This window comes from Mauremys mutica, chromosome 18 (genome assembly GCF_020497125.1).
Source record: "Mauremys mutica isolate MM-2020 ecotype Southern chromosome 18, ASM2049712v1, whole genome shotgun sequence".
NCBI lineage: Eukaryota > Metazoa > Chordata > Testudines > Geoemydidae > Mauremys > Mauremys mutica.
Genome location: NC_059089.1, coordinates 4,521,957 through 4,662,391, shown reverse-complemented (window position 1 = coordinate 4,662,391; position 140,435 = coordinate 4,521,957). Strand labels below are relative to the sequence as shown.

At 50.9% G+C, this 140,435-nt stretch overlaps 4 protein-coding genes and 2 non-coding genes across 11 annotated transcripts in view; 2 read left to right on the top strand and 4 right to left on the bottom strand.

The window, feature by feature from the left end:
* The window catches only part of ZMYND19 (zinc finger MYND-type containing 19), a 13,734-nt gene extending 26 nt beyond the window's left edge, over positions 1 to 13,708 (bottom strand). Inside the window, exons 1-6 of one of the 2 annotated variants that reach the window (XM_044992170.1) lie at positions 13,434 to 13,708; positions 11,322 to 11,381; positions 10,223 to 10,329; positions 4,491 to 4,631; positions 2,124 to 2,304; positions 1 to 658 (exon numbers count right to left, since the gene is read on the bottom strand). The exon at positions 1 to 658 is cut by the window's left edge and continues 26 nt beyond it. In XM_044992170.1, coding sequence (XP_044848105.1) covers positions 515 to 658; positions 2,124 to 2,304; positions 4,491 to 4,631; positions 10,223 to 10,329; positions 11,322 to 11,381; positions 13,434 to 13,484 — 684 coding nt within the window. In that variant the 5' untranslated portion in view covers positions 13,485 to 13,708 and the 3' untranslated portion in view covers positions 1 to 514. Of the gene's footprint in view, positions 659 to 2,123; positions 2,305 to 4,490; positions 4,632 to 10,222; positions 10,330 to 10,755; positions 10,835 to 11,321; positions 11,382 to 13,433 lie in introns of those variants that run through there. The other variant, XM_044992171.1, reaches the window with a different exon arrangement.
* Positions 13,709 to 40,756: 27,048 nt separating this feature from the next.
* STPG3 (sperm-tail PG-rich repeat containing 3) lies at positions 40,757 to 50,393 on the top strand. 3 transcript variants are annotated; one of them, XM_044992419.1, is made up of 7 exons: positions 40,757 to 40,940; positions 41,825 to 41,889; positions 43,601 to 43,744; positions 44,099 to 44,187; positions 46,728 to 46,818; positions 47,661 to 47,786; positions 49,910 to 50,393. In XM_044992419.1, exons 1-7 carry the CDS (start codon positions 40,825 to 40,827, stop codon positions 50,041 to 50,043), a joined length of 765 nt encoding a protein of 254 aa, XP_044848354.1. In that variant the 5' UTR covers positions 40,757 to 40,824; the 3' UTR covers positions 50,044 to 50,393. The 3 variants fall into 3 exon arrangements, with proteins under 3 accessions (XP_044848354.1, XP_044848353.1, XP_044848355.1); XM_044992418.1 differs by having other exon boundaries at positions 46,701 to 46,818; XM_044992420.1 differs by lacking the exon at positions 43,601 to 43,744 and having other exon boundaries at positions 46,701 to 46,818.
* A 778-nt stretch (positions 50,394 to 51,171) lies between these two features.
* Positions 51,172 to 56,742, bottom strand: RPL12 (ribosomal protein L12). Its single transcript, XM_044992421.1, has 7 exons — positions 56,583 to 56,742; positions 55,837 to 55,910; positions 54,777 to 54,875; positions 53,715 to 53,796; positions 52,619 to 52,705; positions 51,364 to 51,476; positions 51,172 to 51,267 (listed from the first exon to the last, which is right to left on the bottom strand). Exons 1-7 carry the CDS (start codon positions 56,617 to 56,619, stop codon positions 51,262 to 51,264), a joined length of 498 nt encoding a protein of 165 aa, XP_044848356.1. The 5' UTR covers positions 56,620 to 56,742; the 3' UTR covers positions 51,172 to 51,261.
* On the bottom strand, positions 52,846 to 52,973 carry LOC123352737. The gene has a single exon (XR_006574270.1). It is a non-coding gene; the product is annotated as a small nucleolar RNA SNORA65 (small nucleolar RNA).
* On the bottom strand, positions 54,042 to 54,171 carry LOC123352738. The gene has a single exon (XR_006574271.1). It is a non-coding gene; the product is annotated as a small nucleolar RNA SNORA65 (small nucleolar RNA).
* A 239-nt stretch (positions 56,743 to 56,981) lies between the features above and the next one.
* On the top strand, positions 56,982 to 113,929 carry LRSAM1 (leucine rich repeat and sterile alpha motif containing 1). Of its 3 annotated transcripts, none has more exons than XM_044992414.1 (26): positions 56,990 to 57,273; positions 59,340 to 59,396; positions 61,847 to 62,040; positions 65,617 to 65,673; positions 67,745 to 67,789; positions 68,996 to 69,073; positions 71,201 to 71,269; positions 74,030 to 74,114; positions 84,939 to 85,060; positions 85,488 to 85,578; positions 87,084 to 87,214; positions 92,319 to 92,348; positions 93,714 to 93,836; positions 94,370 to 94,509; positions 95,879 to 95,923; positions 97,120 to 97,190; positions 98,474 to 98,573; positions 99,524 to 99,611; positions 100,312 to 100,386; positions 102,125 to 102,205; positions 106,703 to 106,798; positions 107,466 to 107,564; positions 108,578 to 108,709; positions 109,272 to 109,353; positions 109,684 to 109,820; positions 110,722 to 113,929. In XM_044992414.1, the coding sequence occupies exons 3-26, from the start codon at positions 61,969 to 61,971 to the stop codon at positions 110,845 to 110,847; spliced, it is 2,175 nt and encodes a 724-aa protein (XP_044848349.1). In that variant the 5' UTR covers positions 56,990 to 57,273; positions 59,340 to 59,396; positions 61,847 to 61,968; the 3' UTR covers positions 110,848 to 113,929. The 3 variants fall into 3 exon arrangements, with proteins under 3 accessions (XP_044848352.1, XP_044848349.1, XP_044848350.1); XM_044992415.1 differs by lacking the exon at positions 56,990 to 57,273 and adding an exon at positions 58,601 to 58,964; XM_044992417.1 differs by lacking the exon at positions 110,722 to 113,929 and having other exon boundaries at positions 56,982 to 57,273; positions 108,578 to 108,633; positions 109,684 to 109,821.
* The last annotated feature ends 26,506 nt before the right edge of the window (positions 113,930 to 140,435 follow it).

The window sequence follows — 140,435 nt, the reverse complement described above, 5'->3', positions numbered from 1 at the left end:
TTTGTTTTGCTTTTTTAAAATATAACTTCCATGCAGAGTTCTCCAGAGTAACTGCTGATGTCTGAGCCAGTCTCCTGGCCTTGGAACAGCCACAGATATTGTTTAGCCACATGGGAGGAAAAGCTTTTGCTACATGACAGTTTTTTTACTTGTAGGCCAACAATGTGTTCTCATCTGAACATTACAGTAAATGAGTCCTATTGAGAATTTCTAACAAAAAACTGTACATGAGTTTACAAACATATTAACATATAAATAATGAGAAGCTTCCTGCCTGGAGCCTCCACAGTAGTCTTTTTGCTTGAGAATATAATACTGGAAGGGAAGACCCAATCCCTTTCCACAGCACCAGTCAGAGCTGGCTTAGTCCAGTCAGCTGTTCTACTCAAGCATCACAGGGTTTGTCTTCTTCAGTGCCTCTGGCTTCAATAAGCAGTCTGTCATTACTGTGCAAAAGCAAGAGTCCAATGCCTTTGAGAAGGAATCCTGCTGCTGAGAGGCCTGTGCCACCTGGTCATCGTTCTGGTCCGAGCTCTTGCTGGAAGGTTCGTTTCTTCTCCCGACAGTGCTTCTTGTGAGCAGGCCAGTCCTTCTGCTGGCACTGAGACCCACAGTACCTTGCTACCTGGCATCGGCCACATATATTGAATTCACGTAACTAGAAAAAATGTAGAACAGCTATCAGTTAGCCAGCTCAGCCCCAAGAGTCCAGGTAAGCCATTCCCCAAGAAGCCCGACACACGGACAAGCCCCACCATAAATCTATCAGCATTTGGGAAATATGAACATCCAACAATTAGATTCCCTGAATCAATAGGATGTGCAACCATTGCACTAACTTATGCTCTAAGGGCAACTGCAGCACTGAGAAGTTAACAGGTGTAATGAGCTGAGACCACTGACAGTTTCACATTTGTTCTTACAGTGTTATAGTTCTGCCAGACAGTCCAAGTGTTCCCAGATCAGGAAAAAAAAGACTAGAAGTACTGCAGAGGCTCAGCCCTCAAACTTGTGGATCATCAGGGGCCTTCGCGATATTGGTCCCAAAAGGGGGAAGGGAGAAAAAAAGATGGAGATCCCTGTTCAGGAGTTAGCACATTTAAGACTCATACATTAAGGTACGTGTTTGCTTAAAGGTTCACTATGTTTAAAGCTTTTTTTTTTTTTAAAGCACTTAATTTGGGAGGGTCCAGGGGGTAACCTGCATCTCTTGAAGTTTATCCTGCTCAGCATTCACTATCAAAAGGGAAAAAAATCCCTTGTTCAGACAAGGACACATCTGCTTCATTGAGACGAGGCTCAGCCCTCAGACCACCCCTCACCCAATCTACTCTCTGCCAGTTTCCCCTTCCAAAACTCCCTTGTCTAAAGGCTGCCTGTCATCTCCTTCCTAGCAATGGCCAGGCATGCTACTACTTTGACTCCTCCACAGCTCCGATCTTCATCCACAGCTTTATCGCCTCTTGTCTAATGCAACTCCCCTCTTTTCAGTATTCTGCAGCTCTCCAGCAGGCACAGAATGCTATTGCCCATCTTCTGACATACAAAGCAGAATTAACACCCTCTCAACAAGTTCTATTAGATCAGTTCAGGTTCCAGTTCAAGATTTCTTATTTTTAAAGCCCTCAGTGGATTTGCTCAACCCTTCCCCATCACTGGCTGCCTTGCTGTCCCTTCACAACCTTGCCACTGATAGCAGAAGAGCCTTCTTTGCAGCTGGTCATCTGGAATAACCCACTTTGTGTATCTCCCACCATGCATACTTGCTAAAGCATTTTGATATTCAGTTTGCATGGATTATACACGTAACTATGGTATACAGCCAATTATTCAGAGTAAAAACACCCCCGAAGCCTAAGGAATTGTTAAGACGACCTAATGGGGAGTAATGAAATTCAAATGAAAAAAAGAAAATTAATGCTACTAGAAAAAATACCTTGCAGTTATTAGGACAGGGAATTTTCTTCTACAGGGATTCAGATGAAGATCATTAGTGATAGCTTGAGACACTTAAAACTAGACAAGGCAAAGCACTAGAGATTACACAGCAGGGAACAATCTTTGGACACAAAGTGGCCTAATGGGTCTCTTCCATCGCTACTTTCAATGTACTTTGAACACACCTGTTTTTCAATCATTGTGCATGGGGGGTAGTGACATTCATAGTATGTGCATGAATTTTCCTCTTCCTCCACAACATCCCCATTAGCGTTGTAATACCGCGTTACATTCAGCACAGGAAACTGCTCTTCTATTGGATCTGTGGGAAGCTGCTGGATCGCCAGCCAGTACAGACTTTGTTCCCTTTAATGGAAAAAACACATTTATTCCATGAGTTTAGAATAGACATTTATGGAAATTAAAACTGATTCAAGTTGTGAAGTAGGTTGTGCAGACATTGTCTTTGACCCCATTAGAGTTAAGGGTCCATTTGCATTCCTCCCTTAACTGGCCTCTTTTCAGGATTCCTATTTCAGGCTTGATGCAAAAGCCACCACCAAAAAATGTTTAATTGAAGGCGTATTTAAATAAGGGTCGATCAAAGGGCTTATTCCCCCATTTGAGCTCTCCTGGTCTGCTCTAATGTAGAAACTCTTGCCAAGTTTCTTAAATTGACCAATGCTCTGAACACCATCATCTTACTGGTGCTGCGGCTATTTCGATTTAGTAGACAAAGAAGAAATTAAGGTGCTACAATGGGATTGAAGCCCATAGGTCTCCACTAACATAAACACTGTTCTAATGTTATTCAGGCTGCACCATACAATTAAAACAAAACATCACCCCGGGAGATGAGTGAGGTCTGAAACTTATTGGGCCATAGTCTATGCAGCGGAGCACAGACTCAGGCCCTCACAAAACGCTAGTACAGTAGGATGGAATCTGAGTCCCGTAACTCAATTTGTCTTTAACCTGAATACATATTAAGTTTGAATACCACTGCGTTCGTTGGCTCAGATGAGCTTTGCTGGTATTTTGGTGCCCCAGGATAAGAGCCACAAGTGCACTATAACCAGCTAAGTGCCAGGTGACTAAAGGACATGCCACAGGCTTCAACACAATATTTGAGCATCAAGCACTGGATTTCTCAGGACTAATGGTATGTGGCAAGATTTTTCTCTGCACTAAATCTCTATGCAAACTAGGTTAGAAAGACCCCCAAAATAGTTTGCACTTGAGGCTGAGATATCATCTCCCTTCATGTTTTTGGTTTAATTTTCGTTTCCTCAAGTTGCAGGAGGTAGGTTTTTATCTTTTATTGCTTGATATTAGCCAGTTCTAATATTGTCATGCTTGACTTGCTATACAACTCAACACTTTAATACATATTATGGGGATTGAGTGATCTTTATTACTAGTAGTGCAACACAAGTGAAAGGATTGTTTCAGCACTGGACACTATAGTGATGGACAGTACACAAACATCTGCTAGATAGTTGTTGCATCTGCTGATGCTTCTACTTGACCTGAGAAATCCTGATATCACAGGTAGTTACTGCAAAACTATTGTGATGTCAAACTATGACTCCAAATAAGCACTCCTGATCCTAGGGCCTAAGCCATCTTTTGAATAGTATCTACTTCAAGTCACATAACTCCTGATCATAAGCACTTTACAAGCTACGCACAGGGAACACTTCATCAACTGAACTGCAGCAACTTCTGGAAAGTTAGGAGGCTGCTGTGTAGCATTAACTGTTTAGGACAGGAACCGAAATCCTTTATCCAGTTAAAACTGCAGACTTAGTTTTATGATGCCCAAATGCCATCATCCAAGTGGAATGGAATGTATGCAAGTTTAATAAAAAGCTACATTTGTAGCCAACAAGATTTTGATTGTTTTCTTCTTTCGACAATTATGATATAAATAGTCTTGGCAGAATTCAATTTTTTGTCGTTTCAGTAGATATCGATGTATTTTAAAAAATTTTAATCTAAGTTTTCATAGTTGTGGAAAATTACAGGGGGGAGGGTTAGACAATTATCTAATAAAAGAACACATTGAAACTCAAGAAGGTAAAAAGCTTTATAACCATTAAACCACATATTGTCAATGTCACATCAAAATAGACAAAGTAATTATGCACAAGTCAAACTAATAAGGTCAAGCCTTTTTTTTTTTCTTTGCCAATCTAAATTCTGATTATCATCAATGGAAATTTTTTGTTGGTTTGTGTGTCCCTGCCACAATTCTAAAAGACAAAGAACAGAAAAGGAGGGGAGACACTTAGTCACAGTGATGACAGGCTCTATTTTGTCTATAAACCACAATAAATTGTCTCTCCATTTCAGATGGGGAAATGCAGGAACAGAAATTGTGAGCTGTTCAAGATCAAGGTGTTAGATCAAGGTTCATTTATTTGGGTTTTTGTTAGAAAAGAGTCTGGAAGAGGCAAGTGAATTTTGAAGATAGTTCCAAGTTAATTTGTTGGATGCAGCTTACTCCTGAGCTCCATTACATCTCACCCATAAATATGGTGTTGATATACCTTTGTTTACTAGAAACATCTTCAGCTTTGGGTCTCCATCCCCATGGGACTAAACGCAGATTGTCCAGTCGGTTGTCCACCGTCACTGCGTTCAGATGTACCACTTGAAATCCTGGGGCAATCCCTCCCCGGTGCCTCTCCCTGGAAGAGATTAAATACAATTTGCAGTTCACAGCGAAGAACAGTTCTCCATAGACTATGAGTGGTGTGTTTCTTGCCAGAAGGAGTAGTGTATCAGAGATGCCATTCATGTCACTGTAGTGACAGATCTTCGCAGCATTCTTATTAGTAGAATAGACTTATTCCACAAGTTTAGTATTCTGCCATAAAAGTGCTCTAGCTGAAAACTTTAATTGTAAGGCCAGAGTCTACTCCCTTAATTGAAAAAGAAAATTACAAAATAAAATAAATGTTATAGCACTTCTGCAATTTAGGACAGTCAAGAGATGGATTAGATCAGATACACTTAGGTGCATGTGTGACATGCACATGCAACACTACAGCTAGAGCTCCATTAGGAAGTCTCTAAGCAAGGACTTAAAGGCTCTAGAGCTTCACCAGTGACCAGCAACCACCATTTTAGTGCCTGTAATTGTATACAGTACACACTATAAAGACTCCTTTGGAGCCATTATGGGCTTTCGTGACCAGCAGGTACAAATAGAAATTTGTTTAAACGAAGAGGTTGGATAATTAGCATGTACATGCCCTGCTTAATATATTCCCCTCACCCACCCCAAACTAACGTTTACTTCCTCTTACTCATTTCATTCCCTACATGCCTCCCCTCGTTATTGTTCCTTTCATCTGCTCTCTTTCACCCCATCAATCTATTCCTTGTCCATGTGCAAGTGTTATTCCTGGCCCATCCTCCTTTTCCATTCCCAACTCATTTATTGTAGCAATCTCTCTCACTAAATCATCTGTCCTGAATTATTCCTCCATGTCTTACATCTCAGACTGCAAGTTTGCAGCGCAGGGAGCTGGATCCGGCTATGTGCTTTGTAAAGTGATGAGTAATTTACAGCACTATAAGATAATTTTAACAGTAGGAGCAATGAACACAAAAGGTATTACATGTGGGGATGGTGGCACAGCTTATTCAGGTTGCCCCACACTTCCCATTATAAGTCCCTGTTTTCAGTTACTTATAAAACTTTGCCTAATTTTAACAGTTTGAGCTAAAATTTTCCACACTGGGTGGATTCTTGAGTCCTTTTCTTTGAAATGCTCTAGCACCTCCATGCTTTAGACCAGGGATAGCCTTTGCATCAACGATGTGCATTTTGCCTTCTCTGTGAAAATCCACCCAAATGTGGTTACAAGCCTTTCAAAAATCAGTTTGCACATGTTCAGTGAAGACATTAGAACTCAGCAGTAAAGCCCTCTGATAATTCCATACATACTAAGCATGAACATGCCTCTCACTGCTCCCAGTGCTGACCAGACTGCAGTGCGTCACCCCCATAGAGCCACTAACTAAGCATACTCCAGCCCAGGCTGTAGGGGCAAAGCTGGATTTTCCTTTTAATTGCTCCTCTGGACCTGCGTGGGACCAGGCACTAGAACAGGGGTAGCCAACCTGAGCCTGAGAAGGAGCCAGAATTTACCTCCCTCCCCGCACCTCCCGATAAGCTGTTTCGTGGCATGCAGGAGGCTCTGGAGGGGAAGAGGGAGGGCACGGCAGGCCCAGGGGAGGGGGTGGGAAGGGGTGGGGGCAGGGCCGGTGGCAGAGCCAGGGGTTGAGCAGTGAGCACCCCCTGGCACACTGGAAAATTGGCACCTGTAGCTCCAGCCCCGGAGTCGATGCCTATACAAGGAGCCGCATATTAACTTCTGAAGAGCAGCATGTGGCTTCGGAGCCACAGGTTGGCCACCCCTGCAATAGAACTAAGAGCAAGGAGCCTGTCCCTCCTGTGCTCTCAATGACCTAACTGGTGGCATCTGATGGAGCCAGGGAGAGTTGGGGGAGTCAGACTGGGATGAGAAAACTGAGGAGTGGAGACTGGGACAAGGAGCCAGTGATGGGGCAGAAGCGGTCAAGCCTGGGAGAATGGGCAGAAGCGTATGTGCCTACTAGAGTAGGCTAAAGCCTGGAATAGAGACCAAGATTCCCGAGTCTCTCCATTCCTCTCCTGTCAACAAATATCTGTGAAACCCATTAGAAAAGTGTGCCGCTCTTCCCCTTCGAGTGCAGGTCCACATAAGATGATAAGCTATTACTTCTATCAGTTACCCCAGTAGCTCAAGTGGTAGAGGCCTGGGGAGTGGATCTAAATATTCCAACCCTGCTGTTAACACACATGGATGTCAGCAGGATGCCACATGATGGAATTTGTTTTTTTCAGTTTGTTTTAAAAACCCTATGAAATAATACATATGTTAGAAGAACACTACGGTTGCAAAGTCAAGCAGTCAAAAGTTAGGAAATGCCTGAATTAAAGTTGCACATGCAACCTTAATGTGGCCCCCTGTGTCTATGAGAGTCTTTAATTACATGATCAGGCTATTTTTTCCACAGGACTCCTCATGCCTCCGAGAATAAAAAGGATGAATGAGGAAGGAAAACTCATCCTGTGGGCAGACTAGCCAGAGAGACATGAAAATCCTGCTTTGGGGAATGAATGGGCAAAGGGCCTGTCCTGAGGACATGGTCAAGTACAACAGGGAAGAGTACGGAGCCCTTTTGCAAAGGACAATGGCAGTGCTGCAAATCACACTCCATTGAAGTAATTAGGATAGAGAGAAACAAGCTTCCTCTTTGCATTCTGGGAGTAGCTAGTTTCCTGTGCTGAGGGCTGAGCTGTGATTTTAAACTAATTTATTTAAACTGGTGTCAAAGGCAGTGTAAACACTTATGTTGAAACCGCAATATGCTGTACTAACTCAAGATTGTAAGTAGACAACTGCTAATATGGCAATGTCGGAGAAAAACTTAGTTCTCACTTTTTGGCTGGGTGCAGCAGCAACAACTCATCAGTAACATCAGGCAGACAAGCTTAGCTCTTGCAGCGTAAGCTGCATTTTTGCAGAAAATGCCAACTGACTCAAATTTTTCTACCTGCTGCAGTTTTCTCCAGTTCTGAGATTAGGTTTAGACAAGCGGCAAGGCTTGGGGTTGGGAACAGTGACTGGCTATTGGATGAGGACAATAACACTTCATTGTTTCATTTAAAGACCTCAAAGTGCTTTAGCCTCCCAGCCCACTTGGAGGGAGGGCAGAACATCAATCTTGGCCTGCCAAGGAAAACATGGGGTTTTGTTCTTTTTTTTTTTTTTTAAATGACTCCAAATTCAGGTAAATCAATCTGAGTGACACTGGAGCTTGGATTACTGGGGCAGGAAAAAGCCTGAGACCCCTGACCAGGTTGTAGCTGGATGGTGCCTGCAACTACATTGTGTGAGGAATTAGGCTCAGCTGCTAGGCGGAGTCGTGGCCAGGAAGTTCTGCACGCTGCCTCCACCCAGAGCACTGGCTTCACAGCTCTCATTGGCCAGGAACCACAGCCAACAGGAGCTGCGGTGGTGGTGCCTGCATGCCTCTGGCTAGCAGCTGAACGAGGGGGATGTCGCCGCTTCTGGGGAGCCCAGGTAAGTGCTGCCCAGAGCCTGTCTCACCCCGTCCCATTCCCCAACCCACTGCCCCATCCCATACCCAAACTCTGCCACTGCTGGGGGGGGGGCATGGAGCCAGGTAGGGAGCTTGCTAGCCCCGGCAACCCAACCCCCAGCATCAGCAGGGGTCTCAGATCCCGGGCTGCTGCCCACGCCCCCCACTCCCTGCCCCAAGCAGCTGGGCCACCCTCCCCCAGCATCCGCAGGGCCCCCAGTCAGGCGCACCCTCCACCCCAAGTTTTATTCACAGGTATTTTTAGTAAAAGTCATGGGGCATGAATTTTTGTTTACTGCCCATGACCCGTCCATGACTTTTACTAAAAATACCCATGACTAAAACGTAGCCTTAATCATAATGCATACATGCATGGGGAGGGAACATAAAGAGATACTATTTTTTGTACACAATTCAACTGAATTCATTATAATTTATTCAAAACAGTAAAGCAGTCATGTTACTAAAAGAGAGAATGAATGGGCTGCTCAATATGCAAACAGCTGGACCACCACGATGTGGATAACTTTCAATATCAGTCATTTGAACAGAAGCAGCATCCTTTCATGGGATTATTAATTCTACTTATGGACTTTAGTTATTACAGCATTAGGTTTGTGTCCACTGCAGTGGGCAATCTGATTTACCAAACAATTATAGTCAGTTACCTTTGCAACAGGATTAGCAGCATTGCCAGAGGCACTAAACCTAACAGGTGCTAAGGACTTGTCTACACTTGAAACAATACAGCAGCAATGCTTCAGCATAGCTACTACTTACACTGACAGGAGGGTTTCCCCTGTCAGTATAGGTAATCCACCTCCCTGAGAGGTGAGTAGCTAGGTCAACTGCAGAATTCCTCTATTGACATAGCGCTGTCTGCACCTGAGATTTATTGTTTAACTATGTCACACCCCTGAGCGACATAGCTGGGTTGACCTAACATTTCAGTGTAGATCAGGCCTTAGACACCAGTGAGGGACAATATGTAAAAACATTATTTGGGGAGCAGTGGGGGACCTCAAGGGGTCCCACAGTTGCATGAATATTTAACCAGAAAATTCATTAAGCAATAGGTTTGAGTGGATAATTTCTGGGCAACTCCAATTTAGAGCAACAATATACAAACTCATCGAGGTGACCAGCAAACAATATCCCTAGGCTTAAGTCTCAAAATAAAGGGCTTTCAGTGACTACTTCAGGATTCTGTGGCACCGTATAGACTAACAGACATTTTGGAGCATGAGCTTTCGTGGGTGAATACCCACTTCGTCGGATGCAAGACGGATGCTTGCATTCGACGAAGTGGGTATTCACCCACGAAAGCTCATGCTCCAAAACTTCTGTTAGTCTATAAGGTGCCACAGGATTCTTTGCTGCTTTTACAGATCCAGACTAACACAGCTACCCCTCTGATACTTCAGGATTCTCTCACCATGAGCAATTACCTTTTCTACAAACTTTTAAGTTCAGTTTTTAGTCACCAATGATAGTCAGGGATTTGCTCTGTGCATGAAAAGGAGCAAAATCATTTCCTACAAGATAGCTAGACAGGAGAACACACACTTTACAAAATTAAATAACCAAATTAAAGTACTAAATATATCAAGTCAGCCTCTGAAGTGTTTAGACAGGCACAGGTGACTTGCCTGACAGAGAATATAAAGCACTGACTAGTATTCAATAAAATGTGCAAAATTTAAAGTTAGCAGCAAACAAAGCACCACTATGCTGAAACAATCTGTTGAACCTTTAGCACTGTCCTATCCCAATCAATCATTCAGAAGACTGAGCAAACACAAAACATTCACATCTCACTGGTACTACTGGGAGTTATACTTGCATATCATGGGGTGAACAGAACCCAAAGGTTCTAGGAATTTAGTAACTCCTAGATTTAAACTATGGGTATAGATGGGCAAACAAGTAGTTTCCCATGAGCAACATTTCTTACAGAGAGACTGGTTTCATTCTTCATTAAGCCTTTTAACACAGCAAAATCTCTAATTGCACCCACTGTTAGTGTTCATAATGCATTATTTAGTGTACAAACAAGCTGAAGATTGCAAGCTACATCCCTGACTGAAACCTTTACTATATTAATTATTTGTACAATACCTACCACAGTAGCTCGTGCAGCAGACGCCCAGATCCCCTTCCTCTGTTTTTGTCAAAAGCATAAGCAAATATTTTAGCACCATTTCCATCAGCATCTACCTCCATCCGAGCCTGGAGAGAAGGAAAGAGTGTTCTGTGACCAAGGGCATCCAACTGTCAGCAGCACTGCTTAACATTCCCTTTGGGACGTGGGAGACAGGAAAGACCAACACCCAATATCATCTGCCCCCTGCAACTGCAGGAAACTGATTTAATACTTCTGCATTAGACAGAGAACAAAAGGTTCTGGGGAGAAGGAAGAGGTGGACTGCACACAGCAGAAATGCTATGGGCAAAGAGGATAGAATAGATGGTCCTGTGGTTAAGGTGCCAGCCTAGGTCTCTCTGTGCCTCAGTTTGCCATTTGTAAAATGGGGATAACAGCACTTCCCAATCACACAGGTATGCTGGTAGGATAAGTACGTTAAAAATTGTAATGACTCAGATATAATGGTACAGGGGCCTTATAAGTACTTTTGAAAGACAGACAGAATTCACCATTGAGTCATGTAGTGCCCACACTTGTTGCTTCAGAATTTATGTTTTCCTCACCACACCACAACAGCTGCTAATGGGACTGGAATGGAGAAGGAAAAGGGAAACATGATCTTTCTCTACACAGACAACAAAGGGTGTGTTTTTTAAAACAACCCCACCCACCGTAACACCCACATACACAGTTTAATACCTTTAATGACAGTTGAGCTGGTCTGTGAACACCACAGTCTTAAAGGTTGTGTCTACCCAGGTGTGGGGAGGGGGGTTCAATTGAGTTAAGCTAACTTGATTGAAAATACACCTTTTCTGCCTCTATAGATATATCCTATATAACTTAACCTTTTTAAACAAGGTTGCAGCCTAACAATTGTAACTATGTACGTCATACATGTTAATATCCATGTTCAGAAGCCATGCTGTAGACTTAGAGGCTAGTAGTAATGTTAATAGCTATCTATCCTCTCCAGAGAGGGGAAATTATGATTTGCTAGCACTATTCTAGCCACAGTATGTCAAGAGTCTAATAACCATATTGGCTCAGAGAACTTAAAGCTCAAAACACTTACCTCAAAAGAGTAACTCTCCACTAATGGGATGTCTTGTTCATCTATCAGCGTATACTTTGTCTAAAATATACCAAACATGTTAAAGGCAGTTAAGAACAGCTGTAACTTTTTGAAAGATTTAAGGTTATTACTGAAGTTATTCTGCAATGTATGATTTAACTAGCAATATTTTAACACCGCAAGTAAGCAGCACCTGCACAACCAGTTCCTGATGACATCACTTTACAGGGCACAGATTTTTAGCTATATTCTTTACACTGGGGGTTCTCAACCTTTTTCTTTCTGAGCTCCTCCCAACTTGCTATAAAAACCTCCATGGCCCATCTGTGCCACAACTGTTTTTCTGCATATCTAGTAGATTAAAAGCTAGGGCTGGCATTAGGGGATGGCAAGCAGGGTAACTGCCTGTGGCTCTCATGACAGGGGGCCCTGCAAAGCTAAATTGCTCGGGCTTTGGCTTCAGCCCTGCGCAGCTTTGGCTTTCTGCCCTGAGCCCCCGTGAGTCTAACACCGGCCCTGCTCTCTGGTTTACTTTGACAGCCCCCCCGAAAACCTGCTTGCAGCCCCCCCCAGGAGATTTCAGAATCCTGGTCAAGAACCACTGCCTTACACAGCCATGACTTGCCATGTGAAGTGGGATGGCAAAGCACCCAGACCCTAGGCTTAATACAGGATCCACTAGAATTGTAGAAGTTATTAAAATATTAGTGACGTATGAAGTTATTTACCCATTACCTAACCTAGACAAAATATGTTCAGCCCTGTAGAACTAAGAACCTTCACAGCAGGTCTACATTCCAGAGCTCACCAACAGTTTAGTGAAGGAAAATGCCTTAGTGTTTCTATGAGACACACAAGGTGGGTGAGATAATATCTTTAATTGGACCAACTTCTAGTGGTGAAAGAGTGAAGCTTTTGAGCTCCACAGAGCTCTTCTTCACTGTTTCTATGCTTATTCAATTTGCTGCTTAAAACATTCTAGGAGAACAGTTATTTCATGTATTCTCTACCTACACTTGTTCCTTTCAAATCTCCATTACCCCAACACTAACTTAGACAAATGGAAGAACAAATCTGAGACCACTTAATGGCTACCACCCACATCTTTTCCGAAAATCTGGGTGAACCCTACAAAAAAAAAATTACATTGGCCCGTTTAGTAACATACTTAGCTAAGCAGAATGCAGTACCGTATCACCATCATGTACCATGCCAAAGATGCATCTCAATTTACTACAAAGTTCGCTGTACATGGAATTGTCATACACTGAATTAGGAATTGAGTTTCCTTTTAGAAAGAGCACTACTAAAAAAACTAAACCAGTTTACTGAATTCACTATAACTCTGACTATAAGTCACTACCAGTCTATATCCATTGCAGATTAAATATTGGTACCATTCAGGGGCCTGTGTGAAACACACTTAAGAAGCTGGATCAAGATCCCAATGGACAGATCCAATGGACACGTCCAAAGATCTATGGCAGCCTTACAGGCAAGCGCAGATGGACAACAAAGGCCAGAGACCTGACCCCTAGCTGGTGCCACCAATGCCCGTATTGCATTTATTATCTGGACAAAGATTATTTTAGCATCCAAGCGTGGAACCCCAACTCTTTACACGCCTGCCTCGGACCACACCGCTTGGAAAGCGAATGGGGATATTAACGCCTTCTGGGGCCATCGCATGCACCTCCCGGCTCAGCGCACAACCCTGCTCCGCACCACAGCGCCCCACAGCTCCCGCACTCCCACCCAGCGCCACGCGCCGCCGCCGCGGCTTCCCGCAGCCACACACCGGCGCCAGCCCGGCACAGCCCGAGCCGGGCGCTGCACGCGAGAGGCCGGGCCACGCGCTCGGCAAGGGCCGAGTTTCCCCCCGCCAGTTGCCGGGGCAGCTCTGCCGCCCATGTGCCGGGAACAGCGGTTCGCCGCTGCGGTCCCCAGGGAGCCCCCACCGGGGCGCCGCGCCGCGGCCGCCGCTTCTGCCCAGGCCCCCCGCCACGGCCGCGCCCCCGACCCGACCCGTCCCGTCCCCTCCGCCCTCGGGCCCAGCCGCGCGCTCCCGCCGGCCCGGCCCGGCCCCCGCCCAGGGGGCTCGCGGCCCCTCACCTTGCCGGCCACCCGGCCGAGCCGCACGATCCCCAGCTTGAAGTCGGTCATGGCCGGGCCGGGCCGGGCTCGGCGCCGCCGCCTGCGCTCGGGACTCTGAGCCCGGGAGCCGCCGCCGCTGCCACGCGCCGCCGCCTCGCGCACACCCGGGGGGCGGGGCAGCACACCACCTCCCAGCCTTCAGCGCTCAGCCAATCACGGCACGCGTCGTTCCACGCGTCATCCTCCTACACCGCCCTCACGCCCAATCGGAAGGCGGTGCTAGGCGGGGTTACGTGGGGCAGCGGCCACACACAATAACGTCACACTCGCGGGAAGCTTTGTGCCGCCAACACTGGAGCGGAGCAACGCGGGGGGGGGCGGAATTAAAGGGGCCGCTGCCGCCCTTGTTGCTGAGCCCCGCGCCCGTCGCGAGCTCGGAGCCCCTGTGCCCCGGCGCCGGCCGGTAGCCCTGGCCCCGCTCAAGCCTCTCGCACTTCCTCTGTCCCCCAGGCCTTGTGCTCCAGCCCCGTTCCCATGGGCCGCCTCGGTGTGCAGCCCCATTCCCTGCCCTGAGCCCCCCTGCACTACGCCTCCCCATGCGCCAGCCCCAGGAGTTCCCCTGGCCTGCACCCCTCATGCGCCAGCCCCAGCCCCAGGGGTTCCCCTGGCCTGCAGCCCTCATGCGCCAGCCCCAGCCCCAGGGGTTCCCCTGGCCTGCAGCCCTCATGCGCCAGCCCCATCCCCAGGGGTTCCCCTGGCCTGCAGCCCTCATGCGCCAGCCCCAGGGGTTCCCCTGGCCTGCAGCCCTCATGCGCCAGCCCCAGCCCCAGGGGTTCCCCTGGCCTGCAGCCCTCGTGCGCCAGCCCCAGGGGTTCCCCTGGCCTGCACCCCTCATGCGCCAGCCCCAGCCCCCGGGGCTCCCCTGGCCTGCAGGCCTCATGCGCCAGCCCCAGGGGTTCCCCTGGCCTGCAGCCCTCATGCGCCAGCCCCAGCCCCAGGGGTTCCCCTGGCCTGCAGCCCTCATGCGCCAGCCCCAGGGGTTCCCCTGGCCTGCAGCCCTCATGCGCCAGCCCCATCCCCAGGGGTTCCCCTGGCGTGCACCCCTCGTGCGCCAGCCCCAGCCCCAGGGGTTCCCCTGGCCTGCAGCCCTCCTGCGCCATCCCCAGGGGGTCCCCTGGCCTGCAGCCTTCATGCGCCAGCCCCAGCCCCAGGGGTTCCCCTGGCCTGCAGCCTTCATGCACCATCCCCAGGGGTTCCCCTGGCCTGCAGCCCGCATGCGCCAGCCCCATCCCCAGGGGTTCCCCTGGCCTACAGCCCTCATGCCCCAGCCCCATCCCCAGGGATTCCCCTGGCCTGCAGCCCTCATGCGCCAGCCCCGTCCCCAGGGGTTCCCCTGGCCTGCAGCCCTCATGCACCATCCCCAGGGGTTCCCCTGGCCTGCAGCCCTCATGCGCCAGCCCCATCCCCAGGGGTTCCCCTGGCCTACAGCCCTCATGCACCAGCCCCATCCCCAGGGATTCCCCTGGCCTGCAGCCTTCATGCGCCATCCCCAGGGGTTCCCCTGGCCTGCAGCCCTCATGCGCCAGCCCCATCCCCAGGGGTTCCCCTGGCCTGCAGCCCTCATGCGCCAGCCCCAGGGGTTCCCCTGGCCTGCAGCCCTCATGCACCATCCCCAGGGGTTCCCCTGCCCTACCCCTGGCCTGCAGCCCTCATGCGCCAGCCCCAGCCCCAGGGGTTCCCCTGGCCTGCAGCCCTCATGCACCAGCCCCATCCCCAGGGGTTTTCCCTGGCCTGCAGCCCTCATGCGCCAGCCCCAGCCCCAGGGGTTCCCCTGGCCTGCAGCCCTCATGCACCATCCCCAGGGGTTCCCCTGGCCTGCAGCCCTCATGCGCCAGCCCCATCCCCAGGGATTCCCCTGGCCTACAGCCCTCATGCACCAGCCCCATCCCCAGGGATTCCCCTGGCCTGCAGCCTTCATGCGCCAGCCCCAGCCCCAGGGGTTCCCCTGGCCTGCAGCCCTCATGCACCAGCCCCAGGGGTTCCCCTGGCCTGCAGCCCTCATGCACCATCCCCATCCCCAGGGGTTCCCCTGGCCTGCAGCCCTCATGCGCCAGCCCCATCCCCAGGGGTTCCCCTGGCCTGCAGCCCTCATGCGCCAGCCCCATCCCCAGGGGTTCCCCTGGCGTGCACCCCTCGTGCGCCAGCCCCATCCCCAGGGGTTCCCCTGGCCTGCAGCCCTCATGCGCCATCCCCAGGGGTTCCCCTGGCCTGCAGCCTTCATGCGCCAGCCCCAGCCCCAGGGGTTCCCCTGGCCTGCAGCCTTCATGCACCATCCCCAGGGGTTCCCCTGGCCTGCAGCCCTCATGCGCCAGCCCCATCCCCAGGGGTTCCCCTGGCCTACAGCCCTCATGCACCAGCCCCATCCCCAGGGATTCCCCTGGCCTGCAGCCCTCATGCGCCAGCCCCGTCCCCAGGGGTTCCCCTGGCCTGCAGCCCTCATGCACCATCCCCAGGGGTTCCCCTGGCCTGCAGCCCTCATGCGCCAGCCCCATCCCCAGGGGTTCCCCTGGCCTCCAGCCCTCATGCACCAGCCCCATCCCCAGGGATTCCCCTGGCCTGCAGCCTTCATGCGCCATCCCCAGGGGTTCCCCTGGCCTGCAGCCCTCATGCGCCAGCCCCATCCCCAGGGGTTCCCCTGGCCTGCAGCCCTCATGCGCCAGCCCCAGGGGTTCCCCTGGCCTGCAGCCCTCATGCACCATCCCCAGGGGTTCCCCTGCCCTACCCCTGGCCTGCAGCCCTCATGCACCATCCCCATCCCCAGGGGTTCCCCTGGCCTGCAGCCCTCATGCACCAGCCCCATCCCCCGGGGTTTTCCCTGGCCTGCAGCCCTCATGCGCCAGCCCCAGCCCCAGGGGTTCCCCTGGCCTGCAGCCCTCATGCACCATCCCCAGGGGTTCCCCTGGCCTGCAGCCCTCATGCGCCAGCCCCATCCCCAGGGATTCCCCTGGCCTACAGCCCTCATGCACCAGCCCCATCCCCAGGGATTCCCCTGGCCTGCAGCCTTCATGCGCCAGCCCCAGCCCCAGGGGTTCCCCTGGCCTGCAGCCCTCATGCACCAGCCCCAGGGGTTCCCCTGGCCTGCAGCCCTCATGCGCCATCCCCATCCCCAGGGGTTCCCCTGGCCTGCAGCCCTCATGCGCCAGCCCCATCCCCAGGGGTTCCCCTGGCCTGCAGCCCTCATGCGCCAGCCCCAGGGGTTCCCCTGGCCTGCAGCCCTCATGCGCCAGCCCCATCCCCAGGGGTTCCCCTGGCCTGCAGCCCTCATGCACCATCCCCATCCCCAGGGGTTCCCCTGGCCTGCAGCCCTCATGCACCATCCCCAGGGGTTCCCCTGGCCTGCAGCCCTCATGCGCCAGCCCCAGGGGTTCCCCTGGCCTACAGCCCTCATGCGCCAGCCCCATCCCCAGGGGTTCCCCTGGCCTGCAACCTTCATGCGCCAGCCCCAGCCCCAGGGGTTCCCCTGGCCTGCAGCCCTCATGCACCATCCCCAGGGGTTCCCCTGGCCTGCAGCCCTCATGCGCCAGCCCCATCCCCAGGGGTTCCCCTGGCCTACAGCCCTCATGCACCAGCCCCATCCCCAGGGATTCCCCTGGCCTGCAGCCTTCATGCGCCAGCCCCATCCCCAGGGGTTCCCCTGGCCTGCAGCCCTCATGCGCCAGCCCCAGGGGTTCCCCTGGCCTGCAGCCCTCATGCGCCAGCCCCATCCCCAGGGGTTCCCCTGGCCTGCAGCCCTCATGCGCCAGCCCCGTCCCCAGGGGTTCCCCTGGCCTGCAGCCCTCATGCACCATCCCCAGGGGTTCCCCTGCCCTACCCCTGGCCTGCAGCCCTCATGCACCATCCCCATCCCCAGGGGTTCCCCTGGCCTGCAGCCCTCATGCACCATCCCCATCCCCAGGGGTTTTCCCTGGCCTGCAGCCCTCATGCGCCATCCCCATCCCCAGGGGTTCCCCTGGCCTGCACCCCTCATGCGCCAGCCCCATGGGTTCCCCTGGCCTGCAGTCCCCATGCACCAGACCCATCCCCAGGGGTTCCCCTGGCCTACTCCTGGCCTGCAGCCCTCATGCACCATCCCCATCCCCATGGGTTCCCCTGGCCTGCAGCCCTCATGTACCAGCCCCATCCCCAGAGGTTCCCCTGGCCTGCACCCCTCATGCACCAGCTCCATCCCCATGGGTTCCCCTGCCCTACCCCTGGCCTGCAGCCCTCATACACCATCCCCATGGGTTCCCCTGGCCTGCAGCCCTCTTGTACCAGCCCTGCCCCCTGAAGGTGGACAGTTGAATCTGAGGAAGACCTTCCTGCACTCAGTGCTGGATGTGTTTCCCCAGGTGAAGGGATTCTTGCATTTAGAAAATGGGGACAGTGCTACCCTGTCTGCCCTTCCCTACTGTCTCACATGACTGTCTCATCAGCAAACTAGGAAAATACTGCCTAGACAGACCTACTATAACATGGGTGCACAACTGGTTGGAAAACTGTTCTCAGAGACACACCACACGATCCATTGTCTGCAGCCAAGCTCTAAGATACAACTGTATTTACTCCAATCCCTCAGACAGGGATAAACACCTACAAGATCTCTATCAAGCATTCTTAAAACTACAATACCCACCTGCTAAAGTGAAAAAAACAGATTGACAGAGGCAGAAGCCACCTACTACAGGACAGGCCCAACAAAGAAAATAACAACGCCACTAGCCATCACCTACAGCCCCCAACTAAAACCTCTCCAGCGCATCATCAAAGATCTACAACCTATCCTGAAAGATGATCCCTCACTCTCACAGATCTTGGGAGACAGGCCAGTCCTCGCTTATAGACAGCCTCCCAACCTGAAGCAAATACTCACCAGCAACCGCACACCATACAACATAAACACTAACCCAGGAACCTATTCTTGCAACAAAGCCCGATGCCAGCTCTGTCCACATATCCATTCAAGTGACACCATCATAGGACCTAATCACATCAGCCACGCCATCAGGGGCTCGTTCACCTGCACATCTACCAACGTGATATATGCCATCATGTGCCAGCAATGCCCCTCTGCCATGTACATTGGCCAAACCGGACAGTCTCTACGCAAAAGAATAAATGGACACAAATCTGACATCAGGAATCATAACATTCAAAAACCAGTAGGAGAACACTTCAACCTCTCTAACCACTCAGTGACGGACTTGAAGGTGGCAATTTTGCAGCAACAAAAATTCAAAAACACTCCAAAGAGAGACTGCTGAACTCGAATTAATATGCAAATTAGATACAATTAACTCAGGCTTAAACAGAGACTGGGAATGGTTGGGTCATTACACTAATTGAATCTATTTCCCTATGTTAAGTTCTCCTCACACCTTCTATGGGTCATCTTAATTATCACTTCAAAGGTTTTTTTCTCCTGCTGACGATAGCTCATCTCAATTGATTAGACTCTTCCTGTGATATGCATACTTCCACCTTTTCATGTTCTCTGTATGTATAAATATCTCCTGTCTGTGTGTTCCATTCTATGCATCCGAAGAAGTGAGCTGTAGCTCATGGAAGCTCATGCTGAAATAAATTTGTTAGTCTCTAAGGTGCCACAAGTACTCCTGTTCTTTTTGTACTTAGAGAGTATTTATCAATGGCTCACAATTGAGCTTGAAGGGCGTATTGAATGGGATCCTGTAGGGATCTGTCCTAGGTTTTGTTCTATTCAATATCTTCATAAGCGATTTGGATAATGGCATAGAGAATGCACTTACATAGTTTGTGGACAGTACCGTGACAGTGTGATATTGCACCCCATAATGCTTTATAAAAATATACTTATGAATGTAAGTATGACATAACTGGAATATGTTTTATGCTCTTGGTAGTCCATCGATCCGATGATGACAAATCTGTGCAGATCATCTATTGTTGGTCTCATGATGTGCCCTCTGATGGCTGTACAAGCCAATTCTAGAGGTGCACATTTTGCTGCAGATGGTGCATGGGAAGTTCGCGGTCAGTGGGTTGTGCGCTGCTGGTGCTCTGTGACGTCGTTCGCGTGCCTCTTGTAGACGCCGGCAGCGGCCTGCCTCAAAGGCGATGCAGGTATTTCTGACTGTTGCACGCCACTGTGTTCTGTCGCTGGCGGCGTCCTCAAGGTCCCTGGGTTTGATACTGCTGTACTGCAGATTGGCTTTGATGGTGTCCTTGTAACGTTTCCGTGGACGACCTATATGCCGGATGCCCTGGAGAGCTCACCATAGAGAAGCTGGCGGGGGATTCTGTTGGCATCCATGCGGCTGACATGACCGGTCCAACGTAGCTGTGACTTCATGATCATCATTTCGATGTTTGTCATCTGGGCTCTCTTGAGGACCTCGAGATTGGGCACTTTGTCTTGCCAGCGGATCTTCATGATGTTGCAGAGGCAGCGCATGTGGAATGCTTCAAGCTGCTTGATGTGACGCCTATATAGTGTCCATGTTTTGCACCCGTACAAAAGAGATGAGAGAACAACAGCTCTGTACACAAGCAGTTTTGTTGACATCCGGATGTTGTGGTGGTTTAAAACTTTGACACGCAGACAGCCAAGTGCCTGGCTTGCTTTGGATATTTGTGTGTTGATCTCATTATCCAGTGATCCATCACTGGATATGACACTACCCCGGTATTTAAAGTTCTCCACTACTTTAAGCTGAGTGCCGTCAATGGAGATACTCGGGACAGAAGCATTTGATACAGGTGCAGGTTGATGAAGAACTTCTGTCTTTCCGAGGCTGATAGTTAGTCCGAAGAGTTGCAAGGCCTCAGCAAACTTGTTGACAATGTGCTGAAGATCATTTTCAGTGTGAGCCATGAGAGCACAGTCGTCAGCAAAGAGTGCCTCAAGAAGGAGTTTCTGCACTGTCTTAGTCTTTGCATTCAGGCGACGGAGGTCAAAAAGTGAACCATCGTGCTGGTATTTCAGGTATATACCTTGGTCCAGATCTTTCATTGCATGGTTAAGGATGCATGCAAAGAACAGGTTAAATAGGACAGGAGCGAGAACACATCCTTGTTTCACGCCATTGGTGATGTTGAAGGGGGCTGATGTGGCTCCATCAGACAATACTTTGCCTGTCATGCTGTCATGAAAAAGGCGTATCATCTGGACAAGTTTTCTTGGGCAGCCAAGTCATGTTAGAATGGTCCAAAGGGCTTCCCTGTTGATGGTATCAAACGCCTTTGTCAGATCTATGAAGACAGCATACAGGTGCATATTCTGTTCAAAGCACTTCTCTTGTATTTGTCTGACAGCAAACACCATGTCGACTGCTCCGGCCAGGTCAGAAACCACACTGACTTTCAGGTAGATTTGCCTCGGAAATACTGGCTATTAGGCGGTTCAAGATGATGCGGGTGATGATCATCCCACCAACGGAGAGGAGGGATATGCCTCTGTAGTTTCCACATTCTGCTTTGCTGCCTTTGTTCTTGAAAAGAGAGACAATAGTAGCGTCGCGGAGGTCCTGTGGTATGTTTTCATCCTCCCAGATGCTGATGATCACGCTGTGGAACGCTGCTAGTGCTGCTGGACCTGCTGCTTTGTATATCTCTGCTGGTATCCCATCTTTTCCAGGAGCTTTTCCTGAACTCATCTGGCTAACAGCTTTCTTAATCTCATCTATAGTGGGCGGAAAGTCAAGATCTGTCAGAGCAGGTTGTTGTGGAATTTCATTGAGGACATTATTATTCACGGTTGATGGTCTATTGAGAAGGTTGCTAAAGTGTTCTCGCCATCTTTCGTTGATGCCTTCTTTATCTTTAATCAGCGTTGTGTTGTCTGATGAGAGTAATGGGGTGGTCCTTGGTTTAGAAGGTCCATAGACAGTCTTAATAGCACTGAAGAACATCTTTGAGTTGTGAGTCTCAGCATAGTGCTCAATTTCTTTGGCTTTGCTCTCCCACCAGTTGTCTTGTATCTGACGGAGGTCTTTCTGTGTTTTGCTCTGAAGGTACTTGAAATGGTCCTGTTTAGAGACTGAGGAGGGGTCATTCTGCCATTCGATAAAGGCTTTTCTCTTTACTTCCAGTGCTGAGCATATTTCTTCTTGGTTCTCATCAAACCAATCCTGATGTGTTCTTTTCTTTGGTCCAAGAGATGTTATTGCTGTGTCAGTCACTATCTGCTTGAACTGGTTTTATGCTACATATGCCATATAACATATCTTTGCAAAGGTTATGTTCTACTGAATGTATTCATCCTATTTGTATGCATGTATCATTTTTTGTATCTGAAGTTATGAGCATTGGCTCTATGCTTATATTTAAAGTGTTTGCTGTAGGAAGCACCTAAGGCAGATTTGGTCAACATAGTGTGAAGAGGTTATTCAAGTAATTGGGAGTACTTGGCGAACAATGGACCTTGATAGATGCCATTCCACATCTGAGCTTTCCTGGGAACGTCCTGTAGAGAACTGAGTCATGCATGGACATGTGACTTGCCTGTGTGACTCCAAAACTCCATCTTGTAGCTGGATTCTGCATAGGAGAGGAAAAGGGGTTTCCAGCCACAAGAGAAAGTCTATTTAAGCCCCTGGAAACCCCTCCATTTTGTCTTCAGCTGGCTCAAAAGATAGCCTCTCCACCCCAAAGAGATGCCTGAAAGAAACTGGAACAAAGGACAGTAACTACAGGGGTGTGAGTGACTGCTGGACCCAGACTAGAAGGAGGCTAGTCTGTCAAAGAAGTGATTATTCCCCTCTATTTGACACTGGTGAGGCCACGCTTGGAGTATTGTGTCCAGTTTTGGTCCCCCCACTACTGAAGGGATGTGGACAAATTGGAGAGAGTCCAGCGGAGGACAATGAAAATGATTAAGGGGCTGGGGCACATGATTTATGAGGAGAGGCTGAGGGAACTGGGATTGTTTAGTCTGCAGAAGAGAAGAATGAGGGGGGATTTGATAGCTGCTTTCAACTACCTGAAAGGGGGTTCCAAAGAGGATGGATCTAGACTGTTCTTAGTGGTGGCAGATGACAGAACAAGGAGTAATGGTCTCAAGTTGCAGTGGGGGAGGTCTAGGTTGGATATTAGGAAAAACTTTTTCACTAGGAGGGTGGTGAAGCACTGGAATGGGTTACCTAGGCAGGTGGTGGAATCTCCTTCCTTAGAGGTTTTTAAGGCCCAGCCTGACAAAGCCCTGGCTGGGATGATTTAGTTGGCTTTGGTCCTGCTTTGAGCAGGGAATTGGGCTAGATGACCTCCTGAGGTCTCTTCCAACCCTAATATTCTATGAAATACTACTTTTTATATTTAATAAAATCACTTTTACATATTAATTAACCCAGAGCAAGTAATTAATTCCTGGGGGAGCAAACAGCTGTGCATCTCTCTCAGTGTTCTAGAGGGCGAACAATTTATGAGTTTAACCTGTATAAGCTTTATACAGGGTAAAACAGATTTATTTGGGGTTTGGACCCCATTGGGAGCTGGGTGTCTGTGTACTAGAGACAAGAGCACTTCTTAAGCTGTTTTCAGTTAAGCCTGCAGCTTGTGGGGGACGTGGTTCAGACTTGGATCTGTGTTTACAGCAGGCAAGCGTGTCTGGCTCAATCAAGGCAAGGTAATGAAGTCCCAAGCTGGCAGGGAAAATGGGCTTAGAAGAAGTCTCAGCACATCAGGTGGCAGTTCCCAAGGGTCCCCTGGGTACAACCTGGAACGGTGGGACTTTTCTGCCCCCTTAAGTCTCCAGCTTGGGATGTCTCACACAAATCTATGCCAGTGACAAACAGCAAACCCCTCCAGGCACTGTTATCACTCAGCCACCTGCATGTGGAGCCCCACACCAGCTAAATTGCATGAATGCTCCTAGAGCCACTCATGAATCATATAAAGAGAGGCACCAGCAAATCACCCCAGCCTTTCACCCCAGAAATATGCCATTTTACACTACTTACGACTCCCCTGGACAGTGCAAGCTCATTAATTAGTTTGCCACTTCAACAAAGGAAAGTGGACATGCACCAGCCTTTATCATCTGAGCTGAGATTCCCCAAACAGGAGCAATGGTCTAAAATAAATAAAATGAAATTCAATAAGGATAAATAAAAAGTACTACATTTAGGATGGAATAAGCATTTGCACAAATACAAAATGGGAAATGACTGCCTAGGAAAGAGTACTAAGGATCTGGGAGTTAGAGTGGATAACAAACTATATATGAGTCAACAATGTAATACTGTTGCAAAAAAAAGCAAACATCACTCTGGGATGTATTAGCACAGGGGTTCTCAAACTGAGGGTCATGACCCCTCAGGGGGTCCTGAGGTTATTATATGGGGGGTCGTGAGCTTTTAGCCTCCCCACCCCCAAACCTCACTTCACCTACATCATTTATTATAATAGTGTTACATATAAAAAAGTGGTTTTACTGTAAAGGGGCAGTCACACTCAGAGGCCTGCTGTGTTAAAGGGGTCACCAATACAAAAGTTTGAGAACCACTGTATTAGCAGGAGTGTTGTAACCAAGACACAAGAAGTAATTCTTCCACTCTACTCAGCACTGATAAGGCCTCAACTGGAGTATTGTGTCCAGGTCTGCACCACACTTCAGGAAAGATGTGGACAAATTGGAGAAAGTCCAGAGAAGAGCAACAAAAATTATTATAGGTCTGGAAAACATGAGGTATGAGGAAAGTTGGGTTTGTTGAATCTGGAGAAGAGAAGACTGAGGAGGGACATGATAACAGTTTTCAAGTACATAAAAGGTTATTATAAAAAGGAGGGTGATACATTGTTCTCCTTATCCACTGAGGAAAGAATAGAAAGTAATGGGCTTAAATTGCAGCAAGTGAACTTTAGGTTAGACATTAGGAAAAACCTCTGAACTGTAAGGGTAGTTAAGCACCGGAACAAATCATGTAGAGTTGTGGAATCTCTGTCATTGAAGGTTTTAAATAACAGGTTAGACAAACACCTGTCAGGGATGGTCTACATCAGTGTTTCTCAATGACCAGTCCCCGAGATCTCCCTGACAAAGTTTAGGAAGGCAGCAAGCCAGTCCCTGGTATCAAAAAGGTTGAGAAACACTGGTTTACATAGGTTTCAGAGTAGCAGCTGTGTTAGCCTGTATCCACAAAAAGAACAGGAGTACTTGTGGCACCTTAGAGACTAACAAATTTATTTGAGCATAAGCTTTTGTGGGCTACAGCCAGGGGCGGCTCTAGGCACCAGCAAACCAAGCTGTTGCCTAGGGCGGCCAAATCTAGGGGGGCGGCAGGCTGGGCAGGTGGACCTGCCGCAGTCATGCCTGCGGGAGGTCCACCGGAGCCGCGGACGAGCAGACCTGCCGCAGGCATGACTGCGGAGGGGGCGCTCGTCCCGCGGCTCGGCTGGACCTCCCGCAGGCATGACTGCGGCAGCTCAAGCGGAGCCGCCGGACCCGCGAACCGTCCGCAGCCGTGCCCGCGGGAGGTCCGCTCGTCCCGGGGCTCCGGTGGACCTGCCGCGGGAGCTCAACCGGAGCCGCGGGAAGAGGGGACCGAGGAAGGGCGGCGCAGCACACCGCGCTGCTTGGGGCAGCCTATTTTCTAGAGCCGCCCCTGGCTACAGCCCACTTCATTGGTGCATGCAGTGGAAAATACAGTATGAAGATATATATATAGATATATATATATACACAGAGAACATGAAACAGTGGGTGTTACCATACACACTCTAATGAGAGTGATCAGTTAAGGTGAGCTATTACCAGCAAGAGAGAAAAAAACTTTTTGTAGGTAATCAAAATGGTCCATTTGCAGCAGTTGACAAGAAGTTGTGAGAAATGGGGGGGAGGGGAATAAACATGGGGAAATAGATTTACTTTGTGTAATGACCCATCCACTCCCAATCTTTATTCAAGCCTAATTTAATGGTGTCCATTTTGCAAATTAATTCCAATTCAGCAGTCTCTCGTTGGAGTCTGGTTTTGAAGTTTTTTTGTTGTAATATTGTGACTTTTAGGTCTGTAATCAAGTGGCCAGGGAGATTGAAGTGTTCTCCGACTGGTTTTTGAATGTTATAATTCTTGACGTCTGATTTGTGTCCATTTATTCTTTTGCGTAGAGACTGTCCGGTTTGGCCAATGTACATGGCAGAGGGGCATTGCTGGCACATGATGGCATATATCACGTTGGTAGATGTGCAGGTGAACGAGCCTCTGATAGTGTGACTGATGTGATTAGGTCCTATGATGGTATCCCCTGAATAGATATGTGGACAGAGTTGGCAAGGGGCTTTGTTGCAAGGATAGGTTCCTGGGTTAGTGTTTTTGTTGTGTGGTGTGTGGTTGCTGGTGAGAATTTGCTTCAGGTTTGGGGGCTGTCTGTAAGCAAGGACTGGCCCATCTCCCAAGATCTGTGAGAGTGAGGGATCGTCCTTCAGGATAGGTTGTAGATCCTTGATGATGCGCTGGAGAGGTTTTAGTTGGGGCTGAAGGTGACGGCTTGGAGATCGCAAGGTTATTACATGGGGATCATGAGCTTTCAGCCTCCACCGCAAACCCCGCTTCACCTCCAGTATTTATAATGGTGTTAAGTATAAAAAAAAGATGTTTTTAATTTATAAGGCGGGTCGCACTCAGAGGCTTGCTGTGTGAAAGGGGTCACCAGTACAAAAGTTTGAGAACCACTGTGTTATAGTGGTTGACTTAGAAAAGTCAGTTCAGCCCCATCCTCGTACACTGTGACAGAGGTGGGATGGGCATGTTTCAAGAAAGGAGAGGGAAATGTGTGGCAGAGAATACTGGAGGATAGCACTTACCTTGCACTAAGCTTAGATGAGGGATCACACAATTGCCATTGCAACTGAACTGAGGCAGGAAAGGCACTCAGTAGGGTTGAGTGGCACTGTCTGTTGTATTATAAAATTTGGATTTGGAATATCTTTCCTCAGGCATATAAGTCTCTTTCATTGTTCACCATTAGGCTCCAATTGTTGTTGGTCCAAACCTGAAGGCTCAGGGGCTACGGGTTGTTTGTTTACGTGTTTACTTTCTAATTGCACAAAACTGAACACCCTAGTCCCGCCCCTTCCCTGAGGCCCCACCCGCTGTTCACTACAGTCCCACACCCTCGGTGGTTTGCTCTCCCCCACCCTCACTCACTTTCACTGGGCTGGGGCAGGAGGTTGGGGTGCGGGAGGGGGGAGGGCTCTAACTGGGGGTGCAGGCTCTGGGGTGTGGAAGGTGGCTCCAGGCTGGGGCAGGGAGGCGGGGTGTGGGAGTGGGTACAGGGTCTGGGCCGGGGATGTGGGCTCTGGAGTGGGACCTGGGATGAGGGGTTTGGGGTGCAGGAGGGGGCTCCAGGCTGGGGGGTGGGGCCAAGGGATTCAGAGTGTGGGAGGGGGCTGCAGGTTGAGGCAGGGGGTGCTGGCTCTGGGGTCAGGCTGGGGTTGAGGGGTTTGGGGTCCAGGAGGGGGCTTCAGGTCTGGGGGGCGCTCAGGGCTGGGGCAGGGGTTGGGGCACTACAGCCTTAGCTAATAGCCACATGGCTTTTAGCTCATGTACTAGAAGCTCATACAACAAACTTCCAAAGGTCCCGCCTGGTGACGACCTGTCAGCGTTATACTCTCTCTGCCTTTGTTGCCCTCAGGAGCAGTGTTGGTGATGGTGTAGGAGTAGCTGAAATGGACATGAATGTTCCTTCTGCTTCATAAGGTCTGTTCTCTTAATTTATTAAATTGTAGTAAGTTTTAAATATATATATATTTTCATTTCACAATTTCTTTTTTTTTTCTTTTTTGCACTGAATTCTGAACATAAGAACATAAGAATGGCTGTAGCTGGTCAGACCAAAGGTCCATCTAGCCCAGTATCTGTCTACCGATAGTGGCCAATGCCAGGTGCCCCAGAGGAAGTGAACCTTACAGGCAATGATCAAGTGATCTCTCTCCTGCCATCCATCTCCATCCTCTGACGAACAGAGGCTAGGGACACCATTCCTTACCCATCCTGGCTAATAGCCATTTATGACTTAGCCACCATGAATTTATCCAGTCCCCTTTTAAACATTGTTATAGTCCTAGCCTTCACAACCTCCTCAGGTAAGGAGGTCCACAAGTTGACTGTGTGCTGCGTGAAGAACTTCCTTTTATTTGTTTTAAACCTACTGCCTATTAATTTCATTTGGTGACCCCTAGTTCTTGTATTATGGGAATAAGTAAATAACTTTTCCTTATCCACTTTCTCAACATCACTCATGATTTTATACACCTCGATCCTATCCCCCCTTAGTCTCCTCTTTTCCAAGCTGAAGAGTCCTAGCCTCTTTAATCTTTCCTCGTATGGGACCCTCTCCAAACCCCTAATCATTTTAGTTGCCCTTTTCTGAACCTTTTCTAGTGCTAGAATATCTTTTTTAAGATGAGGAGACCACATCTGTACACAGTATTCGAGATGTGGGCATACCATGGATTTATATAAGGGCAATAATATATTCTCAGTCTTATTCTCTATCCCCTTTTTAATGATTCCTAACATTCTGTTTGCTTTTTTGACCGCCTCTGCACACTGCATGGACATTTTCAGAGAACTATCCACGATGACTCCAAGATCTTTTTCCTGACTCGTTGTAGCTAAATTAGCTGTTTCAAAATAAATGTCTATTGAAAACTGAACTCCTCTCGATTCATTTGCAACCTCTGCTATCAAATGCTTAGCAGGTCTGAAAGCAACCAATTACTTATTACTGCACAGTGTCACTAGGGTGACCAGGTGTCCTGATTTTATAGGGACAGTCCGATATATAGGACTTTGTCTTATATAGGCACCTATTACCCCCCATCGCCTGTCCCAATTTTTCACACTTGCTATCTGGTCACCCTAAGGGTCACACAACTCATAGAACTATTCACAATCAAAATTAATAGATGCACTGATAATGTTATATTCCTACTTGTACAGCAATCACCACATGATGCCTACCTGGCCACAAAAAAAGCAGGAACAGATAGAGCAGTACAAAAAAACGCCTTATTGTGGATCACTGTTAAAGTGCTCTTTCAAAGCCTCACTCAGCCGTATAGCTCCGCGTTGAGTTCTTTTAATAGCCCTTGTCTTGATTGTTCAACCTCTGCAGACAACCATTCCACCTTAGCTCCACATATTTTATGCAGGGCAGAAGGCAGCTATAACCACTGGGATATTTTTCTCACTGAGGTCAAGTCTCATGAGTAAACAACTCCAGTGACCCTTCAAATGACCAAAAGCACATTCGACTCTCCTTCTGCACCTGCTGAGCCAGTAGTTGAATAATTCCTTGCTGCTGTTAAAGTGGCTGGTGTAGGGCTTCATGAGCCAAGAGAGCATGGGTAGGCTGGGTCCCCAGGATCACTATTGGTATTTCAACATTCCCAATGGTAATCCTCTGGTCAGGAAAGAAAGTCCCTGCTTGCAGTTTTCTGAACAGTCCTGTGTTCTTAATGATGTGAGTGTCATGCACCTTTCCTCACCAGCCCACACTGGTGTCGGTGAAGCATCCCCAGTGATCCACCAATGCTAGCATAACCGTAGAAAAGTAGTCCTTTCTGTTGATGTACTCAATGGTAAGATGGTCTGGTGCCAAAATAGGGATGTGTGTGCTGCCTGTCACTCCATCACTGTTTGGGAACCCCATTGCTGTAAAATCATCCACTATGGCCTGTACATTGCCAAGAATCACAGTCCTGCATAGCAGAAGACAATTAATGGCCCTGCACATTTGCATCATAACAGCCACTGTGGTGGATTTCCTGACTCCAAATTCATTCCCAACTGACTGGTAGCAATCTGCTGGTGCAAGGTTCCATGGTGCGATCGCCACTAACTTCTCCACTGTCAGTGCAGGTCTTGTTTGGTCCCCCCTGCACTGCAGGGTTGGGGCAAGCTTGGCACACAGTTCCAAGAATGTGGCCTTGTGCAACCAAAAGTTCTGAAGCTGCTGCTTATCATCCCAAGCAGGGGCGGCTCCAGGCCCCAGCACGCCAAGTACGTGCTTGGGGCGGCAAGCCGTGGGGGGTGCTCTGCCAGCGCTGCGAGGGCGGCAGGCAGGCTGCCTCCAGCGGTTTGCCTGCGGAGGGTCCGCTGGTCCCGCGGCTTCGGCGGACCTCCCGCAGGCACGTCTGCGGCAGGTCCGCCGAAGCCGCGGGACCAGCGGACCCTCTGCAGGCAAACCACCGGAGGCAGCCTGCCTGCCGTGCTTGGGACGGCAAAATCCCTAGAGCCGCCCCTGATCCCAAGCTTGTGCTACAATGTGATCCCGCCAGTCAATGCTCGTTTCTCAGGCCCAGAAGCAGCACTCCACCATCTGCAGCTGTTCTGTGAATGCTACCAACAACTTTGAACTGATTCTCGCTGTCCCACAACAATCTGTCCTCAAGGAATCATCATGTTCTTCACTCATTCCATTCTTCTTGCAGCTCTACGCATACTCCAGGATTGTGCACCCAGTGCTTGCAGTGCTCATGACAATAGTGCAGAACTGTGCAGAATCCGTGCTTCTGTCAGAGCTGATGGACAGCAAAGAGGGCCATGTGGTTTTGTGGGATTTTGAGAAAAAAGGCATGAAAATTATGGGATACAGATGACATTATGGGAAGTTGACCCCATGCTCCCAATCACTCACGTGCAACTCGTTTCAGCCCCATCATGCATTGCCAAAACTTTCCAAAAGACAATGTTCTGGATGGTGATGAGTTGCACAGTGGGATACCTACCCATGGTGCACCGTGCTGTGCATCAACACAGGCACTCCTGGTGCGTATGCACACTGCCAACACAAGGAGCCAAGTATGCATGCGCACAAGCGATGTACTAACTGCAATGGCTGTATGCTGATGTAACTTGAGTTGACATAACTTTGTAATGTTGACCTAGCCTTGGACTTCGGGCTCCCAACCCTGTGCACCTTCCCTAGGCCAAAGAGTATTTTCATAAGGAAGGCTCTCTCCATCTCCCTTACTGTCTGTCATCAGATGTTTGGCTCTGTGTGTCATCCCAGCTCTGCACAGACAGCTGGCACAGCAGACCTCAAGCAAACCACCCAACAACCACAAGATCTGTAAAGGTACGAAGGCATCCAGCCAGGTTTATTGTCAAGGAGGCACAGTCCTATTAGTCCACAGACTCTACAGGGCCACTAACACATGTATGTCTGTTACATTGGACACAGCTCAGTGAATTGCAGGACTTTCCATTTCCCACTAGGCTGGCCAAAGACACGCCCTCTGAGACTCCATTTTATACATCAATGCAAACAAGCAACGTACTGCCCCACTGACATGGTTAGTTGACACCCTCTGATGTAGCCAGTTACCACTGTGACAGGGTCAGGCCAGATGGCTACAGGAGAGTGATAGAAGGCAGATATATTAGCCCCAGGTTAAGTAGGTCCCCTTTCCCTGGGTAAGGTAACAGGGAAGGTTCTAGAACAATCAGGAACTTTCTGGAAACAATTAAGGCAGACAGGCTGATTAGAACACCTGCAGCCAATCAAGCTTAGTACCAATGTGGACACAAGAACAAATGGATATAAACTGGACACTAGGAAGTTTAGACTTGAAATTAGATGAAGGTTTCTAAACATTAGAGGAGTGAAGTTCTGGAACAGCCTTCCAAGGGGAGCAGTGGGGGCAAAAGACATATCTGGCTTCAAGACTAAGCTTGATAAGTTTATGGAGGGGATGGTATGATGGGATAGCCTAATTTTGGCAATTAATGACCCTACAGAGGTCTTCATAGTTGAGACCAGCACCTCAGACTTTGATAGGTGTGATCCTCTCACAATGTATAGGCCCTTGCCAATTGCTTCATCCCTATGCCTTCGTCTCTTGACTTCTGCTGAGAGAAATTATGACACACGGGACAATGGCAAATACAGTGCCCATCTATAAAAAGGGAAATAAGGCCAACCCGAGGAATTATTGACCAGTCATCTTAACTTCTGTACCTGGAAAGACAATGGAGCAAATAATTAAGCAGTCAATTTGCAAACACCTAGAAGGTGGAAAAATAACATCCAGCATGGATTTGTCAAGAACAAACCTAGTAACTCTCTTTTTGACAGGCATTGTGGATGGAGGGTGGCGGGGAGGAGCAGTAGATGTGGTATATTTTGACTTTACTAGAACTTTTGATACTGTCTCGCATGACTGTCATAAACTAGGGAAATACAAGTTAGATGGAGCTACTATAAGGTGGGTGCATAACTGATTGGAAAACTGTTCCCACAAAGCAGTTATCAGTGGTTCACAGTCATGTTGGAAGGGCACAATAAGTGAGGTCCTGCAGGGATCAGGTCTGGGTCTGGTTCTGTTCAATATCCTGGTCAATGATTTAGATAATGGCAGAGAGTACACTGATAAAGTTTGCGGCTGATACCAAGCTGGGAGGGGTTGCAAGTGCTTTGGAGGATAGGATTGAAATTGATCTGAACAAATGGTCCGAAGTAAATAGGATGAAAGACAAATGCAAAGTACTCCACTTAGGAAGGAATGATCAGTTGCACACATACAAAATGGGAAATGACTGCCTAGGAAGGAGTACTGCGGAAAGAGATCTGGGGGTCATAGTGGACCAAAGCTAAATATGAGTCAATAGTGTAATGCTGTTGCAATTACTGCTTAATTATTTGCTCCATTGTCTTTCCAGGTACAGATAGCTCTGTACCTGGAAAGACTGTGGGAACAGTTTTCCAACCAGTTATGCACCCACCTTATAGTAGCTCCATCTAACTTGTATTTCCCTAGTTTATGACAGTCATGTGAGACAGTATCAAAAGTTCTAGTAAAGTCAAGATATTCCACATCTACTGCTCCTCCCCCGCACCCTCCATCCACAATGCCTGTCAAAAAGAGAGCTGATAGGTTTGTTCTTGACAAATCCATACTGGCTGTTATTTTTCCACCTTCTAGGTGTTTGCAAATTGACTGCTTAATTATTTGCCCCATTGTCTTTCCAGGTACAGAAGTTAAGATGACTGGTCAGTAATTCCTCAGGTTGTCCTTATTTCATTCTAGGATGTATTAGCAGGAGTGTTGTAAGCAAGACATAAGAAGTAATTCTTCTGCTCTACTCCATGCTGATTAGGCCTCAACTGAAGTATTGTGTTCAGTTCTGGGCGCCACATTTCAGAAAAGATGTCAACAAACTGGAGAAAGTCCAGAGAAGAGCAACAAAAATGATTAAAGGTCTAGAAAACATGACCTATCAGGGAAGATTGAAAAAGTTGGGTTGGTTTAGTCCAGAGAAGAGAAGACTGAGAGGGGACGTGATAACAGTTTTCAAGTACATAAAAGGTTGTTACAAGGAGGAGAGAGAATTGTTGTTCTTAACCTCTGAGGATAGGACAAAAAGCAATGGGCTTAAATTGAAGTAAGGGAAGTTTAGGTTGGACATTAGGAAAAACTTCCTAAATCCGGATAGATCACAAAAATTTGGAGTATCTACAGACAACATGATGACTCAACCAACATCAGATTCACTCTCCTCTCCAGATTTGACTTTATGGTTATGTACCATCCTGGGACTAAGAACCTGCAAGGACAATTACCATGAAGTGGGGCAGGCAGCCCTCACCACTGTTCTTAAACCCTCCCAGATTTAGGGTACCCCCAGAATATAACTAATCTATTGCCTCCTCCTGGGTTCACAAAGAGTTCCCTCAAAACAGCACTTTTTACTACCAAACTGTTTCCTTCAGGTATGGGTCTCCAGGGTGGCTCAGGAAATGCCTAGAGGACACGGGTTCAGCCTTCTGATAAATGATTGACACAAAGACAGTGTTCTTTCCAAAACAAGGCACCTCTTTATTGGTGCTGTTAATAATAATGCCTAACACAACAATAATCTAGAACAGAAATCCCTTATAACAAGTTAAAGAGTATTCCAAACAGTTGAAATGATTCTAAGTGGTTGCACCTTGTCACAGATGGACAGTCTGTCACAGGCTGCTGACAGTAATTGCTAAATGCTTTTAATCTTATACATTTCTTTCACTATCAGCACACATATATACATCTTTATTAATATACACACTATACTATAGTATTAACTGACAAGCTGACTGCTGACACAGGACTCCTTCTGGTGCTGCTGCCTTCTTGCTTACTTCTTCAGGTCTCCTTTCTTTCCTTCGCCTTGCTTCACTCTCATCTTCATTCTGAAGCCCTCAGCTCCTACTCCTTGTCAGCACTGTCTGCTGCCCACTGGCACACTGACCTTTATACAGTTCTGTCAGAACTTACTAGATGTTTTTGCTAATATCCTTCTATCAGATCGTTATTTTTGTTTTACTACACATGCTTGCACATGCCCAGTACCAACATTCCACACATGCTCACTGCCATCATTTTCCTCAGAGTTATGATCTGCTGACCTTTCCCCTACTTTTGACTGTACATGCTCAGTAAATAGCATGTGACCTGCAGCTTCCAATGGTGGAGTGACTCTTGCTTACTCAAAATGGAGGTCAGAAATGCAAAATGCAATCTGGGGAAAGTCTCTGGTCACTTGATGACCTCTTTCCAATCTTTGCTGCCAAGCAACCCAGTTGTGGCCCCAATCTGCCAGCCTAAGAACCAACGGTGCTTCCCCGGATTCAAGGTTTCACCTGCAACAAGACCTCCTTTATCACAGGAATCGCCTCTACATTCCTGAGGGCAGCTCCTGCCTTTAGGTGCTAAGGTTGTGCCATGACCTACCCATGGCAGGACATTTTGGCCAATTAAAAACCTGGTAACTGATCACGAGATACTGCTGGCGGCTGACCTGAAGACCTGCTGTTAAAAACTGTTCGGTCCTGTGATCCCTCTGCCCATACAAACAAGCCATGAGTCAAGCTTGTGGGACTCCTTCAGCCCTTCCCCATACCTCCGCATCCTTGGTTGCACCTTCTCAATGGACTTTATTGTGGGGTTACCATGCTTTCAAGGGCACCCATTTATCCAGACTGTAGTGGACTTCCTGGACAAGATGGCCCATTTTATTCCCTGCCACGCTGTACACTTTGCCATGAAACCACACAAACTTTCCTGGCATGTCTTTCGGTACCATGGCATGCAGACATGCATCATTTTGGATCGAGGCCCACAATTCATTTCTCATTTTTGGCAGGAATTTCCTCACCTTCTAGGTACAAAGCTCCTATCCTTAACAGCCTACCATCTACAGACTGATGGTCATACTCGCAGAGGCAACTCATCGGGGTGGTGGGGGTGGAGGGGAAGAGTCAACTGCCCCCCGACCAGCTGGCCCAGGCAGGGAGTAGAAGGGGCAGAGCTAGAGCCAGAATGGAAGGGCCAGAACCTCTTCCAGCCACACTGGGACACTGCCTGGTGCAGCGCAGTGGCTGCCTAGGAGAGCACCTGGCTGCAGGAGCAGCAGGCTGCCTCCCACCCAGGCTCAGCTTCTGGGGACAGAGGCTGAGTGAGCCAGAATGCCCCCCCCCCTTGCGCCGCGATTCTACCAATCATGATAGTGCATATTGAAACCGCCAATGACGGCGCAACGGAGACTCCATTTAGTAAACAACATACTTGGGACTGGAGTCGCGACAATCCTAAGTATTAATTAACAATATGACCAGAAGGAAGAAATTAAGTGGTGCTCAGTTTAAAAAAAATGCCATACAGAAGAAAGAAAGGGAAAATGAAATGATAGCAAAAATGCACAAAATTGATTCCTTTGTTGTATCAGTTAGTGCTGACAGTGAGACAGAAAAAAAAGTTGAAAGAAGTACTGAAGTAAAAAGTGAAAATATTGGTGTTGATATTGAAAATATTAATGTGTATAAAGTACATATTAAAACTAATGAAGAAATTCCGGCTGCAGTTAGTGTTGAAGAAAATGTTCCAAATCCTAGCGTATCAGAGACTACCAGGAATCATGTTGCTCTGGATATCTTTGACAATACTGCAGAGATTTGCAAATCACATCAATCAGAAATTCAATCTGACATTGGAATATCTACTATAAGTGACGACCTGGCCCAATAGATATTGAATGATGCTACAATTGAGTATTTATCAACACGTGGTATTAAACAAAATATCGATAGTGATTTTACTAACTCAAAAAGACAATATACTGATAAAATACATGTTCTAACAAAAAATGTGTTTGAACGACATCTTTTAAACGGTGAAGTAAAGCCACGGCAATATCTTGTATATTCGGAGAGCAAAGGAGCCGTGTTTTGTGCCCCATGTCAATTATTCGGAGGGATCTCTAGTCTGGCGACGAGTGGATACCATGACTGGAAAAATATATCAGCTCGACTACGTGAACATGAAAATTCGACTGAACATAAAACGTGTGTACTGACAATGGTGAGGAGAGGCAAGATAGCCGGAAGAATTGATATGAATTTAAAATTTCAAATGGAAGAAGACATTATGTATTGGAGAAATGTGTTGAAGAGGATTGTAGCAGTGGTAAAGAAACTTTCAAGCAGAGGACTTGCATTTAGAGGTAAGGTGGAAAAATTTGGATCACCTTATAATGGCAATTACATGATGGCCCTTGAGCTTGTTGCAGAATTCGACCCATTTTTAGCAAGTCACATTGCACGTTATGGAAATGAAGGTTGAGATAACGTATCTTATCTTTCATCCTTTTTGGGGGAAGGGATAGTTCAGTGGTTTGAGCATAGGCCTGCTAAACCCAGCATTGTGAGTTCAATCCTTGAGGGGGCCATTTAGCGAACTGGGGTAAAAATCTGTCTGGGGATTGGTCCTACTTTGAGCAGGGAGTTGGACTAGATGACCTTCTGAGGTCCCTTCCAACCCTAATCTTCTATGATCCTATACATGTAATGAATTTATAACACTGATGGCTTCAAATGTGATCTCAAATATTATTAAAGAAGTAAAAGAAGCCAAATATTTCTCAATAAGCGTTGACTCAACTCCCAACATATCTCATGTTGATCAATTGGCTTTTATATTGAGGTATGTAAACAATGATGGCATACCAGTAGAGAGATTTATTTGTTTTTTACCAAATACTGGCCACAAATCAGAACAGTTAGTTGATGCTGTACTTTCAACTTTGAATTGTTATGGATTAGATATCGCAAACTGTTGTGGCCAGTCGTACGACAATGCCACTAACATGTCCGGTGTATATAGCGGGTTGCAAGCAAGAATTAAGAATATAAATCCTTATGCTGTGTATGTGTCTTGCTCTGCGCATTCTTTAAATCTGGTTGGAGTATGTGCAGCAGAAAGTTGTCAAGAAGCATGTTCATTTTTCTCAACTGTCCAACATCCTTATTCATTTTTTTCTGCCTCTACTCACTGGTGGGAGATTTTACTATCTAATTTGAAGCCAGGCAGTAAAGTAATAAAAAGACTTTCTGAGACTCGCTGGTCATCTCGAGTGGAAGCTTGTCATAATTTGAGTGAAAACTGGAATGCTATAATTAAAGCTTTAAATACAATAAAGGAAGATGCTAGTGAGAAACCTGTTACACCTAAGGAAGCTGCAGGCCTGCAGCGAAAACTCGATAGACTTGAGGCGGCTTTTATGGCTGTATTTTGGAGCTCAGTCTTCGAAAGATTTCATATAACTAGCCAAAAACTGCAAAATGTTTATATTGATATACAGACAGTTGTAGAACTCTACAACTCACTAATAGGATACATTAACTCTATACGGGACTTGTTTGATATGTATGAAGAGAAAGCCAAAGAAAAATCTGAAATTGAAGACTACGAATTTGACACAAAGCGAAAAAGAAAGCGTAAACTGCAAGCTGAGGAGACATGCAAAGTTGAAGTGGAAATGCGTGGTAGAGATAAATTTTAAGTAGATACCTTTTTAACAATACTAGACCTTGTATGTTCTGAATTGAAACGCAGAAGTAATGCATATCAAGAAATTTATGGCAGATTTCAGTTTCTCTCTAACATTACCAATACTTCAACAGCAGATATAACAGTTCATGCTAAAAATTACAGCTATGCTACCAAGGCGACTTAGAAGAATCATTCGTGAATGAGTGTCTACATTTTCAATCATATTTGGAAGATGTTGAAATTCCTGAAAATGAAAAGAAGTCAATTCTAAGATATTGCAGCCTTCTTCGAAATCGAAACATTCATTCAGTATATCCAAATCTTGATATTGCCTTCCGAATGTTCGTTTGCACGCCTGCTACAAACTGTTCAGCGGAACGATCATTTTCGGCATTAAAAAGGGTGAAAAACTATTTGAGGGCTAATCTCAGTGAAGAAAAATTAAACTCCCTTTCTCTCCTGACAATTGAAAAGGATCTAACAACTTCTCTGGATTATACAGTATTAATTAATAAGTTTGCCACTCAAAGGTGTAGGCGTAAACAAATGTAATTACTTACTACTCAAATACTTTTATTTCTTTCATTGTATCTACATAAAATAAAAAATAAATATTTGATATAAAACTGGACTCCCGCTTGAACGCGGCATTTTGGATCCATGCGCCGTCCCGTGCTACAACCGAAATCGCGCTATACAGACTAAAACTAAAACAAGTTCATATGGGGCCAGCTGCCGGGGGCGGCAATTATTTCAGGTCCTAGGGGTGGCAAAATCATTAATCTGCCACTGGAGATAGAGCCTGATTCCAAGAGGCTCCCAGTGAAACTGGGAGGGTTGGCAACCCTAAGGGGTACGAGCCAGAGGAACGATCCTGGGAACCAGAAGAAACTGTTCACATTCCTGATCTCCTGAGGGAATTTCACCAAAGATACCCTGACAAGCCAGGGCCAAGGGCACCAGGAGCAGCCCTCAAGGGGGATATTGTCAGGAAGTCAGGTAACTCCGGGCATGGCTGCCTATGTGCTTACCTGGGCCCAATAAACCCTTTTGAAGACCTGGGCCTCACTACAAAGGTACGTCACCACCTTGTGTTGACCTAGTTGTGCATGTGTCTATACGTAAATTTGTCTCCCACCTATGTAAGTGGCCTGTTACGCTAGCATAGTAACACCACTTCCCTGAGAGGCACTGAGCCAAGGTGGAGATTGATACAGTACCTATGTCAACTCTAACAGTCCTCCAGCAGCTGTCCTACAATGCCCCACACTGACTTCTCCAGGGTGACCATTATGAACTCCACTGCCAAGGGGTCACAGAGACTGGAAGCCCCCTTGTCCCGCCCCACTTTAAAGCCCTGTGAATTGTTGAAATTCCTGTTCCTGATTGTCTGGCTTGGTGAGCACACTTACCAGCTCTTCATTGTTGAGTGCAACTACCCAGCTGATGATGCCAGCTATATGTTCCAGACGTGCTCCTGCCTGAGGTAGACAAGAGGTATTGGATCTCCTGGGCCTGTGGGGAGAACAGGCTGTGCAGGCACAGATCCAACAAGCTGTAGAAATGAGGATATCTATGAGCAGCTTGTTTGGGGGATCCAGGAAAAGGGGCACATCAGGGGCCATCAGCAGTGCCATATGAAAGCCAAGGAGCTGCAGCAGGCATACCAGAAGGCCAGCAATTGATCTGGGGGCGAGCGGGGGACCTGCTGCTTTTACAATGAGTTGCATTGCCATACTTTGCACATACACCACACTATCGATACTTCTGAGAAGCCCAAGTTACAGGCCTCTGCCATATACAGCAAGGAGGAGTAGGAGGCAGATGAGGGGTATAGGGAAGGTAATTGGGAGGATCCAGCTGTGCAGCGAGCTAGGATCTGTTTTTGACTCCACCACAGTCCAGCCACTCAAGCACAGGTGAGCTCAATGGAGAGGAGATAACCTCTGGTAAGGGTGTACATAAATTTTCCATTACAGGGGTGTCCCCCCCACCCGCCACCCGCCACCCGCCCAGAATAGCAGGATACAGCTTTTGATTTTTCATCAATTTACTTGTGCTAGAAGAGGGAGAGTGCTATGCTTTTCATTCCCCCCTAGAGTAAGGCAGGAGGTGGGGGACATGCGGAGCAGTTTATTTATGTACACAGGGGTGTCCCTTGAACTACCTGAAGGGGGTTCCAAAGAGGAGGGAACGCAGCTGTTCTCAGTGGTGGCAGATGACAGAACAAGGAGCAATGGTCTCAAGTTGCAGTGGGGGAGGTCTAGGTTGGATATTAGGAAAAACTATTTCACTAGGAGGGTGGTGAAGCACTGGAATGGGTTACCTAGGGAGATGGTGGAATCTCCATCCTTAGAGGTTGTTAAGGCCCAGCCTGGCTAGGATGATTTAGTTGGTGTTGGTCCTGCTTTGAACAGGGGGTTGGACTAGATGACCTCCTGATGTCCCTTCCAACCCTGATATTCTATGATTCTGGCTCTGCCTTCTGATTCTGCTCCAACCACTGGGTAGCACTGCCTACATCCCTGTGTGTGACAGGTGGTTCTGTGCTTGATGCAGTATCCAGCATTCCTCATAAAAAGGAAAAGGATGATGGTGTGTTCCAAGTGGTATGGTTCTCATCCCTGGCTTTCCAGTAGTTGGTCATGAGCTGCTTAATCCTCTCTCTGCACTGGTCACCAGGCTGGTGAATCCCCAATGCTGCCAGCTTCTTCACTATTTCCTGGTACACATGGTCATTCCTTGTTAAAAATCACACTTTTTGCTCATATCACACCAGAGAATCACCAAAATCTGGCTGTGCCTATGAGCCGGAAGCTGTGTGCTTGGCAAAGGACTTGTTCTGGTAGTGGCCATTGCAAATGCAGGAGCAGGTTCAATGTGTTTGCAGCTCAGCAGTCAGAATAAAATGAAAGGGTTAAATACCGAGCAACTGTACTAGAACAAGAGGGGCCACTTCTGTGTCTTGGGAGTCATTTACCACTTTTGGGATAGAGAGGCTAAACAACACAGCAGTGTCAGCAAACTCTCAGGGCCTGAGTCTGGGGGGCCTTGGCCCAGGCCAAGCTGTGTCCACACTGCAAAATGATGGCATTTGGGCCCGAGCCTCCAGGGGAACCAGACATGACCCTTCCACTCCTGTGGAGTTCTGGGTCCAGGCCCAAGTCAGACAGAATTGTGTGTACACTAACAGGAGTTTGGGCTTGCCCCTGGGACTGAGCCCAGGCTTACATCGCAATGTGTACGTACCCTAAGTCTCTCTGATGGGAGCCCTGCTTAACACTGGCGCAGTGTCTCTACACTAGAGGTTTGAACTGATGTAACTTCTGGGACAGAGTCCCCTAGTCTAGCCAGGCTCCAAGGCAGAGGGGGAAGTGCCTTCCATAAGGTCACACAGGAAGGCTAGCAGAGTGGTTCCAGCTCCCCAGGGCTGCTGCAATAAGGGAGAATGGAACCTACAAATCTTCAGAATACAGGGACTTGCTGATGTCATACAGAGGGGAGCTATTGTTCCACCCAATGGCTGGAGGACAGCCCTCCATCCCCCGTGCCTCCCCAGACACAAGGGCAATACGTCGCAGAAATGGAATATCAGCAAAAACTCACCAAGTTTTTGGCCCAATACTATATGAACGGAAACCAGCACTGGAAACCACATGGGAAACCATTGCTTAACAAGCAGCACTCACAGTATCACTGGTAACGTTGGGCAAGCATGTTTAAAGAAGGGGGATTTTCTCGGTGCCCTCCCATCTGCTGGGGCAGTTCCTGTGTGCCCAGGGGTTCTGCCCTTAGGGTTGGTCACACACTCTGGAGGTCCCCATCTGAGGGTTTTCATTCTGCCCACAGAATCATGAGATTCTGATGCTGAGCTCAGGTTTGAAGTGTTAACTCAGGTGTCGGGTTTGAGCTATTCACTAACAGGACACCTCCATGGCAGTGTTAGAGCCCCCTTCCCTTTGGTTCATCAGGAGTTCAGGGGAATGGCACTGGGACATTGTGCCATTCACAGTCAGGTCACAGATTTTAGTAAGTCCAGACTGATAGCGACCAAATATCATCACGACCTGACAGCTGTTCAGTGGCTGGGCGGCCGCGAGGTTGGTGGTCTCCAGTCACAGCATTCCCTCAGTCTGCCATTTCCACCCCCATGGGCACCCTTGTCTGCCATCCCAGTAGTATCCCCGGGTGACTGAGCTCCATGATTCATCTCAGGGCTGGTGTGGGCAAGATTACTGCTGCCTGAAACCAGCATTGAATGCTCGGTCACTCCCTAGTGCAACATCCCAGGCCAGGCCTTGTGCACAAGGGCTGGCCACAGATCCAGTTCTTTACTGTTTCTTGTGCTGTCTCTGTAGATTCCTGTTATAGTCTGCTTGTGCCGCTCCCCACATGCTCAAAGGTGCACTCTGAACACAGCTGGTACAATTCTATGTTATCTGTATTTGAAGCTGGCATCAGCTCCATACCTTAATACCCACCTTGTCACTTCTGTGTGTCACAGGGGCAGCTCCTCCCAGAGAGGGCTCAGCACTGCCCAAGGCTGTGGGGAGGGACTGATGCTCAATGTGTCTTGTTTGCAGGGGTCGCCTGAATAGAGAACCCAGCACGCTTCTGTTTCCACAGATCAGCGTGCTGAAGGGCAGCAGTAAGTACAAGTGCCTCAGCTGGCCTAGGCTAGGGGGAATCCTGCCTTTGATGGGGCTGCAGACCAGAGATGAGCTCAAACTGCTTAGCTCAGTCGAGCTTGGGGTGTTCAGATCCAGCATTTTGCCACATAGCCATATTTAGTAGGAATGAGAATCTCAGCAGGAATGACAATACTCTCTTCAGCACAAGCTTTCTGGGGAGTTTTCACAGTGAAATGCTCTACCCTAGGGCCAGCAACTACTCCTTTTTTATTAACAAATGGCTGCTGCTGGAAAGCGGGGCGCTCCCTTCCCTCAGCCAAGCCGGCAAAAGCTCCCATCCTGCCGTCACCCAATGCTCCCCTGGTGCCAACCATGTACCCCCTGCCCTCCTCCTGTTGGGATACACCAAGGAGGCAGGTGTGCACTATGCCGGGTGGCCATGGTCTGTTGGTGGCTACATTAGTCAGGCCACAGGAGGCAATGGAGGCCGGCTCCCTCCCTTCCGAGTATTGTGATCCCTGCTGAGATTCTGGTCCCTACTCAATATGCAATGGGGCAAAATGCCAGATTTGAGCACCCCAAGTTCATCTCCAGTTCCTACTGGTCTCCAGGAACAGGCACGCTAAGGGGGCTTTCACTGGGGTCTGGCGAGCAGCACTTCGCAGCACACAGTTGCAGGGGAGGGAGGAGGGTTGGCAGTAGCACAAACAGCCAGGCTCCCCATTTGCATGCCCGTCTGTCCGAGGCCAAGTCCCAGGAGGAAGCATGGCTAGATTCCTAAAGCCCCAGTCAGATTAGCTAGCCCACGTGTGGGGAGGAAACATCTTCTGACATTCCAGACCTGCCCAATGCAACCACAGTTGCACCCTAAAACGCGCTGCAGCTGGCTCTAACATGGTGGCCCATGGTCCCCGCCACAGAAGAGTCCCTGATGTTTGTGCACAGAGCCCAAGCCCCAGAGCGGAAGAATGTCAGGGAGGAGAGACCCCTGTGGTTTGGGTCTAGGATCCAGCAGCCCAAATATACACTGACGCCACAAGGGAGGTGTTTGCACCCTGCAGCACCAGCTGTGCCAGGAGCCCACCCCACTGTGCCAGGGCAAGGCCAACCTATGCCTCCTACTGCACATCTACTGGAACAGCTGCTCCTGCTGTCCTCCATGATCCACCCAGCTCTGTCTTCACCCAGCTCTCCTCACAGGGGACCCCCCCCACTCTTCTCACCGAACCTTACCTCCGCTTTTCATGACAGGCCTCTCCTCTTCTCTCACCCTTGCAGTCCTGCCCCAAAAAGCTATCTGCTCCCACTCTCCTCCCGACCCCACTGGGACAGGGTCTAGTTCTGGGTATTTCCCAACCAGTTGGCTCTGTGCCCTAGTGCCTTGTGCTGGTGCTGAGTCCAGCTGAGAGGCAGCTGGCAGAGGGGCTTGGGGCTCCTGTGTAGCCACGAATGGGTCTCTAGTGTTTAGAAGGCATAGCATTGCTGTGCTAGAGCCACCGCCCACATGCCAGGGCACTGGCTTGGGCTGAACCAACCCAGGGGTCTGATAGCTAAAACCTGGGACAGTACTGAACAAATGAGGGCTGCTGGCAGCTATGCTTCCCCTGAAAGCCCAGCCAGCTCTGGAACAGCCCTGGAGCATGTAACTTACAGAGGGGCATGGACCACGCAGCCGGCCTTTTACCGCAATGAGCTTGGCTCCTTCACTGCATTGTGCTGTTTTCCTAGGCTATAGAGAGGCAATGGATAGCCGGCCACCACTGGTCATCAATGTGGATAGCCCTGGACCAGCTGCCTACTCACCCCCAACCATGAGCTGCAGGGAGAGCAGTGCTCCAGCCTACACCTTTGGGAGGAAGACACCCCCTAGAGGTACTCAGTGGGATGACCTGCTTTCAGTCACTGACCAGATGTCTCACCTAGCTCCCTGGGGCATGAGCTGTGTCTTTGTTCTGTGTCTGGACAGCACCTAGCACCGTGGTGTCCTGGTCCAGGACTGGGCCTACCCCAATCCAAACAATACTGGTATGTTTAACTTTTTGCCCTGGGACGGGGAGTAGTGAACTGCACAGCTGTGGCTCTGGAGGCATCTGTCTGTCTTGGTGGATTTGTTATTTCAGTCAGCTCTCCCCAAGTCCTATCAAGCGGTAGTATAGGTGGAGCAAAGGGCTCCCCGATGAAGAAAGCAGCTCCCCAAACTTACCCTTTGCTGGTTGTTTTCTCCAGAGGGTGGAGGCTGCAGATCCTGGCAGAAGTCCTGGTTCCAGAGCAAAAGCCCCTTTACCAGGAAGGCGGATTTTAACACTGAGAGCAATGTAGGTGATGCTTTTTTTCTCATTGGTTGAATCTTTACAAATTCCTCTCCCCACACAGAGCTCAGACTGGAAAAAACAGGAGGTGGTGTTCTCCCAGGCTCTGTCCTCTGCCAGCCCCACCCATCTGAGACCGAATGAGCCGCAATAGCATATTCTGTGTTTCTCACTCCTCTGGGTGCAAAGAGCCTTAATGGTGGGGAAAAAAGATTATTGCATGTCCCTGGACCTTTTCAAGCCATTCACAGCAGCGCAGAGCCAGTGCAAAAGGCTTGCCATTGGGAGCTGGTAGCATTTTACATCCACTCAGCATGCGTTTTACACTGGTGTAAATGACTGTCCAAGGCACAGGGCAGGGATGGAAGAGGCTCAGACTACAGTTGAGCCTGTGGCCAGCAGGATGACATAAGCAGTCACAGTCACATGGGGAGGACACCTCAGGCAGTAGGGGGAGTAGATGGCAAAGACAGACAGTGTAGTCACAAGTATCAGAGGGGTAGCCATGTTAGTCTGGATCTGTAAAAGCAGCAAAGAGTCCTGTGGCACCTTATAGACTAACAGACGTTTTGGAGCATGAGCTTTCGTGGGTGAATACCCACTTCGTCTGATGCACAGGACTCTTTGCTGCTAGTGTAGTTACAGGTTTCAGAGTAGCAGCCGTGTTAGTTTGTATCCGCAAAAAGAACCAGGAGTACTTGTGGCACCTTAGAGACTAACAAATTTATTTGAGCATAAGCTTTTGAGTGTAGTCACAGAATTTAAAGAGCTCTACAGCACACAGTAGAACTGGAGCAGCCTGAAGCCTTAGCACAGGGGTCTCAAACTCAAATGACCCCGAGGGCCGCATGAGGACTAGTGCATTGGCCCGAGGGCCGCATCACTGACACGCCCCCTTGCTGCCCCTGGCCCCACCCCCAATCCACCCCTTCCATGAGGCCCCGCCCCTGCCCTGTCTCTTCTCCACCTCCTCCCCTAAGCGCGCGCAGTTTTAATAAATATATACACTCAGTAATGCACCTCACTCAAAGGACAAAACACGCACTTAGATTTACTGCCTAAGGCTCTGGGAGGGAGTTTGGGTGGGGAGGGGGTCTGGATGCAGGCTCTGTGCTCGATGCAGGCTCCAGGCTGCGGCAGGGGGTGGGGGTGCAGGCTTTGGGACGGAGTTTGGGGATAGGAGGGAGTGCAGGGGTGAGGGCTGTGGGGCTGAGGGCGAGGGGTACATGATGCAGGAGGGGGCTCAGGGCTAGGGAAGAGGGTTGGGCTGTGGGGTGAGGGCTGTGGATGAGGGGTTCATGATGCGAGGGGGCTCAGGGCTAGGGAAGAGGTTTGGAGTGTGGGGTGAGGGCTGTGGATGAGGGGTTCATGATGTGAGGGGGCTCAGGGCTAGGGAAGAGGTTTGGAGTGTGGGGTGAGGGCTGTGGATGAGGGGTTCATGATGTGGGGGCGCTCAGGGCTGGGGCAGAGGATTAGGGTGCGGGGGGATGAGGGGTTCATGATGCGGGGGGGCTCAGGGCTGGGGCAGAGGATTAGGGTGTGGGGGGATGAGGGCTCTGGCTGGGGCTGAGGATTAGGGTGCAGGGGGATGAGGGGTTCATGGTGTGGGGGTGCTCAGGGCTGGGGCTGAGGATTAGGGTGCGGGGGGACTGAGGGCTCTGGCTGGGGCTGAGGGTTTGGGGTTGGAGAGGCTCAGGGTAAGGGAAGCCTGCCTTGCCAGTACTGGCGGAGGGCAGGCACTAGGACCCTGCACCCTAATCCTCAGCCCCAGCCAGAGCCCTCATTCCCCCCGCACCCTAATCCTCTGCCCCAGCCCTGAGCGCCCCCACATCATGAACCCCTCATCCCCCCGGACCCTAATCCTCTGCCCCAGCCCTGAGCGCGTCCCTTCCCCCCCCCCCCCGCCCGGCCCCGGCGGGTCCCGCTTCCCTTCCCCCGGCCCGGCCCCGGCGGGTCCCGCTTCCCCCCCCCCCCCTTACCCGAGCGCGTCTCCAGCGGTCCCGCTCAGAGCCGCGTGGTGAGGGGGCGGGGCTGGGAGCTCCACGCCGAGCACAGCGCTCAGCCCAGAGCTCCCAGCCCCGCCCCCTCCCCACGCGGCTCGGATCGGGGCGGGGCTCAGGCGCTCGGACGGAGACTCGGCGCTCTATGCGCCGAGGCTCCAGGAGAGGGGCGGAGGCGGGAGCCTCCGCTCTTCTCTTGGGGGCCCCTGCGGAGCTCCCCTGGGGAGCTCCGCGGGCCGCAGGGAAGAGCTCCGCGGGCCGCATGCGGCCCACGGGCCGCATGTTTGAGACCCCTGCCTTAGCAGCTGAGGCTTTGGAGTCTGCAGGCTGCTCCTGATCACCCTGACCATCACCCTTTCTGTTAATTGAGGAGTCCCTGAGTGTTCTAAACCCCCTTTCCCCACAGACCCACGGGGCACGAGTCTCCTTGATGCTCTTGCAGTGGGATATGCCCTGCACAGTAATGTTTGTTGCTTTACTTAGCTCTGTGCTTTGATAAGAATAACTCTGTTCTGGTAGTGGCCGTCTCCATTCCATTACACTCAGCCCTCGACCCTGGGCCCCCGGCAGGCCAGCAGACCAGGGTACCCGAGCTACAGCATTGGGAGAAAGGGGAAATTCAGCCTGGTCAGTAAAGGTGAGTGCTCTGATCAGGGCCATAACCGGGTGGGGTGAGCAGGGCAGCAGCCCCGGGCACAATGCCATGGGGGCGGAAAAATGACCAAAAAAACCCCCGTAGGGGGTGCAAATATGCTCACTCACCCTGGATGCTAAAATAGCAGAGCTGTAACTAGGCATTAAGACCGACTCCTCCCCCCAAGTTCCTGTGCCCAGTAAGGTGGACTCCTCTCTGACCATCTTCCCCAGCACAACTCTCTGGGCTGCTGTCAGACCCACATTTGCCCTTCTTGGGGCAGCTAAGGGCCTACACTTCACTGCAATGGGTGGGTCCCTCTCTTCTGCCTAGCTGATCTCAGTGCAGCTCTCAGCCTTAGCACTACTCTGTTTTTCAAGGCCTCCTTTAAGAAGCCTGCTTCCCAGCACTGTCCTCTAATAGTTTATATTCTACTGTAACTCTCTAGCTGTCGCCCCTGCAGACACTGAGAAGAGCTGGCATTTTACCTCTTAAAAATGACATGGTCAAAGTTTTTTTTTTCTCCCCATTCTTTCTCTTCACTGTTACTCAGCCTCATACAATTTTGCCCACTCAACGAGGGGGGAGAGTTGAAAAGGCAGGTAAAATACACATTGAATCAAAAACCTGTTTACACAGCATGAATACAGGGTTGCACACTGTAGTTGGTTGTTGAAAAGTCACACCACCTGTATATTATGGGAGTTACAGTCCTAGGGCCTGATTCTATGCTGTTAGCAAGACAATAGGGCAGACCCCAATACCACTGTCTCTTCAAAGTGTCTCCAGATTTTTTGTTTGTTTTAGGCCTGTTTGGTGTCATACTTTCCCATTTATTTTTCCAGATGCTCAAATTAATCCAGCACCAAATAAATATGACACAACACCAGCTTATTTCCAGGTGCTGCAGACCTCACCTTCTTACTCTATAAGAAACCGGCCACAGGGGACTCATCAATGGGACAGTTCAGGTAAAGAAAATCAAAACCCTCTGTAATTAAATCTATTGCTCTCTGGCTGCATACACACTTCACCATGCAAGCTGAACAGAAGTTAGCTACAGAGTACTCCTTGTTCTTTTAACTTCCCACACACTCCCTGCATTATTGCAATTCATAGAATATGAGGGTTGGAAGGGACCTCAGGAGGTCATCTAGTCCAACCCCCTGCTTAAAGCAGGACCAATCCCCAGATTTTTACCCCAGTTCCCTAAATGGCCCCCTCAAGGAGGGAGCTCACAACCCTGGGTTTAGCAGGCCAATGCTCAAACCACTGAGCTATCACCTCTCCCTTTTTGTTCTTACCATGTTCCCATTTCTCTTCCCCGCTGAGATTTTTCAGGGGAAGGGACAGAGCAGACAGATGCCATTGTTGAAAACATAGGAGTAGGTTGTGTCAAGCTGGACACTAATAGTTTCCACACTCATTGGTAACAGTGAAATGGCACTGACAGAAAAAAACTGATCAAGCAGAAGTTACAACCTTCATGAAGATAAAACAGATAGCAGAAGCCAACTTGAGGGCCACATATTTTGTCAAAGCTCAGTATAAACTAGGAAACATTCAGTTCCATTCTACATGGGAAAAGAACCCACAGCAAAACAAGCATCTTTGGCTTAGTCCAGTTATGGGCCATGACCCAATTTTTCTGCACTAGGTCTTTGACAGTTCTGTGCTGTTTTTTTTTTTAATCACTCCCCCCACCCACATTACTATAGTAGCTAAAGTGAAGTATAGATCTGGCCTTGGTTGGCATTTGGACCAGAGAATTTTCAGATTTACAAGATTGTCGAAAGAGTTTAGCTCCTATTTAGATACCTCAAGTAGCAGCAAGGTTTTTAGGATTGCTCAGCATCCCCTTGAAAATCTGACCTCAGAACACAGGAATTTCTCTCCCAAAAGAGAGGAGCTGAGATAGATGGAAATAGGGACTGCTCTGTTCTAATCCCAGCTGACACCACTTCAGCAGCCAGGTTGGATAAGTCACTTGAGCTCTCTGGCTCAGTTTCCCCTTGTAAACTGGAGAGATGAGCTGGGGTGGGAGGTAGCACATGCTAGGTAACAACTGCAAAGCATTTTGAACATGAAAGGCTGGACAGTTGACTATTGTTCATATTTAGATGTATAGCACTGCACACACACTATTGTATATACTTCCAGACATATCCCTGACCTTCAAACCATGGAGAGAGGAGGCTGTTCTAGCTCAGGCTGCCTTGTGTTTTCAGTTACAAGTTGTAGCCTGGTTCAGACAGACTGTATAACTGCCCCAATAGGAGTGGATGTTATACTGAGATGAGGAAGCCAGGACAAAAATCATGTGCAGAATGTGGTTCTTACACATGGACTAAATATTTTAGGAGTAAATCCTGTGCTGGTGAAACGGCCATTGTTGAGTGTAAGTGAGAATGGCCCATTGTAGAGTTACTGGTGCACTGGGCACAAATCACTGAAAACATGCACTGGTGTTCCTGCCTAGGGTGACTAGATATCCTGATTTTGGGGTCTTTTTCTTATATAGGTTCCTATAACCCCCCCTTCCCCTGTCCTGATTTTTCATATTTGCTGTCTTGTCACCCTCTTCCTGCCATTCATGTATTTGGCTATTGTTATGTGCAGTTACCCAGCCTAGCTCTAGAATTACTTTTAAGCTCTCTGGAAATATCTCTTCAAACATTCAGTTTAAGTTAGCACTTTTCCACTGAAGGGATGGTTCACTTATTCTAGCATGTAGGCTCCTGCACCAGGGTATCTTTATAACTGGAACATTTAAATTAAAACAAAGCAGGCTGCAGCATCTGAATTTAATTGGGTCTCTATACATCTAAACAACCCTGACAGACACATCAAGTGGGGCAGAAGCAGCTATGGAGTTGGTTGTTACAGCTGTAGGTGAAATCCTCACACTCCTAAGATGCATTTCACATGCTAGTAATTAATTCATGGACACAGCACTAAGATCCTGTTTTCAAGTTGTTATGAAAGCCACTGGTGAAATGCTGAGCAGAGACTCTTAGAGGGAGCCTTTTGGTACCAAGAGAAGGGCAGATAATCCATAAATTTAAAGTGTACCAGCTGCTGGATTCTCTTCCAGGGAACATGCCAGGACCAGGATTATATGACCATGAGAAGGGGCACATAGCTTGTTTGCCCAGCTCCCCAAGCGTCATCATCCAGGGCATCAGAAGACCTAAGAGACACGAAACCGGGCCCTTCACAACTCTCTGAACAGGAGCTGCAAAGACCAAGTAACTTTGCTCAATTTCCATCTGCTTGACAGCAGCCAATGTAGTGTGTTCATCTAAAGAGGCTCAAAGTTAACACAGCCTAAGATTCATTATGCCGTATACTCTATTACTAAGTTACCTCCCTACACTACAAGCCCAGTACACCTATAAAGCTTGGAGCTGTACTGTAATAATGGGTAGCTTTCGCTGTTAGAAATTGAGGATGCTGCCATTCACCATACATTTACTAGTAATAAACCCTTGAAAATTGAAGATTTGAATTGGACTAGGTGCCTATTAAACACTAAGACTGAGGGTGCCTGCCTTCACTGCCACTCAGGTTGAGGAGTTTGGGAGCACTCACTTTTTACCTGTATTAAAACTGATTTATCTAAGTATATTTAACATGGCTGGGTGTTCAGGAGTAACTTTTCATTAAAGATGGTAGCGTTATGTAATGTCAGGATCACGCTGTATCCTGTTTCATCACTACCATGAATGAAAGCTTCATAATTTAAATGAGTTAGTGCTTAAGCTAGCCACCTGAACAATCTGCCTGCAGGCTGTACAACATTTTAAACCATGATGGCAGTTGTCCATAGCCTACACATGCAAAGATATCAGTATTATTTATGCTCTTCTAGCTGCTAGATACACATAGCACTCAAGCATAAGTTAAGATTTGCACAGATTTACTATTCTGAATAAGCCACCTGGCTGGCATCATAGCAAATATGACTAAGTAACTTCTGACAAGCAGTGCATATATTGATGATGGCAAATTTTAAGAGGGATAGGGAGTTAGGAGTTAAGCAAAGCCAGTTTGAGTACAGTGGCACTTTATGTTCTACACCATGAGGTATAGTCTCCATTAGAATTAGAGGCAATCTCCACTTTTAACCTTTGTAACATTTCTGTAGCACGTTTTCTCCATTCCAAAATGGAGGGGGTGTCTCAAGTACAACCCGTTAGTGTAGCTAGTAAATATTAGTTCACCATGTGACCAGAAAAAATCCTGTAATCTTGATGTGGCATAATACAGATTGTCTGGAACCAACCATGTGTTTAGATTCCAGCATTTTGCACCTTCAGATGACAACTTGGATCCTGTATTTAAACTACCAGACCATTCTCAGACAACTACAGGTTTTATTGAGGTTTCATAATTGTTACAAAAAATCTTAATTAACTTTCGTGTTGTGAGTTCTTGGCTTCTGTATTAGCTCTGTTGAAAAGAGAAAAAAAACCAAGACCCCCATTAGTAAAGAGATATTTGTTCATAATCAGTGCTAGTCAATTTCAACTGAAGTTTGAGACTTACAGCTGGGCACTCTATTGTGCCACTGTTGATGTCATCGATGACATCATGAGGATGTCTGCCATCAATATTGCAGCCAACAGACTGAGCAGTTCCTAGAATCTCCTTAATGGTTCCTGTAACAGAGAGACTGCATCTTAGCCCGACCCCACAACACAGTGGTGTGACACTAAAAGCAAGTCAGGCTTGGTCTGAGTTCAGCTTTATTGGGGGGGGGGGGGAGGGGGGAGAGGAAGGAAGGAAGGAAGGAGTGTCCCTGCTAGGTTGGTAGCAGCAGTCAGTGACTTACAACAGCATGTTAATTCCTGTGCACATCTCCCTCCCGGTGGAAGTCTGTTAAATGCTGAAGTGTTTGATGAATGGGTGCAAGGAGGCTTGGCATGTGTTCTATGGGATGCTCCTGGGGTCCAGTGACCCCTAAAAAAATATTCAAATGGGGGTGCAGACCCCTTTGGAAATCTTAGGCATAGTCTGGGGATCACCAGGGATCGATGGATCACAGGTTGAAGGCCACTGCCCTATGCCATTTTTCTACCTATACAAGCCATAACCTCTATCCCCAGAGGTCTGCAAGGTGCATTAGCAGGATTCACAGCTGAGGGCATAATGAGCATGTCCTGGTACATGGGTCTCCTGCATGACTGCAGAGCACTGACATACCCAGAGATAACCTAGAAAGGCCACTGGTGTTTCAGAACTGACAGGAAGATACATGGGACCTTCCAGAAGGAGATTCACACGTTCCCTTAGTATCCCCCTTCACAGCCTGAATGTATCTCAGTAAGACAAACCTGTTACTAAATGGGTCTGACCAACTTCTAAAACTAAGGTATCTTGAGAAACTGAATCAGATATGCAAGCTACTCAAGAGGATTTATATTGTAGTTTAGGAAACTAGATAATGCCCAGGTACCTGTCAGCAGAGGACCAGCTAGTCCCCTTTGGGAACAGACTGCACTGTGACAGGGTCAGGAATATAGGGGGAAGAAACATGTTCTGCCTCTGCCAGCTTGACTGTCCAATGCTCATGAATCTACCCCTTCACACCAGGAAGTATTGTACGTGAAAACCTACAGCAGAGGCTGAAGTTGCTGGCATGGAGCCCAGAGCTGCACTGTAGGCCAGCTAGTGGGTAGACAAGCAGGATGAGGGCCTCTGAACTCAGATGGGCTGCAGAAGGCTGAGCTGGTTCAGGCACTCAGGACCAGCCTATGGTAGCCACCACAATAGTAACCCCCTAGCAGCATACTGCTCTTACCAGAGAGCTCCCGAGCCAAGGACCTGTGCCTCATCTGGCGTGCGATGTTTACTATCTCATCAAAGCTGACACTGCCACTGTGTTTAACTGTGAAAAAAATCAAACCACCTGTGAGTCCTCTGAAGAGTGTTAACCAAATCAGTTCAACTTCTCAGCCCTGGGAGTGGAGAGGGTAGGGGGATAATACACCAGCACACTCATTCCTTATGAGGTCTTGGTTTATCATCTGGTGTTCCCAGACTTTGGCACAGAGTTACCCACAGAGAGAATCACCCCGTTTCCTAAGCTGGTGTTTTTTATCAGCTCATCACTGGATTGTACCAGCCACTTCATACTAGACAGGTACAGTGGCAGGTGGCTGTTTTACCGAATTGTTAGACAAGACATCCTCCAGCTAGTTCAGGGGTTCTCAAACTGGGTGTCGTGACACCACAAGGGGTCACGAGCGGTCAGCTCCAAACCCTGCTTTGCCTCCAGCATTTATAATAGCATTAAATATAAAAATGTGTTTTAAAATTGTTGGGGGGTTGCACCCAAGAGGCTTGCTGTGTGAAAGGGGTCACCAATACAAAAGTTTGAGAACCACTGAGCTGGTCATACAAGTACAATGATCCACAGGCAGATTATTTCAATTCCCTGCATCCTAGGGAGTAATTTTCCCTTCAGATAGATTTGGATTGTACTTCTGTGCCTTTCAGGTTGGAATCTCGAAGTGCTTCACAACATTAATGAAGTCCCACAATACCCTACAAGGTTGGCAAATATTCCCATTTTGCAGAGGAGTAAACTGGAGGCAGGTAAGTTAAGTGACAGCCAGCCAGATCTGGGCTGGCTGGATGCACCACTTAGCACTAGTGACCAGTGGAAGTTAGCAAAGCAGGAATCTTAAGGGGGAGGAATAGCTCAGTGGTTTGAGCATTGGCCTGCTAAACCCAGGGTTGCAAGTTCAATCCTTGAGGGGGCCACTTAGGGATCTGGGGCAAAATCAGTACTTGGTCTGGCTAGTGAAGGCAGGAGCCTGGACTCAATAACCTTTCAGGGTCCCTCCCAATTCTACGAGATAGGTATATCTCCATATACTATAAATTAATCTTACTGTTCTTCTGCTTCTTCCTGTCACGAGGAGGCTCCTTGAGGGCTTTGATGATCAGGGCGGAGGCAGAAGGGACAACCTCAATCTAAAAGGGGGGAGAGGCACATGTTTTCTTTAGGAGATACTGAGGTCAGAAAGCAAATCCAGAATCCTTGACAGAAGAACTAGTCAGTCTCAAGACAGAGCTAACTAAACACATCCTCCGACTCACACAGAACTGTAATTAATCTAAATGCATTGTATTTACTAGAAAATAATTATGATCATCCTCCCACCTGTGTGTACTGGACATGCTTGTTACTATTTTTCTCTATGGAAAGACATGTGACTCAATGTTCCCAGCCTTTCGGCACAGAGCTCTCCACAAACAGAATAGCCCTGCTTCCTAAGCTGGGGATTCCTCTCAGCTCACCACTGGAGTATACCAGTCACTTCAGTATAAGACAGGCATGGTGGCGGGTGGCTACAAGTATACTGAAGAGCAGTTGGAATATTTCTGTTTGGCACAGTGTTCCCCCGGCATAAAAACTTGCTCTCCACCTCCCACCTCCCGTATTTATCAGTCAAAGGTTACACCTGAAATACTCTCTCAATAGTGTTGTTGTCATGGTTCCAAGACCAATATGATACCAACCCTGGCAGACTGATGAACCCATTTGTTTCTCTCCATTCTGTTATTAACCTTGACAGTCGGTTTGATGCCTACTCTTGACTCAGACCCACTCCACTATTTCTGAGCACAGTGAAAGACACAGCAGCGTCAGTCTAGACAGCCCTGAATTACACACTGAAATGCAGCTGCCTCTGGATGGTGGTCCAGAGGCAGTTCTGGCCTTGGATACTCCCCAGCTCTTCAGAGCCTACAGAGATTAGGAAGGACTTTGTTTTTAAGGTCTTGTCCAGGAGACCCCCACACAGTAAACTGCATGGAACTCATTTTATCTACCTCGAAAGGATGAAGGGCTGAGTCGACCCTGCCGGGATTGACATTTGTGGTTCCAGCAAATCCAGGTGTTTCAAACCTGGCGCTTCTACCACTAAGCCATCCCTTCTGGCATTTAGTACCTGAGCTTGCCTGTTCTGGATAGTGAGTTTCACGGTGATCCTCAGCCCCTTCCAGTCACCTGTTGCCTTGGCAATGTCATCACCAACCTTTTTGGGAGACTGAAGACAAGAACAAGCATTTAATTGACTCTCTCTTCAGAGTGACATTTTCCAACACACTCATTTGTTTGAACTCCTGTACTATATTGTACACTTCATGCCCTGTACCTGGAGTTATTTTTATTGCTGTATTTGAAAGAATTCCCTCTTGCCAAACAGCTAAATTCACTGATGTGAGCAAATATAAACCCTCGTGTATCTCTGCAATCTCATGGAGAAAGAAATGCCTCAGCAAAGCAAGCCACAAACCCAGAAGTGGCATCAGGGACTGCTGGACACACATTAGACAGCTTTTCCTCTGCCCTTACTGGCCATTTGCACCAATCCACTCCCACCCTCAGTCATTCCCCATGCCCCATCACACTTCCCCCCCCCCCACCCAAAACCCCAACCATCTCAATACCACAGCCCCTCACGCACAGGGAGGTGCACTAACATGTTCACAGACCACACCCAAAGAGATACACTAGCCCAGTTATACAAAAACAATGCTAAATTCAATTTCTTGCAAGTTTGCTCTCTGCCCAGTCACAGATATCAAATTCACATCTATGACAACCCCTACAGCATTTTAAAAGAGCCAAGTCTCTTTTATGCTGAGCAATTTTCATGCACTGAGAGTAGTCACACACTTTACAGAGACTGCTAAGACAGTAAACAGAGTTCCTATCTAAAAGGGAAGTGGGTACACTGGATTCCTGCAGTAAAAGAGGCAATTGACTCAAACAGGACTCATAGGTACATAGTTGGATTTCAGCTCATGGCTATTCTGCAGGGGGGGTTTAGAGGGTCACGTTGGGACAAAAATCTCTACCTTAGCCTAAAGTAATTTAACCCTAATTATACCCCTTTACTAGATTAGCCAATCAGGCATCAGTTACATAAAGTTTTGGCAGCATTTGTTAAGTACATTTTAATACCGTGAGCTATATATAGTAACATCTTTCCCAGCACCACTTACCAAACCCAAAGGGCCAATTTTAGGTGCCAGCGCAGAAGTGGCACCGACCTCCCCGCCGGTGCATCTCAGGAACACTAAGGTAAAAGCAATACAGAGAGGTCAGTGAGCTCACACAGCTCGCGGTCGCTTGCAAGGCTTTGCTATAGCCACCTGTACCCAATGACACTGTACGCAGCACGAGCTGCCCACGGAGAACAGCCACGTGGCACCCAGGCCCCAGTCAGACGGCAGCTGCGCAGGGGACACCGTCTGGCCTAGAATCTCAGGGTTGGAAGGGACCTCAGGAGATCATCTAGTCCAACCCCCTGCTCAAAGCAGGACCAACCCCCAAACGGCCTCCTCAAGGATTGAACTCACAACCCCGGGTTTAGCAGGTCAATGCTCAAACCACTGAGCTATCCCTCCTCCCCCACCCCCCAGTTACAGAGATCGGCTGTAACGCTGCACAGCCCCCAGCCCCGCCCGGCCCAGCCGCGAAGCTTTCTCGGCTGCCAGAGGCCCAGCAGGGCGCTGCCGCAGACGGCTGCCCGGGCCGCGCTGCCAGGCCTCGGTTAGTGGCGCGCTGGGCACCCAGGCCGGGCACCGGCAAAGCAGAGCGCGCCAGGCCGCCCACGTCAGACAGCAGCGGAAACCACCTCAGGGAGCGCCGCGCCGCGCTCCGCTCCCCCCCCCCCGGGCACAGCAGCTCCGCGGCGCGTCGCGGACCCAGGCCCTGCATCTTACGGGCCGCCCCCCCCCCAACGTACCGACTTTGATCTCGTTGGGGTCGAACTTGGGCGGCATGGCGGCGGCGGCGGGCCCGAGCCGGATCCGGGGCGCGGGACACGGGCAGCTTCCCCTCCTCACCTCCCGGCCTACAACAGCGCGCAAGAGACCGGAACTGCCTCCGATCGCGCAACATATACTAGCCGAGATCTCGCGAGACACATGCAAGCCACACCCTGGCCACCATGTTAGCTGTGGCCAAGGGCCCCAGGCGGGCGGGGAAGCTCAGCCGCCATGTTGTGTGTGGGCAAGGCCCCCAGAGGCGAGCTAGCCGCCATGTTAGGTGTGGGCAGAGCCCCCAGCAAGGAGGCTTAGTCGCCGTATCAGGTGCTCGGCGGAGGGAGAGGCCCAGCCGCCATGTTATCTGTGGGCAAGGCCCTCAAGGAGGGAAGGCCAAGCGGGGGCCTAGGTCTCTCCCCTTCCCTCAGAGCAGGCCTGGCTCCTAGCGAGGAATGGGTGGGTCGCACGATAACAACTCCCCCGTGTAGCTGCAGGTCCCTATGACTCCGGATCGCGGGGAGGCTCGCTCCCCCCCTCACCAGTCCCAAGCCTGGAGACTGGGACGCTCTGGCTTCTCCTGTGGCTCGTCTCTGTGGCGGTAGGTCAGGTCATGTGACCCCGCCGCCGAGGGGGCGGGGCACCCGGAAGTCCCTAGTATGACAGCGGAGAGTGGTGAGTAGGGGAGCGAGGTCGGGCGGGAGAGGAGCCCGCCTGGGTCCGTGCCGGGGGGCCCGGCGGGCGGGGCGGTCTGTGGAGCTCCCCGCCGCCGCCTCTGGCTGTAGCTGCCTGGGGCGCCCGGCGTTGCCCCGGCTCGTTGAGGCTGGGCTGGCTGTACCACCGCGCAGGTTGCCAATGCCATGGTCCCGTGGGGCTCCCCCTGCCAGAGGTTTCCATGACAAACCGAGGGGGGGGGCTCCCCCTCCCGGCCCCGCTGTGCGGCCTGAGCTGGGAGGGGAGCGGCTGGTTGCCTTGGCGTTGCCACTCCAGCAAACTACCCGTCGGCCTCCCGTCCTCTCCGTCCTGGCCAGAGGCCCCTTCCTGCCTCCGCTAGGTTCCGCACCCAGGGGAGATTCTGGCTGCACAGCTCAGTGGCTGGCACAGTCACCCTTTGCACATCGCAGGTGATATAAGGTGCATGATAAAAGAAGTGTATCACAAGGCCGTGCAACTTAGCATGCTCACAGGTGTGATGTGCAAATATACCCAGAAAACTGTTACAAGAACATTGTTAAAGGTTTGAAATTCAGACATGACTCAAAGTTAGGAAATGCCAGAATTCAGACTGGAAATAAGGTGTAAATGTTTAACAGTGAGGGTAATTAACCACTGGAACAACTTACTAAGGATTGTGGTGGATTCTCCACCGCTGACCATTTTAAAATCAAGACTGGCTATTTTTCTAAAAGATCTGCTCTAAGAATTATTTTGGGGCAGGTCTCTGGTCTGTGTTTTATAGAAAGTCAGACTATTTAATCACAGTGGTCCTTTCTGGCCTTGGAATGTATGAAAGAGTGCTTGTGCAACCTTAAATCAGCCTCCTTGCGTGTATGCATGATACAGTCTGTAATTACATGGTCATATTTGACATATTGACACCCACATGTGTCATCAGTGTGGTTGGAACCTTTAGATCCACCTCATAGACCTCTGCCACTTGAGCTAATGGAGTAACTGATAGCAGGTTGTGCACTGGAGGGGAATAAGAACATAAGAGTGGCCATACTGGGTGAGACCCATGGTCCATCTAGCCCAGTATCCTGTCTTCCAGCAGTGGCCAGTGCTAGGTGCTTCAGAAGAAATGAACAGATTGGGCAATCAAGTGATCCATCCCCTGTTGTCCACTCCCAACTTCTGGCAGACGTTAGGAACACTCAGAGCATGGGATTCCATCCCTGACCATCCTGGGCAATAGCCATTGATGGACCTATCCTCCATGAACTTACCTAATTCTTTTTTTAATTCTGTTGTAGTTTTGGCCTTCATAACATCCCCCGGCAACAAGTTCCACAGGTTGACTGTGTTTTGTGAAAAAGTACTTCCTTTTGTTTGTTTTAAACCTGCTGCCTATGAATTTAATTGGATGAGCCCTGGTTCTTACGTTATGTAAAGGAGTATTATTCACTTTCTCCACACCAGTCAAGATTTTATAGACCTCTATCATATCCCCTCCTAGTCTCTTTTCCAAGCTAAAAAGGCCCAGTCTTTTTAATCTCTCCTCATACGGAAGCTGTTCCATACCCCTAATCATTTTTGTTGCCCTCCTCTGTGCCTTTTCCAATTCTAATATATATATTTTTTGAGATGGGGCAACCAGATCTGTGCATAGGATTCAAGATGTAAGTGTACCATGGATTTGTATAGAGGTATGATGATCGTTTCTGCCTTATTATTTATCCCTTTCCTAACGGTTCCTAACCTCCTGTTAGCTTTTTTGACTGCTGTTGCACATTGAACAGATGTTTTCAGAGAACTGTCCACAATGACTCCAAGATCTCTTTCTTGAGTGGTAACAGCTAATTTAGACCCCATCATTTTGTATGTGTAATTGGGATTATATTTTCTAATGTGCATTACTTTGCTTTTATAAACATTTAATTTAATCTGCCATTTGTTGCCCAGTCATCCAGTTTTGTGAGATCCCTTTGTAACTCTTCATAGTCTGCTTTAGACTTAAGTATTTTGGGTAATTTTGTATCCTCTGCAAATTTTGCCACATCATTGTTTACCCCTTTTTCCAGATCATTTCTGAATATGTTGAACAGCACTGGTCCCAGTACAGACTCCTCTATTGTGAGGTAATATTTATATTGTGAGGTTATATTTACCATTTATTCCTACCTGTTTTTTCCCATATTTTAATCAGTTACTGATCCATGAGATGACCTTCCCTTTTATCCCATGACTGCTTACTTTGTTTAAGAGCTTTTGATGAGGGACTTTGTCAAAGGCTTTCTGAAAGTCCAAGTACACTATATCCATTGGATCACCCTTTTCCACATGTTTGTTGACCCCCTCAAAGAATTCTAATAGATTGGTGAGGCATGATTTCCCTTTATAAAAGCCATAGTAACTGTTCTCCAACAAATTGTATTCATCTATGTGTCTGATCATTCTGTTCTTTACTATAGTTTCAACCAGTTTGCCTGGTACTGAAGTTAGGCTTACCAGCCTGTGATTGCCTCTGGAGCCTTTTTAAAAAAAATGATGTCACATTAGCTATCCTCCAGTCATCTGGTACAGAAGCTGATTTAAATGATAGGTTACCACAGTTAGTGGTCTTCATGTGATCTGAGTGTTCCACCCATCCAACTGGCTCCCAGCCTTCCCACCCTCAGTTTTTTTCACTGGCTCTTGGTTCCATTTTCTTCTCCATCCCCTGGCTCTCAGTCCCAGTCTCCTTGTGCACCCAATTCCAGCTTATCCTCTCCACACCAGCTCCATGCCTTCTTGCCTAACCAGCCTGAATTTCCAAGCAGTTTCCAAGCAGCTGCCATTTAAAGGATCCAATTTGCCAGACAACAGGTTGAAATTTCTCCTTCTAAACTGCTCATCCTGCCCTTCACAGCAATCTTCAGTCTTGGAGGAGGGGCATAGTTAAGGGCCCATGTCTCAGAACTGACTGGGGATAGAACCGGGTCTTCACTTTCCACTGGGATGCCCAGCACCCAGTTCTAGCCCTGGAAGGACCTGAGATATCAGACCTTCCACTTCCCTCATTGTTATGTCAGAAAACTATTTTAATGTTTAGAGGTCTTTACAATGTATTATTTACAACTGTCCTCACCCACTGCAGCCTTGCGTGTTTGGGCGTATATAATCTACGGCAGCCTACCTTTGTAGGTGAAAGGCCCTGAAAATCGTATCAGTTTAGAAACCTAAAATCTTGCAAACACTTTTACAGTGTTTGACATATATAAAATATATGTGGGGATACGGTAGGCATAAAGAAACCCTGCCTTCCTTGACTCACTTGTGCCTTCACTGCTTGTGAGTTATGCAGCTACCCCAACATCAGCCAATAAAACCTTTGTAATGGACCAGTAACATTGTGTATTGTGTGTGTAAATTTCTAGGTAGAGTATCATGTTATAAAGCACTAGGTGCCATTCAAACAGCCAGATCTGGATTGGCTGAATATTCCTAATTCTCTCATTCTGCATCTGGTGCTAGCTGCTCTTAGCTAAGTTCTGACTGCTGGACTGTTCCATTTTAAGGTCATTCTGAGGGAATGAAAGCTGCCATATTTTTCATGAACTTAATGTCATTATTTTGTTGTTCATATTATAAATCTTAATAGTGTCTGGTGCTGTGATGTTCCCTCTGATGGGACTGTATCTGCCATATACATGTATAGCAGGTAGTAATACATCAGTAATGCATAGTCTGAGTCACAGCTCATCTGAGAAAGAACCATTCAGTTACTCTTTGCAACCCTGTATCCCAAAGCTCGTTGAGGTTTTTGGTACATTATCTCCAAACAGTAGTAACCCCCAGTGCATCTTAGTTCATGCATGCCTCATTTCTGAAGATAGGAATGGTCTTGGTGTGCTAACAGCACTCTCATCTTATTGCTATTGTTACTACATGACTGCGGTATTGTTTGCATAGTTGCTGGTTAATTCAGGATTGGCTAAATGTGTCCCAGAGTCAATAATTTGGTGTAACAAGGACACCCTAGTGTTTAATATGGCAAGACTGTCTGCAAAAACTAGAGGTTGCAGCATCAATACTCAAGCTTGAGCTGAGAGGCTTGTGCTCTGGGCACTGCAGTTTGGAATTTATCATCTCTGCAGCCCATGGCACTGCATATGATTAATGCGGTGGCAATTAACTCTGATTTTATGGACAAAGTTTAGGTGCACTTGCGTTAACACAGGTTAGAATGTAAGTGATTATATCTTGAAAAGTCTGCCAACTGAAAATGGGCTTTAAACTACTAGATGTTTTAAGCAAAAGTATTAGGTGATTAAAATTGGAGAAGTATCCTACTTGGATTCTGTATTTCTGTCTAAGAAGCATGTGCCTGAAAAGTATTACATTAGCCCAAGGCAAAGGTGGGGTTTAAAAGCATAAAATAATCTACTGTAATGGCAGGTACTGCCTGGATGCAAAATAAGCGTCCAATTGGGCACTCTAATCCTTCTGCCAACATGGAGTCCCACTGATTTATGGAGATCATCTGGCAGAATCAGGGCCTAAACGAAGACAAATGCAGAGATGGTGATTTTCTCTTCTTTTTACTTAGAGTGCAATTCCTTAACCCAGGCTCCCTGTCAACACCTGTTACATACAGTCCCTGACTCTTCTGCTTTTGTTTACACTGATCACTTTCTGCCACTGAGACGGGTCTGGAGTGAAAAGCTAAAGATGCTGCTGTTCTTCCGTAAAAGGAAACCCAGTGATGAGGCCCGGAAGCGCCTTCAATACCAAATGTGCCTGGTAAGCTTTGGGGTGGTGCTTTTCCCTTTTCTGTATCCCTCTTTTGGATAAGGATGCTAAGCTGAACTCCCAACCACTGGTAACTACAGATCCTATGGCACTTTCACTACTAGGTGCTACTGCAGTGCAAATAATAATAATGAATAAAAGTCCAGGTGTTTACCTGCACTGTGATTTGGCCAGGATAGCTGGAATAGATCCTCAACTGGTATAAGTTGTCATAGCTACATTGAAGTGAATGAAACTACAGTGCTTTATACCAGCTGAGGGTCTGTCCCCTGGTTTATATTCTGCCTCCTTAAAACAATCCCCAGGTAGTTTTTTCACCACTTCTAAAAGTAGTTGTGGAGTGGTGCTGGCATAAGATGACTGCCATGTTCTGCCCCAGAGGTAGCCACATTTTGGTAGCGGGAGATTGATTCCTATTTAAGCAGATAGCAAAGTGCTTCAGGATGAAAGGCCTTATGCACTGGATGAGGTGTAGCTGGTGTGACTGAGAAGAGATGAGTGGTTTTAGACTTTTTTCCCCATTCATAATTTTAATAGTTTAGAGACACTAGCTAGCCAAAGGATCAAATGTTGCTTTGGATGTCTGCATCCGGTGTGCGTATTTTAAACTAGTATGATGCATAAGCTCTGCCTCTCTAAGCACTTCCTGCTATCTTGCTCTGCACTAAAACCTTCATTTAAAGCTGAATTTGGCCCCTGTATTTTCTGACACGTATCTTCATGACATCAGTTTCACTACCTGGGTTAATAACAGTAGTTACATCTAATTGTCTGGTGAAAACAGGAATGAATAAATAGGTATTAATGATGCTACTCCCTGAAGTCAATACTTTGGAAATTATTAGACCCTCAAAATGTAATTTACCTTAGAAGCTGCGGAGGACTAGAACAGGGTTTCTCAAACAGGGGTCGCCACTTGTGTAGGGAAAGCCCCTGGCGGGCAGGGCAGGTGTGTTTATCTGCCCCGCCCGCAGGTCCGGCCGATCGCGGCTCCCACTGGCCACGGATCGCTGCTCCGGGCCAATGGGAGCTGCTGGAAGCGGAATGGGCCAAGGGACTTACTGGCCGCCGCTTCCAGCAGCTCGCATTGGTCCAGAGCAGCGATCCGTGGCCAGTGGGAGCCGCGATCGGCTGGACCTGTGGACGGGGCAGGTAAACACACAGGCCTGGACCGCCGGGGCTTTCCCTACACAAGCGGTGGCCCCTGTTTGAGAAACCCTGGACTAGAAGAACTCTTCTTCCAACTGTTCATTGTATCTTTTAATAGCTCAGAGATGAGGATGCTGAGTGTTATGAAGAATTGCTCTTGTGACTTGCAGCTGCTTCTAATTCTTCCTAGTAACCCCAGAAGCCTGACCAGTGAAAATGATGGTTTTCTTTGTGTCTGAACATTACAGTGATTCATGTGTTCAGAGTCCAATCAACTAATTGGACTGACTTGGTAGTTGTTGTTAGCCTGTGTCGGGTTCTCCCTCACAACTCCCTTTCACTTTTATGTTCATGTAAGCTGCCTTCATTTCAGTAGACTGTGTGAAATGAATTTGCGGGGAGGGGGTCTTTGGCTAGTTCCTAGTGGGACAGGTGTACATGTCACAAAATACACAAAAATGGTTACTTATTGGCCCCTTTGTTGACAATCTCAGCAGAGAGGCCAAGGACAGTGAACCTACCCTTTTACCCCAGATATGGTCGCACCAGGTCAGGATTGGCACATTGGTGGGGCAGTAAAGGGGCAGCTTGCCCTGTGTTGCTGGGACTGTACCTGTTCTGGAAATAAATGGGAGCTTTGGTCTCCAGGGCTATCAGTCTGTTACTCCACCATCCCTAAAATTCACTCAAACTTCCACCTTCATGGATAAAGCTTAGGTGGTGTTTGGAATTCAGTTTTTGCTCCTTGAAACTTGTCTGAGGGGCCCCAATTCAGCAAGGTGCATAAGCACGATAGAGCTTTTGAGTCAGTAGGACTATTCACAAGCTTAAAGTTAGTCATGTACTTAAATATTCTCCTACATCAGGGCCTAGGTGCTTATGCACGTGAAGACCCTGATCCATCCCCCCTTGAAGTGAGTGGTGAAACTCCTACTGCTTGTAGTGGTGCAGGGCATCACTTTGGAACTGCTCCCCACAAAGCCAGTCAGGACTTTGAGGAGCCTCCTCTCCCTTGGAGCAGACTGTCTTCAGAGCAAGAAGCTCACACGGCTTCACCTTCCTGGGTCTGACCTTGGAGCATTCGCATATGCCCCTCCGTGTGCTTCCCGCAGCGAGTCCACCCAGGCGGGGTCCTGGGGAAGCCAGAGGGTCCTGCACGCACCCCCACTTCACAGTCAGACGTGACTCTTAGCCAGCCAGTAAAACAGAGGTTTATTAGATGACAGGAACACAGTCTAAAACAAACCCCATAGCTGGGTCCATTTCTGGGACCCAGTGAGCCAGACAACCCCGTCTGCCCTCGCTTCCCATCCCCAGCCAGCTCCAAACTGAAACCCCCTCCAGCCCCTCCTTCTCTGCTGAGTTCCTTTCCTGGGCCAGGAGGTCACCTGACCTCTTTGTTCTCCCACACCTTTAGCATCCCCTTGCAGGGGGGAAGGGCCCGGCCATTAGTTGCCAGGAGACAGAGTGTCAGCCAGAAACTGAGGCACCCACACAGTATTCAGAGGAAACATTAAGAACAGTCCCACTTCGTCACACATGGTCAGGCCCAAAGTGTGTCTCTGCTCTGGAAAAGTGTCTGTAAAACTAGCACTGTGGTTTTTGTTGTCCCAGGATTATTGCCATAGTGGCTGTGCTTATTCTCCAAGTGAAAGGATTTTTTTTCTAACTGCCAACCCTGCAGACTCAGTCTGGACTCCAAATCAAGCTGGACACTTTCCATCCTATGAGCATCACTAATAATAAGTTCGGGAGGCCAAGTTACACTCACTGGTGCAACCTCATTATTGCCTTTAGTGATAGCAACAGGTTTACACAAGTGCTACTCACTGGAACATCATAACCGCTTTATGCAAGAAGGAATTAATCCCAGCTCCCCTTTCACCAGCTGAGTTAGCCCTGTAGCAGGAATAGAAAGCAGCAGCAATTACTTTTGTTCCCATAGATAGCAGAATCTGATTCTCAGTGCACAAAGGGAGTAAGTCTGTTGACTAAGAGGTGTCATTTTTACAGTAGTCCCTTTATGTAGTAGAGCCTCCCTCTCATTCATGGCATGATCCATTTCTCTCCAGTCCTTGAGAACCAGGAATTATGTCACTAAAACACTTTCATATGCTAGCTGTTAAAATCTTCTCGCACAAGTAAGTGACGTCTCTGCTCTTGATGCAGAAATTCACTTTGCTGCACAAACAATGTTTGTATTGTTGAATTTAGTTTCTTGGTTGCATGAGCAGGGCTGCAGGTATAACTCTGGAATATACTTTGCATCTAATACTGGCCTTTGATTGTGGTGGTCATAACAAAGATTAAATTTCTATGTCAGCAGGGTAGTTTAGCCAACATGCAGCAAGAGGCCCCTTGTCTCTCTAAGCATTCTAAAGCTGCAGCACATATCTCTTTCTCTTTCTCTCTCTGTAGGCAAAAGAAGCTGGTGCTGATGACATTCTTGATATATCTAAATGTGAACTCTCCGAGGTATGTGATTTGCAGAGTGAGGGGACCTGTCCAGTTCTCTCATTTCCTCCCAGTACTGAACTTCAGTCATTATACTCTGATAAGTCTAGAGCAGTGGTCACCAATCGGTCGATTCCGATCAACTGGTCGATCCTGGAGGATCTCCCAGTTGATCATGATCTCCAGCTGCACAGCAGGGCTGCCGCCAAGACAGGCTCCCTGCCTGTCCCGGACCCACACTGCTTCCAGAAGCAGCCAGGGGGGTCTCCCTCCGTACAGTGCTCCTGCCTATAAGCATCACAGCCACAGCTCCCATTGGCTGGGAATGGGGAGCTGTGGGGGCAGTGCTTGCAGAGAGAGGCAGTGCCCAGAGCCACATGCCGCCCGCCCCCTCCCCCCAGGGGCCACAGGGGCATATTGGCGCTTTCCAGGAGTGGCATGGGACCGAGCTAGGCAGGGAGCCTGCCTTAGTGGCAGCCATGCTGCACCGCTGACTGGGAGCCACTGGAAGTAAGTGCTGCCCAGCGGGAGGCCACACCCTAACCTGCAGCCCCGAACCCCCTCCTGCACCCCAGGCCCCAGTCCTGAGCCCCCTCCCAGAGCCAGCACCCCGTATCCACTCCTGCACCCCAACACTGTGCACCAGCCTGGAGCCCCCTTCTGCACCCAAACTCCCTCCCAGAGCTTGAACCCCTCACCCCTTCCTGCACCGCAAATCCATCCCCCAAGCTCAGCCCAGAGTCCCCTCCTACACTGCGAACCCCTCAGCCGCAATGGAGAATGGAGTGAGTGGGGTGGGGCTTTGGGGAAGGGCTGGGGCCTCATGGAAGCAGTGGTTAGATCCTGGGTTGCCCTTAAATTCAAAAAGTGATCTTGGGCCTAGAAAGGTTGGAGACCACTGGTCTAGAGACAGAGATGAACCTCTTAACTTATCTGTGTCATCACTTTATCCGTGCTGAATTGTTCCCTCTTTGTTCAGTCTAGTTCATCTCTTGAAGTGTGGGGCTTCTGCCTCTTTCCTGGGAAGTCTTCTCTGTGGCCTAAGACAGTAGTTCTGCACCTTTTCCATATTAGGAACACCCTCTCGTTTAGCAATATGGGAAGAGAAGGGTGATCAAGACCCCCAACACCTTATTGTGATCCCAGGTTAAGAATCCATGGCTTAATATATCTCATTGTCAGAGAATTTATTTGTGAAAGGCTAACGGTTGCTTTTCTTAACTTTATCCCTTTAGTACTAGATCTAGGAATCTTGCAACCTGTGCTTATTTACCTGTACAGGTAAAAGTCTGTGGTTCCAATACAACTAGGCCGCTGCTTTAAGAAGAGAGAAAAACCCTAACTGCAGAGCAAGGCCCCTCTCCTAGCTTTGTCTTCTTCTAGGCTGCCCACAAACTTGGAACAACCCAGATGTTGAGAAGCGAGGACAGTTAATAGTGAGTGAGGAATTGCCACGCCCGTTAGCGAGACACATCTTCACATTCTGGCCCCCTGATGGTCTGTGAGCCGCAAACCAACTGATGTTTCACCTTCATGTGAACAAGACAGGTCAAAGCATCAGCGGTTCCGAATGTGCCATGGTGCTTGGAACTGGCTAGAAGTGTGCGCTGATCTCAGTTTTCTGACTACCCCTGTGTACAGTTGCCAACATATGTAAAGGCATCTATCCTCTCCCCTTTCCCATTTGGCCAGGGTGTGTGCTGGGGGTTACAAAGACATGCTGGGATCCCCATTTGTATAGTGACTCATTTAGAATGTGCCTGGGCTTCTGAGGGATCTGCACACTGCCTGTTAAGCCACCCAAGTCCTGGACAGTTGCCCAGACCTAGCAGCACATTCTCTGTTAGCCTGAAGTCCCTGTTGTGCTGCCCAGAACCAGTGGTTGACGTTCACAGCAGTGCAGTGAAGTGCTGGGTCCTGGGACCAGCTATTGACTAATGACAGAGACCAGTAATCTTAGAATCAGTTGGGTTTTTAATGAAAGCGGATTGTTCAGTCCTGTGGATGGATACTTTAGAAGTGCTTAGAAAAGTAATGGCATGTTGCAATGTATCGTTGTGATATATTGAGCTATTTTTATGCTTGATTTCAGATTCCTTATGGCGCTTTTGCAACATGTAAAGTTTTGCAAAAAAAGGTAAGAGAAGTCTAAATACTAAGCGTTATTACAGTATGTGAAGTGCCTGTGTAGTGTATATGGGCATTTAGATGATGCTTCAGAGGAAGATGAAATTTCTGTCCTTAATACACTTGGCCAGTTGTGCAATGCTATATATAGAGGGTGTTGTGATGTTTTCTTGGGGCACACAGGAGTCTGTTATCTTGTTACTTCCTTGCCTCTGTGAGAGAGAGAGAGACTTGCTGGTGCTAAATGTGGTGTCAGTTCCCTATCACTCTAGTCAAACAATCTACTCAGAAGCTCTGCCAGCCTTGCTTTACCTTGCCAGTTAACTTTAGGTGCACTCCAATCTCTCTTGAAGGCAATGGGGGCATGGAGGAACATCCGGGGGGTGCCATGGTGCCCAGGCCAGCTGCCATGGGGGCAGGGAGGGAATGCTACCCAGCCCCTCCCCGCCCCCAGCTCTGCTTTGCTCCCGCCCCCAGGTGTCCCCGGCCCTGCACCTGGCCCTGGCCCCAGCCTCAGTGTGGCTCCACTCCTGGCCCTGCACCAGTCCCCATCCTCAGCACCCCCACCACAGCCGGGCTGCAGCCCCACTCCCAGCCCGACTTACCCCTGGCTGCAGCCCCAGCCTTGGCCCTTTTACCCCTGTCCACATTCTTCCCCCTGACCCACGACCCTGTTCCTGGCCGCTTTGGGGACCGCTTTGGGATCCCCCGTTTGGGGACTGCTGCTATAAGCTTTCATGTAATACCTCACATGACCTTCTTTACAGACAAATACTATGATAGCAGTATGTTAGGTGTAGTGAGTTTGTCAAGTCTGATAGGAGTTGCTGTCAGAGAGTAGTGAACCACTAATGGGCCTCTGTTTCACAGGAGAATATATGTAGGGATTCTTGCTGAGCCCCTAGAGGAGTTAACTTAGAATGAATCAAATCTCCTGCTGTCTTAACCTACATGACCTCAAGTAGTATTGATCAGAAAATTATCCAGACCCCGTTTGGATAGAAAGGTTTAAATCCAACTGTGATATCTGATTCTGGCCTCCTGTGGCAGCCAGTTCCACTCATGCAAATAAATATTTTATTTAATATTTAATCTAATCAGGTCTGAACCCCTTACAGAAATAAAATAATTGAATACAGAATGAAGTCCACGGGGATGTGGTTGTTCAGGCTGTAATATCTCCTGTGATATTATTCAATATTATTTTTCTCTTCAGGTGCTGATTGTTCATACAAATAATCTAACATCTCTGGTTCCAAAGTCCTGCAGTCTCCTGAATCTCATAACTGTGAAGGTAACCTGTGACCCTGTAACAGTGTCTCTGTTCTGCAGAGTAAACCAAATAAGCCCCCTACCCATCCAGGGGCGTCTCTAGGCACCAGCAAAGCAAGCACCTGCTTGGGGCAGCACATTTGCAGGGGGTGGCAGAGATCCAGCATGGGAGCTGAGAACCAACAGGGGGCCCTGGGAGCTGTAGTTCCTTGGTTAGCTCCCTGCCTATAGAGCCAGCCCTGGAGCAGGGAAAGAACTACATTTCTCAGCATTCCCTTGGCCACTACCAACTGGAAAGGAAGGAGAAGGACCTCATGCCGCAGTGTGCTGTGAGTGGAGAGTTGTACTGTGAATGGTAGGGGGATACCATATTTTAACATTCAAAAAACAGGACACTCCACAGGGAGGGAGGGTAGCCCCACCCTGCCACCATCCACTCCCTCCGACTGCCCCCCACAGAAACCCCAACCCATCCAACCCCCCCTGCTCCCTGTCCCCTGATCGCCCCCTCCCGGGACCCCTGCCCCTAACTGCCCCCCAGGACCCCACCCCCTATCTAAGTGCCACTGCTCCTTGTCCCCTGATTGCCCCCTCCCAGGACTCCTGCCCCTAACTGCCCCCCAGGACCCCACCCCCTATCTAAGCACCGCTGGTCCTTGTCCCCTGATTGCCCCCTCCTGGGACCCCTGCCCCTAACTTCCCCTTGAGACCCCACCCCCCATCTAAGCCTCCCTTCTCCTTGTCCCCAACTGCCCCATCCTGAGACCCCCCCCAACTTCCCCCCTAGGACCCCACCCCCTACCTGTCCCCTGACAAACCCCTGGGATTCCCATGCCTATCCAACTGCTGCCTGTCCCCTGACTGCCCCTCCGAACCCCTGACCCATCTAACTCCCCCTTCTCCCTGCCCGCCCCCCCGAACCTCCACCCCATCCAAACCCCCCTGCTCCCTGTCCCTTGACTGCCCCCCCGGAACCCCCACCCCTTCTCCAACCCTCCAGCTCCTTACCGTGCCACCCAGACCAGCGTGTCTGGCTCTGCACAGCTCAAGCTCAGTTTGGGCAGCTATTACTTCATTTCTCCCAAATCAAATATAACTTGCTGTAGAAAAAGTAGGATAAAATTGAGCAAGAAATGCTTCCCAGTGGTTATTAGGACTGGAATTGCTATTTTCAACAGCCATTGCCTTTTTTTTGTTTATTTAAAAGGAAGACAGTGATATTGCATTGGCAAATTCCCCATAGAAAGAAAGAGTGGAACAAAAGAATAATAAAGGCACCTCAACTTTTCCTCATTTATGGAGGACAGTCTTATAATATGCATCCAGATATCCTCCAATTATGGGAACGAATCCTGTCTGTGTTTTGTGCAATCCAAAATTCCTGCTGAATGACCCGCCCAGGGCTGCAACGGAAGGAGGGTGCAGATGGGGTGGGGGGAGAGCCCAAGGCTGGGGCGGCAGGAGGTGTGGGGGGCACTGGTGGGGGGGAAGGGGAGAGCCCAGGGCTGGGGCAGCAGGAGGTGTGGGGGGGAAGGGGAGAGCCCAGGGCTGGGGCAGCAGGGAGGTGCGGGGGGGAGCCCAGGGCTGGGATGGGGGGCAGCCAACATTTTTTTTTGTTTGGGGCGGCAAAAAACCTAGAGCCGGCCCTGTACCCATCAAACTGATTCTCACCTCTAGGGACTGGCAGCAAAGTACAAAGGCTTCTTCACTGAGCTTACCCCTTCAGTTTCATCCCCGGGAAGCAGTGGCAGGAAGTCTTTACCATCTGGTGGCTGTTGAGCTCCTATCACTGGCACTACCATTAATCCATTTGTTTGCAGAGGCTGGGTTTTTCTTAGAGTCATAGAAATGCAGGGCTGGACGGGATTGAGAGAGTTCATCAAGTCCAGCCCTCTGCACTGAGGCAGGACCAAACAAACTTCCTTTCTTGTCCTTCCTTTGCTGGCCATGAAGAACAATGGATCACTGATAGGAGTTAGGTGCCCAGCTCCTGTTGGAAGTCAATAGGAAATGGATGCCTGATGTTCTTAGGGCCCTTTGAAAGTGGCAGACTGACTTTCACTGCTAGGTAACTGCTCTCCCTCCGTGCTTACAATGTGACACCTCACCACAAGCTTTGTTGAGATGGAATCTTCTCCTCCTGTCCTAGGTTTTAGATCTCCATGACAACCAGCTGACATCACTTCCTGATGATATTGGCCAGCTGACATATCTCCAGGTAAAGGGTTTGTGGGTTGTGTCCTGGGTGTCTGCTTTAGGATCTGTTCTAGGGCAGCGTGGTTGATTTGTATTGCTATTAAATAGCTAGCTAGTATTTTAAATGATAGTTGTCAGTGGCTTGGATCCTTATCATTCACTTGACTTTCCCCAAGAGCCAAGCTAATCGCAGTGAAAATGGCAGGATGGGGCATAACAGGAGTGTCACATTTCTTGGTGCCAGTTTACACCACTCTGCTATAATTTGCCTTCAGGCTAGGGCAACAGCTAGCAAACCAGTCACAGCAGGTCACCAAGCGTGTGCCAGAAGCAGAAGTTTCCAATCCTATTGCCTTTCTGAAATACTCAGGTTCTGCAGCTCCTATTCATAGAGAATCATAGAATATCAGGGTTGGAAGGGACCTCAGGAGGTCATCTAGTCCAACCCCCTGCTCAAAGCAGGACCAATCCCCAATTTTTGCCCCAGATCCCTAAATGGCCCCCTCAAGGATTGAACTCACAACCCTGGGTTTAATAGGCCAATGCTCAAACCACGGAGCTATCCCTCCCCCGAATGTGTTGGGAGTGACAGTCCCAGTGTGCCTATTGTAACTCTGACCTCCTGTTGCCACTGGAGAAAGACACTGGTCCTCCCCTCCTGCTCTGCGCTCTTGCCGCAGAGGGCATTGCTCTAGGAAGTTACCGGACATTCCACGATGAGAACCCACTGGAGCACAGGGATCTTGTCTCCTGAGAAACGAGGAAGAGCATTACAAGACTTAAAGTATGTGTGTATTGTACATAATACACAGCTACGTTGGACCAGTCATGTCAGCCACATGGATGTCAACAGAATCCCCTGCCAGCTTCTCTATGATGAGCTCTCCCAGGGCATCCGGCATATAGGTCGTCCACGGAAACGTTACAAGGACACCATCAAAGCCAATCTGCAGTACAGCAGTATCAAACCCAGGGACCTTGAGGACGCCGCCAGCGACAGAACACAGTGGCGTGCAACAGTCAGAAATACCTGCATCGCCTTTGAGGCAGGCCGCTGCCGGCGTCTACAAGAGGCACGCGAACAACGTCACAGAGCACCAGCAGCGCACAACCCACTGACCGCGAACTTCCCATGCACCATCTGCAGCAAAATGTGCACCTCTAGAATTGGCTTGTACAGCCATCAGAGGGCACATCATGAGACCAACAATAGATGATTTGCTCAAATTTGTCATCATCGGATCGATGGACTACCAAGATGGAGGGGGCACATGTCCTGTGCAGCCTGTGAGAGACCTGCCCTCAGCAGTGACTTTGGGAGCCCTGTTCCAGAGACCATGGGAAGCTATGCATTGTGGAGGAGGGAGATGGTCTCCATGGGTAGGGCAGGATTGGACCGTTATGTGAACAAACTAACTGAGACCCCAGCAGCATGCTCTGATTGGGTTGGATGCTCTGCCCTTCTGTTGGGAAGGTGGTGCTCTAGCAATGGAGGCTGGGAAATATGGTCCAGATCGGGAAGAAATAAATTGTATTTGACAAACCAATGTTAATACTCCTTGTAAACTCAAAACAAATTCAAACTTAAAACAATTGTCTGAAAATGTATCTGACATTTTATCTATGTACTTTCTCAAAGTCTCAGATCTAATTTATTACATCTTTCCTGGAGGTTATTTTTAGGTTATACAGTGCACTAACAATATAGGCCCTGGGTGTATTACACAGCATTGTTATGTGTTGAACAGGGGCACTTGTGGTGTGAAAAATGTTTGGACCTTGCCAAGAAATTATACCCTGGCCAAGAAATTTAGACCGTGACAAAAAAAAATTGACTACCCCTGTCCTTGACCCTAATATTCCTCAGGGAATTCTGCTCTATTATGCATGTGCAGAAGTCATGTGTCCTGCTGAATTTTTTTTTTCAGCAAAAAATACATTTCTGTCCCAGAAGTATGGCAGTTCTGCCTTTGCCCAGCAGAGGCCGCTGTGGCACCAGAACAGCTAGCACAGAATTCCCCCAAGAGTAACTCCGAGGAGTCTGGTGGGACAGCCATGGACTGTTATGGGTTACTGGGTCCTCAGCCTATGTGTCAGTATATAGCACCCATCTGATCATATCTGGCTTATTTTTCTGTGCAAACAAAGGGAAAAAGTGGGCAGCTCTGCAGGGTCTCTTACTAGCAAAGCCAGACCCTTAGGCCATATCTACATTCAAGCCTGTGGGTCAGCAAAATGTATGTTGCTCCGTGGTGTGAATATTCCACACGCCTCCGAGCGACATAAATTACACCAACGTAAGTGTTTGTCTGCACAGCACTATGTCAGTGAGAGAACTTCTCTTACCAATATAGCTTATGATGCTCGCGGTAGTTTTATTATGCCAACAAGAGAGCTCCCTCCCGTCGGCATAGAATGTCTTCATCAGATGTGCTGCAGCGGCGCAGCTATATCAGTACAGTTGCACCACTGCAATGCTGTCCATGTAGACATGGCCTTAGGGACTACAAATTGACAAATCCTCTTAAAGTGACTCAGTGGGAGCTTCCAAGAACAGCTCTTCCCAGCTAGGCCAAAACTATGCTCTTGTATTCTGGTCAGCTGCAGACTCCCAAGTCTCCCTGAGTGATTGGCCAATGGCTCTTTCCAAGAGTTTTGTTACCCAAACAGTTGTTCCTAAACCCATTGGGCTTGTGGGCACCCTGACACAGCATAAGCAAGCAGAGGTTCTGAGGCTTATGGAATGAATCGCTTGAATATCTTCTCTCTCTTAATATCCTAGGTCCTAAACATTGAAAGGAATCTCTTAAAATCTCTTCCACGGTCTATAGGGGACCTCGCCCAGCTCCAGACCCTCAATGTGAAAGGTATGACAAACTTAATCATAGAATCATAGAATTCAAGATCAGAAGGGACCATTATGATCATCTAGTCTGACCTCCTGCAAGATGCAGGCCACATAAGCCGATCCACCCACTCCTTAAGCAAGCGACCCCTGCCCCATGCTTTGGAGGAAGGCGAAAAACCTCCAGGGCCACTGCCAATCTACCCTGGAGGAAAATTCCTTCCCGACCCCAAATATGGCGGTCAGCTGAACCCCAAGCATGCGGGCAAGACTCTCCAGCTATACCCTCTGGAAAAAGGCTAACATCCTATCATTGACCCATTGTACTAATTACCAGTGTGGCACTTAATTGACCTATTGACTAAGCCCGTTATCCTATCATACCATCTCCTCCATAAACGTATCCAGCTTAATCTTAAAGTCATGGAGGTCCTTCGCCCCTACTGTTTCCCTCGGTAGGCTGTTCCAGAATTGCACTCCTCTGATGGTTAGAAACCTTCGTCTAATTTCAAGCCTAAATTTCCTGACTGACAATTTGTATCCGTTTGTCCTCGTGTCCACATTAGCACTGAGCAGAAATAATTCCTCTCCTTCCCTGGTATTTATCCCTCTGATATATTTAAAGAGTGCAATCATATCTCCTCTTATCCTTCTTTTGGTTAAGGAAAACAAACCGAGCTCCTCAAGTCTCCTTTCATACGACAGGCTTTCCATTCCTCGGATCATTCTAGTGGCCCTTCTTTGTACCCGTTCCAGTTTGAGTTCATCCTTCTTAAACATGGGAGACCAAAACTGCACACAATACTCCAAATGAGGTCTCACCAACGCCTTATATAACGGGACTAGCACCTCCTTATCTCTACTAGAAATACCTCGCCTAATGCATCCCAAGACCGCATTAGCTTTTTTAACGGCCACATCACATTGCCTACTCATAGTCATCCTACGATCAACCAGGACTCCTAGGTCCTTCTCCTCCTCCGTTACTTCCAACTGGTGCGTCCCCAGCTTATAACTAAAGTTCTTGTTAGTCATCCCTAAATGCATAACCTTACACTTCTCACTATTGAATTTCATCCTGTTACTAATACACCAGTTTACAAGGTCATCCAAATCTCCCTGGAGGATATCCTGATCCTTTTCCGAATTGGCAATACCTCCCAACTTCGTGTCATCCGCAAACTTTATCAGCCCACTCCTACTTTTGGTTCCGAGGTCAGCGATAAATAGATTAAATAAAATCGGACCCAAAACCGAACCTTGAGGAACTCCACTGGTAACCCCCCTCCAACTCGACAGTTCACCCTTCAATACGACCCTCTGCAGTCTCCCCTTTAACCAACTCCTTATCCACCTCTGGATTTTCATTTCGATCCCCATCTTTTCCAATTTAACCAGTAATTCCTCATGCGGTACCGTATCAAACGCCTTACTGAAATCAAGATATATTAGATCCACCGCATTTCCCTTGTCTAAAAAATCTGTTACTTTCTCAAAGAAGGAGATCAGGTTGGTTTGGCACGATCTACCTTTCGTAAAACCATGCTGTAATTTGTCCCAGTTGCCATCGGCCTCAAGGTCCATAACCACTCTCTCCTTTAAAATTTTTTCCATGACTTTGCATACTACAGATGTTAAACTAACAGGCCTGTAGTTACCCGGGTCACTTTTTTTCCCCTTCTTGAATATAGGAACTATATTAGCTAATCTCCAGTCAAACGGTACAACCCCCGAGTTTAGAGATTTATTAAAAATCATCGCTAACGGGCTTGCAATTTCACTCGCCAATTCCCTTAATATTCTAGGATGAAGATTATCCAGGCCCCCTGATTTACTTCCGTTTAGCTGTTCAAGTTTGGCTTCTACCTCAGATACCGTAATGTCTACCCCCATATCTTCATTCCCATCAGTCCCTCTACCACTATTCCTTAGCCCTTCATTAGCCTCATTAAAGACCGAGGCAAAATATTCGTTCAGATATTGTGCCATTCCAAGTTTATCCCTAATCTCCACTCCGTTTAAAGTTTTAAGCGGTCCCACTTCTTCCTTCTTGGTTTTCTTCCTATTTATATGGCTAAAAAACCTTTTGCTATTGGTTTTAATCCCCTTCGCTAGGTCCATCTCCACCCGGCTCTTTGCCTTTCTCACTGCTTCCCTACACCCTCTGACCTCAATAAGGTAGGTTTCTTTGCTGATCCCTCCCATTTTCCACTCCTTGTACGCTTTCTGTTTTTTCTTAATCACCCCTCTAAGACACTTGCTCATCCAGCTCGGTCTAAAACTGCTACCTACGAGCCGTTTTCCCTTTCTCGGGATACATGCCTCTGACAACTCCTGAAACTTCAACCTGAAGTAACCCCAGGCGTCATCTGCCTTTAAATCCCTAAATATGTTAGTCCAATCCACTTCCCTAACTAGTCGCCTTAATTTAGTAAAGTTAGCCCTTTTGAAATCGTAAACCTTAGTCTCAGATGCAATTTTGATTATCCTCCCATTTATTATGAAACGAATTAGCTCATGATCACTCGAGCCAAGGTTGTCCCCTACAACTATTTTCTCCACAAGGTCCTCGTTACTCACCAAAATCAGATCTAAAATGGCATCCCCCCTCGTCGGTTCAGCAACTACTTGATGAAGGAATTCATCAGCTATCACGTCTTAGAACTTTTCTAAGGCTGGCCACCAGGAGAGCAACAATAACAAGTTCCCAACTCCTAATTTGCATGTAATTTACATATTTTAAAACCACATTGAACTCTCACACCTATGATTCTTGCTTGTCCTTGTATCTTCCTCGTTAGATGACCAGAAACTGTTGCTTGTTCAAGCTCTCCAGCAATTAAAAATAATGGTCCTGTGCCTGCTCATACCAGTAGTTATAGGGAGAGAGCAAATGGCAACTGCATTTTAGAGCTCCCCAGTCTATATTTCACCCTCTGGCTGCACTTTGGGCACCTGGTTTAGATTATACATCCCTTGAATCTCCCAAGCATAGAGGGGAGGAGAGCAGGGCAGCCTGCATCTGTGGAGGGAAATACAGTCAGAGAACCAAAGTAACCTCTTTCTGCCAGGTGACTTTGCCTCTGCAGATGCCAGTGGTGCTAGGCCGGAGGAAGAGGACTGGAGGGCAGGGGAGTGGGAATGCTGTGTATGCTGGGTGGGGTACTAGTGACTCAGGGACGGGGGGTGTAGATCACATGCCACCTTAACCAGTCATTTCCTCTATTTTGTGGGCTTGTTACTAATGTACAAAGCCCACTGACACCTCAACCCTTTGTTAACAAAGTTTTTGTGTGGAAATTTCCTTTGTGTAAATTCTGACGCAAACTCTTCTCTACTAAGTGCTATGTTTTGGGAGTGCATGTAGCGACTCTGAATACAGATGATGGACATGACAGGAGAAGTCAGGCAAACAGAAGATGACTCTTAAATATTTGAGTGCTGGGGTTGTTTCTCAAACACACTAATGCACCTCTTGCTCTGTGCTCTCCTATGAAATTGCCCTGCTCTGAACCAGGTGCTAGGTCATATCAGTTTTCTGCTAGGCTGGTAGAAAGGACCAGGAAGCAGTAGGATTGGCAGATCTGCTGTAGGCTATTGAAATACCCCCATTTTAGTTTAGTTGTGACAATGCTTTTGGTGTGGTGTTGTAGGGGATGGGAAGAGCTAGACTCTGTGCTGTGAGACTAATTTCTGGCAACAAGAGAAGTGAGGGGCTATAAATATAGAAAGCTCTGAGAAAACCTGGTTCTGACGCTATGTATAGCAGCAAGATAATGAGAGGGGTGGGCAGCAGCAGAGGGGTAAGTCAGGTGTTGTAACAAGCAGAAGTAGCTGCCTGGAAATAATTTGCGCTAGCCAAGCTTTAAGGTAGGCCCACCAGAACTCATCAGCCAAATAATCCTGGATTCGCCAGGCCTGTATCTCTGCTTTGGCCATGGTGGGCCAATGTCCCTACAGAGCTGCACAGGCTTAGGAGAACCCACGAGAACACTCTGATAAAGGGAACATTGTGCAGCAGGGACTGGACTGGAGGGTGTCAGAGCTTAGGTAATTGATGTGTTCAGCTGAAACCCTGGCCTCTTTCCCCTTAGATGCACAGGCCAATAATCAGTATCCTTCCCTCTCATCCCATGTCTTTGCAGTGGAGTTAAGATGTTCCAGCACCATGTGTGGCCTGTTAGGGTACATCTACACTGCAAAAAACCCCATGGCAGCAAGTCTCAGCGCCTGGGTCCACTGACTCAGGCTGATACTGCAGGGCTAAAGCTAGCAGTGTACATGTTCCCACTCAGGCTGGAGCCTGGACTCTGAGACCCTCACCCTTTGCAGAGATGTACCCACAGACTCAATGTCTCAGTAAGAGCTTGTCTACGCTACTGTGCAGGGTCGATCTAAGGCCTTGTCTACACTACAAGACTATTTCGAATCTACTTAAGTCGAATTTGTGGATTCGACCTTATGAAGTCGAATTTGTGTATCCACAGTAAATACACTAATTCGAATTTCTGAGTCCACAGTAACGGGGCTGGCGTCGACTTTGGAAGCGGTGCACTGTGGGAAGCTATCCCACAGTTCCCGCAGTCCCCGCTGCCCATTGGAATGCTGGGTAGAGCTCCCAATGCCTCCTGGGGGAAAAATGTGTCGAGGGTGCTTTTGGGTAACTGTTGTCATTGAACCGTCAATCACGCCCTCCCTCCCTGAAAGCTCCGGCGGGAAATCTGTTCGCGCCCTTCTCTTGTCGGTTACAGCGCGTACGCCACAGCACTGCGAGCATGGAGCCCGCTGCAATCATCGCTGCACTTATGGCCGTTGTCAACTCCTCGCACCTTATCGTCCACATCTTCCACAGTCAGCTGCTGAGAAATCGGGCGAGGAGGCTCCGGCAGCGCGGTGAGGACAGGAATTCACAGAGTGGCGCAGACCTCTCACAAAGCAGGTTACGCCGCGCCGTGGAGATCATGGTGGCAATGGGTCAAGTTCATGGTGTGGAACGGCGATTCTGGGCCCGGGAAACAAGCACGGACTGGTGGGACCGCATAGTGCTGCAGGTCTGGGATGAATCACAGTGGCTGCGAAACTTCAGGATGCGTAAGGGCACTTTCCTTGAACTCTGTGACTTGCTGTCCCCTGCCCTGAAGCGCCAGGACACCCGGATGCGAGCAGCCCTGAGTGTGCAGAAGCGAGTGGCCATAGCCCTCTGGAAACTTGCAACGCCAGACAGCTACCGGTCAGTAGCGAACCACTTTGGCGTGGGCAAATCTACCGTGGGGGTTGCTGTGATTGAAGTAGCCCACGCAATCGTTGAGCAACTTCTCTCAAAGGTAGTGACTCTCGGAAACGTCCAGGACATCATAGATGGCTTCGCCGCGATGGGATTCCCAAACTGCGGTGGGGCTATAGATGGGACTCACATCCCTATCCTGGCACCAGCCCACCAGGCCAGCGAGTACATTAACCGAAAGGGCTACTTTTCAATGGTGCTGCAAGCACTGGTAGACCATAGGGGACGTTTTACCAACATCTTCGTTGGGTGGGCGGGCAAGGTTCATGACGCGCGTGTGTTCAGGAACTCTGGTCTGTTTAAACGCCTCCAGGCAGGTACTTTCTTCCCGGACCACAAAATAACGGTTGGGGATGTGCAGATGCCTACAGTGATCCTCGGGGACCCAGCCTACCCGCTAATGCCCTGGCTCATGAAGCCCTATACAGGCGCCTTGGACAGAGAGAAGGAACTCTTCAACTACCGGCTGAGCAAGTGCAGAATGGTGGTGGAGTGTGCTTTCGGACGTCTCAAGGGGAGATGGCGGAGCTTACTGACTCGCTCGGACATCAGCGAAAAGAATATCCCCGTAGTTATTGCTGCTTGCTGTGTGCTACACAATCTCTGTGAGAGCAAGGGCGAGACCTTTTTGTCCGGATGGGAGGTTGAGGCAAATCGCCTGGCTGCAGTTTAAGCTCAGCCAGACACCCGTGCCGAGAGAATATCCCAGCGGGAAGCGCTGTGTATCCGGGAGGCTTTGAAAGCAAGTTTCCTCGGAGAGCAGGGTAACCTATGACTCTCCACTTGCTTTCAAGAGAAACTGACCCTGGGCCTGTGTCTGTATGTGTCGATTTCGATCTGCGGTTACATACCCCGTTCTCCAAGTTTCCCCCACTTCCAAAGCACGTTTTAAAGCAAATTAATTGTAACACTCATTATTAATAAATCTTTGTTTTACTTTGCATTTCTGTTCAGGTGTTGAAACATGGATGCATACTGTGCTGGGCACGGTGTGCACTGATGTACAGACCGCTTGTTCCATAGAGGAATGACATCCTCCTGCTCCTACATAGGTCTCTGGGGTGGGGGACGGTTGCAAGTGGTTGTGCATGAAGGGGAGGGATTGCAGGAAGGGGTGGGTTTGCAGGAAGGGGCGAGTGGTGCCTTCTTTGGATAGGGGTTTGGATGATGGCAGTGGGCTGCGGGTTTGGGCGTAGGAAGGGGTGAGGGGTGTGGGGGAAGGGTGAGTATCTGTCCGTGGATGAGGGCTCTTGTTGGGGCTCAGGGCAGCGGAGAGGCTTGTTGCTACGGTGGAAGTGCATGGTAAGGGCAGCGTGCCTTAACATTAAGGGGGTGGCAGGCGCTAGGACCCTGGACAAGCATACACATCACAGAATGACCCGGGGCAGCATACACCACACAGAGTGACCCTGGTGCCTACTGACTGCAGTGTGTGCGTGCCCTGCAGTTGATCATGGCCCCAAGTCTGTACCCTGGTAATGTAGGCTATACCGTGCAATTATAAATACCCTCCCCCCCCCATACACAAAAAAATCCTCTGACACGAAAGACGTGACCGAAATAGTGAATAACAGCAAACAGCGTTTAATAATCTAATACACACTGGGGGGATGAAACTTGGATTTGGGACTGGGTGAGCCTGTAAGGGAAGCACTTCTACAAATTTATAGCGTGAGAGGTGTGTGGTACATTAGCGCTATGCAGTGGTGCAGTGACAGTTCTCACGGCCCCTACCGCCCCGCCGTCTTGTACTTTTGGGTGAGGGGGGGGCAGAACTTCTTGGCGGGGGAGGGCGGTTGCAGATACACTGCAGGGGGGCTCTGTCCTCCTGCCTGCGGTCCTGCATAACATCAACAAGGCGCCGGAGCGTGTCCGTTTGCTCCCTCATTAGCCCAAGCAGCGTTTGAGTCGCCTGCTGGTCTTCCTGCCGCCACCTGTCCTCCTGTTCGATGTGTGTGCAATGCTGTTGACATAGGGTCTCCCTCCACTGTCTCTGCTCTGCCGCCTCGGCTCTGGAGCAAGCCATCAGTTCTGCGAACATCTCGTCCCTAGTCTTTTTCTTTCGCCGCCTAATCTGCGCCAGCCTCTGCGAGGGGGATGCCGGGGCAGTCCGGGAAAGAGCCGAAGCTGTGTGATGGGAAAAGTAACTGATTTCCTTGAACAGATACATGTTTGCGAACAGTGAACACAGTCTAGTCAGTTTCTCTGAACAAGACCATACAGGGCAACAAGTCTCACGAGATCTCAGGACAAGTTCGAGATTTCGGAATACGCTCTCATTGGCTGCGGCATTGCACAGGAGAGCGGACAAGTGGGGAGAGACAGCTGAATCCGTCTAGCAGACAGTCCTGGTAAGCCTTACAGTACATTCTGCTTATCAGTTAATGGATAGCTGTGCCCTCCCGCTAAAGGCAATCTGGAAATCATATACTCTGACCCTTTTCCAGCCACTCCCGCCAGTGCACGGGAAAGATCAATGTATGCTTTTCCTATGTGGCCTACAACACGTGGCTGTTAAGCGAGAGTCATTGTTATGCAAAGTAAAAGTCAACCATTCACAACAGTAACAATACACTAATTGCCCTAATTAGATGCAGCATTTCATGAACGAGATCACCCTGATGCGGGTCCCTCGGAGTCACAAAGAGCGGATGCTAAGGGAAGCCCTGCAGAGACCAGGACCATATGCGGCCATGCTTGTGGAGGCGATGATTCCCATCTACATAAGGATGTCCTGGCGCAGAAGAGTGTGCTTCCACGGAGCACCCAACAAGGCACCTCTCCCCAGGAACCTCCTGCGGAGGCTTTTCGAGGACCTAAATGAGACCTTTCTTGAATTGTCCCTGGAGGATTATTGTTCAATCCCTATATGTGTGGACCTACTTTTCATATAGTTTTTCATTGAAAATTTTATATATAGTATTTCTATTTTTTTATACCTGTTTTATAAAAAATAAATGTTTACATGTTTATAGCACTTACCGCCTGATCCTTCCCCTGATTCAGAGTCCGGGTTAACGGCCGGGGAGGGTTGGTAGGGGATCTCTGTGAGGGTGATGAAGAGATCCTGGCTGTCAGGGAAAGCAGTTTTGTGTTCGCTGTCGCCTGCGCCGTCCTCCACAGACCGTTCCTCATCTTCCACATCGGCGAACATCGAGGAGGGACTGTCCAGGTTCACTATGCCATCCACTGAGTCCACAGTCACTGGTGGGGCAGTGGTGGCAGACCCACCTAGAATGGCATGCAGTGCCTCATAGAAGCGGCATGTCTGCGGCAGGGCTCCGGAGTGTCCGTTTGCCGCTCTGACTTTTTGGTAGCCTTGTCTCAGGTCCTTGATTTTCACGCAGCACTGCATTGCATCCCGGCTGTATCCTTTCTCTATCATTGCTTTGGAGACCTTCTCGAAGGTCTTTGCATTCCGCTTGCTGGAGCGCAGCTCCGACAGCACAGACTCCTCGCCCCACACACCGATCAGATCCAGGACTTCCCGGTCTGTCCATGTTGGGGACCTCTTTCTATTCTTGGATTGGCCGGACTCCTCTGCTGGAGAGCTCTGCATCGTTGCAGGTGCTGCGGAGCTCGCCCCGATGTCCAGCCAGGACGTCAGATTCAAAGTGCCCAGACAGGAAAATGAATTCAAATTTTCCCGGGTCATTTCCTGTGTGGCTGGTCAGAGAATCCAAGCTCCGACTGCTGTCCAGAGCGTCAACAGAGTGGTGCACTGTGGGATAGCTCCCGGAGCTACTAAGTTCGATTTGCATCCACACCTAGCCTAATTCGGGCTAGCCATGTCGAATTTAGCGTTACTCCACCTGTCGGGGTGGAGTACCAAATTCGAACTAAAGAGCCCTCTAGTTCGAATTAAATGGCTTCCTGGTGTGGACGGTTGAGCGGTTAGTTTGAATTAACGCTGCTAAATTCGAATTAAAGTCCTAGTGTAGCCCAGGCCTAAGATACGCAACTTCAGCTACGTGAATAGCATAGCTGAAGTCGACGTACTTAGATCTACTTACCACGGTGTCTGCACTGTGGTAAGTCGACAGCTGATGCTCTCCCGTCGACTCCACTTGTGCTTCTCATTTTGGTGGAGTACCATCGACGGGAGAGCGCTCAGCAGTCGACTTATCGAGTCTAGACTAGACGCAATAAATCGACCCCTGCTGGATCAATCACTGCCCGCAGATCCTGCGGGTAGTGTTGATAAGCTTTTAGTGTGACTAAGGAAGGAGGTTCTGTGCATGCTGAACTGCCCAGCACATTGTAGTGCTTAGAAATAGCTGATTTGGTAAGCCTCAGGCTGGGGCTGTCAGGATAGGCCCTGATGTCCTAGCTGGCTGTGGCCAGCTAAGGCATCTAACAAAGCATTAGCCATACCAGAGTGTGTGTACACTTTGTGTAGTTTAATAAACAGTCTTGAACCAAGAGGTCCCGCAAGCCCAAAGACTAGGTCTCACTCTGAACTAGGTAGCTGACAGGGCTGATTTCACTCAAATGACCAAGAACAGCAGTTTAGCTATTTGGAAAGGCTAACTTTTCTAGGTGTACTGTCCCTTTAAATGTTAATACCTCTGTCAGGGGCTGGGGGCATTTGTGCCTGCTCCTGGCTTCCTCCCCATCTGTTCCTCATGTGTCCTCGCTGTCACATTAGGCTCCTCGCCCCCATCATGGCTGTTGGCAAGTCTTGTCATTTGTGGCTGTCCACAGTCTCTATGCCCCAGCCTCTCCTCTGCTCTTAGCATTATGGTGACATTTTCACTGCCCTGTCCCTTGCATCCCATCTGGCTCCTCTCCAGTCTGGACACTGCTGCCAAAATCCCTCTCTCCTAGCTGCTCAGCCCTGGGCACTTCCCCTCTTGGAATTCCTCAATTGGCTTCCACTCCCCTCCAGTGCCCTGTTCTCCTCTTCCCCTGCCAGGCCCTGACCAGCTCCACCCCTTCCTCCAGCTCCCTTCTTGTTCCCTCCTGCTTCCTGAATTCCCTTTGTGGGTTTTTCTCCCACTTTCACGTTTGTTCCTTCCCTGTTGCTCCTTAAGCCTGGAGTCCCTTCCCTCTGCTTTGGGGTCAAACTCTGCCTCTCCGCAAAGCCCCTCACACTCAGTCCACTGAGTCCTTAACCTGGTACATTTGGGTTCTGGGTTGTAGCTAGTCAGCCTCTTAGGCCAGGGACCATTCTCTCAATATCTTTTGTAAGGGACTGGCTGGTCACATGGTGTTGGCTTCTAGCTGGCTGTGTCCCACTGTGACCTTCTCAGGGAAGCAACTGCTGTAGTGACCCCAAGGATGTTACGTGGCATTGCTGGTGAGCGATCTTGACTATGAGGGAGGCATCTACATTGGTCTCTGTGTTAAAATGTGCTGAGCCTGCACCAAGTTTTGAGATCCCCTCATGTATGGTACATAATGTAGGGACAAAGTGATTTTTATTCAGACTAGTGTAATCTCAAGTCAGTGTATTGAAAATACCAAACTAGCTGGCAGCTGAGGGGCTTGCAGTTCAGAGGAGTGAATTCTCTGGAGGGTCGATTTGGAGGGTGGACTAATTGGCGTCCCTTTTCTCCCTAGGTAATAAGCTGAAGGAGCTGCCTTCTACCCTGGGTGACCTGCGCAGCTTGCGCACCCTTGATATCAGTGAGAATCTGCTGCAGAAATTGCCCCAGGCACTGGCTCACATCCGCACGCTGGAGGTATGCAACCCCTGCACACACATGGCAGTGTTAGGCACCCGCAATCCAGGCAACTGCAAGGGGCCCAGAGACAGTGAGAGGACCCTGCATATGGTGACTCAGTTACTTGTCCCTGGTGACAAACACAGTTGCAGCGGAGCTGGAACACACCCTACCTGTGCAGATGATTCCATTTTTTCTCTACAGAATGGCATCCTCTATGCACAGTGCATGTGAGATCATGCTGGCTTTAGGTGATGCCTGCTAGTGCAGAAACATTCTGCCATTCAGTTATAGTGAGGTGCAATGAAAGTCTGGCAGTTCAATCTCTAGGGTGAAACTGTCCTTTTCTGCTGCTTTGACCCCCTGGCTTTGAGCCAGCGGGACTCTGTCTGGGTTGTTAGATTGTGAATGAAAGCTGGAACTCTGTGTGCTCTTTGTTTTGGAGACTCTGATGCTGGATGCTTCGTCCATGACCTACCCGCCATATGATGTTTGCAGTGCTGGCACAGAGTCTGTCCAGCAGTTCCTGTGCAAAGGTAAGCAAGGGGAGAAGCCTGTAGATGGGGGTGAAAGGTCAAGGGTCTGCTGCACAATGTACCTGCGGCTAAATGCCAATTAGGTCTTGCCCTGAGTTCCAGGAATGTGTCTGTGAAGGCGTGATGTTCCAAAGGGGATTGGTACTTCATCAGCTGTACCTGGTACTTCAGGGAGCTCATGATTGGTGTTTTGCTCATGTGGCAGATACATTAGACAGCATGTAAGCCATAGCTGGCAGCCAGCCAGAGTATGAGCTACGGGCTGGGTATTGACTTCTTACTGGCTTCTTGAAATTGATGACCAATTTCTGAAAGGGGCAAGGTTGGTCTTGTGGTTAAAGCATAGGAGTGGGAGTGTGATGGCAGATGTTGACCTCACACTCTCCAGGAAAGGGTAATGAGCTGCTGTGGGCTCAGTCAGCCCTGCCCCATTCCACCTGCAATAGGTGTCAGTCTTGGAGGGAGGGTTACCAGGGGAACAGCACAGCTCAGTGGGGGCTGACTGGGACAGAGAACAGGCTTCCAGCTCTCACTCTGAAAGAGGCGCCTGGCTGGGGCTGCAGACTGCTTGAGAGACAGCTGGCTGCCAGAGCCTTCCCGGGGGAAGCTGGGCCCGATGCAGGACTGTTCTGATTTGCTACTGATGACTCGCCTGCAGTTGCAGAAGCAGGTGGCTGCAGGTATTGCCCCTCCTGAAAGGGACGACATCCCGATAAAACCCTTTTGCCTTTTTACACCTGCCCAAGGACTCCGTAGTGCTCTGTCCTGAGCCAAGGAGAGATCCAGGTGCGTGGAGTCCAGAGAGCTATTCCAGGCTGCGTTACTGACTGTGTGACTATGGACAAGCCACGGTCTCTGCATCTTCTGTTTCTCATCCATAAAATGGGGACAATGTGACTTCTCTTCCTCATGGGAGGATGGCAGGCTTCTTTCACAAAGGGCTTGGAGGCCCTTGGAGAAGGACAAGGGACTGGTATTAAAATGCAAACACTTAAGCCTGCTAGGTGAGAAGAGGGCGAGGGAGGAAGTGCTGCTTGTGTGTGTAAGCTATATAGCCAATATGGGGGGTGCTAAATGGAGTCAGACTTTCAGCTGAACTCCCTGCGATAAGAACAATCGGGGAGAGAGTCAGAACTGTAACATTACTGTAATTCCAACTCAGCTGATCCCCAGGCAGCCCAGTCGAAGTGGGTCTGGTGACTCCGAGTAGCCTTGTTTGTCCCTAAGGAGAAGGGGACACTAATGCTCCTCCCCCCCAGTGCATGAGACCATTCATCACAGCCGCCATCTTCCTAGGTGAGAACAAAGCCGCAGCACTCCCTTCAGAGCCTGCCATTGCCACCTCCTAGCTGGCTGCAGGGATCAGTGAGCTCCTTCAGGCACTCTACCAGGGTGGGGAGTGAGAGACCGTGACTGGAAGCAGAGTCTCCCTGGGCCAGCCCTGACCCACGTGTTGTGTAACTGGGTGGCTCTGTGTGATTTGCCTAGTGTCTGGTGTCTTCCAGAGTCGGGAATCAAATACTGCCCTCCCTCCCAGTATCTTCTTCCGGTGCTGGAAAGTGATGGAGGAGAAACATCAGTGGATGGTGTCGACAGGCGTGTGCATAAATACATGGAGGAAGAAAGCGAGTGGCAGGTGAGGATCTCAGCCACATACAGAGCAGAATACTGGCACTTTGCTCTTCTGCTGCACCTTCCATCTGCAGATTTCCATGCCCTTAGTTCACTAAGCCTCAGGATCTCTCACCCCTGGGAGGTATGGAAGCCTCATCCTTACATCCATTGGCTAAATGGAGTCACTCGGGTCATGGAGTAAGTCAATGGCGGAGCCCTGATGCCCTGGAACACAGCTCCATCACCACGGCCCTGCTGCTCAGGGTGTTCAAAGCACACTGGAAGCCAGTTGCATAGAGCACATTATACATATTCATGTTAGTATTTTCCTGCACTACCTTCATTTTAGGTCAGCATCTTGAAAGCAAGGAGGCAGGATAGCTAGAGTGACGCACAGAGTGTAATGCACTGTGTGGCCTGGCATTGCAATACAGGGAAATTCTGAGTCTTCTCCAACGGGCATCGATGGAAGCATTAAGGCTCCATATGGGCCACTTTCCCATTCGAAGGTCAAGCTTTAGAATGGGAAGTCCTGCAGCTCCACCCAGGAAGTGTGGAGTCAGCCCCGTAGGTCTCAGTTCGATACTGATTAGCTACTGATGCCACATGGCAAGTGTGCCGGGAGAATCTGTTGAGAATCCTTCTCCTATAAGCCCTACTGTGTTTTATTTGAACCCTTTCCTCATTTGGGGTATTGTATACAAACCAGCATGCCCCGCTGCTTGCCTCTCATTTGAGGCCAACGTGCCTAATTAGGCCCAGTTTATCACCGTGTAAATCCAGAATCACTGCTTGTGGTCAACAGATTTACATGAGAGCAGAATCTGGCCCATCAGCTTCTGTCTCTAACATCTCAAACCCTTCCATGGTAACTAATTGGCATTGGCTTGGATGGGCCACGGTGTTGCAAACTGAGGACCCAGATTTCTAGACATAGTATGGGGCATGCAGGGTCAGCCCTGTACAGGGCTGTGTGGAGAAGAGCTTTTTCATTGGACCAGCTTAGCTATTAGGGTAGGGCTAGATATCTTTTCAGTTACAGGTTCCCTCTGGGAGCTTAGATGGAAAATCTACTGCTATAAAACCCTCATATTCATTTATTTTTTTGTAATAATGAAGAGATTTGTTTGTATTTGGATTTTCCCCCATCTGCAATCCCGACATTGCAGCCTTGTCCTAGGGCAGGGGTCGGCAACCTATGGCACGCGTGCCAAAGATGGCACGCAAGCCGATTTTTAATGGCACGCTGGAGCCTGCCGGGACTTCAGCATGCCATTAAAAATCCTGCCCAGCCTGGCCCGCTCTCCTCTGCCCTCCACTCCCCCCGCGGGGGCAGGGAGCAGAAGCACAGCCGTGTGCACGGGGTGGGCAAATGGCCCCCCTCTCCCAGCGCGGCAAGCCACGGGGTCCGTGCTCACGGACCAGAGTGCCAGGCCGAGCCGCAGCAAGCTGACGGCCCCTCCCTTGCCTTCTCCCCTCCCCTCCCCTCCCCTCCCCTGGAGCCCTGTTGCCGCACGCGCAGCGCTCTGGGGGTCGGGGCTGTGCGCTCCCGCAGGGCAGTGTTTGGCTCTGCGGGGAGGCAGAAACGCTTCCCCCTCCCCTGGAGCCATGCCGCCCTGTGCGCTCCTGCGGGGCAGCATATCTGGCTCTGCGTGGAGCCTCATGCTAAGGGGTCCAGAGCTGGGGGGGTTGGATAAGGGGTGGGGGCTGTCAGGGGACAGAGAGCAGGGTGGGTTGGATGGGGGGGTGGGGTCCTGGGGGCGGTGGTTAGGGGCGGGGGGGTCTCTGGAGGGGGCAGTCAGGGAGCAGGGGGGGTTGGATGGGGCATGGGAGTCCCGGGGTCTGTCAGGGGGCGGGGGGTGGATAGGGGTCAGGGCAGTCAGGGGTCTGGGAGCAAGGAGGGTCTTTGGGGGGGGCAGTTAGGGTGGGGGGGTCTCTGGAGGAGGTGGTCAGGGGACGAGGAGCTGGGGGGGTTGTCTGAGTCAGGAGTTCTGGGGGTCCTGTCAGGAGGCAGGGGTGTGGAGAGGGGTTGGGGCAGGCAGGGAGCAGAGTGGGGGTTGGATGGGTCGAGAGTTCCGGGGGTCCTGTCAGGGGGCGGGGAGTGGTTGGATAGGCATGGGAGTCCTGGGGATCTGTCTGGGGGCGGGGATGTGGATAAGGATCGGGGCAGTCAGGAGACAGGTATGGGGGTAGGGTCCAGTCAGGGGACAAGGAACAGGGAGGCTTAGATAGGAGGTGGGGTCCTGAGGGGGCAGTTGGGGGCAGGGGTCCCAGGAGGGGGTAGTCAGGTGACAAGGAGCAGGGGGGTTGGGAGTTCTTAGGGGGGCAGTCACCCAACCTTCTCCCCTGAGCCCTGACCCCCCCCACACACACACACCGCCCTTGGCCCTGAGCCCCACACGCCCCCCCCAGGCCCCTGCCCTGAGCCCTGTACCTCCCTCATACTCACTCAGTCCTCTGCTTGACTCCTTCATCCCCCTCCCACAGCCCTAGCCCTGACACCTGCACCCCACACATACCCAGCCCTGACTACAGCTCTCTGCCCTGACTCTTGCACCCCCCCACATCCCCAGTCCCCCCACACCCCATGCACCCGCCACATCCCCACCCCCATCCAGAGCACCAAACGGGAGCTCCTGCACCCCCCACACACATTCCCACCTGCACCCCTCGCATCAAATGGGAGCTGCCCAGGTAAGTGCCCCACACCCAAACCTCCTGCCCCAACCCTGAGCCCCCTCCCTCATTCTAGCTCCCGGCCAGACCCTTCACCCCCAGCCCTGTGCTCAGTGCACTCCCACCCTCAACTCAGTGCAGAGAGAGGAAGAGAATGGCCAGAACCAGGGAGAAGGTAGGTACCCACTGTATGTGGGCAGGGCCGGGACCCCAGACTGGCAGCGGGCTGAGCGGATCTGGCAGCCGGGATCCCGGTTGGTAGGAGCCGGCGGATAGAACCCCTGAGCGGCAGTGGGCTGAGCTGCTCAGCCCACTGCCGGTCTGGGGTCCCAGCTGCCGGCCCCGCACAGCCCGCTGCTGGTCTGGGGTTCTGGCTGCCGGACCCTTGCCAGCCAGGGTCCCGGCCGCAGGCCTCGCTCAGCCCACTGCCGGCCTAGGTGAGCGGGCCGGTGGTGTAAGATCAACATTTTAATTTCATTTTAAATGAAACTTCTTAAACATTTTGAAAACCTTGTTTATTTTACAATACAACACTAGTTTAGTTATATAATATAGAGACTTATAGAGAGAGACCTTCTAAAAAACATTAAAATGTATTACCAGCACGCGAAACCTTAAATTAGAGTGAATAAATGAAGACTCGGCACACCACTTCTGAAAGGTTGCCGACCACTGCTCTAATTTAAGGTTTTGCGTGCCAGTAATATATTTTAATGTTTTTTAGAAGGTCTCTTTCTATAAGTCTTTAATATATAACTAAACTATTGTTGTATGTAAAGTAAATAAGGATTTTAAAATGTTTTAAGAAGCTTCATTTAAAATTAAATTAAAATGCAGAGCCAGGACCCGGGCAGTGTGAGTGCCACTGAAAATCAGCTTGCGTACTGCCTTCCCCTGCCTTACAGGCTTGGCCCTGAATCTTCAGTGGCCCCAGAGCATGCTGCTTTCCACCAGGTTCTGAATCTCAGTGGCACCTGGCTGGGACGGGCACTTGTCCCAAGTGTGGCTGGGCAGGGGCAGCGCTCTCTCAGAACAGTAACTGTGGGTCGAACCATTTCCTCTTTAATCAGATTTAACAGATTGTCAGGCCATGTCTGCACTACAGCAGCAGCTATGCTGCTTCCTCTTACAGCGACGAAGGGTTTTTCTGTCTGTAGGTAATCCACACCCCTGAGCGGCAGTAGCTAGGTGGACAGAAGCATTCTGCCATCAACCTAGCTGCATCTACCCCAGGGGTTAGGTCGGTATAGCTACAGAGTTCACAAGTGTGAAACACTATAGCAGTGTCAACCTAACAAGAGAGCTTGTTAGGTTGACAACCTAAGCTAGAGAGCTTACAGTGGCACCGCTGTAAAATCTCCAGGATAGCCCCTCTATAATTAAGCCACCTCCAGCAAGCGGCAGTAGCTGTGTTGGTGGGAGAAGCTCTCCTGCCAACATAGTGCTGTCCATACCGGTGCTTACATCGATATAACTTATGCCACTTTGGGGGAGAGTATTCACACCCCTGAGTGACATAAGTTATACTGATTAAGTGGTAGTGTAGACCAGGGGTCGGCAACTTTTCAGCAGCGGTGTGCCGAGTCTTCATGTATACACTCTAATTTAAGGCTTCGAGTGCCGGTAATACATTTGAACATTTTTTAGAAGGTCTCTCTATAAGTCTATAATATATAACCAAACTACTGTTATATGTAAAGTAAACATGGTTTTCAAAATGTTTCAGAAGCTTTATTTAAAATTAAATTAAAATTCAGATCTTATTAGTTTAGTGTGATCCTTGCCCTTGCTTTTCCTTGCTGAGTTTTCCAATGTCTGGTGGCACCTATTTAGATACTTTAAGCTGCAAACAGGCTTCTGAGTTATAAGTTGATAACTAGCTGGCAGAAGGTCAGCGGCTGGAACCCCTGATCCACAGCTGAGGTGAGTGGAGCTGGCGGCTGGTAGGGCTGAGCAGGGCCGGAAGCCTGGACCCTGTCTGGCAGGGGGCTTGCGCTGGAACTCCAACTGGAAGCAAGGTGAGTGGGGCTGAGGGGACCCCTGCTGGCAAAGGGCCAGCAGCCAGAACCCCAGAGCAGTGGGGGGCTGACCGCCAGAGCTCTGGGGTTTCCACCACCGGCTCCTGCCAGCTGGGGTCTCAGCCCGCTGTCAGCCTGGGGTTCCTTCTCCCAGGCCAGCAGCGGGTGCTGAGTGGGACCCCGGCTGGCAAGGGGCCAGCAGCGGGAACCCCAGAGCAGTGGGGGGCTGAGCAGCTCAGCCCGTCCCGCGTGCCATGAAAAATCGGCTCACGTGCCACCTTTGGCATGCGTGCCGTAGGTTGCCGACCCCTGGTGTAGACATAGCCTCAGTCGAGGAAGAGGGAACGGAGTGGCCTAACGTTACCTAGAGAAGGCAACCTGCCTGCCGCCTGATTAAACACCTCTCTCCTAATGCTTTCCTTTACTTTTCAGAACAAATTCTTGGATTATGAGAAGAGGAAGGTAAGGAAGAGTCCCTGCAGAGGCCTTTTCTGGGAGTTCTGAGTGTGCTCGTTTCTCTTTCTGTCCAGTTGAGCAAACCAGCACTGAATGCCTTGAAACCTGGAGCTTTGCAACCCCCTGCTCTCTGAGTGAGAGAGGCATCAGAACACACACTCCACATCTGACTCTGAAGGCAGGAATTGCCTGACACGCACTAGTTGTTTTCCTTTCAGATCAGTTTGTTTTGGCAGCCGTGGCATATATTTGCGTGAGAAGTCCCAGTTCAGGTTAAGCATGTGTCCATCTCCATGTGGAAGAAGCAGGGCTGCTTCTAGTGCTTATGCTTTCTGGAGCCATCCCAACCCTTTCATCACTTCTTTTCTACTCTCTAAGCTTCAGGAGTTTAAGTGCCTGGCTAGATCCAGACACTGTGTGTAAACTTATCCACACTCAGCTGTGCCAGAGCACCCACGTCCTGACCTGCAGCCCCCTGCTACTCCAGCCCTGGGCCCCATTCTGCCGAGGTACCTCAGTACTGCCCCACGGCAGCTACTGTTCCTGACCCCCTCCCTCCTACCATATAGCTCTTCCAGTGCACCTCCAAGCCAGACCTGCAGTCGTAATGAGAGCCCTTGTTGCTGCTCCACTCCTTTGCACATGCAGCTAAAATGTCAGTGATCTTTTCTGCAGCCAGAGTGCTGATTTGCTGTCAGTTGTCACCCCAGAACTGACATTACTGCTCATCTGGCTTCCACCTCTCATTGCGCCTCTGGCGCTGGGATTCTTTCCCCCGATGCATTGACTGGCTGCATTTTTCCCAGTGAAATCTCACTTTATTTCCTGCCCCCCTCTCTAACCTCTACCTGTGCTCGCTGCTAGGCCAAGGCCATGAATGTACTGCATCAGCACTGCCGACCTCCGTTAGTCACTCACTCTGTGTTCACCCAGTCCCCCTCCCTCAGCTCAGGCTTTCTGGCTGGCTCATTCTGTTGCTGACGGCCTTCTCTGCTGGCGTTCTGAAGCTCCTGGGGATTTCCCTGGCCTTCCAGAGGCTAACAGTACTGCATCTCTCTCCTCCGTACAGCATGTTGTGGGGCTGGGGGAGAGGGTGAGCTCACTGAGTGAAATGACTTTCTGACCATGCTGAAATGTCGGTAGCAAGGCAGCTGGAACAGCAGTTTCCTCTTGATGCTGTTTGGATTCCTGTGTAGGAATCACTGGATTTTTCTAGAGCACTCCAGCTCCCCGGCTGGTTTAGCCTGGACATACAGTTGGGATCTCATTGCCCTGATACTGTTTTCATCAGCCTGGGTCTTGGTTTGAATAGTGGAATAGCCTGCAGGCTGCCGATCCCAACCCTCACTCTGCTTCTCGCTCCTCTGCCAGGAAGAGAAGATGCTGGAGAAGCTGGAGTTCGAGCGTCGCCTGGACATGGGGCAGAGGGAGCATGCTCAGCTTCTTCAGCAGAGCAGCAGTCAGAAGGAGGAGATTCTGCAGACTGTGAAGAAGGTACATCAGCTGGGGCCCAAGGCTCTGGCACCTGGCCTGTGGCTGAGGAGTACATTTGATCTGGACTGTCCATCTGTTCTGCTCTGGACAGACTTGACCCTTGCCCACCTGCTCCCTTTCAGAACAGGCATTTCATGTATCGACATGTGGGCCCCACCCATGCTGAGGGGCCCCCCAGAGGCAGCACTCACAGGGCTCTCCTCTCAGCTCTCTGTCATTTTTATTCCCAGTTTCTCCTCTCCTTTTGACTCTCCAGAGGGCTTTTCAGGGACTGCAGCGACAGTCCTGCACTGGCCCCTCACGCTGGCCTAGAGGTGACCTAGCATGTCTCTGCTCTCTCCAGTGTCTCTGGCTTTCACGTGATGCCATCAGTGTCCGTGTAAGCTCTGGATAGGCTCCTTGTCCACTCTCTTGGAACCTTTCAGCTCCTTGTAATAAAACACCATCCTCAGTGATTCGCATGGGCTGTGGGCACAGCTCAGCAGAGTTGTCACTTCTCCCTTCAGCTAGTTTCCCTTTTCCCCTTGCCACAGGAGCAGGTGAGGCTGGAGAAAGGTCTGACGAAGCATCAGCGCAACCTGGAGGGAGAGCACCTGAAGCTGCTGGAGCAGCTGAAGCAAACAGAGCAGGGCATTGCCAGCCGAATCCAGAAGCTTCTGGAGGAGAATCAGAGGTTGGCCTCCTCCCTGGACACCTTGCAGTCAGCGCTGCCCCTCTGCACATTTATTTCTTTGTCCCATTTTGCGCTGACCGGCTGCTTGTGACCTGTCCATTTCTCTGAGGTTTTTCCATAGTCAAACTCCCCAAGCAGCACAGAAATGACTGAGCAGTGAGGGTGAATCCCTGTGATGCTGTGGTGGGGCAGGGGTGAGGCTGGAGAACAACACCAAGGGAAACCCTCCGTGCTGCAAATCCTTGTTTGGAGGCACATTCTATCACAGCCTTCCTGGTACAGACTGTGGGCAAAACTAGCCAACGTGCTTAAGGCCTTGTCCATACATCAAAGATGTCCTACTTTCTATGGATATAAGTCTCTAGTGTGGACACAGTTACACGGTGTCTCTATGCCTTGTACCCAGAGAGCTGGCCTTGGGCTTAAGACACCTCACTGAGACCTGAGCTTTAGTTTCACTTCCCAGCCCTACTAGTCTCTGCTTCTTCTCTGGCTTTAGCAAAGTCTTTGGAGGTCCGACTGAATGACCAAAATGGTCCTGCCGCCCCAAGTCTGAACTCTGAAATTTGTTAGGTGCAAATCAGCCACAGGCTGTTGTTGTCACTGAGGCGGGCATGATCACATGTGTTTAGCCAACGGGGACAAACCTAAACTTTCAGCCCAGAATTCCTGGTGCAAATAACTGTGAACAGAAGAGTTTGGGCCGTGGTGGAAGCAGCTGCACCCTGGGTGTCCCAGCTCCCACTGCCTGGCCTGAATCTGTTCGGCACAGAGCTGCGGAGGGATAGGTGCTGACCTGAGCCCAGATACCGAGGGGAGGGAAATGTTGCAGAGGCGCTGTACCCCAGGAACTGTGTGTCCTCTTGCTTTGCAGGAGAGGGGAATGCCAGCTAGTGTGTGTGGTGGATGGAGTTATATGATGAAGCTGCCAACAGCAAGGAAGGCTGCCAAGCTCCTCCATGCTCCAAGGGGTAAATCCTCTGGCCAGCGCCTAGCCCAAGCCCTGGGAAAATAGGTACAAAGAAGGAGTCCTGCTCCACCCCCACTCCTCCCATCATGGGGTTGGCCTCCCAGTGGCTCCCCCATGAGGGTGAGGATGGGAAGATCTACCCAAAGGCAGTGTCCCCCAGCCTCTTGCCTTTTCCACTGATGCCTGTGCCCTGGGGGGGGGAGCTCACATAGCTCCTGCCCCCATGTAGCAGAACTGCACCCTGGCTGCAGCTGACAGCTCCAGCAGCACAGAGGCAGGGACAGTGGCCAAGTCAGTGGGCTGGTGGTAGCGGCATGTGGCTTGCTCAGAGAGGACTCCGCTCCCTGGGGAGAAGGGTGCCCTACTCTGCAGTAAAAACCTTCTGCTTTATTTTTCTAGGCAGAAACAAAGTTCAGAAATTTTGAAATCCCTGGAGAACGAGAGGTAAGTGCCCTGCCTAGGATAGGCTCCTCTGGGCAAGGGTGAGTGGCTGGGATGGAGGGATGGACTCGTTCACCTCTAGGCCATGATTCTGAATCCAGCTCAAGTCAGCAGGGATAGAAAGTTGTTTGCATCTGGCAGCCATTGGGTGGCCTGTGTACAATGAGTTTGCTGTTATTCGACCTGGTTCCTGGTGAAGCAGGAGTCCACACCACAAGAACCAGATCCACAGTTGGCAATAATTGGCCCGGGTGCTGGCAGGCTCAGCAGAGAGGTCAGGGACTAACCAGGCGGTGAACGTTGCTGAGGATAACCAGAATACCCACGGTTGTTACAGCTAACAGTATGGGAAGGGCGAGGAAACGGTGTCTCACTCTTCGAGATCAGGATGAGACGTAATGTAGGGGCAGATTATCCCTTGTTTGCCTGCTGCAAGTTCCTTGCACCTCCCTCTGAGGCATGTGCTTTAGGTGCTGTCAGAGACCTGATGCCAAGCTAGATGGCCCCAGTCTGATCCAGTCTGTAATTCCAGTGAGAAAATTGACCTCTCCTCTCCCCAACAAAGAGGAGGTCCCTGCAATCTCCTGAAGCCCTAAAATGTGGATCAGAGGACCCAGATACATCTGCTGGCTGTTGTAGGGCAGAGGGTTTTTGGGAGGGTGCCGCGCTGTTGGGTTGAGCACTTTGGGGACATCGATCACCACCATCTTTGTTGTTTATGCAGTGCCATTGATGTGCATAGCAAGGCAGAGATACAGAGTCCTTGGCACTCTAGAGGCTGGGGATGTGTATATGGGGGGACCCCAGAGAACAGGAAGCAAAAGGAGGGGGTCACCATTTAGGCAGAGGAATAGAGGTTTCATAGAAGTTATTTTATTTCACTTATTTCTTACTCCCTTGGGTTTTCCCAAGGGCAGCCAGCCTTCTGGCAATGCCCTCTGATTTGGCCCTGCTGGGAACAACATAGGCACCCTCCCCAGTGGACAGGCAGTGTCCTGTCTGCGGCTGGAGATTCCTGAGCCTCTGCAGGCCTCCTCCTGACATCTCTCGCTCACACGGATGAGTGACCAGATGGAATCACTCAGCCATTCAAGCCCAGGGTGCAGCTTTGAGGTGGGTGGAGAGGGTGTGGCTGGCTGGCAAGGGTGAAATGTGGCTCTGGCAGAAGCAGTGGTTGAATGGACCTGCTTCTTTCTTAGAATAAGGATGGACCAGCTGATGGCAATAACGCAGGAGGAGACAGAGCAGCTACGCAGAAGGGAAGTGGCCTGTAAGTCCAAGGGAAGGGGGTTGTGGTGGTCATCTGGGGGATTGGGCAGGGGTGCGAGAGGGCCGTATCCTCTGATGGGTGGAGGGGGACTGAGAGGACTGTATTCTCTGGGGGTGGAGGGGCTGAGAGGGCCGTATTCTCTGGGGAGATCAGGGGAGGGCTGTGAGGGCCATATTCTCTGAGGGAACGGGAGAGGGAGGCCATATCCTCCTAGGAGTGGCTCCTGGCTACACATGACTCTTACTGCTATAGCTTGCCTGAAATAGTGGTGTGAGCAGGTGTGTAGCTAGCACTGGGTCCCTGGATGGCAGCTCATCCATTACCCTCCTGCACTGCACCACTAATCCCAAGGGAGTCACATCCCTCTGGCCACTGCTATGGCTGGAGCAGTGAGAGATCCGGCAAGGGATCAATCCCCAGCGCGCACACAGCGCGTTGTACATTCAAACCAGCTACAACTGGCAACCAGCCAGGTGAATGAGGCAGGGCTCAGACCTGCATAAATGTTACCATGGGTAAATACTGTACCCTGTGGGGGTGGGGCTTGGGGTGCTGCCTGGATCCAGCTGAGCCAACTCTGCTGTATAGGAGCGGGAAGAAACTGATTTTGAGGTTTGGAAAGCAGCCCAGTGTGTGCACTCGTTACACAGAGACACGCGTCTCACCTATGCTGCCAGCATTTGCTGTTGGGATTAAAATGTGTGTGTGCAGGAGCAAGCGCGTGCCCTGCTGCGACAGAGACATCTGTGCTGAAGCTATCTCAGAGCCAGTCTCCTGCCTCAGCCCCTATTTGTGGGTATTTCAACCCTCGAAGCAGTGACTTAAACCTGCCTTCATGGGATGGTGAAGTTTTTACCCATCTCTCTAGTTCTCTTTCCTTCAGCAGCTTGGTGGAGGCCCCAGGCTGCAGCGGGGAGATCAGATCTGCAGCCCAGTGGGACCACTAGTTAGTGACTCTGCTCCTGCAAGCAGCTGCTGGGGAGCTGAAACTGGGGTGGTGCCCTGCAGAGGCTGAGAGCGTGTCGTCTGTGTAGAGCAGACTCCACAGGATGCTCTCCTGGCTGGCCTCTCATCAAGCCCTGATTAGTGGTTGCCCATTGGGAGGGTGCAGCTATCTGGCTTTCCACTCTGAACAGCTTTACATGGAAACAGGGATGGAATAAAAATTGGAGGGGGGGACCCCAATTTTAGCATGTTCTTGTAGCTGAGTGGGGAGCAGGAACAATGCTGGACACAGAGTTAACCTGCTTCGAGCACTAATCACTCCACTTTGTGTCTCCCAGCTGCCATGCAACAAATGCTGGCTGAGAGCTACAAGAACAAGCTCATCCACATGACCTCTGAATCTCGAAGGCAAGACCTCGTCAACCAGGCATGCTCCAGGTACTTTGAGAGAGCAGTGTGACTGATAGCAATCTTATAGAACTCCTTTCACGGCAAAGGGCCCCAGCACAATTCTGAGACATACACACAGGGATCTCTGCAGCCACTTCTGGAGCGGAGCATGACAGCTATTTAACAGCACACAGCAGTATTAAAAATTGAAAAACAAAAGGGACACCAAGATAGAGCTCTTACATTTAAACACGAATAATATTAGTGTTACTAATGCTCTGGATTAGTAAGAACTGAAAGAATGGTATAAGCCTGATTTATTTTATTTCTTACATTTCACTCAGTTTGGAGGGTGAAAATGAAACCAGTCATTTCATTTTTGATTAGTCACTTTCACTGCCATGCAGTCGCACAGTGCTCTTTGGGGGCCTCTGTGTGGCCTGGAATTCATAGGGCGCTTTGGGGAGAGGAAAAGCATCAGAATGTTGGTTCTTATCCCTTGAAAGCAGCCAGAGCAGTTCTCTTATTGAGCGTCAATCAACTGCACTTACAGCGCAGTTCTGCTCTGACAGTGACAGTAGAAATGGCCCACTGGGGTGTCTTTTTACTTGAGAACTGAGACCATTTCCTCTGCAGTCACTGTGGCAATGCACTTCATGGGACTAATGATACAAAGTCCTCTCTTGGAGCAGAGGCCACACTTTGATGTTTTATGAGCTGTTGGGCATGGACACTGAGTCACTCTCAGCGGGTGTACCAGTAAGTTGTGCCTCTGTTTTTGTTTCATTTATCAGCCAGGGTTGGTTGGTGGGAAGGAGTTTACACACCTGCCAAGTGCGTGTGAGAGCTCTGGCTGTCCACTCATGCTCAGTAATAAACTCGCCTGTTTTAGGAAGTCCCCTGACTTCTCTGAGTTCATTTCCATGGCCAGCTTGACCTCTTATTTGCATTGCAGTCTGAGACCCTGTAGTAATCCCCTGGTGATGTATCTCTTACAGCCTGGCAGAGATGGATCAGAAGTTCCAACAAATCCTGGCTTGGCAACAGCTGGATCAGAATAAGGCCACTAGTCAGATCCTGCAGGAGGTAGGCTTGTGATCAGGGAAGCTAAGTGCATGTTGTAATGGCAGTGGGGAACAGAGCTGGCATGACAAGCACATTGGCTGCTTTAAAGCCTTGTTAAAACTAGTTAGTTAGGTGCAGAAATCTCTGGCAATCTGGATAATTGGTTGCAGTGGCTAAAGGGAAACTATGTAATGACTTGTTCTCTACCCAGAGAGCCAGCAGGAAGCTTTGAGGCATCTGTGAGAGGAGGGCAGGGGGTAGAGATCATGGGAAGCAAAGACAGTCAGGTGACTGAGGCAGACGACCTGGTTTTGGGGCTGGGTGACCTACAGCAAGTCACAGGCCAATGTTTTCAAGTCAATCACTAACTCTGGGTTCCCAGGGGAGATGCTGTGGGCCTGACTTTCAGAGGTGCCAAGCCCCCTCAGCTCTCACTGATTGCAGATTGCTGATAGCAGTTGGAAAATCAGACCCCAGCTGTTAATACCTGCTTTGAAAATGTTTGGCCTTAATTTCTCTGTGCCTCAGTTTACCAGCTGTAAAATGGGGCAATTGTGTTTTATTTCTTGGGATTGTGAGGAGGCACCCAAATTTTGCAGGGGTGAGCACCAGGGAAGTGTTTGTAAATCAGATCATTTCAGTGTAGTGAGGGTCACTGGTGTGTTTGCATCCCCATGATTGGGCCTCGTTCCTGGGTTAAGCAGAATGTAATGTTTCATAGAGTGAAATGCAGAAAGCGGCCTTTGAAGCCCTTCAGGTGAAGAAGGATCTCTTGCACCGGCAGATCAGGAACCAGGTGAGTTGGCGCTGGCAGAGCAGAAGCAACCAAAGATTCAGCTCGTTCATCTGGGTGGTGAGACCACTGCAAGGAAAGTTGCCGTGCTGCCTATTCAGAGCAGGTTCTGAGGAAAACCAAGGACCCTTCTGTTTCTGTAGGGCTCTGTAACACACAGTGTCAGGCAGCACTGATTTGATTTAATAATACTTCTTTCCACCATGGAGGAGTGACGGTGAGGTCTAATAGATCCAAGGGAAATGATGGAATCCCCATTACTTGAGTCATCAGAAACTCGACTGGCCAAAGCACATGAGAATGGGTTATAGAGAGCAATCCTGCACTGGCTTCTAGGGATGAGTCAGAGGGAGCCAGGCCTCTGCCATGTGACAGGCTGCATAGTGAGCGGGGCTGCTGTCTCCATAAGAATTCATTGCATCTCCATCCAGACCATTAGATTTGCACATTGCGGCATGAGCTCATTATTATCTGTTTCTGTTGCCAACCTACTGTTTGATCTCCATTTTGTTAAAGATGAAGCATGTTACTGGGGGTGGGTGGTGGAGACAGTTCTGGGGAGCACGGCACCAGGGTGCCCCTATGGTTAAACGACAGAGAGGACCTGGCCAGTTTCTCAGCGGAGTGCTCCAGGCTTTCCCCTCTCTGACCCTAAGAAAGGAGCTCGGTGTAGGAGATGGGGAGGAGAAGTTGAATGGCTTTGCTTTGCTATAATGAGCTAAACAGGGCCAGTCTTTGCAACTTGTGGGATGCCCACAGGTCTTGTCAGTGATCAGATCACACAAATGTGCTTTTTGCTTGAATTTGTACCTTCCTTGCAAGGTTCCATCACTGGAGTTCACCAGTAACAAGAACCTTGTGGATGATCAGCCTACTTATCCTTGCTCTACAGTCCTAGGGTGTCTTTGGGTCATGTCTGGCCCTCAGGCCTCACTGCTGGGCACCTCTCTGTTAAACACTTTGCTCCTGGGTCTTCACTTCCCCTGCATTCCATTGGCATGCTGTGCACCTAATGGAGTGGTAGGATGCCCCTGGAGCAGTCAGCTGCATGCCAAGGGTGTTCTTCCTGGATGGTTGTGGGATGTATGGCAGCAGATAAAATAATGGTTCAAGTACAAGCCTGGGTGACAGGCGATCTGGGCTCTGTTCTTGGCTTTGCCACTTATTTACTGTGGGATTGTGGACAAGTCACTTTGCCTCTCTGTGCCTCAGTTTCCCTATCAATAGTATACGTTATTGGTATTGTAGTAGTACCTAGAAGCCAAATGTTGTGTGCCCTGTACAAACACCTAGCAAAGAGATGGGCCCTGCCCCACAGAGCTTACAGTCTAAGGAGCTGCATTAACACAGAGTTAATGTGTCCCTACTTTCCAGGCTGGCTGAGAGGCTTGAATGAACCAACTGACTGCAAAGCACTTCAGGGCCATAGGATAGAAGGTGCTTAGAGACAGGCATATAAAGCGCCTTTTGTTGTGTGGGGGTGGAACACAGCTAGTTAGCATCAGGCAGAGACTAACCATGAGCAGCTGGCAGTGCAGTCATGCAGGCAGTGCAAGGCAGCTTGTGAGTTGTTTACTTGGCCCTGGAGAATTGACAGAACAAAGGGAGAGGACAGGCTTCCCAAAGCGCAGTCCAGCCCCCTGTCTCCCAAAGGGCAGCTGTGCAGTTAAGGCTGGCGCTAAAGCAGCTAAATAAAAGTCATTTCAAATGTCAGTAAAAAACTGTTTCATCTTCTGTTTAGATTAAGTTAATAGAAACAGAGTTATTGCAGCTGACACAGCTGGAGTTAAAGAGGCAAGAACTGGACACAGAGACACTGCAGGTATGTAGGGCTCCGGGGCTGCCCCCTCTTCTACCCTGTACCTTCGCTCTGGGGTCTCAGAAGCTCTGCTCCCTTCCTGTGCTCTTTGCAGTTTCTAGGTGGCTTCATGCTTAGTCAGAAGGGGATGTTCCCCAAATTCCCCCTCTCCTGCTGCTTTCTGAAAACATTGCTGCTGCTCCTGGAGATCTTGAGTAATTTTCAGTTTGAAAACTTGGTAGAAGCAGGCTCATTGGGCGGGGCAGGAGCTTCTCCTAGCACACATCTTCCAAGCATCTCATGTTTTCTTGCATTGTTTTTTTTTTTTCTATTTTAATTTGTTTAAATATCTGCCAAAAATGACCCACACCTCTCTCGTCCTCCTTTCTAAGTCATATCTCCAAGGTCATCACAGCATCCCCTCTGCCAGACAGCCTCCCATCCCAAGGGCAGTTTTCATCCAGCTGTAAAGGGAGCTCAAGTTGGGTTAAAGCAGCTTAGCTTTAGTTTTCTTTCATGTGCCTTTGCAGGAATTGTCTTGCAATGTGAATTACCCCATAGGATTTGCCAGTTCAGGTCACTGGTCCAGTAAGTCTGGTATCTGTAGCCAATAGCTGATGTGTCAAAGGAATATAGTTTGCCTAGTACACCCTGCACTGATCAGTTGACACCCTGAAGCATGAGATTCGATTGCCACTTACTCAGCGTGTGTGACTGTAAATGCTATTAGTCATAAAACACCCCAATAACTGACCTCTGGTGGCAGGGAACCCTCCAGGCTCATTATACCTGGGGGAAGCAAGACAGTCACAATTTCCTCTCTTCTGGGAGGCTGCCAAGTAGCTCACTGTAGATTGTTAAGAGCTGGGCACATCCCTACATACCTGATACACGGCCCAAGGATCATGGCACAGGTAGTTGCAAAGCAGCCGCTACAAGGGGAAAGAGTGGGAAGTCCTGTGGTCAAGCGAATGAGACGGGGCAAAGGTGTAGGCAAACTGTGGCAGTGCCAGGGATGGCGGTAAAGTGTCAGGAATGGTGTTTTGACTCTAATCTGTCAGCTACTCTCAGCACCGACCACTTAGAAACTACAACTGAGCCACATTCCCCCTGGTAACGCATTAGCCAGCATGGTTATATACAAGCCCATAGCACAGTCAGCATGGATTCACCAAGGGCAAGTCATGCCTGACTAACCTAATTGTCTTCTATGAGGAGATAACTGGCTCTGTGGATGAGGGGAAAGCAGTGGATGTGTTATTCCTTGACTTTAGCAAAGCTTTTGATATGGTCTCCCACAGTATTCTTGCCAGCAAGTTAAAGAAGTATGGGCTGGACGAGTGGACTATACGGTGGATAGAAAGCTGGCTAGATCGTCGGGCTCAGCGGGTAGTGATTAATGGCTCCATGTCTAGTTGGCAGCCGGTATCAAGCGGAGTGCCCCAAGGGTCAGTCCTGGGGCTGGTTTTGTTCAATATCTTCATTAATGATTTGGAGGACGGCATGGACTGCACTCTCAGCAAGTTTGCAGATGACACTAAACTGGGAGGACTGGTAGATATGCTGGAGGGTAGGGCTAGGATACAGAGGGACCTAGACAAATTAGAGGATTGGGCCAAAAGAAACCTGATGAGGTTCAACAAGGACAAGTGCAGAGTCTTGAACTTAGGACAGAAGAATCCCATTCACTGCTACAGACTAGGGACCGAATGTCTAGGCAGCAGTTCTGCAGAAAAGGACCTAGGGGTTACAGTGGACGAGAAGCTGGATATGAGTCAACGGTGTGCCCTTGTTGCCAAGAAGGCCAACAGCATTTTGGGCTGTATAAATAGGAGCATTGCCAGCAGATCGAGGGACGTGATCATTCCCCTCTTTTCGATATTGGTAAGGCCTCATCTGGAGTACTGTGTCCAGTTTTGGGTCCCACACTACAAGAAGGATGTGGAAAAATTGGAAAGAGTCCAGCGAAGGGCAACAAAAATGATTAGGGGGCTGGAGCACATGACTTATGAAGAGAGGCCGAGAGAACTGGGATTGTTTAGTCTGCAGAAGAAAAGAATGAGGTGGGATTTGATAGTTGCTTTCAGCTACCTGAAAGGGGGTTCCAAAGAGGATGGATCTAGACTGTTCTCAGTGGTAGCAGATGACAGAACAAGGAGAAGTGGTCTCAGGTTGCAGTGGGGGAGGTTTAGGTTGGATATTAGGAAAATCATTTTCACTAGGAGGGTGGTGAAGCACTGGAATGGGTTACCTAGGGAGGTGGTGGAATATCCTTCCTTAGAGGTTTTTAAGGTCAGGTTTGACAAAGCCCTGACTGGGATGATTTAGTTGGGAATTGGTCCTGCTTTGAGCAGGGGGTTGGACTAGATGACCTCCTGAGGTCCCTTCCGACCCTAATATTCTATGATTCTACAGTAGTTTCATGCATGTCTTGAACCCTTAATGCAGGATCAATGCCCAAAATGGGGTGCAGCAGGAACTCACCTGAAGCCCAAGCATTGCACTAGATGTGCACCAAGTGGACCAGACTGCAGCTGCCACCCTCTTTAGTACCAAAGTGCTGCCTGTAGAGACGCTAGGTCCCATTATACAATGACTGGCCTGAGCACCCTTCCAGCTGCTGCAAGCTGCAGTCTGTGCAGGCCACAACCGACCAGGGTAGCTGGAGAGCAGCATTGGAGACCTCTGTGGTTGCACTCCAGCCACACATGCTCCAGGGGGCTAACCCCCTGAATCGGTACTGCGTGTGAATGTTCTCCCCTGGCAGCAGCTTGAGCTTGGGGCTCCGTGAAGTGGGTACACTGGGCATGCCTGGGGACTGTGGGGAACCTAAGAGAAGGCCTGAATAGCTGGCCAAGGAAAGCTGGCCATGTGGGGAGGGGAGCACCAGAGCTAAGCTGCTGCTTCTGAGCCGTGCATCAGTGGCTAAAGCCTCCAGAGCTATTACTTACCCTGTCCTGAGCAAATGGGGAGAGGGTCAAGCACCTTGGAGTGGGACAGCATGGTGGGGATAGGAGCTGATTGCTCCCAGAGGTATGTTTCCAGCAGAGCTTACCCTGGAGAAAGCCACCTGGAAATTGTCTTATGACCTTCAGGGAAGCTGATCAGTTCTGTGCTCCAAACCAGCCCTTTCTTGCTCACAGAATCCATGTGCCAGGATCTGTGTCTCTGTGGAAATGAAAGAAATCAACAATTACAAACAAACATGAACACAACATTCTGTGTCGAGGGAAATGTCTTCTCCAAATGAGATCAGCACAAGACAGAGGGGTTGTGTGGCTGGTGTCCCATGCTCACCCTTTGGGACAGAGAGGAAGTCAGCAAGTATTTCACAGACCTCAGACACCCACCACATTCCTGGAAGCTGCTGCCCGTATTTTGTCTGCAGTCTCCTGCTGCACCACCCAGGGTTAGGGGGCTCTCATTAAATCCTCTGCTGAGTCATAACCCCCTCGAGTTATGCAACAGCAGCGATCAGAACCCGCCCCTGTTCCTGTTAGAGGAAATTCCTGACAGTGTCTGAGCCCTGTCAAGGCCATGCTTGATGAGTGCTTCTCTCTGCTCCCCAGGCCTCTTCTGGGGGGTTGGCTCCAAATAATGTTGCTGGCACCTTGGTCCCAGCCATCTAAAATTTCCAGATCCAGTGTTCTGTTGGTTTCACCATACCCTATGTTCCTCCAAACTAACACAGAGCTAAGTGGGATAAACCTCTGCAGCCGCACCCCTGTATTGACCAGCGGGAGGCGCTGTGATTTGTAATGTACCAGGGGTATTCCAGCTGTTCTGCTGTCATCACTGTCCTTGATGACAATGGTTTACAATGATGACTGCACCTCTACAGCATCCTCCCCTCCCCCCCACAGCCACAAGCTCAGGGCAGCATACAACAGAATGAAGATCAAATCCCAGCCCCGTGACATACAGCTCCATCAAATCAAACAAACCCCCTCCCATGGAGCCTGATTCTATCTGATACTCATGAGATCTCGAGGAGTCCAGCCATCTCCAAGGCCATGGAGATGCTGTTGCCTAGGCCTGTCCCCACCCACCTGGGTACCTGGCAGGCTTGCAGATCTCAGCCTCTGTGGCCTTGCTGCAGATAAGGAAGGGGAATACAGATGTTCCTGTTGCTATAGATTGAGGCAGAGTCTCCAGCTGGAGTGTGAGGGTGGGTTATGGGCGAAGGGCTGCCTCAGTGAGTCTGGTCACTCTGCACAGCGTGTGGTGGGACTGGGGTAATGGACAAGTGCAGGGCGGTACGTTGAGAACTGGGGAACTGCCATTACTTGGTCTAATGGGCTTGGCAGCGACCCCTGGCCCCCAGCAGAGATCTCCCTGAGAGTGGGATTGGGCATCTGCTCAGCTTTGCTCAGCACGGCTCAAAAACTTGGGCTGAGTATTTGAGCAAAATTAATGCTCTGCCCACTGGAGGTTATGGTTGAGAGACAAAGCTCTGCAGCTGCACCCCTGCCGTAGCCTTCATGTGATCGGGAGACAGGGCTGCCTCTGCTTCTGCTGCAGGAGGTGATCACAGAGCAACGCCGAGCCCTGAGCTACATGCTGCAGCAGCTGCTCAAGGAGAAGAAGCAAAGGGAAGAGGAACTGCAACAAATCCTGGTATGTGATGGGACTTGTTAATGACTCTGCATAGAGCAGGAGCAGCACACAGTGCTATGTGGGGAGTGACCATGGGCACGCTTGGCCATGGGGGAGAAAAGGGGACCAAGACGAGGGATGTGATATTCTGTGTTCATAGGGCCCATTAGTGTCAATGGGAGCCTTGCCGGTGACTTTAGAGAGCCTTGAATCAGGCTCTCAGTGTCCCTGGACCAGTGTGGGCACTGTGTTTGGCAGAGGTCGTCATGCATACTCCCTCCCTGCCAGAGCAATGGTGACCATTGCAGTGGTTGTTTCTAGGGGAGGAGGGAAGCAGGACACAGAGACCCTATGCGGTATCATAGCCTGCCAACGTGCTTCGTCTTCTCGAGCCATAGCCACTGGCAGCCCCTTAGCACAGTTTGGTCCCAGTGCATGGGACAAGGGTGCCTGGAGGGCAGAGGGAGATGGAGAATCTTGGGGGTGAGCAAGAGAAGGGATGTAGGGATCAAAGGAGAGCCAGCCCCAAGAGGCCATTAAGGTCCCAGCCCTGGCGCTCCATGGCAATGTGAGCTACCATCGGTGGTTCTGAGCTTGCTCCACACTGACATGCTGTTGGCTTCTCCTTTGGTGCTGCAGTTCAAACTCCCTAGAGCCTGGGTTCTAATTCACCTTCTTTTTCTTGCAGCTGGAGATGGAGGCAAAAAGTGAAACGAAGCAGGAGAACTACTGGCTGATCCAGTATCAGCGCCTGCTGAACCAGAAGCCTCTCTCACTGAAACTCCAGGTCACTGCGGGGTAGTGCTGGGATTGCGGTAGTGCTGGGGGCCATGGTACTAGGTGCTGCCCCAAATCTAAGCCGGTAACAAGCGCTTTCCATTGCCCTGCCCACCTGCTCGGCTGGAGAGCAGTTCCATTAGCAGTGTCACCACAACGGCTGAAACACTACCAGATCTGCTTTCCTCTGATCCCCTTGTGAGGTGCCTTGCTAGACCTCCCTGCCCTACGCAAGGTTGTGGCTGCTGAGCATATCCACAGAAATCCCAGTGCAGCTGTCAGGAGGAGATGCTCTTCCCTTTGAGCCTGCAGTGAGCCAATAGCTCAGCATGGCATTGGGGGGCGCTGGGCTGCCAGAGGTATGGGCCTCAGCCTGAATTTTTAGCTCCTGGTGGTGATTACACTGATAGCTGTTTTAAGAATAGGACTTTTGGTCTTAGCCAAACTTCAGCTCAGGTAGCTGCATTCAGCTTCCCCAAATCCCCCTGCAATTTCAGTTGAATGCAGGAGTCTTTTCACTTTCTGCCCGTAACTTTTGCCCTGTGTTGCGCACTGTTATATAGCTGCTGGAGTGGTGGCTCAGGTGGCTGATTTCAGCAATGGCTGAATTGATCCCTGTTGGCTTGCATATCGACTGGAGTTTGTAAAGCACTTTGGGAGGGCAGGTACCTGCCAGAATGGGAACTGTCAAACCCTTGGTTTTACTCTTCCAGAAATGGAACATTTGGGGCATGGCTGGTAAACTAGAAAGGTGCAAACACTGCTCAGATGCAGCAGTGCTTCCAGGGATCCAGCATCTCTTGGGGAGCAACTTACCTCTGAGGAAGGCTTCTAACCAGTGATTACCTAGAGCAGGGGTTTGGCCTAGAGAGATGGTTTGGGAGCAGTGCTTGTTCCTCTTACGCGGCTTTGGAACAGGGTCTCACCCTGACCCGGGGCTGATCTCGCGCGCTTCCTGACCGGGGGCTGACCCTGCGCCCTTCCTGGCCGGGGGATGGCTGGGATTTACCTTGTCTTTTGCAGGAGGAGGGCTTGGAGAGGCAGCTGATAAACCTGCTAATCGAGCTGTCGGCTGAACAGTACGTACCAATCTTTGCCCATCACCGGCTGTCGCTGGAAATGCTCAGCACCATGACCCTCAGCGACCTGGCAAAGGTACAATGGCAAACGCCCCTGTAATGCCATTCCCTGCCTCTGCCCTGCACTCCAGGGGCTGATCCTGCCATGGCCCTGGGCCTGGGCAGCCTAGGGAAGCCCTGTTGGGTTTTGTGCTTACTGCTGTGTATACGGGAGGGGGGGCTGGATGGAGGGCCTCATGCAGCCCCATGTGCCAGATCCAGTTGGGTGCTCTTCCAAGGGCCTGTCTCCCGACACAGGGGCCTTACCAAAACGGCTGCTGCTGTGCAGAAGCCACCCGCTGCAGCGTCTGCTGGGAAGGAATCTGTGCAGCTGGCTTAGCACCTTCCTCCTCCCTTGAGTGCTCTCCGGACCTTGCTAGCTCATGCCGAGAAATGCTTTGGTTCTGGGTCCAGGGCCTAGTGGAGATACAGGAAGGCATCGCCTGCTTCCCAAGGCATTGCAGCATGAAGCCAACGAGCCTTGCCCAGGCTGTGTATCCTGCTTCGGGAAACATGGCCTCCCTCTCGCTTTGCCTCCCCAGGAGCTCTGTTCTCAGCCCTAGCCTCTCAGAGCTAACTGGCCTCTCCTTGTGCTGCAGATTGGAATCACAGAAACTGGCCTGCAGCACGCGATCCTCAGGCGAGCCCAGGAGATCCTGGCTGTGGCTAAAACAATCCCAGGTACCACCAGCTTATTCCTCTGCCTCATTGCTGGATGTCCATGTTCTATAAGCATCCAGGTCCCCTTCAGCCCGGAGCAGCCTCCTAGTCCTCTGTGCTGAAGGTCTGCAGCTCTGTGCAGGCACTGGACAGCCCAAGTGGGGAGTGGGGAATGTGCAGGGCTGAGTGAGATCCGGAGAAGAGGCAGGCCAGGGAGAAGCTGCAGAACCTGTTGTTGCTGCAGCCTCCCACCGTTCAGATGGCAGGGCTCCGTGATATGCTGCTTGGCCTGGGGGCTGGTATTAAGAGGAGGCTAGTGCTGGCATTCATGCTTTCTCCTGCTGACTACAGAGCTGCTGAAGAGCACTGAGACCAAGGGCCCTGCTGCCCCAGAGCCGAGTGCCCCCCCTGAAGAAATCCTCCCTTCTGCACCCCAGCTGGAGCTGGACGAGAGGAAGTCTGAGTGCGTGGTCTGCATGGAGCAGGAGGTGAGATCCTGGAGCTGGCGAAGGGACTGATGGCTGGAATACTGCAGCTGTGCAGCAGTGTACAGCAGAGAGCTCCCGGAGGCTGACCTACTAGGTGGGCTCAGCAGCCTGGCCTGGGGCAGGGCCCTCTCATCTCTCCCTCTGTGGAGGCTGGAAGGCACATGACACCCATCTCTCACCTCCCGCCTCAACAGCTGGCTGCTGGGAGCTGCTTCTGATCCTCAGCACTTGCCAAGAGCCCAGTGCGTCCCCTTCACATCTGCGAGCCCAGCCCTGGGCTGCCAGACAGATGGCCGAGAAGAGCAGCGAGTGGAGATGCCGACCCTGCTCACCTTGGTGTCCTTCCAAGGGGTGCTCACAAGTGGGATGGGGGAGTAGGATCAGTCACCTGGCAGGTGGGGGAGAGATTTGAGTTTTCACCTGGGTTTATCCCTGAAAATGGAGCAGGGCAAGGTACAGGGTCAGGTGGGGGTTGCTGACAGCCCTGATCCTCGCAGACTGGCTCTGTCCAACCCCAGCTGTCCAGAGTGGCAGTGCCTGAGCTCTCTGCTTCGCAAGCCCTGCTTTGCTCAGTATATTCAGGAACATAGGAGAGTGAAAGCTGGGCCCGACACTGGATCTGCTTCAATAGAAATATGCAGTGCTTAGAGGAAGGGACCAAAGATCAGGACACCTGGATTCTAGTTCCAGCTCTGCCATGGACTCACTGGGTGAGCTTGGGCAATTCACAGCCCCGCTCTGTACCTCAGTTTCTCCTCTGTAAAAGAGGAGTGACACTGCTCTTCTACCTGGAGGGTGCTGCAAGGCCTAGCTGGTGATTGTGTGCACCAGGCTTTCTGCTGTGCAGTGGATGGAGCCTGAGCAGTATGACCCCCCTCTCCACTCTGCCTCCTTCCTGCAGGCCCAGATGATCTTCCTGAACTGTGGCCACGTGTGCTGCTGCCAAACATGCTGCGAGACCCTGCGCATCTGCCCCCTCTGCCGCAAAGACATCGTGCAGCGTGTCCGCATCTTCCACAGCAGCTAGCCAGGGAGCAGCTGCTGGGCTCTTGGGGCTGGAGGTGCCATCAGCTGGGAAGGCCACTGCCCAAGGCTCCTCGGAGGCCTGGGTGGGTGTCAGATCTGCTCATCTCCATGCCGCAGCGTATCAACCACCCCTCCCAATGTCACGTGTACACTTTGCACTGCTCAGAGCCTGTGACTGTGAGGCTGCTTTGGGGAGGACTGGAATGTGCACTGTCACCTCATGTCCAGGGCTGAATGTTCTCATATGCTCCTGTAGGCATGTTTAGCCACACCCCTCTTCCCCCACAGTAACCCCTGCAGTCGCCCCCTGTGCTATGCAGATGGAAGCAGACGCTGCTGAGTGACTTATGGGCTGTCTCAAGTCCCCATGAGTGTCGGTGGATTTCTGCCTCCCTTGCCTTGCCTGTCTGTGTGCTCCCAAGATGCCTGGGGGGCTGCAAGCCCGTCCCTTCCCTGTCTAATGTATTTATTTGCCTTCAGCAACATGATCACACTACACTGTTTCCTCCAAGCCAGAGGAGACTGGTTCAGTCAGTAGCTTCCTTTTGTGCTCTGAGTAGCTCCCTTTGTGCATGGCCCTGGGCACCTGGGAGACCAGAGCTCCTCCATGGGGTGCTGTTGCTGGGAAAGGACAAGCACTTGGTAGCAAGCATGGGATTCTCTGGGAACCCTGTCAGGCCCTCACACCCAGACTGCTCCAAGCCCTCACACTCCTGCACCGGAGGGATCTGACCCTTAGCAACTGCCCATGCTGGGAGAACCATGATTGCCCCCCTCCCCCTGACACACACACTTTAACCCATCTCCCATTGCAGGGGGAGGGCCCGTGGGTCTGCTGGCAAGGAGCTGTCTGTCAGGTTGGATCTGCTAGCTAGACATAGGGGGGGCTGGTTCTGAATGTAAGTGGCTGCTCCAGTCTTGCATCTTGGACTGCAGGCTGATAGCGCAGGTCAGGCATGGACTGGGAGGGCCCATTCCCGTCACTGGGTTTGGGGAGGGACAAACCAAGTAGCATCCGTCAGCAATGTGACTGGAGAACTTGCAGCTGACCCTGCAGGATGGGGCCCACAGTTGCTGTGCACAGATAGTCCCGCTGGAATTGTGGGGCCATTTGTCCAGCCCTGCCAGGTCCTGGGTGAAAATAAATGTGCATCTCTGAGCTAAGGCTCTGATTTCCTCGGGGCGCTGCTGCCGCCCTGAGCCAGCACTGTCTGTGGGGGAGAGCAGGGCACTCTTGCCAAAGCTACAGGCGGGAGGTAGTCATGCATGGGGGGAGGGTGATGTTCTTGATGGAGCTGTTGGCAGCTTTGCATTGGGAGCAGGACATTTGGTTAATTGCTTCTCCATTTTAATTAATAAGTAACGATTTCAGTAAGTTCCCGCTTTCTAGACCTTGACCTACAAGCTGAACCAGCCTGTCTCATTCCCCCAGGCGCAGCTGGTTTGTGCTGGTGGCTGTTTACTCACGTTTTCTTGAGAAGTGCGAGGGCAGTTGAAGGGCGACTCAGTGTTGAGTACTGGCCTTTTACCTCCATGGGCCGAGGTTCAAAGCCGGTCCTGGATCCCCAATAGCAATGGGACTGCTGGGATCTCACTGGTTATCCTCCTCTGTCTGCATCAGCGAAGCCTAGCTCCTCAGAGCTGGTGGTGTTGGCTCCTCTCCCTCCCAGAGACCAGCGGGGGGCACTGCAGGGCGGCGGCAGAGCTGGGAGGTGGGAAGGCCACAGCATAGGACTGGGCTAGGAGGCAGTAGGACTAAAGTGTAGGTGGAGCTAGACCTGCTGGTGCCAAGCCTGGCTCTGCAGAGCAGCACTAGGCAGTTCCCTCACTGATCTCAGCGGCTGAGCTCTGGGAGGAAGGCTCCAGAACGTGGGACCCACTGGCTGCTTCTCTGGCCCCGGCCCCATGACTGGTGATGGCAAAACAGTGGAAGGCTGATGGGCCCGAGGCTACAAGACGTGCCTTGGGGGAGCTGCATGCTCTCTCTGCGCCATGGTCAGGTGGCATTATGAGCATCCTTGGTCGGGGGGGTCACTTCCCATCTGAGGGACCCAGGAGGGCTGCAAGAAGGGCCATGTCAGTGGGGTCCCAGGGCCGGTTTCTCAGCACGGCAGGGGGCACTACCCACCAATGACATGGAGGAGCTGCCTAAATGAACTCGGATTGAAATGGGGTAGGGGCCCCACAGAGGGGTCTCTCTCACCCCATCCCCAGGGCCTTTTATTGCTGGGTCCTGATCCTGTGGGTGGCTGAGTCCCCTTCGCTCCCAGGGCCTTCTGTGGGGGGAGAGGCAGGATCAGGCCCTTCCTCCCTGATACAGGGCCCAGTGCTGGAGCAGAAGGTTCATGCTGGAGCTTCCTTTGGCATCTTCCCCAGCTGTCCCGCTCTCTCTAGGCTCCAGGACCCTGTGTGGGGGCTGTTCCAGGCTGAGGACTCTGAGGAGGTGCATCTTGGCACATCTCTGGGGATCCAAAGTCAGCATTGGGTCTAGGCAAAAAAACCCCAAAGGCCCCTCTGCCTTTGCCTCAGAGAGCAGGCTGGTCCCTGGCTCAGTCTAGGAAAGCAGCTTTGACCGCTCTCCAGAGCCCCTGCTCACAGAACAGTTGCTGTGTCCCCAGCGTATGGCAGGGGAGTCAGACGGCGGCATGGGCTTATGGCAATGGCAGCAGCATGCACAACACCTTATCCCCACTTCTCATCCAGCCCAACTTGGCACTGACCCTGGCAAGTGAGTTTGGGGTCTGAGTTCCCAATGAGCTGGAAGCTATGTCCCACAACTCCCCCTTCCTGCAGTGCCATCTCCCCACTGACCCTTAGGGCCGATCTGTAGGCAAGGGTGCTATGGGCCTTGCGAGTTCAGTAGCCAGAGCTGCCCAGCACCTGTTTACTAGCTCCCACCTCACCCACCCACTCTGGAAAGGCTCCCTCCCCTGCCGTGCTTGCCCCCAGCCTGCGAGCCAGGCCTTTCCACAGCACCCCTGAAGCCCTTGGGGAAGGCTAAGACCATAGTATGGCCATCACATGTATGTATTTCACTACTGAGCCTGTATGTGAATAAATGCCTTCAAAGGGTGGGTCCTGGCGAGGCCTGGATTGAATTTCCTGCCCCGGGCTCCCATGCCTCACGGACTGCAAGTGTCTCAGAGGGGCACGGGGAGGAGAGTGCCCCTCTGGCTCTGGCAGGTTCAGAGCTCAGGTGGGTTGTGAACCGGGGTGTGTTGGGGGACAGAGTGGGAGCAGGGAGGGAGGCTCCAGCAAAGACAAGACTCAAGCCCTTACATGCAGCTGTTTGCTGGAGAGGTGGCAGTGTCTGTAGGGAAAGGCCTGTGTCCCATTGTTGTGTGTCTTCCCTGGGACTGTCAGGTTAGATCCTCCAGCTGCTGCTCTGGGGGCAAGGCCTGGCATGTGTGAATGCAGCATCACAGGTGTTTCTGTAACACTGCCCAGCCACCTGTGCCAAAGGTAAGGCAGAGGTAATGAATGACCAAGCCAAGAAGCAAGGTCCACAGCTTGCCAATAAACAACCTCAAGCCAAAGGTCCTTGGATAATGCAGAGCTAGGAGAAGTGTTTCTTGGCCCTCCCCCATGTGGTAGCTGGGATTGGGCTGTGGGAATGTGTCGCCTGTCGCTGCTGGGAATTGCTGGCTGCTGGTTGTGCAGACCTATTTGTGTCTTGTTTCTGGCAAAAGAAAAGAAAGAGGCATGAAACTGAACAATAACAAACCAATCGCCCTGCTAAGGGCTAGCGCTCCCTCCACAGCCCCTGGCAGCCGCAACAGCTAAGGCTCTGCATCTTGGGCTGAGTCCCCTGCTGTTGCCCAGCCTATGGCAATGCCATTGAGGAGGGGCCTATGCTGGTAACACAGGTCAAGCCTCATGTCCCCACCTGGGGCCTCCCTTGCACCCTGGGTGTTCTGGTCACCTTGTAAGTTAGAGAGGAAGGTGGGTCCTGCAGACAATGGACGGATCTTCCCTCTCAGCAGCCTCCCTCCTACCCACCTCACCTTGCCTCCCCTACCAGCAGGCTGCCTACTTCTTTGCTAGCTTCCCTCCTTTCCCTGTTGGTTCCATGGTGCCCTGCTTGCCATCCCCAACCCTTGATGGCCAACCTTCTGCTGCCAGCCTTGGACAGATACTGGAGAGAATTTCCCCAAAGACCCTCTGAGTGCAGCTACTGTTGGAAGAGTTGATGTAAAAATAGTACCTTTTCACTGTTTCTAGTCAGAGCTCTTGGAGAACCTAACCCAGTGGTTTGTGTATCTAGCTCAATTCCTGAGTGCAGCTTTTGGAAAGCCAGCCAGTCTTGATTTTAGATGCCAAGTGATGGAGAAGCAGCCTGGGCTCATTACACTTCCTTTAAATTTTGCATCTTGTTTTCAGTTTAAATTTTGCTGACTTCAAGTTCTGGCCATTGCAGCTTATTTTGCTTTTGTCATTCTGCTCAATTAAAGAGCCCTGTAGTATCAGCAAGACCTCGGTGTAGGTACCAAAAAACCATGACAAAATTACCTCTGCCCCTTCTGTTGGATAAACTAAATAGATTGAGCTCCTTCAGTCTCTCACTGAGCTCTCACGGGGTGGTTTCCAGGCCCCAGGCAATTCTTGTAGCTCTTTGCTGAACCATTTCCAAATCTTAAACCTTTCTTTAATGTGTGGACAGCAGAACTGGATGGTCTCACTAGGGCCATGTGCAGAGGTAATACCACCTCCCTCCTCCTAACTATTCCCTTCCATACTGTGTTAGCCAACGGCCTTGCACTAGGAGTGCATGTTCAGTTGGTTATCCACCTTGGCCCTTCATCCTTCCCAGATGTACAGATTTTACTGGCTATGCTACATTGTTCCTGCATTTCTCTCCTGCTAGCCGTGCAGAGCTGATGCTGCTAAGGCTGCTGTAGCTGTACTGCACTCGGGGGCAATTCAAGGTGTGACTGCAGCATGGGTGTACCTGTATCAGTAAGGGTTTGGATTTGTCTGTGCCTCGTGCCTGAGCTGATGGAGCCTGGCTTGGTTCGTGGATCCTAGGGGTTGGGGCTAGCAAAGAGACTTCTTTACTTTCAAACGAAGCAGATTTACTCTGGAGTAAGTCAGTACCCATGCTCTTCCACATGACCCCTCCCTGCAATGCTGTACAGAGTTGCCAGTGCCCATTGTTAAGGTGACCTGATGCTTCCCTTTACAACAGGGGTCCCCAACCTTTTCAGGACCAGGGACCGGTCATGCCTGCAGAGGGAGCGCTCGTCCCGCGGCTTGGGTAAACCTCCCGCAGGCGTGCCTGCGGGAGGTCCACCGGCTCCGGTTGAGCTGCCGCAGGCATGACTGCGGACGGTTCGCTGGTCGCGCGGCTCAGCTGGACCGCCCGCAGGCATGCCTGCGGCAGCTCAACCGGAGCCGGTGGACCCCCCGCCGGCGTGGCGGCGGGCGGTTCAGCTGAGCCGCGCGACCAGCGAACCGTCCGCAGTCATGCCTGCGGGAGGTCCACCGGAGCCCCGGGAGCAGCGGACCTCCCGCAGGCATGACTGCGGAGGGAGTGCTCGTCCCGCGGCTCGGGTAGACCTCCCGCAGGCACGCCTGCGGGAGGTCCACTGGGTCGGTTCGCGGCCCGGTTTGTAAGAGGCCGCGGACCGGTACCGGGCCGCGGACCGGGGGTTGGGGACCCCTGCTTTACAAGACCCTGTTTTCAGTGCTTATAACTTTGCCAAACGTTATGCATTTGGGCTGATATTTCCCAGGCCCAGTGTCTGCCGCAGGCTGAATTGTTTTGGGAAGCTTCAGCCAAAACCATTCAGCCACTTCTCAGAATGAGATCAGGTAAAATATGTTCTTCTTCGAGTGATTGCTCCTATGCATTCCAGTTAGGTGTGCGCGCCGTGCGTGCACGGCTCTTCGGAAGATTTTTACCCTAGTAACTCCGGCGGGTCGGCTGGGCGCCCCCTGGAGTGGTGCCACTATAGCGCTAGATATATACCCCAGCCGACCCATCCGCTCCTCAGTTCCTTCTTCCCGCCCGTGACGGCCGTTGGAACAGTGGAGTGCTCCTTTGACCTCCACATCCCTAGCGTATCTCTGGTTCTATTGTATATAGTTAGTTAAAATAGTTAAATAAGTTAGTTAGTCAGTGTATTAAGGGGAATTAGGGGGGCTAGCCCCTTTTTTCCCGAAACAGTGTGGGCTCATGCCCAAGGCACCGGGATTCAAGCCCTGTTTGGCTTGCCAGTGGCACATGCCGATTGGTGACCCTCACGACTCCTGCCTGCGCTGCCTCGGAGAGTCCCATCGAGCAGATAAGTGCCCGATTTGCAAGTCATTTAAGCCGCGGACTAAAAAAGAGAGAGACTTTAGGCTAAAGCAGCTCTTAATGGAATCGGCACTTAGCCCTACGGTGCCGACCCCAGCGGCTCAACAGTCCTCCTCAGTGCGAAGCGCACCAGCGGTCCCGAGCCGGTCCGGTACCGAGACTCTTAAAAAGCTACAGCCGGTACCAGCGCCCCGGCACCGGTCCCTTTATCCGGCGAGGAAGCGCAAGACGGCGCAGACGGCCACCAAGCCTCCTGCACCGGGACCGCTCACCCAGCCACTGCCGGCACCTCCGGCACCGACTGTGGTGCTGCACAGACCGTGCACAGTACCGTCGATTCCGGCGCCACAAGAGCCATCGAGTCCGGTACCGCCCTGCTCCCTGGTGCAAACCGCGGTTGAACTGCCTCTCCCGTCGACACCAGAGACATTCTCGACGGCGAGAGAGCTGATAGAGCTCACAGAGGCACGTGTCTCCAGCCCCCGGGGCCGCCGGTGCGGGCTGTGAAGTCAGTGGGCAAACCGGCCATCATGAGGCCTCCTTCCCCTGATGGACGAGACAGAAGGCGTTCCACTCCCGGTCCCGATCCCGATCACGGAGACGGTCGCCTTCTCGCCGATCCAGATCCCGGCACCAGTCACGTTCCCGGTACCGTTCTCCATCTCGGCGCCGATCGCAGTCCCGGTACCGCTCCACATCACGGTACCGGTCGCACTCCCGGAGACGATCCCGGTCCCAGTCTCCCGACCATCGGTACCGAAGAAGGTCCGGATCCCGGTACCGCTCCCAGTACCGGTCATCACGCAGCCACTCCCGCCGACATCGGTCGAGATCGCGGTCGACCTCCCGGTACCCGCACGGTCGATGGTCCCGCTCTCGCTCCCGGCACCGCGACGACCGGCACCGATCCCCGGCACCGTCCAGGGACAGACCGGCGGCATCGACGGTGCAGTCCCTGAGTGCCTCTGCCCCCCCGTGGCCTTCCCGCCAGCCTTCGGTCGCCTCTCAAGCGGGCAGCGGTGGTGATCTCCGGGCCGACCCCCAAGGGCAGGACCACGGTCCGCAGCAGTGGGGCTTCTGGACCCCCTGGGCCTATCACGAGACTCAAGGGGTCCCCTTCCTTCAGCGACCCAGGACCTCCGACCACAGGGTGCCGGATGCCACGGTCAGCAGGCCTCCTCCATCACCGCTGGTTGAGGCTCCACCGCCACCTGTAGTGGCAGAGCATCCCGTAGACGCGGAGGCTTCGCACCCCATGGACGAACCACCTCCAGAAGCCATGGGCCAGGGCCTATCCTCGTCTTCCTCACCGGATGAGGCGGTGGCGGGGGCATCGACATCGGACCCCCCACCGATTGACCTGCGGGCCCACCAAGACCTGCTTCGACGGGTGGCACAGGCCATTGACCTCCCTGTCAAGGAAGTCGCTGAGGACGATGACCCGGTGACCAGAGTCCTTGGAGCTGAGGCTCCGCTGCAAGTGGCCCTGCCCTTTATCCGGACCATTCAAAAGAATGCCAATACGATCTGGCAGTCGCCGGCGTCCATCCCTCCCACCGCTCGAGGGGTGGAACGGAAATACTCGGTTCCCCCTAGCGGGTACGAGTATTTGTACTCACATCCAACTCCAGACTCCCTGGTAGTACAGTCTGTGAATGACCGGGAGCGACATGGGCAACCCGCTCCGGCGCCAAAATTCAAGGACGCGCGAAGGATGGACCTGTTGGGCCGGAAGGTCTATTCGGCCGGTGGCCTCCAGCTATGGATTGCCAATCAGCTGGCTCTCCTTGATCGCTACACAGATGTCCACGCAGTGTGCAGAGGCGGTCAAAAAAGCAAACAGGATGTTAGGAATCATTAAAAAGGGGATAGAGAATAAGACTGAGAATATATTATTGCCCTTATATAAATCCATGGTACGCCCACATCTCGAATACTGTGTACAGATGTGGTCTCCTCACCTCAAAAAAGATATTCTAGCACTAGAAAAGGTTCAGAAAAGAGCACCTAAAATGATTAGGGGTTTAGAGAGGGTCCCATATGAGGAAAGATTAAAGAGGCTAGGACTCTTCAGTTTGGAAAAGAGAAGACTAAGGGGGGACATGATAGAGGTATATAAAATCATGAGTGATGTTGAGAAAGTGGATAAGGAAAAGTTATTTACTTATTCCCATAATACAAGAACTAGGGGTCGCCAAATGAAATTAATAGGCAGCAGGTTTAAAACAAATAAAAGGAAGTTCTTCTTCACGCAGCGCACAGTCAACTTGTGGAACTCCTTACCTGAGGAGGTTGTGAAGGCTAGGACTATAACAATGTTTAAAAGGGGACTGGATAAATTCATGGTGGCTAAGTCCATAAATGGCTATTAGCCAGGATGGGTAAGAATGGTGTCCCTAGCCTCTGTTCGTCAGAGGATGGAGATGGATGGCAGGAGAGAGATCACTTGATCATTGCCTTTTAGGTTCACTCCCTCAGGGGCACCTGGCATTGGCCACTGTCGGTAGACAGATACTGGGCTAGATGGACCTTTGGTCTGACCCGGTACGGCCTTTCTTATGTTCTTATGTCCCTTTCTAAATTTACGGAGCTGATACCAGCAGCCTCCAGACCGGAATTCTCAGCCCTTATTGAGGAGGGCAAGAAAGCCTCCCGGTCCTCCCTCCAGGCCTCTCTGGACTCGGCAGACTCAGGAGCCAGAACTTTGGCCTCGGGAGTGACTATGAGAAGAATCTCCTGGCTGCAGTCTTCCACCTTGCCGCCCGAGGTCCAGCACACTCTGCAGGACCTGCCCTTCGACACCAAGGGCCTCTTCTCAGAGAAAACAGACTCGAGGTTTCAGACTCTTAAAGATGGCCGAGTCGCCATCCGCACCCTGGGCATGCACACACCAGCTACCCAGCGGAGGTCCTTCCGGCAGCAGTCGTACCGCCGGTTTAATCAGGCCAGGCCACGGCCTGATAATCCGTGCAGAGGCAGGGTGAACCGCTGGAGACCGTCGGGCAACCGGGGAAATCAGTCCCAAGCGCCCTCCAAAGCCCCTCAGGGGCCTAAGTCTGCCTTTTGATGGGACGCCCAAGGACAGCCCATCAGTCTCTCCACCGGATCCTTCCCCGTTATTTTTCAACCGTCTTTCCCACTTCCTCCCAGCATGGTCCCAGATAACAACGGACAACTGGGTACTGCGCACGGTAGAGTCTGGTTACCGCCTTCAGTTTGTTTCGCCCCCTCCCTCCCACCCACCCTCCCCGTCCCTCTTCAGGGACCCCTCTCACGAGCAATTCCTCTTGCAAGAGGTCGAGACTCTGCTGAATTTGGGTGCCATAGAGGAGGTGCCAACCGACATGCGAGGCCGGGGATTTTATTCCCGATATTTCCTAATCCCCAAGGCGAAGGGAGGTCTACGACCTATACTAGACCTCCGAGAGCTCAACAGATACCTCCTCAAGCTCAAGTTTCGCATGGTAACCCTGGGGACCATCATTCCCTCCCTGGATCCGGGAGACTGGTTTGCCGCCCTCGATATGAAGGACGCATACTTCCATATCGCGATTTACCCTCCCCATCGACGCTACCTGCGGTTCGTAGTCAGCAACGTGCACTACCAGTTTGCGGTGCTACCCTTCGGCCTCTCCACGGCACCGCGGGTCTTCACCAAGTGCATGGCAGTGGTTGCCGCAGCCCTCCGCCGTCGTCGCATGCACGTGTATCCGTATCTCGACGACTGGCTCATCCGCGGGCCATCCCGCCAACTGGTAGCAAGTCAAATGGCCAAGATCCTAGCCCTGTTTCAGCGCCTAGGACTTCTGATAAACGCCGAGAAGTCCACTTTAGCTCCATCACAGAGAGTGGAATTTATCGGAGCGGTCCTGGATTCCAATTTGGCCAGGGACTGCCTCCCTCGGCACCAGGCGATGGTCTCCTTCGTCCGGGACCTACAATCCTTTCCCACAACAACGGTGCGATCCTGCCGCCGCCTCCTGGGCCACATGGCGTCATGCACGTTCGTGACTACGTACGCAAGGCTGCGCCTTCGCCCATTTCAAACTTGGCTTGCGTCGGTGTACCGGCCGCACCGCGTGGTAGTCACAGTCACGAAACCGACCCTCGATTCACTCAACTGGTGGCTGGACCCAGAGGTCGTGTGTGCCGGAGTCCCATTCCGCCCTCCTTGCCCGTCCGTCACCCTGACCACGGATGCCTCGGAGTTGGGGTGGGGGGCACACCTCGGCGACCTACACACCCAGGGTCTCTGGTCGCCCCGAGAGCTCTCCCTACATATCAATGTCAGGGAGCTGCGGGCGATCCGCCTCGCGTGTCAAACCTTCCACGCCCATCTTCAAGGGCACTGTGTGGCAGTGTTCACGGACAACACGACGGCGATGTTTTATGTCAACAAGCAGGGCGGGGCCCGCTCCTCCCTGCTTTGCACGGAAGCGATGCTCCTTTGGGACTTCTGCATTCCCCACTCGATTCACCTAGTAGCGTCCTTTCTTCCAGGAGTGCAGAACACGCTGGCCGACGATCTCAGCCGGTCGTTCCTCTCCCACGAGTGGTCCCTTCGTCCAGATGTGGTGCACACAATTTTCCGAAGGTGGGGGTTTCCCCAGATAGACCTGTTTGCCTCCAAAGAGAACAGGACGTGCCATCAGTTTTGTTCTTACCAGGGTCGCTCCCGAGGCTCCCTGTCGGACGCATTCCTCTGCTCCTGGACGGATCACCTACTATATGCCTTCCCTCCGTTCCCACTCGTACATCGGGTGCTACTCAAGCTTCGGAGGGACAGGGCCCGCCGGCATACTCGTCGCTCCGGCCTGGCTGAGGCAGCACTGGTACACTCTGCTGCTCGAGCTCTCCGTACGGGATCCCATTCCCCTCCCATTATGGCCGGACCTGATAACGCAGGACTTCGGCAGGCTCCGCCACCCGGACCTACAGTCCCTCCATCTTACAGCTTGGTACCTGTGTGGTTGACCCACGCGGAGCGTGACTGTTCGGCGGCGGTGCAGCAAGTCCTGATGGAAAGCAGGAAGCCTTCCACTCGCTCAACCTACCTCGCGAAATGGAAGCGTTTCGCACTCTGGTGCGATCAGAGAGGCCTTAATCCTTTCATGGTCCCTATTCCTACGATCCTGGACTACCTCTGGTCCCTTAAGGAGCAAGGGCTCGCGGTCTCCTCCTTGAAGGTACACCTGGCCGCCGTGTCCGCCTTTCGACTGGCCGTAGGAGAACGGTCCATCTTTTCCAACCCAATGGTTTCCCGCTTCCTTAAGGGTCTAGACCGCTTGTACCCGCCGATACGGCGTCCTACCTCGTCCTGGGATTTGAACCTAGTTCTAGCCAAGCTTATGGGAGCCCCCTTCGAGCCCTTGGCCAGGTGCTCCCTGCTCTACCTGTCATGGAAGATGGCTTTCCTCGTTGCTATAACTTCAGCGAGACAAGTTTCCGAGCTTCGTGCCCTAACGGTTGGTCCACCGTATACCATCTTCCACGGAGACAAGGTCCAGCTTCGACCACACCCGGCCTTCCTCCCTAAGGTGGTGTCGGCCTTCCACTTAAACCAGGACATTTTCCTCCTGGTCTTTTTCCCGAAGCCGCACACCTCAAGTCGTGAACAACAGCTTCACACCCTGGACGTCCGTAGGGCCCTCGCGTTTTACATAGAGCGGACGAAGCCCTTCCGGCGTTCGCCCCAGCTATTCGTAGTGGTTGCTGATCGCATGAAAGGCAAGCCGGTCTCCTCGCAGCGGATTTCCTCCTGGGTGACGGCATGTATCCGGACATGCTACGAGCTTGCTCGCGTGCCTGCATGCCGCCTCACTGCTCACTCGACGAGAGCGCAGGCCTCGTCTGCCGCCTTCCTGGCCCATGTCCCCATCCAGGACATCTGTAGAGCGGCCACCTGGTCTTCTGTCCACACCTTTGCTTCCCACTACGCGTTGGTGCAACAATCCAGAGACGATGCAGCCTTCGGCTCCGCAGTCTTACACTCTGCCACGTCTCACTCCGACCCCACCGCCTAGGTAAGGCTTGGGAATCACCTAACTGGAATGCATAGGAGCAATCACTCGAAGAAGAAAAGACGGTTACTCACCGTTGTAACTGTTGTTCTTCGAGATGTGTTGCTCCTATCCATTCCAGACCCGCCCTCCTTCCCCACTGTCGGAGTAGCCGGCAAGAAGGAACTGAGGAGCGGACGGGTCGGCTGGGGTATATATCTAGCGCTGTAGCGGCGCCACTCCAGGGGGCGCCCAGCCGACCCGCCAGAGTTGCTAGGGTAAAAATCTTCCGAAGAGCCGTGCACGCGCGGCGCGCACACCTAACTGGAATGGATAGGAGCAACACATCTCGAAGAACAACAGTTACAATGGTGAGTAACCATCTTTTCTTGTGCCCATGTCAATCAAAAACTCTGACCCATTTCACTCTGGAGCAGGGATGTGAAATGTGGCAGGGGGTGGCCTTGGTGTCAGTGATGTGCCTTTTGCTACTCCTTTTTTTAATAACTGGAGATATACCAATCTCCTAGAACTGGAAAGGACCTTGAAAGGTCATTGAGTCCAGCCCCCTGCCTTCACTAGCAGGACCAATATTTGCCCCAGATCCCTAAGTGGCCCCCTCAAGGATTGAACTCACAATGCTGGGTTTAGCAGGCCAATGCTCAAACCACTGAGCTATCCCTCCCCCCTACTCCTGGGGAAATTCACACAAATTTGGCCAAACTGGGCATTTGCAACCACCTTTCTCTCTCTCTCTCTCTCTCACTCACACGAGCGCGAGCACCTGAGTGCAGAGCTATCAGGGCTGAGCAGGACTTCTCCTGCAATTGCTGCTCCCAGCTGTCAGGGGGCTGCTGTGGGGCCAGGCATGAGTACTGAGAGCAGAGACTGTCGCTCCTACAGCCTGATTGAACTGCAGAACGGAGGTTGGAAGGGGAATGATTGGGGGTGTGGGGGGATTCAGCCTCCTTGTGCATATGCAGTGTTCTCGTGATCACATTCAGTGCAGAAGCTGGGCGCTATGCCGTGCATGAGGCAGGGCTGTGGGAAGAGAAAAGAGTCTCGTGGTTATGGCAGCTGAATGCTGCCCTGGAGGACTCAATTCTATCCCTATCTCTGCCACAGAGTTCGTGTGTGGTGATGGGCATGTCACTTACACCAAATCTTTTCACAGTTCCTCATTTTCTGGGTGCCCAGAGCATGCCCCTGGCCCATAGGTGGAGAGAGGGTGACTGTGGTTGGGGAAACGAACACTTAACAGCTACCTGGAGGTGGGGGTAGGACAGTGAGTCCCCCTGGACCCTGCACTCACGGGGGCTGTCAGAGAGCGAGCTAGCCCAGCTGTGCACTCATCTGGGGCAGCGCTGGCTCCTGTCCCGTGGCCGCAGGGGGCGCTGCAGAGCAAGGCCACCCTGCTATGTCCTGTCCCATGGAGGGGGCTGGCCTGAGCCCAGCTTCCCCCCACCCCCAGCCTTTTGGCTCTTTTTCACCACAGTTTGGGTCAGGGCTTCCCCTCAAGCTGGACATGCATGTGAGTGGCAGTTGGGGAGTTGGGCTGATAGATTGGGGGGGAGCCCCCGTTAGCCATATCCACCCGCCACCTGTACCCTGGGGCTGGAGCTGCAACCTCTGCAGCTGAGGTCGATTGGCAGTCTGCTTCGAGCACAGAACGGGCTATAAAAACACTAACTGGCCTGGAAAAGCAGGAACTGTGTCACAAGTTGGGCCACCAAAGCGAGTATCCACTGTTGACGGTTTTGGCCTTTCCTGGTCTGTGCTGTGTTCACCAGCTGGATGAGGAGGATGACACTACCACCTACTTGCACGGGGTGGTGTGAAGCTGAATTCATGAATAGCTGTGATGGACAGGTGCTGTGGCGAAAGCAACAGAGCAAAGCACCAGAGGAAGCAACTACTCTTGTGTTCAGTGCAAAATAATGCCCGGGGCTTCCTGCTGATCACAATGGATAAAAGAAATAAGGAGCTGCCTGTGGAGAACAGAGCCTGTGAGCCTGTGATGGCTGAATCTTGGTGCATACACACAAGGGGGTGAGTCAAGGTAGCCCGGGCAACTGATTTCTGATTCTGATGGCTTGATTCTGCACCTTCAGGATGCTCTTTGGAGGCAGTTGTTGGATGGAGACTGAGTCCCCTGGCAGAGAGCTGCTGTGCCAACCCAGCACCTCTGGGCGCTTGCTTGAAATGCCTGATGGGGGAGGGCTGGAGGTTCAGAGCAGCCATAAACTCTAGGGCAAGCTGAGGCCTGGGAGTGCTATGCTGCCCCCAACCCCCCGGGCCTGAGCCCTGCATGTGCTGCAGCACATAGAGGGTCACTGTTGCAACGCTTTGTCCTGCAACTCCAGGATCCCTGGGGAGGAGAAATTGGATTTCAACATCCTCATGTCAATAGTTGGGGTGCGGGGGGGAAGGGAGAGAGATAAATAGTGGGGTCAGGCCTGAGCCATCTCAGCCAGTCTCTGTATTTGCCTTCTGCAGATAACCAGCTAGGCACTTGAGGGAGAGGAAAGGGCGGGAGGATTCCACCCCATGCCTGGGCAGTAGAGGGGTCAAAGCAAAGCCCTGGGAGCAGAGCTGGGGTAAGTGCTCTGACTCCAGCCATGGTGGGGGAGGGGGCCCTTCCTGAGCCCACTGCAGCCTTACGGGCAGCCCAGAAACCTCTCATTGCAGGCCCCCTCTAGTCTGCACTGCAGCATGCAGCACACATGGGGGTTTACCGCTGAGCCCCAAAGTGCTATCACCTGCCTGGCATGGGGGCAGGGCTGGGCTCAATATGGGAGCTGATGAGAGGATGGCAGAAATGGCCCAGGGTTTTCCCCTTTCCCTGAATGTTCCCTGTTCCAAGGCTGTTGTCACGCACACGGTAAACAGTCCCCCTGGGCTGTGGGTGGGGGGGACTCCCTGCCACATTTCCCACTAGTCTGCTTCCTTTCCCCCCTCACTGTGCACAGCTGTCTAGTGCAGTATGGGACTTGGCCTAATGCCACAGCCTTGAGCTCACTACACTACTAATCTGAGCATTGGCCTGCTAATCCCAAGGTTGAGAGTTCAGTCCCTGAGGGGGCCATTTAGGGATCTGGGGCAAAACATTGGGGATTGGTCCTGCTTTGAGCAGGGGGTTGGATGAGATGACATCCTGATCTTGAAGTCCCTTCCAACCCTGATGTTCTATGATTTCTCTGCCCTCAGTTGATTGACTACCTGTTTGCTCCATCCCTCACAGCCACTTCACTTCAGCATCACTCCCCTTACCCTTTTCTGTCCCCGCCCCCCAACCACTCACCCTTTTCCCCTCAGGGCTCCTCTTAGCTTATTCCCTCCAAACCACCCTACACCTCAAAAAAAAACAACCATGGCACTGCCATGCGATTTGCCACTGTCCCTGCTGGGGTGCTCTCTGCTCTCCCTGCCCCACCTAGTGTCTGTCTGGGCTGCTTGAAGCATCAGCGCTTTGGGGCAGGGGCTTTTTGTCCTGTACTTGGATGGCACCTAGCACCCTGGCCCATGGCAGAGACTCACAGGAGCAATGGTAAGACATACAATAAATAATAACAATAAGCCACACCAGCCAGGCATCATCTGTTCCAGGCTAACTGCGGGGAATACCGGCTGTGAGAACAAACATGAACACGAACACACACACACACACGGCTGACAATGGGGAGGGGTACCCCATCCAGCTCAGCCTCCACACTTTGCTGGTTGTGTTTGTCCAACATTTTCCTCTTAAGCGCTGCTCCTGCCCGCAAGGAGTCACAGTTGCGAGGGTGCAGATTGGTGTGGATACACCATGGCCCCTGCTAAGGAAGGGTGATGAAGCTGAACATATAATTGACTGCTGTTAACAGCTCATCACAGCCAGGGCATAGCCTGGCTAAGTCAGTGACCAGCCAGTCCTGTTTCCAGCCTTTGGCCCTGTGAAAACAGTGCCCTGTGGTGCGTGATTCCCCAGCCCTGGCTTGGACTACGCTTAGAAATGACATCGGTCAGAACAGTCAGAAATGTTACGCTCTGAGTCCTGAAATTAGACTGAGCTAGCCTGGGGTGGATGAAAGAATTCTTCCACCTTAAACCTAGCTACCACCTTAGGAGGAAGTGGGTCTACCACTGCACTGGAAAATCCCCTTCCCTTGACATAGGAAGTGTCTACACTTGAGTGGCACAGCTACAGCATGGCAGCCTCAGGCCTCGTCTACACTAGAAAATTAAGTTGGCCTAAATATGTCGCTCAGGGGTATGAAAAATCTAGACCCCTGAGTAGAGTAGTTAAGCCAGAGGTTCTCAAACTGGGGGTCGTGACCCCTCAGGGGGTCACAAGATTATTGCATGGGGGGGTCACAAGCTGTCCACTTCCACTCCCAAACTGCGCTTCACCTCTAGCATTTATAATAATGTTAAATGTAAAAAAGTGTTTTTAATTTAATTTAATTCAGAGGCTTGCTGTGTGAAAGGGGTCACCAATACAAAACCACTCAGTTAAACCAACCTAACCCATGGTGTAGACAGCGCTAGGTCAACAGAAGAATTCTCCCATTGCCCTAGCAACCGCCTCTCAGGGAGGTGGATTGCCTATGCTGATGGGAGAAACCCTCTGGTCAGCAAAGGTGACGTCTACACTGAAACGCTCCTGCTGGGCTCAGAAAGCTCCTTGGCTTCTCCAGGCAGGTCTCTCCATTGCAGGGCACCGCTGGCTGCCCAGGGTTGTTGCCAGCATGGGTAGGTCACAGTAAGGAGCTGAGGCAGCCACGCCATTCCTGCTTCCGCTGCCTGTGTGGGCTTTGGCTCGCCTCGGGGACTTTGCGCTCCCTGCAGCGGCAAAGCCACAGGCCAGGGGCTGGCTCAGGGCAGGATCCGAGGACCCAGACAGCCAGGACTCTCTTACTGGCTGATTTCATCCCTGGGGTCAACTTTCCTCAGCACCCAGCTCCTCTGGTGTGGGAGCCAAGGCCAATCCAGCTCCTGCAGCCCTGGGCCCTCAGTAACAGCCTAAGCCAGCGAGCACCCTACTGCTTCCCCAGGACAGGTCATAGAATCATAGAATATCAGGGTTGGAAGGGACCTCAGGAGGTCATCTAGTCCAACCCCCTGCTCAGAGCAGGACCAATCCCCAACTCAATCCCCAAATCCTTAAATGGCCCCCTCAAGGATTGAATTCACAACCCTGGGTTTAGCAGGCCAATGCTCAAACCACTGAGCTATCCCTCCCCCTGCAGCAGGTCCCACTCCAGCCCAGGCCTCATGGCGCTGGCTCCTGCTGACATCCTGCTTGACGTGTGTGCCAGGGAGTGTGGGATTTGCTACGAGGCCTACAAAGCGGCTTCCAAGTGGCGGGTGCCGAAGCTGCTGCTGTGCCACCATTCGCTGTGCCTCTCCTGCCTCAGGAAGCTGGTCTGCCAGGCCCGGGCCATCTCCTTTGTGGTCTGCCCCTTCTGCAGGACGGTGACCCTGGTGCCTGAGCAGGGGTTGCAGGCCCTGCAGAACGACGAGGACATTCTGCGGGAGGCATCGGCCCCGTGCAGCCTGCGCAGCCCTGGGGTCCTGGCGGGGGCCAGCTCAGCCCCAGGGGTGGAGGAGGGGGAGGAGAAGGAGGAGGACGAGGCGGCCCCCAGCACCTCGGAGCACTCCACAAGCGCTTCCTCTCTCTCCCTGGACATGGAGTTTAACTACGTGACCCATTCGTCCATCTTCACCATAAGCAGCGTGGTCTCCCCGTACGGCTTGGCGGTGCCGGGCAGCCCCAGGGCCTGGAGCGGGCTCCACATGCAGGAGGTGCAGAATGCTTTCATGGTGGGGCTCCCGGGCCAAGCAGCGTCCGTGGATGCTCAACCACCCATCTCCTCGGTGGAGAATCTGCGCCTGTGCTTCGCCATGGGCATCCTCATCCTCATCATCTCCGTCTTCTTTCTGCTGGTGTTCCTGAAGTAGGCCAGGACCTGGGGGTGCAGCAGGAGGGGCAGCTGGAACCAGCCCAGACAGAACTGACCCGGTAGCCATGGTGGCAGGAAGCCAGGCTGCTGATGGAGCAATGGGGAGAGGCCTTTTCAGATGGATCAGCTGAGCTCTGACCTGAGACCCCTGCAGGAGCCCAAATGCGGCGGCCTCCACCCAGAGCCTCGCTGAGCCACGTGTGTGGTGTCCTGGGTGCTGGGAACACAGAGTGAGCTGAGCTGAATCCTCTACAGCCACCTAGTGGCAGCATGAGAGTTGGGGTGAACACTGGGCCCCACGCATGGGGTGGTGGAACTTAGCGTCTCTGGGCAGGAGGCAGCGCGCTGCGTGACTGAATTGGCTGCAGATTTGTCTGTGGCTGAGTGGAGTGGGCACTAGAACAGTTGGTGATGGGGGTGGCATGGGGGTTTAGCCGGAGCTCTCTGCTGGGTGCGGGCGTTGTGAGTGCGCACAACTCAGCAAAAGCTGGCCCAGCTGGCCTCCAGGGACAAAGGCACTCAGAATTACAGGCCCATTTTGGATATGGCCTCGTTTAACAGGCAGGGATTGAACTGGTCCCCGCTTTAGCTTGACTGAGTTACTGGCTAGAGCTCACCTCAGCAGCAGCAGCTGCACCTCACCCTCCTTAAATGCTAAGGCTTCTATGCTGAAAGGTACTGGGGCTGCCTCCCAATGTCCATTGAAGTCAGTGAGCATTAGGAGCCTAAATAACTTTGAGGGTCTGGGCTTTACTGCCTGAGCATGATCACGCTCGTTTGGGTGCACTTGTGGGGTGAGAACCCCCCTCACCTTCCAACCCCTACACCTGGAATTGCTTCCCTCTGAACAGTGTCAACATTGCCAGCCCCTAGTGGTCAAGGGTCAGGCCCCAGGCGCAGAAGCCTGAACTCTGATATTTCTTCTTCGAGTGATTGCTCATGTGTATTCCACAATAGGTGTGTGTGCTGCACCAGTGTTGGAAACTTTTTCCTTGGCAGTATCCATAGGGGAGCGCCCCTAGCAATCCCTGGAGTGGCACCTCCATGGCGCGGTATAAGGGGCGCTGCGCGCTCCCCCCCACCCTCAGTTCCTTCTTGCCACCAGTGAAGGTGCTTCAGAACTGCAAGCTGCAGCTTGTCCCCAGAACTGCTTGTTTGTTCAGCGTATGATATTCGTAGTTCGTTAGTTTGATTAGTTTAGCTAGCGCGCCTGGGCCAGGGCATGCCCCACGCACCGGGTTTTAAGTCGTGCAACACTTGTAGGTGACCTATGCCAGTCAATGATATGCATGAGGGCTGTTTGGGGGAACCCATCTCAACTATCACTGCAAGATTTGCAAGTTGTTTAAGCCTGGGACCGAGAGAGAGAGACATTAGGCTCCGGGTCATCCTGATGGAGTCAGCGTTGACCCTGACTCTGACGTGCCGCTCCGAGTCGGCACTGGACACTGCGGTGTTGGTGCACAGTGACCCCTCAGCGCCATCTACTGGTCGGCACCACTCCCCGTCCAAAGGTCCTCATCTCAGAGGGGCTATCGTAGCCGGTCATGACATGAATGTCGAGGCCGTTCCCATTCGTCCTCTCGCTCCAGGACCTCACCACGGCACTGCTCCCGCAGCCCCCGGACATCAATCGCCAGCAAGTCGCCATCGTGGATCCAGCCACTGGAGCCGATCGCGGAGCAGCTGTTACCGACAGTACTGGTCCTCCACGTTGAGGTCGCAGTCTCACTGTTAGCACTGCTCCCGGTGCCACCGGTCCTCCCAGTCCAGGGACAGCAGCTGGTCGTACATCAGTCCGGTGTCCCGTCATAGCTGCCCATCGATGGGTCAGGCCAGCCAGGCCAATCAGCCGGGTCCCCTGGTGCCACAGCAGGTGCAGTGCTGCCGGGCCCCGTGGCCAGCACTGGCACAGTGGTACCAGTGGGCACCATGGCCCCCGACGCAGCCCCTGGTGGGGGCTCGCTCGGTGCCCGGAGCCTTAGAAGGGCCATCAGCCTCCCTCTCCTGGCCTCTGAGGAAGGAGTTGGTGGGAAGTTCATCCTCGGCACCGTGCCCAGAGACCGACCAGGCGGTGGATCCTCCGGTGCTGGTGTACATGCAAAGTACTGCACCAGCCACCTCGCCCTCCCCAGAGTAGGTGATTACAGCTTCTCCTCCCTCCGTCCCTCAGGAGGACTCTAGGGCCCACCAAGAGCTAGTGAAAAGGGTGGCATCAAACCTCAACCTCCAGGCAGAGGAGGTGAGGAACCCTCGGGCTCCCTGTTTCACATCCTGTCTGCCTCAGTACCGGGCACACAAAGGGGTGATGAGAATTTCAAATGCCTTGTGGCAAACCCCAGCCTCATCTCTAAGAGAGCGGAATGCAAGTATTTTCTGCCTGTCAGAGGGCATGAATATCTATACACCCACCCTGTGCCACCAACCACAGGGAGCAGCAGGGCCAACCAGCCCCTACTTCAAAAATAAAGATTCAAGGAGGATTCATTTGGAAGGAAAATGTGTTTGTCCTCAAGCTTCCAGTTATGAGTGGCAAACCACAGGCTCCCCTGAGTTCAATCTGTGAGGCTCTTTGCCCAAGTTTGAGGACTCCCTCCAGGAGCTTGACAGGAAGGAGTTCAAAGCGCTGGTGGAGGAGGGTACAGAGGCTGCCTGAGCAACCCTGAAGATAGCATCTGATGCGGCAGACATGGCCACACGGTCCATGGCCTCCTCAGTGTCCATGAGAAGGACTTCGTGGCTCCTGCTCTCGGGACTGTCCAGCAAGGTGCAGACCTCCCTGCAGGACCTCCCATTTGACAGCAAAGCTCTGTTTGCATAACAAATGGATATAAAAACTGCATGACCTGAAAGATTTCTGCACGATGCTCAAGACTCTGGGTCTCTATGTTCCGGCTCCAGCTAGACCTAAGTTCAAGCAGCAGGCTCCCGCCCAGGCCACCCACTCTAAATATGAGCCTGCTTATAAAAAGTTGCGGGACTATAAGAAGTGCCCGCAGAGGCAGTCTCGACCTGCCCCCAAGCCTGGGTCCTCCAAGGGCAAACAAGCAGGGAAATGGAATTTTTGACATAATGCCTGGGGGCACGCTGCCAGTTCTCATCAGGGATCCACCCACAATTAAGCTTCCCTTCTCCAATCGGTTGTGTGCTTCCTCCTGGAGTGGTCACAGCTGACCTTGGACTGATGGGTCCTCAACACCTTCTCTCGGGGTTACACCCTTCAGTTTACCTCTACCCCGCCCAAACACCCTCCACCTCCAGCCCTCCTGGGGGACCCCTTTCACGAGACTCCGCTCGAGCAGGAGGTGGGGCGGCTCCTTGACCTAGGAGGGGTGGAAGTGGTGCCAGTGGAGTTCAAATGCAAGGGGTACTACTCCAGCTGTTTCCTTATCCTGAAGGCCAAAGGGGGGGCTCAGGCTGATCCTGAACCATTGTGAAGCTCAAGTTCCGCATGGTCTCCCTGGCCTCCATCATCCCCTCCCTGGATCCCAGGGACTGGTACGCCGCCCTCGATCTGCAGGATACGTATTTCCACATCCATATATTCGAGCGGCACAGATGCTTCCTCCATTTCACGGTTGGGCAGGAGCACTACCAATTTACGGTCCTCCCATTTGGCCTGTCCATTGCCCCCAGGGTATTTGCAAAGTGTATGTCTGTGGTGGCGGCCTACCTCAGGCGCCGTAGGGTCCAAATCTTCCCCTATCTGGATGACTGGCTAGTCAATGGCAGCTCCCGGCCGCAGGTGCGGGATCATGTGGCTCTCCTCCTGTCCATGTGCGCCCCTCTGGGCCTGTTGGTAAACAACACCAAGTCCACGTTAGTCCCAGTACAATGCATAGTTTATCGGGGCGATCCTGGATGCCATGTCGTCCAGAGCCTCCATCCCACCGTACAGGTTCAGGACCCTGAAAGGGCTTATTGACATAATCACAAGGTTTCCAGTGACAATGTCCAGAGCATGCCTCTAGCTCTTGGGTCACATGTCAGCGTGTACATATGTGGTCTGTCATGCCAGACTCAGGAATGAGGCCCCTTCCAGTTCTGGTTGGCCTCGGTGGTCTCCCAGGCCAGAGACAGGATGGACAAAGTCCTCACAGTGCCTGACCCAGTGATCGCCTCCCTACGGTGGTGGTCCTCCACAGGGTCCCATTCAGAGGCAGGCCCCCATCTCTGGAACTGGTGTCCGACGCCTCAGATCTGGGGTGGGGAGCCCATGTGGGACACATTCAGACCCAAGGTCTTTGGTCTGCACAGGACCTGGCCTGCCACATAAACGTCAAGGAGCTCAGGGCAGTCCGACTGGCGTGCATGGCCTTTTTCTTGCACCTGAGGGTAGGGTGGTCAGGATTCTCATGGACAACACGGCCTCGATATTTTACATCAACAGGCAAGGCAGGGCCTGATCCTCTGCCCTCTATCAGGAAGCTCTCAGGCTGTGGGACTTCTGTATAGCCCACGACATTTCCCTACAAGCTTACCTCCTACCGGGTGCCTGAAACTCATGGGTGGATCGCTTGAGCAGGGACTTCTCCTCTCAGCACGAGTGGTCTCTACACCAAGAGGTGGTGTTCAGACTTTTCCAAGAGTGAGGAACTCTCCAGGTGGACTTGTTTGCGACTTGGCAGAACAGCCGGTCTCCCCGGTTCTGTTCCAGAGGGGGTTGGGAATGGGCACTATCTCTGATGCCTCACTCCTGTCCTGGTTGGGCTGGTTTCTCTATGCCTCCCCGCACCCATTCCCACTGATAGGCAAGGTCCTGGAAAAGATAAAGACAGACAGGGCCCAGGTCCTCCTGATTGCCCCGGCATGGCCCAGGCAGCATTGGTACAGGACCCTCACAGGCCTGGCAGTCACCCCGCCATGGGCATTGCTGTCCCACCCGGACCTCGTCTCCCAGAACCAGGACCACCTTCTCCACCCCAGCCTAGCGGCACTCCACCTCACAGCATGGCTGCTCAATGGTTAGGTCTGGAGGAAAGCAACAAAGAATCCTGTGGCACCTTATAGACTAACAGACGTTTTGCAGCATGAGCTTTCGTGGGTGAATACCCACTTCTTCGGATGCAAGTAGTGGAAATTTCCAGGGGCAGGTATATATAAGCAAGCAAGAAGCAAGCTAGAGATAACGAGGTTAGATCAATCAGGGAGGATGAGGCCCTGTTCTAGCAGTTGAGGTGTGAAAACCAAGGGAGGAGAAACTGGTTCTGTAATTGGCAAGCCATTCACAGTCTTTATTTAATCCTGAGCTGATGGTGTCAAATTTGCAGATGAACTGGAGCTCAGCAGTTTCTCTTTGAAGTCTGGTCCTAAAGTTTTTTTGCTGCAGGATGGCCACCTTAAGATCTGCTATTGTGTGGCCAGGGAGGTTGAAGTGTTCTCCTACAGGTTTTTGTATATTGCCATTCCTAATGTCTGATTTGTGTCCATTTATCCTTTTCCTTAGAGACTGTCCAGTTTGGCCGATGAATGAACCAGTGATGGTGTGGCTGATCTGGTTAGGTCCTGTGATGGTGTTGCTGGTGTAGATATGTGGGCAGAGTTGGGTTCCTGAGCTAGAGTTACTATGGTGTGCTGGTGAGAATATGCTTCAGGTTGGCAGGTTGTCTGTGGGCGAGGACTGGCCTGCCACCCAAGGTCTGTGAAAGTGTGGGATCATTGTCCAGGATGGGTTGTAGATCCCTGATGATGCGTTGGAGGGGTTTGAGCTGGGGACTGTATGTGATGGCCAGTGGAGTCCTGTTGGTTTCTTTCTTGGGTTTGTCTTGCAGTAGGAGGCTTCTGGGTACACGTCTGGCTCTGCTGATCTGTTTCCTTATTTCCTTGTGTGGGTACTGTAGTCTTGAGAATGCTTGGTGGAGAATGCTGGAAGAAAGTACATGCTCGGAAGGGGTTCAGCACATCCTCTTGGAAAGCAGGCAATCTTCCATGTGCTGAGCCTAGTTGGCAAAGTGGTCTCAGTTTTCCCGATGGGCAGATGAGCAGGGTGTTTCTCCCATGCCTGCCCCAATCCAGCTAATTTTGGACTACCTCCTTCACCTTAGGGTCGAGGGCCTGGCACCCTCATCCATCAAGGTGCACTTGGAGGCCATATCTGCTTTCCATCCACTGGTGTGGGGCCACCTGGTATTCTCCCATGCTATGACTGGCCTATTCTTTAAGGGCTTGAATCGTCTCTTCCTGCACGTTAGTCCCCCAGTCCCACAGTGCGACCTGAATCTGGTATTGGCCTGCCTCACAGGCCCCCCTGTTTGAGCCGCTAGCTATGTGCTCCTGGTTGCACCTCTTGTGGAAGGTAGCCTTCCTGGTGGTGATCAGGTTGGCTAGGTGGGTCTTGGAGCTCAGGGCCCTGACCTCCGAGCCCCCGTACATGGTGGTCCATAAGGAGAAGGTCCATCCTTCGTTCCTCCCGAAGGTGGTCTCTGCCTACCACATGGGTCAGGCCATTTTCCTGCCAGTCATCTGCCCCAAGCTCCATGGGTCCAGTGAGGAGCGACGCCTGCACATGCTGGATGTGAGACAGGCTCTGGCTTTTTACCTGGAGTGGACTAAACCATTCAGGAAGTCCTTGCAGCTGTTCATCTCCTCAGCCAAGTGCATGAAGGGTCAGCCAATCTCCACTCAGCGGCGCTCCAACTGGATCACCTCGTTCATCCACACCTGTTACGACCTGGTAGGAATCCCCTCACCGCCAATTGTGAGGGTGCACTCGACTAGGGCGCAGGCCTCATCGGCTGCCTTTTTAGCCCGTGTCCCCATTCAGGTCATTTGCAGGGCTGCCACATGGCTTTCAGTTCACACATTCACCTCACATTATGCGATCGTCTCCCAGACCAGGGAAGACACAGGGTTTGGCAGGGCAGTGCTCCATCCCAAGTGTCTGTGAACTCCTACCCACCTCCCACAGATATAGCTTGGAGTCACCTCTTGTGGAATACACATGAGCAATCACCCGAAGAAGAAAAGACAGTTACCTTGTTGATAACTGGTGTTCTTCAAGATGTGTTGCTCACATCTATTCCACATCCTGCCCTCCTTCCCCTCTGTCGGAATTGTCTGGCAAGAAGGAACTGAGGGTGGGGGGGAGCGCCCCCCCAAGCCAGCAAGTTAGAGCGCTATAAAATGTAAGTGTAGACAAGCCCTAAGGGTATATCCATGATGCAGAATTTACCTGGAGTTACCTGATGGGGCATTAACTGCACCTAATTAACCATTGTAAAGGTGGTGTGGACTCTCCCCAAATGTTATCCAGGGTACAGAGTCCCGGCCACCTTTAAAAACATGTTAATTACCTGGAGTTAATGGGCAATCAATTAACTCCAGAGAAACTAGATAAGCCCTTCATGGCAAGTTGGCCAGGAGCCCAAGGTGGCTAGCAAGGGACTCTGGGCCAGATTTTTAAATGTATTTAGGTGCCTAAAGATTCAGAGATTCCAAGGCCAGTGTGGACCCTGGTGATCATCTGGTCTGACCCCCTGTACAGCACAGGCCAGGGACCTGCCCCAAACCAATGCCTCAAGTAGAGCTTTTAGAAAAACATCCAGTCTCGATTTACAAATTGTCAGCAATGGAGCCATGGTAAATTGTCCCAATGCTTATTTACCCTAAAAAATGTACACCTTATTTCCAGTCTTAATTTGACTAACTTCAACCGCCAGCCTTTTAATTATTATACATTGCTCAGCTAGATTGAAGAGCCCATTATAAAATCCCAGTGAGTCAGTAGGGCCTACGTTTGTTCCTAGATGTTTACATACAGCCGTATTAAAATGTGTATTGTTTGTTTAGCCCAGTTTACCAAGCAATCCAGCTCTCGCTGTGTCAATGACCCGTCCCCTTCATTATTTACCACTCCCCCAATTTGTGTGTCATCTGCAAACTTTATCAATCATGATGTTATGTTGTATTCCAGGTCACTAATAAAGATGTTAAATGGGGTAGGGCCAACAACTGATCCTTGACGGACGACCCCCCCCCCCCCCGCCCCCAGAAACACACACACTTGATGGCAATTCCCCATTTACAATGCCATTTTGAGACCTATCAGTTAGCCACTTTTTAATACGTGTAATGGGTACCATGTTGATTTTATATAATTCTATTTTTTTTAATAAAAATGTCAGGCAGTAGTAAGGCAAACGTCTTACAGAGATCAAAGTAGATTATGTCACTGTTACCCAAAATTGGGCCAGCCAGTAAGCTTAGGGAGGACTAATGACCCACCATGTTTATTTTACTGAAAGCTAAGCTCAAAAGAAGGTGCGGCGTCACACTCAAATACTCATGCTCCCAGGACAGGCACAGCACAGGAGATGTCAGGATCCTTTAAAGTAAGTGTCCCACAGTGCAGCGATAGATGGTGCGATGAGGTAAGTCTTCCTGAGGCATTATGGAATGCAATGCAGCGAACCACTGGCCAGGCGGTCCGGGTGAAGGGCCTTCACAGGCGGTACAAGCTGTGAGTGCACTCCTGAGCACATGGCCCCTTCCCCTTTTAAGGATCTGCTCCTCATGGCCTGCGACTAGAGATGACTTGGCTGCAACTGGCTGGTCACACTCCACCTCGGGCAGTGTCCATGCACTGGGTGTCTGAGTGCTGCCTAATTAGAGTCCCAGACACCTTGCCTAGCTGGGAGCTCTTCTGCTCTTCCAGCTGTTTAAGCAGCCCATTCATCGCACAAGCATTCCAGCAGGGAGGGGGAAAGCCACGTCACAGGTATACAAAAAGAGAGAGGAGACAAAAGCAGGGGCGGGGTGGGGGGTAACAGAGCCCTTTTGAGCATACTGGTTATACAGAGCATACAGACCACTGCTGCTCCTACAACAGTCAGCACTGATACTGTTGTCAGCCAGATGCAGAGGTGGGCCTGGGCATCTGTCTATAAAGGAATTTAGGCTCCTAACGCCTGTTGAAATCAGCTTACACTAAGCACCTAAATACCTCTGTGCATCTGGGCTATTAGGCACCTTTAATGTAATACAAAAATCTGTCTGTGCCTGAATTGGGCTCTCAAGAAATTTGATCCAATTACTGTGACCTCAAGCCCTGGTTCCGCTCATGTTTGTAAAATCCCCTGAGGGATTCCCGTTAGCTGGGCTCTGGTTCTGTAACAAGGGCTCAACCAGCTAGCAGCATGGATGGTGGCACTGCCAGCAGTAGCAGGCTAGTGTAAAGGCTATTTAAAAAACTGCTCTGGAGCAAAGTAGCCTGATGCCTGTATTTCCCTCTCCACCAGGGGCAGAACATTTTTTTCTTTTCTATTTAAATTTGGTGTGTTTTTCACACCATGAATGCCTGTGGGGCAAGCCTGGGTCGTGCTGTGGGGAGCTGGGCACTGGGGAAATGACAGCATCAAAGGAGCCGAGTGGGAAAACTGCACTATGGAGGGATTTTTTTTTCTCCAGCTTTTAAACTCTTGGACAGTGCTCTGCTCCGTTACCACTTACTGCCTGTCAGTGACTAACGTACGGTTGGGATAAGGAACCCTTGGTAAATATCCAGCACCCTTGCCTCTGCTGAATGGCTGGCAAAGCAAATCTCCCTGAGCTCACCAGGGTTCTCCCACAAAAGCAGGGTGGAGTAGACATGCCTGATTGTTCTACGGCGAAAGAGATGCAGTTAAACACACAAACCAACCAACCCTCCTTTCAGGCTCTCTTAACACAGGATAAAGCACCAAAAAAGGGGACTAAGTCCAACTAGAAAAAAAATCCTCTATAACAGCAAAGGGGCAGGTGGCAAGTGGTGAGGGGCCTGGCCTGTCAGGGAAAGGGAGATGGCGGATCAGTAGGCGATGCTGTGAGTAACTTCTTTCCAGAAGGGAAAAAACACTTCTTGTTTTACAGACACGTAAAAAGTGAACACTGTCCTTGTGTCACTGCCATGTATGGAATTGCCATAGGGCTGCTACTTGCTTGCAAAATGCAAAACATTCTCTCCATCACAGAGCTATGAAAAGTTTGAGGTAACTGCCTCTAACAGAGGGGTGGGTTATGGTTAGGGTTTTAATCTGTTTTAATCACCCCTTGAGCTTGGGGAGTGACCAATCGCTGGGGAGTGACCAATGGGAGCTGCAGGGGTGGCACCTGCGGACAGGGCAGCATGCTGCAGACCCACCTGGCCTTGCCGCCATATAGAAGCCAGAGGGGGAACATGCTGCTGCTTTCAGGAGCCACTTGAGGTAAGCACTGCCCCGACCCTGCATCCCTGAGCTACCTCCCCGCGTCCCTGCCCCAGTCTTGATCCCCCTCCAAACCCCTTGCATCTCACCCTCCCTGCTCCAGCCAGAAGCCCCCTCTGGCTCCCATAACTCCTCATTTCTGACCCCACCCCAGAGCCCACAGCCCGACCCAGAGCCCTCACCCCCTCCCACACTCCAACCCCAATTTCATGAGCATTCATGGCCCACTATACAATTTCTATACCCAGATGTGGTCCTCTTGCCAAAAAGATTGCCCACCCCTGCTGTAACAGTTCTCACATCCCTAGGAACCTGCACCCAGAACTATGAAAACACATTGAGGAAAAGTCTACAAATTCAAGCAAGAGAGTGAGACCTCATCTTGCAAGGCAGGCATCCAGAGGTGGGAGGGACTATAGGGGAAGGTTAATAGTAGTTTAATTTTTAAACTTGGTGATCTGTTCAGGCATTTCCAAAAGATGAGCACTATGTCTGCTCAGCCTTAAAGTTTTGGACACCTGACCCTGATACTTGGCACAGGGCACTTAGCCGTTCCTGAGTCACTCCCTGGACATGCCTAGCCCAGAATCAAAGGGCTGTTTATCTTAACCCACAGTGGGAACCTGCTTCTGGAAGACGTCCACACTGAGGGCTAGTCTACACTTACCGCGCGGGTCGACGCGGTGAGTTCGACTTTCCGGAGTTCGAACTATCGCGTCTGATCTAGACGCGATAGTTCGAACTCCGGAAGCGCTAGTTCGAACTCCGGTACTCCACCTCGGCAGCTGGAGTTAGCAGAGTCGACCTTGGAGCCGCGGAGTTCGGTTCCGCGGCGTCTGGACGGGTACGTAGTTCGAACTAGGGTAGTTCGAATTCAGCTACGCTATTCACGTAGCTGAATTTGCGTACCCTAGTTCGACCCCCATTCTTAGTGTAGACCTGCCCTGAGTCACTGCTGTTCCTGAGTAGCGCCATGTATGACCAAGCCCTTAGGGCTGGGGTGCTGAATGATTTTCTAAAGGCTGGCAGAGGTCCCCATTTTACAGCCAGGGTAAGAGACTTGCATAGATAGCTCATACTTCTCACCTACTGCCTAAAACAGACAGCTGACAGACTCCTTGACTAGTGGCTGTAATCCATGGTGTTACCCTGTGCTCTGCTCCATA

What these genes read in the sequence shown, in the direction of transcription:
- STPG3 (XM_044992418.1), top strand. Translation starts at nt 40,825, where the DNA reads ATGGAATATCAGCAAAAACTCACCAAGTTTTTGGCCCAATACTATATG. An exon ending in ATTTTAACACTGAGAGCAAT is followed by an intron (nt 44,188 to 46,700) that starts GTAGGTGATGCT and finishes CTGTTCTGGTAG; the next exon opens with TGGCCGTCTCCATTCCATTA. An exon ending in ATTCAGCCTGGTCAGTAAAG is followed by an intron (nt 46,819 to 47,660) that starts GTGAGTGCTCTG and finishes TTATTTTTCCAG; the next exon opens with ATGCTCAAATTAATCCAGCA.
- RPL12 (XM_044992421.1), bottom strand. Translation starts at nt 56,619, where the DNA reads ATGCCGCCCAAGTTCGACCCCAACGAGATCAAAGTCG. An exon ending in TCCAGAACAGGCAAGCTCAG is followed by an intron (nt 53,797 to 54,776) that starts GTACTAAATGCC and finishes CCCCCCTTTTAG; the next exon opens with ATTGAGGTTGTCCCTTCTGC. An exon ending in CAGGAAGAAGCAGAAGAACA is followed by an intron (nt 52,706 to 53,714) that starts GTAAGATTAATT and finishes TTTTTTTCACAG; the next exon opens with TTAAACACAGTGGCAGTGTC.
- LRSAM1 (XM_044992414.1), top strand. Translation starts at nt 61,969, where the DNA reads ATGCTGCTGTTCTTCCGTAAAAGGAAACCCAGTGATGAGGCCCGGAAG. An exon ending in TTCTGCAGACTGTGAAGAAG is followed by an intron (nt 93,837 to 94,369) that starts GTACATCAGCTG and finishes CCCTTGCCACAG; the next exon opens with GAGCAGGTGAGGCTGGAGAA. An exon ending in ACCGGCAGATCAGGAACCAG is followed by an intron (nt 100,387 to 102,124) that starts GTGAGTTGGCGC and finishes TCTTCTGTTTAG; the next exon opens with ATTAAGTTAATAGAAACAGA.